Here is a 144,179-nt window from a genome sequence, read left to right on the forward strand (position 1 = left end):
TACTAATGGTAGTAATTTCTCCCTGTGCCTCTCTATACTTGTCCATAAAATGGAAATAACATATATTATTTGTAACTTATTAGCATACTTGTTATGGTAATAGTAGTGATTATAACTGATAAACACCAAATACTCAATGGATTAATAAAATAAAATTCACTTCTTGTCAAAAAAATCTTTATTAATATGTTGCAAGACTGTGAAACCAAACATCTATGTTTAAAAATAAAGTATTTTTTAAATATTGTGCAATATTTTTGTGTGTTTAAACATTAGATATCTGTTTCCAAAATAAATGTGCACAATATAATCACTTGGATGTTTCTTCAAGTATTTAATAAATGGTAATTTAATTTTAATTTTTAAATCTTAGATATTTATTAATAAAAATAAAAATCTAAGAAAAGGAGGTAAAGTGTAACATTTGGTTTAATGTCTTAGCAACCATTATTAGGAAACTAGTGCATTAAAAATATTGAGAAGTATAGGCTGATTTTTGGTAGAATCTATTCCTTTCTTGTTAAAGTTGAGATAGTATCTAAAGATTAGTGCCTGACATCCTAAACTTTCTCAGAGTGAGATTATGGTGAAAACTGTCGAATAGCAAACAAACAAACAAAAAATGCTATAGTAGTTGGTGTTTGGTTGTATGAATGATGGTCTTTACAAGCCTTTAAGTCCCCCACTTCTGTATGTTCTTTGGCCTCATTTGGGTAAAGTCAGCTTTCATATAGAATTTTTTCTGGGACACATGGTACAAGATCTTTTTCTGACCAATTCCCCAACCCCAGGTTTCCCCTCTCCTCCTATTCATTTCTCATTTTTTACATTTTTATTAATTAAATGTTTATTTTTAAACTGATATATAAAAACATAAAGATTGCACATATTGATGAGTTGCCATAGAATTTTTTGCTATTGCATACATGGAGCCACAGTAAGAAAGAGAGGAGTTCATTCCAACCATGAGATTGATGGTGTTGTTATTATTTTGTACCAGGTATTGAACCCAGGTGGTTTAAGCATCTAGCTATATCTCCAGCCCTTTCTATTTTTATTTTGAAACAGGGTCTCGCTAAGCTACCTAGGGCCTTGCTAAATTGCTGAGCTGGCTTTGAACTTGGTATCCTTTTCCCTCAGTCTCTCAACCACTGGGATATAAGTATGCACCACCGTACCTGGCCCAGCCACATTATTGACAAAATACACTTCATTTGGTTGAATATTCTTCCTTCTGGGTGACAAATAGCCTTTGACAAGGAATAATTATTACACAAAATGTTTCTGATCTGTCTTATATAAAAAAAGAAACTCTGGGCAGAAATATGAAAATAATGGTAGGGCCTAGCAACTACAAAGAGTAGTCAATCTTTTGATAAAGGGCCTAACAGTGAATATTTCAGGCTTTTTAGGCCAGAGAGTCTCGATTATAGCTCTGTATTTGTAGGACTGATGTCATCTTTAATAAAATTTTGATATTTTGTTTACTATTGCTCTTTTGAATTAATTTTGACTTTTTAAAAATGTTGATTTAAATTATTATTAATCACTGTAATGGCATTAATATTCATATTACACCATTTATCTTTTCTTGTGAGTTTTTGACACATCCTTAAATTCTGTGCCCTGGCTTCGGCCCTGTGCAGCACAAAAACAACTAAGAAACAGTGTGACTATTTTCCAACACATTTTATTTGAATTTCATATAACTTTCATGTGACTTGAAATATTATTATTCTTTTTGTTTTCAACCATTTAAAATGATAGAATCCATCATCAGCTTGTTGTTTGAATTTAGAACTTAGGCAATAGTTTGTTCATCCCTCTTGTAGAAACAGTTACATGTTGCTTTGTCAGAGACACTAGAGAAAGTCACAGGGATATTTAAAAGGTTATGAAATAATAATAGTTTTCCTAGGAGAATGAAATTATATATATGTGATTTTTTCAAAATGAGTTTATGTTGATTTCAAAATTAAAACTATTTAAAATATTAATCAATGTCTTATATTATAACTTAAGTCATTTTCTCTGTTGGTTTATATCGGGATCTCAGAAATGTGTGAGTTCATTTTCCATTGACTTTCAGTGAGTACTTAACACAGAATTTCAACCTACCCACTTTTCAACGCTTAGGCCAAGTTGTTCATGATACATGGACAAGGAAGAGCACTGGACAGGCAATGTCACTATTAATGCACTGTCATTAAATACTAATTTATAAACAAGGCTGTATTGTATACATAGTGAAGAGATCCAGCAAATTTGGGGATTTTAAAAAAGTAAGTATAAGCATGTCTCAAACATGTACTACCCTTCTCCCAAACAGAATATATTAAAGAAAGTTTCAAGGTGTAATGAGAAAACAAATAAACAAAAATCAGATTTAGGTGGGTGATAGGAAGAATCTGTGTCTGTATTCCAAATCTGTTATTGAATCGGTGATCCATAATGAGTATTTCTTTCTTTTATTTTTTATTAGATTCTGGGAAAGGAAGAGGATATGCTCATTATTACTTGAGTACAGTGGGAGAGAGAGATTTGTGAAATTTTGAGTCAAGTTTGAAACACAGTCATCTATTAAAAAAAAGTCAGAAAAAGTGGTTAAGACCTCTAGTGTTAAAAGTTGTATGAGACAATCCAATAGTTGTGGGACTAACTGCTTAATTAACCACACTATCTCCAATAACTTTTTCCAGCCAAAAATTTTATTTCCTATTGTAAACTGCTTACTTCCCATCATAAGTTTGCTTCACAAATTGTGAGTTTAGCTTTATAAGTGCATATAAAGTTATGCGCATGCGGCTTAAGTGGTACTGTAAATAAATAAAACATAAAAGATACTGCCTCTCTGGCTGCAGAAGTAAACTATGGCTAGATTTCAGCCCATTTGGCACAAGGATAATGCTTTGGAGCAATTTGAGTCTGAAACAGCTTCAGCAATACCATTTAAGCTTGAGGTATATTGGCAGAGCTAGGATATGACTAAACTAAATTTGGCTTAAGGCACCTATTACTCATACCCACTTTCTACTGCATTCACACTTCAATTAACAAACTGTATATGATACACACACACACATATATTTATAGTTTATATTTTTCCTGTGCTGGCAATGAAACTTTTTAAATTACCTTCTGTAAGCTGTGAGAATCTTCTATTTGATTCTATTTGATAGGCTTAGTTTAGCTTCAGAAGTGGTGGGGTGCATGGGTTTTTCCTGTTCGTCCTGGAGAAGAGTTACATTTGTGCACCATAACTTACCTCTATCTCATTACCACTTCCCACTTCTCCTGCTAAGTGGGATATGATCACCATCCGCATCCTTTTCATTATAACCAACACTTACTCAGAACAAGGCTCTGTGCCAAGCATTTTGTATGCACTACTATTATTTCCAATAGAAAGAGGCACACTGAGACTTCAATATTAGGACACTCCCTAAGGCTGCAAGGTCCATATCATCTTTTTAAAATTTATGTCTATTATCTCTGTTGAGTAAATTTTTGTGTATGATTCAAAGTTTAGATAGAGGTTCAACTTTTGTAATTATTTGTTTTGTTTTGATTTTTTTGTTGTGTTGTTTTGCAGTGCTGGGGATATAACTCAGAGCCTCATGCAAAAGACTGTCTTTCCCCCATTGAATTATTTAATATTTTTGTCAAAAAAAGTGCTCATATTTTTAAGTATAATCTGGCTCTCTATTCTTATGATTTTATTGCTCTGTCTACATTATGTGAGTGTGTGTATGTGTGTGCATAGAAATAATAAAAAGAATATTCAGATACTGTTATTCTAATCTACAGTGAAAGAATTCCAAAATATGTTTTGAAGAATAAATTGGCCCAAAAGTGAGTCTTTTAAATATAAATGATATTGATGAAGAGGTTACATCATTAAGATATTATCATTACAAGTGTCCCACAAGCATCAGAATAGACAGATTGACATTACAGAACAAAAACTGCAAAAGCAGGATAAAGTGTATTTGTTTGTGTGTTTGTGTCTGTGTGAAAAATGTATGCATCCATGGGCACATGTGCAGGAGAGTGTATAGTCCATTATAAAATAACTGTTCAAATAATTCAGCAAAATATAATTTCTTCCAAAATGTTTTTGGAAAATTCGTGATTATAAAGGGAATATGTTTAACTAGATAATTTATTACTATTTAAAAGACAAATTCCATTCTAATTAAAGACAAAACACAAAGAACAATTGCTAAAATGTTGGAAGATAATAGTGGAAAGTTGATGAAGATATTTTTTAACATAGCTTCATCAACTTTCCAATATTATCTTCCAAAGCTTAAGAACTAAAATCCAAATCCTTCCCAACATCATCTAATTTAACCTCAATAGATTGACATAAATATGGAAACTGAAAGGCAGTCACACAATGACTTAATAATTCTTATCTGAGACTCTCTGAATCTGAATAACAGATTTTATTTCATAAAATTATAAAGACAAAACTTAATTATAATCATTTCTCATGCTGGTGAAATGTCTGCTCTTTTTTTAAGACTAAAAATTCACATTCTAACTTATAAAGAGTAAACATGAAGACAACTACAGCAAAGAAACTATGTGTAAATAATAAGTATTTAGGGATATCATCAAAGAAGAAATTGCCGCAACTACATGTCAAGCAATGTCTGCATCTCTAATAATCACAAGTGTAAAAAAATTACATTTTCTGCCATGGGCAAATATTGAATATATTCAGTATAATCAATATCATTAGTGATATGTAGTGATTAAATCTAAGCAAGCTAGGAAGTCACACTCAACTCTTACAATTCACATAATCTCTCTTAAGGACAGTTTGACAAGATGTATCAAAAAACTAAAATGTGCATTTTCTTTGACCCCCAAATTCCACTTCAAGAATACTCTCCTAAAGTAATAATGAGAAAATAATGGTCATGTTATATTTGGAATTATGATTGTCTCTATTTTGCTCAAAGCATCTATGGTGATTATCATGTGACGGAGTCCTGTGCTAGTGGAATCATAAGGGTGAGAGGCTGAGCAATCCTTTGTGTGCAAAAGTACAAAGAGCAGCATATACAAAAGGGCTATCACAAAAATCTAAATAGCTCTGGAAATCCACGAGAGGTTATCATTTAACTTTAATATTAATGACAGCAAAATTTTTGTTTCCAGGTATCCAAATAGCAGTGGGTCTTAAATGCAAAAATGCCTGTATTTATTAAATAAATAAAAATACTTAGAACGAATCCTAAAAATCTATATTTTTCTTCTCTTTAAAAATAACAATGGCTTAAACTTTCTTATGCCAAATACTATTTTCAGTGCTTAGCATTCCTTAACTGGCTCAATATTAATAACAGCCCTATGGCCAGCAGTCAAAGACCAATAGAAACATACCTGATATTGAGAAAAATAGAGTTGATTGACTTATCATAATGAAGAACACTGTAGAGCCTACGGAATCTTGAGACCTCCTAGAGAGTGTTAGAAGGGACTTCTAGATCGTGGTTTTGTTGAGTGATTTTAGTAGGAATTCAATGAACAAAAAGGTTTGCTATTGATTGAGTATGAGGAAGCAGAAGAAAGTCTATGATTTGACATATTCCTGTTTATGTAGAACATGGTAAGAATGAAGTGAACGTATCCCTAGCATGAGATACGTAGAAGCAACAGCCATTTCTCAAGTTAGTTGGAAGAAAGGGATCTGGTAAATACAGTGGATTGCATATTGCCAAGATTTTTGTCTCTGCTGAGGTGTGATTATGGTTGATTTTCTCTCTCTTCATCTTACTCACTGAGTGACTGACTGATGGGGTAATCATTGGTGTCGGCTTGTTCAGCAGAACACCCAGTCCTAGTGACAACATGAACTAGGTCCTGAGCCAGATGAGATACACTTTACTCCTCTTTCTCACTACCGATTTGTTCCCATTTTTTTAGATAAAAGAAAAAAAAAAACAAAGCAATTAAGTGACTACTTATGGACATAGTAACTGGTAGAGGCAAGGTTCTGGGACTTCTGGTTCTAGAGCCCATGTGAATTCCTAGGTTAGGAATAAGTTTCTGTATGCCACATTATGAAATATATGTATATATTTGACCATTGCCCAATTTCCTGGCACATAATTACTGATATCCTTGGAATCGTTACAAGAATGCCTGCTTTTTTTGTGTGTGTTAACGAGTTGACAGATGGCTGGCAGCCCAAAGTAGCTTCAGGATAAGGGCTGGTCACCTGAAAGACCAAGGCAGGACTGGAAGGTTGGGTCTTTCAACCCCATCCCCCAACCTCCAGGGAGGGAGAGTGGGTGAAGGCTAAATTAATCACCACTGGCCAAATATTTAGTCAACCATGCTTATGTACTGAAGTCTCCATACAAACCTATAAGGATAGGGTTATGAGAGCTTCCTGATAGCTGAACATTTGGAAGATAATATAGAGTGGCTCCTAGAAAGTATGCAAAAGCTATGCCCCTTCCCTCATAATTTGCCCTTTGTTTCATCTACATCCTTTATGATACCATTCATAGTAAACTAGTAAATATGTTTTCCTGAATTCTGTGATCCACCTAGCAAATAATTAGGACTTGATGAAAGGGTTGTGAGATCTCCAATTCATAGCTAGGTCATGAGCGGTTTCTATAGACTCAGTCTGAGGTGCAGTTAAATTCAATCACGTCTATTCCATTAATGCTCATCACACTTTACACATTCTAAGTCTTAACTGAGTATGTCCAGAGGTCCCGGACCTCACTGGTGATGTGTCTTAAGTCAGAGTCCTTGAAATTTTATCTGCACCAGAGGAGCCTGGTGCAGGGGGAAAGACAGCAACAGAGGTCTCGCTCTCTCCTCCTGGGTCCTGTTAGTCCCACTGGCCCACAGCAGTCTGGGTTTTCAAGTTCCTAGTGTAGTTGTGCTTGTGCTCCAGATGTAGATCTTACATCAGTAACTGAAGTTTCATTTCTGCAGTTCTCATTACCTCATCATTGGCACATTGATTATAATCATTCACTATTCAATCAAAACACATTCACTAATTAATATAGTCAATAATTCTATAATATTTCTGGTAGTCATACCAAGCCTGTAAGCCAGAAGCACAGAAAGACAACCCTGGAATTGTGATGGGCACCTGCTGAGGAGTGGAGAGCCTCGGGGACACATTTCCCAGTAGAGAGTACCAGGCTGTTCTCTGCTTCTAGAGCTTTTCTTGCTTGGTGTATGGGAGTAAAACCCACACCTATTTCATGTCATAAGGATGTTGTGACACTGTTCTGGGAAAAACTGAGTTTGAAGTTGGAGTTTATTTCTTTTCTCTGTATAATCACATATAACATTTAGATTTTTTTCTTATAATTGTTATGAAGGAAAAGTAGACATTTTTTCCTATTGAACATTTACCTCCAGAAAATGAAAAAAAATATATTGCTAGTTTGTAAAATCTATCTGGTTATATATGAAGGCACAGTGAATTCTTTTGGCTCTTTGCTATTTGTGCATTTGCTGACAATATTTCATAGACCCCAGTTCATTTTTTTTTTTTATCCCTGAGGCATCTTGACTCTGTGTTTTTCAAGAATTGCAAGCCACTGATTAAAGAATTTCAGATTTTTAGACTGATATACATTAAGGGACATAGAAGCTGTCTATGTAGGTGCTTAGTCTTACAAAACTTTCTAAATCAACATCTCAATGAAGGCATCCAATCAAAAAGACAGTATGACTGTAGTGAACCCAAGTCTCTTATTCTGGTTATACATTGGTCCTTGTTTTAGAAGATGACATTACTCTATGTCCTACTTAAAGACAAGGGAATGGAGAGCATTGAAAAAAAATGGATATAATACATGTTACTTGTGTAGGAGTTTATTGAGTATTCAAGTAAGCATGGAAACTATCAATAATAGGGAGAAGCTCAGGAAGAATAACATAGAGAAAATTAGTCTGTGTTTGGCCTTCACCTCTCAATAAAAGCCTCCATATTTCCCCCTTCTCTTCACTAGGGAATCCTTGATCCTTTCCTTTGACCCTCTATCAATCACAGTTAAATTTATTCAATGATTGCTCTATGTGAAGCATAGAATCAATTATTTGATAATAGTCATTATTTTCTAATTCATGGTGGTTAAATTTGTGTCATCTTAGCCAGGTCATAGTACCCAGGTATTTGGTTAAACACCAACCCAAATGTCACTGTGAAGATGTCTCTTAGATGAGAATAACAGTAAGCTTTGAGTAAAGCAGAGTCCCCTCCATAGTATGAGTGAGCCTCTGTCTATCAGTTGAAGGTGTTGGGGAAGACAATCTAGTTTCCTTAAAGAAGACAGAATTCTGCTTCTACTCTCTTCAGATTTGAGTTGCAACACCAACTCTCCCTGGGAATCCCACCTATAGGCCTACCCTAAATATTTGGAACTCGCCAACCTCCACAATCACATGAGCTAATTTCTTAAAATAAATATCTCCCTCTCTCTCTCTGTCTCTCCCCCAACTCACATCCATTCTTTGCTAATTTCCCAGTAGAAATTTCCACCAATCTCTTCCTTTATACTTACTGCTGAAGGGTTGGGGTTCCATACCTATTCCTCCAAATCCTATCAGCATATCTCTAGAATTCAACATTATTTCACATTACCACATATTTTATGTATTATGACCAAGTCCAAACTGTCATCATCTCCCCCAAGTTCACAGATTCTTAAATAATCTACCTTCCCCATTCTTTCTCTACTATACTCTACACAATGTAGATATGACTTGAGTTTTCCCCATGATCAGCACAGTGGTTCTCTCTATGACTCCTCTGCTTCTCTTTACCTATTCTTTTTTCTCTTGTGATTGGTTGATATACTTTGCTGTATCACAACCTTTTCTCCATAACTTTAGTTTGTTCCCCTTGCTCTAAATCTTCCTCAAGTCCCTTTTTCCCATTCGACATTTCTATTTGTTTCCATGATACAGACTACATAGCTTTTTTAGGAACAGAATTTCAGAGGAAAGAGAGAAAAAAATCTTGGGGACCACATGTCAATCATAGGAATCCCCTGGTATCAGATGTGGTTAAAGGAACACAATATTAAACATGACCAGTGATTCCTCAGCAGGATTCGGAGCTATAGCTTTCCTTATAAGGGACAATAATGGAATAAAAATCATGATATTCCTAGAACAATGTATTTTTGCCCACTTCAATATGTTTTTAATTTCCATTGTCATTCATTCATTCATTCATTCAATGTCTCTTTCAAGTTCACTTATAAATGATATCTTAGTATGAGTCAACAATTTCCTTAGCCTTGAATATCCTAATGACTCCCAATTCTCTCTTTCATCTTTACTCAGATTCAATTCAGATAGAGATGGTTATACATCTACCTTCATATTATTTTACATTATTACTATAATGTTCACATTATGAATCATATAGTGGAAAGTTTTGATTTAATTTATAATTTGTGGGCCTGTCATTTAGCTAATTTGACATTTTGCTGAAAAGTACATAAGAATTGCCTCTTCAAATATCATTTTCCCTAAGTACAGATATAACAACAATCTATGAATGTGATTCTTAAACATTAGTGCACATAATAATTCCATGGAGTGTTTTCAAACACACACATTGGTGGGTTCCAGTCCCAGAGGGTTTAATACAATTAAGTGTTGGAACCCAAGGTTTTGCATTTCTAGCAAGTTTCCAGGTCATACTGATGTTACTACTTTAAGAACAACTACCTTTTACAACAGAGACTTCAGTATATTTTTGGAGTCATTCAGACCCAAATTCAATCCTTATTCAAACAGAATAATTTTCAGGGAATAACCCAAATCTAAGAGTCTCTGTTTATATTGCTATAAACCAGAAACATGGTGAATAGTCAATAAATGTCACTGCTACTTTCTAAATGCAAATTGATAATATTTTTCTATCACAGGGCTTTCAGGTTTTCCATCTCTGTTTTCCTGGCAAGTTGTCCCTGTAGGCAACAGTGGTGGACCCTAAAGTATGAATAGTGAAATCAGTTAAAGTCTTTTTCATTTACCTCATGAATTTTTCTGAGCCTTCCTTTCCTAATGACATGTGCATTCAGGTTAGTGCTTTTACATGATGAAGTCATTAAAAGGTAATATAACAGTATTTCCTATAGGTTCTTATTTAGTCTTTTATTTTTCTAGTTTGTTCATTTATAAATAATTATTCCTGCATTAGCACTCTCTTCCTAGATATAATTTCCCCCTCTTCAGTGTGATGTAGAGCGACTATCTACAGTTCAGGTGGGGATTATCTAGGTAACACAAATACCCCCAGTGCAGATTTTTTTGTGTGTGTGTATGTGTGTGATGTTTTGGATTGAACCCAGAGTGAGACAAGCACTCCAGTGCAGTTCTTTTTTTAATTAAAATTAAATATAAAATTAGTGTAAGAAAAACTAATTTATTAGAAATGATGAAACCCATATATAATGAGAACTCCCTACCTGTGGTATAAAGTTTATCTGTCATCTATCTATCTATCTATCTATCTATCTATCTATCTATCTATCTATCTATCATCTATCCTTATTACAAGAAAGTATTTAGATTAACTCCCAATTTATTATTGTTAACCACCTGGTAAGAGCATTAAGTCCCTCTCAGTGATGATTTCATCCTGTGTATTTTCCTTCCTCCAAGATCCTGAATCACTTTTCTTGTGCCACAAAGTTTCTAGACAGTAGATCTGCATTTCAGTTAGACTAACTTCAAAGCTTTGAACTCTTGGGCAATGAAAATGAGATGTGTAAGCTCTAACTGTTTACAACAAAGCCCCCATTCAACATTTTGCAAAATGAAAAGTTAGTGAGATTAATGGACTGAGAACACAAAATTATGCATTCAATTAAATCTTAACTCCTGAAGCCCATCCCCAATATTTGCCTGTCTTTTAAATTTTTCCCCATTTATTTTTTATCCAGAAGATTATTTGTGGGAAAAAGTGACAATGACTCAATTCAGTTTTTTAAAGTACTAACAGTTCTCAAGAGCAAACATCCTATATTGAGTAAGTGCAAAAAATGATTATTAATCTTAATATAACATTTATAAACTGCTGGCAGATGGTGAAAACAATGAAATATTTTGATAACTTCTTGTTATATTTTCAGACTTGGAGGCTTAGTGAAAATATGAGGTTCTAAATATTTGAACACCCAGATGCTTCTTCAGATCAGTGTGACCAATTTTTTTTCTTTCTTTTTTTTTTTTGTAAATAATATGTTGAAATTTAAAAAGGAAGGTGGATCTAAGAGGAAAGGGGGGAAAAAAAGAAATACATACAAATGTAGGAATTCTGCAAGAATCTTCTAGTTGGAACATCAGGCAGTGTACCTCCGGGGCAATCTATGCATTTTTTAAGCAGAGACTCCCTGAGATGAGTTTGTCTAGGATCACTAAAGGAACTTGAGCCAAGTATGCCAGCATTAAAATTACTGAATTGGCTGGAAATACTGTTGTGTGTCAACCTTTATTTGTCCTTTAAACCAAGAAAAAAGAATAAAAGTATGCCTGTAGGCAAAATAAAGGCCCCTTCTTTCCTTCCCCTCCCTCCCTCCCATTCCTCTTGCTCTCTTCAACTTATATGAGATTTGTAAAATGAATTGTAATAGAAAGCTCAGATGACAAAAATTACAGTGGTGTGGCCAAGAAAACACCCAGGGGGCTTTTAGCTTCCGTTGTGCCAGGACTGAACTATCAGATCAGCCTTCTGGACTCAAATGCGACACTGTCAATAAGGATACATCATCTTTTTTGTGGTGTAGAAGAGCTGTCGGTTGTAATTCCCATTATTCCAAAGCCAGGATTTTCCATTAGTACAGCCACCTGCTGGGTTGCTCTACTCAGGTTTAATGGAGTCTGAATTTGAATTTATCACCATCTGTGGGAAGACAGGAAATGAGAGAGCATCACTAATTCCTTTCTTCATTTGCTAAGTATAATCTTTATAAGGAGGCAGCAAAAGCAGCAGAGGTTGGAATCTGGATGGAAGAATATTTTAGCTCATGTTGACATCAGAGCTCCAGACCTACAGGGGGAAATGCTCTCTGTTCTAGGGCCAATTCCAGCAACAAAAAGAATGTTTTAATTTCCTATGTAATGTGGAGTCAAAATCATGCAGATTCAGGAGACTGTTTCTCTTCAGCTTCCAAAAAGATCTCAGAAGATTTAATCAGATCTCTGGTGAAGATGAAAGACTTGGAAATATATCAAGCTCACAAAAAAACAGTGCATGATTCCTAATCACCACGTTAGCTTATAAATAGAACAGTATAGACTCTAGGTGTCTATTTTATGCAGTTTCTTCTTTTCCTTCAGAGATTAAAAAAAATTTTTTTAAAGCCTCTGTAGAATGCAAGAGGCCAGGGAATATTAAACCTTGAAGACTATCTCTCATATTAAAGTGTCACACAGAAAGCTCAAGTAAATATCTCACAGTGGTTCTGACTTGCGTAGTCACCAAGGATGCTTTATTGTCATTTCAAATAAAAAAAGGGAGTTTGGTGTACTGGAGAGTAAGCATTGTGCAATTAAATTCTGACATTGGCTAGTTAGAAAACTTGCAAGGCTGATCTGCTCATGTTACTACGCCCCATCAGGATGTTGCATTTCAGAATCTGCTGTGCAGGCAAACACTGGGAGAAGAGTTAAACTATTGGGATACACCACGTGGGACAGGTGTTGCTTCCCACCCAAACGTACAGCTACTGGAGGGTAATGGCAATTGAAGAGAGGGAGAAAATCCTCTGAGGATAGAGGAAGGGTTTAAAATCAAAACATACACACATGCATGCACGCGCACACGCGCACGCACACGCACGCAGCCTCTGAGGAAACACTGCACGCCATTGTCTTCCTTCAGGAACCATGAGTTCATCCCTTTCTCATGAATCTCCTTCCATGTTTATAATCTTGGATTAATGACTCTAAACAGCGGGTCTGTTCTGAAGTCACGGGGGTCAGCTCTGCGGACTTGAGGAGCTTGGATAATTGGAAGGAATGTTACTTATTACAGTGAAGCAACAATTCCAGGGGAGGAGAGGGTAGCAGCACAACAAATAACTGCACTGTTGTTCTTGAAGGCACCAAGAGAGCTTGCGCTCCTATCAGGAAGGCTGTGAATACTGTATTGTGACAAAGCAAAATGCCTCCCGGGTGCCTGCTTCTAGTGGAAAGCTTTTGATGTTTGATCTGTAATGAGATGGAAGAGGAAAACAGTTCCCTTGGTTAACTAATACATAGTGGATACGAACAGATTCAAAGATTTTAAGTTTTAACTCTGGGACAAGATCCTCCATCCCACTAATTTATTATTTAGAAAATTCTGTAAGTTCTTTTCTTCTTCCTCTGTGATGGATCGAGCATACTTCGGCTTTCAAATTTGGCTTGAATAATAAATCTAATGATTACGATGCTATATTTCACTTTTGCTAGCTTGTCACTTATCTGTGTAGATATTGTGTGATTGTATGTGATTTCCTTTTGGGAAACAGTGATTAAAACCTGGCACTCCATATTAAGGCTAGGTGCTTTGGATTGGGCAGGAAGCTGGGAAACATGTGAATTGCTACGTGCAACACGACCCTCAGGAGGAAGACAGAATGCAAACCAAAAACAAAAAGCAAAACACATAAGCAGTTAATCTCATTCCACATGGCATGTAATGGATGATGTCACACATATGGTTATTCATACCAGGCACAGCAACTTTAGAGATGAAGACAAACCCTAGAAAATCTGTCAGTTTGGGTTAATGGAACATTGTTATTACCTCAGGTCAAGCAGATGGAGGGCAAACTTCTCTGCTGGATTCTGCTGCTCTTTAATTAATGTCCACATTTGTTATGTCAATATAATGCATCACATTTGGTTTAAAGGTTGTTTTACTTTAAAAACAAAAACCTTGAATTATTATTTCATTTAATTTTAACATTTCAACCATTGCCCAGGATGTTAGAGGTGTGTGCAGATACTGGAAAAATAATATTTAAATCAGCGAAGAGAAGAAAAGGAAGAAAAAAGAGAAGGAACCAGCCTGGTTTTACATATTTCATTCTTGATGTCAAGATGGTTTTGATACTTCTTTTATGAGCACTTCCAAATGAGGGATTTTGAGTGCATGCATGTGAATATATAAGAAAAATAGGAATCTCAGCTGATAAAGCAATGCAGGTCTTCTTACAGTGTTATTTCTCTATGAAGAAATTAATAGCTGCAATTCATTTAGTGCTCTGTTTACCCTTGTCAGGGAAGAATGGCAAGTGGGAAAATAACACAATAGAGACATCTCATCTTCTTTCATAAACTTTCATTATCTTAGGCTCGTTCAGAAGGCACAGGGAATCCCTGGTGTCTGATACCATGCATGTGAAAAAGTCGTGTTAAATCTTTAGCACAATTCAAAGAATAAGTCTATTATGTAACAACCAAAAAGGATGTGTGCCATAACTACAAACGTTCTTTCTTAAAGATGACAGGCTCGCATTGTTCATTTTGGGAAAATATTTTTTCAGTGTTGGCTCTAGCCTCTAATTATTTAAGCTAGTCAAATCCAAAATCGTTAAAATGTGCAAATATTACCTGGAATCACTCCAAAAGGAAACAGTAGGCAGTGATCTGGCCCCTTGGATTGAACACTCAGTCGCTGCTTAGTTTCCTTTCAAATTCTAGAACAGATCCACCCTTAAATCAAAACCAATACTCCCTTTGGCAACTGGTAAAATGCACTTAGTAGTTCCGCACAAGGTTTCTGAGTAGCCAGACCATGCCCAGTGCACTTTATTCTAATTTTTAGAAAAGGACAATTAAATTCTCTCCTAAATATAGTTCTTCACATCAGGCACTCCACACACACACACACACACACACACACACACACACACTGCACGTGTTTGAATCTTGGAGTACAAAAGCTATGCACTCTGCATTTTTTTTCTGTACAACACCCTTCTGGAACACACCCCTCCATAATTCTAAGATTTTACAGGCTCACAAATTTACTGTAGTAATAGGCAGTTTAAGAAAAGACTGGAAGAAACTACTGTTTTCTAAATTGACAGTTTAGGACAATGGTTCTCAAATGGGCAATTTTCTTCCCCTCAGGGTACATACACCTGAGAGGAGGAGGGTTCTAATGAAATCTAGGGTGTGGAGGCCAGGGACACAGCCCAAATTCCCCCAGTGCACAAGCAGCTCAACCTCCAAAACAAAGAATAACCTAGGCCTAAATGTTAACGGTTCTGAGATTTAGAAACTTCAGTCTATGTCAGTGAAGCTACCTTATCACCTCTAAAAATAATGCAATAACTCCATGTAAGGTAACAAGGGAATATTTTACAAACCAGAAAACTGTTTCCACTCTAAGGAGGAGATATGCAATATCAACATTAGCTGTCTTTCTGTCATTTGTAACATAATAAGTTAATTATTTATGGCACCAACACATATAATGATGAACTGCGTAACAAGTGAGAAGTTACTCCTTTCCCTGGATTTTCTCAGTCCACGTCTCTCTCTTCCAATCTCTCATATTTATACATCATTCTGATCGATTTGTCTTTACATTTCTTAGGAAACAGATCCTTTAAAATGTGCCAAATTGGCAGGATAGTGTGTCTGCATCTGGAATCTTTTTCAGTTTTCAGTCCTTCATAAATCTGACATAAAATATGTCTATTGAGAAAATTTTCCATCCTTCTTAACAAGTAAATTATTATTTTATTCTATAGCCTTTTAAAATTATGTATTTCATATTCTTTCTATGACTTTATGTGTTTTTTAAAGATTTTGAAGTGAATCCAAGTAACATCTATGCGTGTTTTACATTTTTTAAAAAAACAGTGATGTCTTGAAGTTTCTTTCCTTTATGATGTTCTCTGCTTTCTTTGTTCCTCTTCTCTGAGGTGTCTTCTCAAATATGCCCTTGCTTTACTCATGTACATAAATCCCAGAAAGGAACCTGGGGTACATGATGTATGCAGGAAGTAATGGGTTTTTTTTTTCCCCTCAAAGAAACAACTAGGTCATGAGTTTCCTCATTCTTTAAAAGGGATAAAAATTGATGAAAGTCCCAATATAAACATGCTAGCCTATTATTATTTCCATTGGTCTTGAGATCATTGAATTTAGCTATGTTTATCATCTAAAGTGAGCCACACAAATTGGAAGACATGGGAACAAAAATAAGCAGATTGCAATGAAATTTAAGACTAGGTGAAATACAAATAAGGAAGTACGTTTATATATACTAGAAAATATCATGCAATAATGAAAGTGACAAACTATAGGTTTATATATAATCATGGATGTATTGTATATATATAATATTGAGTGAAAAAAATCAGTCTCAACATAATGTATATCTATGATTCCATTAATGCTAAGTTTAAAACTAGGCAAAACAAAAATCTATTATTAGAAGTAAAAATCATGGTTGTTCTTGGAAAATGAAGAACAGCTAGTTTTGGAGTTGCTTTTATTTCTAGGCTTGGATACACTTTCTTCACTATAGGATAATTTATTGAACCAGTATTATTTTTCTATTGCTGTAGTAATAAATTGACCCAAACTTATTGGGTTTAAATAATGTTCATTTATAATCTCAATGTTTCCATGGATTAGAAGATCAGGTTGAGCTGGTTTTCTGCTTAGAGTCTGTAAGACTGAAATCCAGGTATAGGCTGGGTTGCATTCCTTTCTGGAGGATCCATAGCAATATCCAGATTGAGATCCAGACATACTCAGGTTGTAGCAATATTCAGTCCAACTCAGTGGTTGGGACTGAGGTCTCAATTTCCTTGCTGTCTATGGACCAGGGATTGTTCTCCATTTCTAAAAGGAACATACATTTCTTGGTCTGTAGCTATTGTCAAGTTCAAAGTCAGCAATGGTGGCTGAATTCTTCCATTTCCATTCTCACTCATCTCTTCCATCTGATCTATCCTGGCTCACTTTCTTCTCTGCATCTCTGTCTGACTCTAGCTAGAGAAATTTCTCTGCTTTTATAAGTTTATGTGATTGGGCCTTCCTGAATAATCCAAAATACTCTCCTTATTTTAAAGTCTGCAACATATATTAGCTCTGCAAAGGCATTTCACAGAAATACCTAGATGAGAATTTGGTAGAATAATTAGAGGCAAGGACACTTGGGTGTTTATCTTTAGGAGTGTGCCTATCATAGCACCTAAAATTGTGTGCTTCTCTTATATGCACTGTGATCTGATAAATATGTTTTTGATTATGTAAAAATAAAGAATATTCTGTTTCTTTATTCAAAAAGCAAATGTTTATTGACTGCTTACTACATATATCCCATAAAAACAATAATTCCTGTCTATATGGGGTATATAATTCAGACTTGTTTTTTAAACTTACAAAACAATGTCCTACTTTCTATGAATACAAATAAATATATAAGAAAATATTTTAAAAGACAGGATATATATATATATATATATATATATATCTATATACTAATTTTTGTTTTTTGGTATGTTCAAAAAGGTAATTTCTTTAAAGAAAAAAATAAAATAAATATTGTACAATGATTAAAAATTTAAATCACTTTTGTATATTTACTTATCATAACACTGTGATTTTTCTGTTTGTTTGAAATTTTTCAAAAGGAGAAAAAAACACTGTGAAATGTAATAGGAAATTTTAAAGATAAATTTAGCCATTTATTACATATTCATTTAATTCCAACAGTCTTTCTTTTAGGTCTATGATCTAAATCAAAGTTAAGATGCTATATTTTGACCACAATGACAGATATGTAGCAGCTATCCTCAAACACTGCTTTGCAGATGAAAATGATGAGTATTTAGAAAAGGAACATTTTCTTATTCATGGACTGTTTCTAAAATTCATGAGGGCAAGATTTTGCCTTTCATGTTTACGAATGCATCTCGGATGCCCAGACTACTGTCTATCACGTAGTAGACATTTAATACGTAGTCGTCAACTAAATGAATGAATGCATCTTGAGTATGAATGAAAATACTGGAAGTGGCAATGGAGAACCAATATGCAAATATGAGAACCACTTCCTGATACCTCTTTTTTTTTTCTCTTGTTATGGAAATATATCTGATGTTTGCCAGAGAAAATGTTGTCTACCACCATTTCTTTTTCTGGGGCATGAAAAAAAAAAATATATATATATATATTGCCTCTCTTCTTGTTAAGTTGGAACCATATAACTGATTTCTTGCCAATGAGAACATGGAGGAAATGAAGTGATGTGTCACTTCTGGTTGGATGCAAGAAAGAATAATATGGTGTCTCTATTTCTCTTGCTCTCTTCTCTGAGAATTGTAGAAAAGAAGTGTGAAATGGTGGAAGTACAAGATGGAAAAATGGAAGCAACTGGGATTACTGGGTCGCTTTTAGAGGAGAATCACTAAAGAAAGACATTTGATCAGCAGGAAACTGTGATGTGAGAGATAATTTAATCCATCAAGATTTCAGAATTTACCAGTATGATTGTGACTAATGCATTTCATATAATTTTTGCAAGGCATGTCTCTTTTGAAAATGTGTTAATATTTGTAGATATGGGAAAGAGAATATTGAGCAAGATTTCTCAATCTGTGCGCTACGGAAATGGCACAGATTGAGAAATGTATGTAGATACATGTATATATGTATACATAAATTAATGTATATATAAATATATGTTAACATGTAGTATTTATATCTAATAAATTATATATAGTATGATTAATTATTAATTAGTATTAATTAATATATATGTCTATATTCAAAGAAATTGCTTATAAATGATGAGTTAAACAAAATTAAATTGTGTTTAGTGCAAGAGTTTTCAGAAATTCTGATATACCAAAATGTGTTATAAATTCAAATGAGGGATTTAGAAACTATATTTTCCAATGTTATTGGATCACAGAACCTTTTTCACATGAACTTGCTATTAACGTCTAATGAAATACATGGTTGGCAAAACATGCTATAGACCAATATCGTGAGTTATCTACAAAGTCCTTTCCATATTGCTATGGACTTCTCATCCACAGTTCTACCTTCTAAACTTTAGTAATTGGGAAGCCACTAGGAATCTAGAGATTCAATTTTTGAGAGAGGTCAAAGTATAATGCAAGTCTATTGCTAATCCTCTATTCCCCATAGTCGATACTGATCCAAGGGAACCCTAACATAACTGGTAGAACAGAATTATAAAGTGCCATCCAAGGCCAGAGCAACCACCTCTCCTTTGATTTGAAAGTTGGCCAATCTGTCCTTTGCCATTTAGATTTCTCAGCATGAGACCAACATTGGTCCTCTGTGTCCTTTATACTACAGAGGAAAGACATACATTAAATTCTTTGAGTCATCTCATTGAAGACCCTTTCTACTTGAATCCCTTTCAAGTGCAGGGACTCAGCACAGACCCCATCTCCACAGTGAATTCTTCCCTGGAATCTTTCTTAATTTCCACTCTGGGCTCTATTATAGCCACAATATAACAATTTATTGACATATTGTATTATGTTTTTATTTGCTTTTCTGTATAATTGCTTGCCATTCCTGTAGGCTGAATAGTCCTACAATTCACTCTAATGTTTCATATCCTCTCTACTTCATTGCTTCAAATTTGTTGTGGTTTTGGTACCAGGGATGGAGCACAGTGATCTTTAACCACTGAGCTACATGCCCAGCCTTATTTATTTATTTATTTATTTTGATTTTGAGGCAGGGTCTTGTTAAGTTGTTAGGTCCTCACTAAGTTACTGAGGCTGACTTTGAATTTGTGATCCTCCTGCCTCACACTCCTGAGCCACTGAAATTACAGGCACATACCACTGTGCCCAGTGCTTCAGTCTAAAGTGCTAATAAACTAATCAAAATATTTTCGGGGTGGTATACACAAAATTGCATATTCTGTACTGTGCTTAAGAGATCATTTAGAGAAATTTTGAAATAATTTAATCTGTATTTGGTTTTTTACCAAATATGTGAACATTATAACTAGACTCCGCTTGTCATATGTGCTCTTTGTAAAACATTCTAGAGAACGTAGGGGTTCAAGCCTTGCCTTTTAGTTGCAGCTTTAATTAGGTTACTAAGTGAGTGGACTAATTGACTCTTCTTCTTTGGACCTACTTCTCACCTGTGAAAAGAAGATGATTCCCTGACTCACCTTTTAGAAACATCATGAAAGTACAATGATATATCATGAGGAAAACCCACCTCAAATGTAAGATTTCCTTAATATGTGTCTTTTATGTTGGAATCAGCTAAACTGGTTTTTGGATTTTGAAATTTTGATTCATGTACTATTTTTAAGATGTAAACATTTTGTTGGAAAGCGCATGGAAAGCATGTGAGAGCTTTGTTCATGGAGAGAAATTCTAAAAACTGTTATGTAAATAACATGAATGTTCAAATTCCCTTAATATGCTAAAGAAAACAGCGAAATGTTCCTTAGTAGGACAAGAAACAACCTAACTAAAATCATTGGGTTTCCAAAATTCAGAGAAATTCCATGTGACTTTAAACATGAAAAAAGAGATGATGAAGAGAGAAAATGGCTATCACCAAAATAGGGGTTAAGATTTTTCTACCTTCATTTATTCAAGAGACAACATAAAGATAATAGATTATTTTTGTAAATAACTATCATATAAATATGAAATGTATTTATGTCAATATATTCTTTTGATCTAGAACCAAAGTACTAGATATTCATACCAATATCTAGAAAAATTTGAATTTCAGAACTAAACTAGATTCATTTTGTGGTAAAAGAAGTTCCAAGCTGGAAGTAAGCAAAAATTAAAAAAAAAAAAAAAAGTCATGTGTCATACATTAATGAGAACACTAAAGTGCCTAAGTATTTTTTACTTTAAAACTCAGAAAAGACTTAAGGATATCTCACATGATAATTTTAAAGTATCTTCTTTATTAAAATAATAAAAAATCATGAACATAAGTTTAGCTCTCTCAGTCACAGAGAAATGTACACAGATTACCAGTTCATTGCTTAGAACATTTGGTCTTAGGTGAAGCACTTCACAAGGTAAATTTGTGTACTGATGACAGAATTTGTGGTTATGCATGTGTAATATAAATAAATGCATTGGTGTCTGTTGTGGTTCTGAAGTGATGTCCTCAAAAGAGAGTGAGAAGATGGCCAATTGATACAGAAAATAATATATTTCAGTCAGGTCATCATGACTGTAGACACTGATTTCCATTTGTATAGATTCAAACTCAGAGAAACCAAAAGAACATCCATGAACAAATTTACAATATAAAATGTAGATTTACTAATTTTTAATCAAATATATCTCTATTAGGTTAACTATGTATTGATATTAATAAAACAAGTCTTGATAATTTAATCAAACATTTCCTTTTGGTGTGTAAGTTTATCAGAAATCAAACTGCTGTTTAGGATAGTGCCCTGCAGACATAGTTAAGACATGTTACTTATCTCTATTAATTGACCATTCTAATGTCAGTATTTTTATAATTAACATAACTCGCTGAAAGTTAAAACATCTTCCCACACATCTCTCAGAAAAAAAAAATAAATTATTATTTGTCAGCTTTTTTTAACTTCTGATCTAGATTTCTTCACTTCAATTAGGTGAATACAAGTGGTTTATGCAAAATTTCCTTTGTACTAGCTACGATTCTTTCCTTGGGGCACAAACACACTGTTCTTGCTTTCAGATTCAGAAGATGTCTGGCTCTTACCAGGATCACAGGAATCACAGGTAGGTAAAGAGCTAATCTAATGGGTCAAGTGTCATACTTTATATTTCAATTTCAGAATTGTCTCTGATATCTCTTACCACTTTGGGGGAGCATGTTTTATATAATGACAATACTTTTAAGTATAACAATCATTCTTATGGAGAGTCTTCATTAATATCTAAGATCTGTTTTGGGAGGGAATATCTCTCTTTTGTTAGTCTGTTTTTTTCCACCACACATTATATGGCATGTTAGCAAACTATACCATGTCTCTACAGCAAATCATAAATGCCAGGGTGAGACCTAGGGCCTGAGGGGGATCAAAAGCTTGCTACAATTTTTCCTTACTTGTTTGAAGACCCGTTTCTTATGTAAGGGATGGGACAGGGATGGGATGCACATAGATTAGACACCATTTGGCATCATGTCTTACATAGCAAAACAGAAAAAATCTAAAATAGAAATCATCACTATTGTTCAGTTATTCATGATATTTGAATATTCGAAAAACAGTAGAAAGAAAAACAACAACAACAAAGAAACACCAGTACTGGCTTTGGATTTGTCAGGAGGTGATTCTCCCTGAGATCATGACTTTTTTATTCTGAAAGCTTTTTTCAAGTCTATTGTGTAGTAGACAAATCTCCATTTTCCTGTCTATGATATAAAGACAATATCTCCTACAAGATCAAAAGTTGTAAACCCAAGAAGGAAAACGAGGGGGGGAGGGTCTCTAATAGCAATCCTTAAGACTCCAATTTTTTGTGTGTCTGTTGTTGTTTTCTCCCACACAAAAGTGTTACTTTGAGCCTCAGCAACAGACTCATGAACTTAGTGTAGACAATGTTCTCTGCCCAAAACACAGAGAGACGTAACATGATGTGTTTCCATGGTTTTATAAACTTCTAAATATTTCTAAAGCACAATCATAAAGTAAACAATGACCATCCTTGTGAAACATGGTGGCTCCCTGACTGTAACCTTCAGTAGATTTCTTTCAATTCCTGCCTTTAACTTACCTTTCTGATGTCAAAAAGCAGAAAATTTAAAATGGTGACCAGGTGATGTGAGCATAGAATCATTGCATCCTAGATTTGAAAAATCCCAGAGAGAGCTTCTAATCCAGTCACTCTGTTGTATAAAGAAGGGATGATTTGACAGAATTACTATCATAGTCAGCTATGGACTCTCTTCTACTCATACATCCGGGTTTTGTTTGGTTTCTCATCTGTAGAACAAGTTTGGCCAAATCACCTATTTTCCCATTAGACTACAGACTCCTCCTCAATGGCAATAGTGATGTTTACTGCGTCATCTATAAACCCCATGGCTCCTTGACATACTAAGCACATAGCTAATGTATGAACTTCCCTTCCTGAGCAAAGTCTGCAGGAAGCAATGGTGAGGACCTGAGTAATGAAGGGAAGTCTCCTCATGGCAAGAACGTAGATGCTCTAGATTCAAATGCTAGTTTTGTTAATTTTTATTGTGTGGCATTAAGAAATTGCTTAAGTTATCTGAATCTTAATTTCATCATTTTAAACATTGGAATAGTGACGCTAACAAGAAGCCATGGGGTAAGGTTTTTACTTAACAGAGAATATGGAGATGATATGGAACACAGTAAATGTTCAATGAATTATAGTTATTTTTTCCATAATGGTACATATTTTTTTCCATAAAGGTGCATTTTTTCCATAAAGGTACCTTATCAAAGTGATCCAGACTTGAGATTTGAAACCTACTTGAACAGCTTCTTTTTGGGATTGCTGAACAACCAGAGGATCCTCCTTCCTTCCCTCCCTCCCTCCCTCCCTCCCTCCCTCCCTTCCTTCCTTCCTTCCTTCCTTCCTTCTTTCCTTCCTTCCTTCCTTCCCCAGACTCTTCCCTTTCATTCTGCCAAAAAATAGCTTCCCCTGAGGATACCAAAAGAAACCATTCTACTGAGACTACTGAGAGGCCACTATTCTGATCTCATTTGTTGTGTTTTATTTTCAAATTGGATTATATTTTCCTGAATTTTGCTGTGACTCGAATGTTTAAGCTGGGTGAATAACTCATTGTTTGAAGTTCAGACATGGTGAAATGGAAGCAGAACCAATGTATAGTACAAAGTTAAACTATTTAAACCATCACTTCTTTTATACAACAAGTATTTATTGATTAGCTACTATATGCCAGGCATCTTTCTGACAACATAGAAATTGAGATAGCAGATAAAGATTTATCACACTCAAATGCTTGAATTTGTTAATAATTAATGCAATAATTATCACTAACATTAATTAGCTATTTATTCTGTGATGCATATTGGGTGTTCATAGGCTCTCTATTTTCTCCTTGTAACAATTTTTGAGATGAATATTAATATTATTTTTTACACAAAAGGAAAAAATGCAACAGAGTGTTTAATTGACTGATCCAAAGTGGGAAAACTAGGACAAAATAATTCAAGTAGTCTGAATCCAAAGCAATTGTTATTAACCATACACAGAATGGGGTAACAGAGACATACAATGAGCAAAATGTAATAAAAAAGGAAACTAAAGCCACAAGTGATATTGCATAAAGCATAGAAGATTAGATTAGCTTATAAAATTTATTTTTACAATTAGAGTAGATAATTTTGAATGTCAAGACAATCTACAAAGACATCAATGGAATCTGAAAGGTAGCTATTTCCAGTATCATCTCCACTTACTGCTGTTAATCTTCTAAGCTTAATTCCCACTAAGCTTATGGATACCATACTCTGTATATGTTCTAAGAAATTTCAAACTTATAGTAATTGTGTTGCATGAACATGTCTTTTGTGCATGTAGTGTGTGTGTGTGAGTGTGTGTGTTCAATAAGTTTGGAGATACTGTTTTTAATTTTCATGTTACAAATGCTTTCCTAATACTTGGCACATCTTAAATCCCTGATAATGTGTTTTAAATAAATTAATAAATGCTACTAAACAAACCTGATGATAATTTTATTGGTTAACAGCATAAAGGAATTTAAGTTCCTTCAGGATGTGACCTAAGCCTATCACTCATGAGTTGCTCAAAATCATTTCTATTTGGTACTGTAATACTGTGATTATTCAGTCTGGTTAAATAATCTTGGAAATTACTGAACCTGATGATAACTTTAATTTTAAGACTTTGAAGTACTCTCCTTGATGCCTCACTACTTTTATGGTTGTCTTCAAAGTTCACACTGTCTCATTTACAAAAATCTCTATGTAGATCTATTGCAAATTGTATATAATGTTTCTTGTGCTCATCATACCCTCATCAACATATTTTGAGGTTATTAATAGCATGATAATTTTGAAGTGTTATGTAAAAGAAGAAGCCTTTTATGTAAAGGAGATCACATTAATCCAAACCGAAGTTTATGCAGTATAGGCTTGAGGGAAAGAAATTTGAATGCAAATCAAATTGGATTTTTTCTGGAAATGTTCTGTTTAAGTCTGTGAGGAAACCACTGTAGCTGTGATTAAAACTTGTCCTCTTATTCTCTTACATTTGATTAGAAAATAAAAGTTCCTCTCCTTTTGGAAAAGTGTTTGTTAAGAAGGAACTTTATAACACTTCTATTTAAGTATTTATTCAATAGGTCTTGACTTTCACCAGGGCAATGTGAACAGAATTGAGAGCATAACAAACACATAAAATAATCAGTGGGTTGAATGAAGGGATGATACGGGAAGACTGTTCTTTTTCTAACTTTTTAGTAAAGAACAGTGGGAGACTAACTCATAGTAAAGCAGGACCCCAGTCCTGGAGCTAAGAATCCCCGAAGCCTCAGTGGTTAGCAGTCTTTAAATCAAGGAATGAGGCATCTTCTCAAGTTCAATCCAAATTCATTTAATATTTATATTTACAAGAGAGATATTCTTTTATTCCCTTCAGGATCTTTTCTTTTGCCTTCCATTCTTCTTAATAGCCATGTTTTTAGGCATTTGGAAAAAAAAAGAAACAGGGTTAAGGAGATAGAGTTGTGAGGGAGGAAAAATCCTATTTTAGATAGCAGTCAGGGGAAGAAGGCTTGTGTTATGGGTGATATTTCAGAGGTATTGACAAAATACCCTGGGAAGTCAACTTAAAATGAAAGAAGATTTATTTTGTCTCATGGGTTCAGAGGTTTCAGTCCATGGTCACTTAGCCTTGTTTCTTTGGGCAAGGCAGAACATATGACAAGGAGCATATGGTGGAGCAAAACTGATCAGCAAAGAAAGAGACAAAGGAAGGGGTTTGGGACCCCAACGTCCTCTTCAAAGTCACATTCCCAGTGACCTCACTTCCTTTCACTAGGCCCCAGCTCTTAAAGTTCCATCTTTGCCCTATAATGCCAGACAACCAAGCCTTCAGCATATAAGCCTTTGGGGACATTGAATTTTCAAACCATAATAGTAACCACAGTGAAATGAGAGAAGAAGGCTTGCAGATGATTAGGCAAAAGAATTTCAGGTCAAGAGAAGAGAAAAGGCACTGGTGTTAGTGGCAAAATGTGCATGGGAAGTTTGAAAAACAATAAAGAAATTAGTACAGTACAGTACAGTGAGTGATGGAGGGAGTGGTAAGATGAGGCTGTAGATAGCATGAGGGACAGGACGATGGGGTCATATAAGACCACTCACTGGGTTTTATCTGAGTATCATGGGATCTTATCAGAGTGCTTTTAAAGAGGATGTGTCATGATCAGAAATACATCTTGGTATCATCCTAACCACAGGGTGGTGAACACATTTTTGGTATGCACTAAATTATTTAGAGTCTATAAGACCATAGTAAAAAGTTTGAAATTTACTGCAAATATTTCTAGAAGACACTGGAATTGTATAAACAATACAAGATAAAAAGGATAATTTTAGCTGCTATATGGATAATAATCTTTAAGGAGAAAAAAGGGAGACCAACTAGGAGACATTTTAATTGTACAAGAAAGAGAAAGTAGAGGTTTGGAGCAAGAAGTCAGTCAATGATTTAGTAAGAAATTATTGGTTTGGATTTGTGAAGCCTGAGCTAAAATAACATGATGGTAGATTAAATATGTAATTTATCAAAATGGGGAGAGTGAAAAACACCTGTACATTTAAGGCCTGAACAAATGGGTACATGAATAATTTGCTGAGATAGGGAAGATTCCAGGAAGAAAGCTTGTAGGCTTGGGGGATCAGTGTTCGTTTTTGGACATGCTAAATTTGAGATGCTCTTAAACTTTCAAATTGGAGTATGGATTTAGAAGCTAGATATATGAGTGTGGAGTTCGATACAGGATTCATTCTAAGGAATGAAATTATGGACCATGAGGAGGAAATAGAGACGTGGTAGCAGTATCTCCAGTTCTCTGCTTTCCAGGTATATGGTAAAATGGCATTTCTTGCCTTCCTGTGGCTAGGTGGGGCTTTGAAAATAGCTATGAGAGGAAGTTATTCTAGGCTGGACCATTTCATTTCAGTGTAAGATCCTCAAGAATTTCTTTTTCCTTCTGCTGTTGTCTACTTACAATTCTCCAGATGGTAGCTACTCCATCTGTCAGGATCCCAGAATGAGGATAACTTATAGCATAACTCCCAGCTGATTCACAATGACATAGCATGAAGAAGAAATAGTCCTTGCGGCTTAGTTTCCTGGAATATGGGAGTTATTTGTTATTGCATCATTGCCTAGCCCATCCTGAATAATACAAAAATAATGAAAGACAAAGAACTGAGAGAGATCACCCAAGGAGTGAGTGTAAGAAGAGAAAGAAGTCCAAAGATTGAGTCATAAGGTATGCTCACATTTACTAACTCGAAAAGAAAAGGAGATGAACATCAAACAAAGGAACATATTTGTTTTTAAAATTACCATTATTAATATTATTATGTATATTTTGTTTCAAAATTGTCAGAATTTAATAAAATTTTTTTTCTTTTCAGGATGGAGAACTCTTCTTTAAATACCAGTTTTAACCAATTATAGCATACATTTAGCTTTTTAATTATAAAATAATGTATAGTTCTATATCAGAATGAGTTCAATGATTCTTTATCTCTGGTGTCTACATGTTCTCTAAAACAAGGTAAAATATTTTTTTACCTTTTGTTACCTTATATTTTTATTAAGGTATAATATTTGTGCATCTTTATGGGGTACATTATGGTAATTCAATACATGTGTTCAATGTGTAATAATGAAGTCAGGGTGATAAACACTCTTCAAACATTAATCAATTTATGTGTTGGAAAGCTCATGCTCTTCTAGTTATTTTGAAATATATCCTAGGTTGCTTCATCCTATAGTTAATCTACTGTGCTAAAGAAGAACCAGAAATAATCACTTCCCTCCATGTTTTATTGTCCTTTCTTCCTGTCCTTCTTTTCCCAATCTCTAGTGATTGCTGTTCCACTTCATTCCATTCGTCTTCAAGACTGATGCATTTGATTCTATAAAAAGGTGAGAACATGTGGTTTTTGTCTTTCTGCATCTGGCTTTTTTCACTGAACATGATGACATACAGTGTCATCTATGTTGTCATAAGTGACAGAACTTGGTTTTGGGGGGTAAGGTTAAATAATGTTCTTGTGTGTATGGGGGGTTAACATTTTCTTTATGTATTCATCCACTGGAGGGCATCGAGGTTGATTCCATATTTTAGCTATGTGTATAGTGTCACACGTATCTTTTTTATCTATATATCATCTTCTTTATCTATATATCCACTAGTGAAATTTCTGGATCCTAGAGTAGTTATATTTTTATTTTTTTGGAAGAATTTCCCTACTGTTTCCAAAATGACTATAATTTTTTCTTTATTTATTGGATTATATACTCCTGAACTTTAGATTTGCATAAACGTTGGACCTTTTGAAATGATACCTACTTGGTACCTGAGTGACAGCACATAGAGGTACTGCCACTAAGTATACAGACACACACATACACACACACACACACACACACACACACATAATTTAAGTTTTAAACTCTAGATATATACTGTGCAATGTTTTTGTTTTTATAATTTTATTGTATGATCCATAATAGGCAAAAATGTTGATTCCATGCATGTTGATGACAAAATAAAAGACAGCTGCACATGAGGCCATCCTTCCTCATTAAGTTATAAAAAAGCTTTGCAACAAATTTGAAAGTGCCACATTTTCTTCAGTGACCACTATTGGCTCCATTTATAACTGTACATTTTGAAATTCAATTCTTCTGTTCTTCTTCCTACACAAAGAGAGTTCATTTCAATGTGGTCATCATTTGATCTGTTTGAAGACAGCTTTGTCTATAGTTATGACTCCAAAGTCCTGTTAAAAAATTTATTGCCTGTGATAACACTAAAAAAAAAAAAATAGCAGCACTGAAGTGACCACTGGAGGAGCAGACATATTTTTAGGCTAGGCATATGGAGACGGGCGCTGACAATTGTGTCACAACATACTCCTCTCCCCAAGCAAGGTGCAAGTTTTCTTTTGACATTGATTTTTAAATGAGCCCCAATTTCAGAAACATTGGAAAGAAACGAAAGGAAAAAAATATTTATTGAGTGTTGTGCAATCATTTTTCTCTGGTTTCCATTACCTTTACCCCACCCATATGGGATAGTCTATTTACTGCCCATTTAAATTTTTCTTTGTGTGTGTGTGGTGTTAACTCACAAAAAGGGTGGAAGGACAAGGAGTACATAGACTCAGGACAAGAATTTTGTGGTTAGCCAGTGACTATTTGCAGAAGGGTTTTGAAAGTTTGCAGCATGAGTTGAGAACTGGGAATGTAAGGAAAGGGTGAGGCACTGCCAAATGTCAGGAACTGGCTTTCCATAGACATGCGAGTGTACAGTGGAGTTACTTTTGCCCATTTGGACTCTGCTTCTTAAAAGAAAATCTCATGCTGAAGCAGGCTATTCTTTCTTTCACACAATAAATTTGACTGAGCTCCTACTGTATGCCAAGCATTTTCAATAGTTCAAGGACTACAGTAGTAAACAGAGAAGGCTTGATCTTTAAGGAGCGAATATGTAGGGAAACATTAATTAAGCAAATAAATAAGTAAAGCATTGGGCAGAGAGCAGTAAATCAGCTAAAAAGACACATGAATTAGAAAAGCTAGGCGGAAAGTGTGGGAGATGGAGTAAGGCTTGTAAGAACCTTCCGAGGGCAAAGTACATCAAGGGCAAAGTCTTCTGAGTTTGTCAAAACTTCACCTGTTCTAGGAGGAGCCAAGGCCTGTGTGTCTGGGGTGATTGAGGTGATCTGGAGGGACTAGGAAGAGGTTAGAGAGGTAACAGCATCTATATTTTGTAGGTCCTTTGGGGCCATTGTGAGAATTGGCTTTAACTTAGAATGAGATAAAGCTATAGAAAGTTTGGAAGTTTGTAATGCGAAAGGGTCAAATAAGCATGATTTTACTCACACTGGAGTATTGTTTGTCAATATTGTGAAGCCAACAAATTAACTGATAGAATTCAAAACATTAAATTTCTGTTGTAAACTAAAGTTTGGTGCACAGAGTATTTACATGAGAAATTCAGGTGTGAAATTTTTTATGGGGAATTGGTTAAATACAAATAAATGTTAGAATACTTTATAAAGATATTTCCTCTTAGATTCAAAACAAAATTATTATAATTGCTACCATCAGTTTCTCCCTCTTGATCTGAGTGCTAAATCATGGTAATATCAATTAGACAAAAACACAGAACTAGTCATGCTTTATGTAATATTTTCCTTCATGAAACATTTTTTTGTCTTGGTAAATTTTAAGGATGCATTTGCAGTGTCGTAATATCTCTCCTCCATCATACATGGCTCTTCAGTAGACATATGCTGGAGGGCAAACGCAGGAATTAAATGAGAACTATTAAAAGCAATGTCTAGGGCAAACTGAAATAGACATTATTTTCCATTCAGCCAGGATTTGTGGATTTGTAGTGAGGGGCTAAAAACCTGTACTCTCAATTCAGTGTTAGAACTTCTTGAGGAAAACCAGGGTCCAACCCACAAAAGCAAGAGCCAGGGGAAAGTTCTAGAATTTGACAATCTGAAGGGCTATGTGTGTAACTCACAAGACAGGTTTTTTGTTTGTTTGTTTTTGGTTTTGTTTTTTGCTTTTTACTTGGAAACTTTGGTTTAATCTTCCCTCTCCCAGTTCCCACTATGTGAGGAAACAGAAATTCAGCCCTGGGGACCCAGCCAAAGCGCGACATGGCAAAATGGCTGAACATGATGGGAATTAAATGAGGAGGCTATTGAACAAGGTTCTCTGGAGACCGATAGGTCTAGTCAGTATCAGGCACTGGGATGTCAGGCAGAAGGCAACCATGGTTTCTAGACTATTTACAGTCTCTGCTGACTTGTGGGGAAGAATCTCCAAATATAGTGTCCAAGTTTCCTTAGTGGGCATTTCAAGGTAGACAGGAAAGAATATCTGTCATATCCAAGCTCTCACTCTCCATTTCTTCCAAAATCTATGTCAGAGTTCAGAGAGAGCAGTTACAGAACTAACATTTCATACAATAAAGCAGTATATTTTTAGCTTTATTAGAATATATGAGTATTGAAAGGTATTAAGTTTGGGGTTTTAAAAACTAGATTTGATTCCTGGTGTTGTTGCTTATAGAAGCATGGCCACTTGCCATCTTCTCTGCCTGCTGAACTCTATCAGCCTAAGGGACAAACATGTACATCATGGAATTAAATAAAATAATGTGCAGGGCATGGTACCTGGTATTCAGTGCCGGTTAAGTATTAATGTTAGTTAGTTAATACTTATATGGCACTAAATCAATGAAAATTGGATATTAAGAGCATCTTACTACTTATATCACCCTTTCAGGTTCAAGTAGTTGAAATACTGTATATAATCAAAGATAAATAAACTTATCATTTTGACTCTCGAAACAAAACTATCTTATAAGTAACAGCCTATTTTGGTGACAACCTTTCTTTTAGCTAATTGTCTCTTCCTCTGGAGGAAATAAAAGAAAGAAAATATAAAGAATACTTATAAATATTGGAAGAAAAGAATACTTATAAAGAATACTTATAAGGAATACTTACAAAATATACTTAAAAGAATGCTTATAAAGATTACTTATAAAGCATACTTTATAAGTAATGTCATTGTATCCCTGAGTGGTACTTCCACTTCCTCCTCTGGAAATTATCATTTCTATACTTACATTATGCACCAAAAACTGAGCCAATTTAAGTTTTTAAGCCCCACAATCTCTCTTTCTCTCATTTCTCCCCTCTCTCTCTCTCTCTCTCTCTCTCTCTCTCTCTCTCGCTGGCTGTCTCCCTCTCTCCCTCTCTTCCCCCCCTCTCCACCCCTCTCAGCATACAAGGTCATTAATTGCTACTGGGACCTTCATAAACCCTAGTCTGCCGGTGGGGTGAGAACTCTATTGTTAAATGTATTATGGCGGGACTGTCTTTGGAGATTGCCTGCTTGATTGCTTTGTAAAGGCCCAATGGCACACAGCAATTAAAATCCATAGACCTCTATAACCCTTCTGATGTTTTATGGGCCTTTTTGTGTCCTTCGGTAGAGTTTACCATTTGTGTATTTCCCACTAGGTCTCTCTTTCACAACTCTAAGTGGGATTTTTTTTTTATCCACTGTGATAGAGCTAGTTATACATCATGTGAAAGGTTAATGAATATTTTCAAAAGGAGCATATGTTTTAAGTCAGAGGGTGAAAGTTATACTAAAGAATGGCTATATAAAAACTAATAGTATTTTCCAATCTCATCAGACTTAATTTCTGTAAACCTCACAAATGCTTGTGATTCCTAAAGTAAAGCATAGCTCATAAAATCAAAATGACCTCAGAAATTAAAGCAGCGACTTGAGTGTATGTGGAGAGCCCACTTTGAACTACTGCACAGAAACAACTCAGTTCAACTATAAGGTTTATGCCACATACAGTGTAGACATCATTTTTTTTTTCTGTTTCACTGAAACTAAATGTTTCACCTGAATAGAAGGTATTATAAATAAAGACTCCTGGTTTTTGTTCAGATGTGAGAAATTTAATATTGTAATTGTGGGAGTAGCTGGGGACAGATCCTCCAGAGTGATTTTCAGTGTGGCACAGCTGAGGCTCAATAAGCCATGGTTCTAGAAAGTCTCAAAATACCACGTATCCTTCTACTTTCAGCAGCAACATCAGCAGCTCCTGCAGCCTAACGATGAAGTCATTAGGCAATTCATGACGTCTTCAGTGATTTGACATTATAATCACATTTTTTTCCCTGAATACCTTTCCCTTTTCTCTCCACTTTTTCATTCTTCTTTTCTTTGTGCTCCCACTCATAGGGCAGGCTCCACACTCAAAGAGCATTGAGAAATCTTCATTGGAAAAATGATTTGTACAATTTAAAAGCAAATTGTACATTGCCTGAAGCTCTTTGAAGGAAAAGCATTATTAAACTTCAGAAAGTGAGCACTGTGCTTCACATTGTCCTCTGCATGAAGCTCATGTATACTTTACAAACTCTTTCTTTTTTTTCAATGTCAATGGTAGATCAAGAAGAGTTCAAGTCCCATCTTATGAATTTTCTAAATTATGTTCTGAGAAACATTTTGTGTACTAAAAAGCCAGGAGAATAGTGATTATCCTGCATGTAGGCAGAGTGGGAGGACAGGAGGGTGGATGCAATGATAAGAGGTTATTATTTAATGGAGAGAGGACTAGTTCTTAATCCCCACTAGCAGATGGTCACAGATCAACAGGAATAATTCAGCAACTCTTTGTCTAGCTTCATGGGGTTCTTATCTACTTATGGACAAATATTGCAATATGTTTTTAAAGTACTATGCTTTTTAAATTTCTAAATATTATTGCTTTGTAAATTATGTAAAGATTCAACTGCTTAAACAGTTAGCGTTTCTCTCTAGGTATCAATAATTTCCAAACTGTAGTCCCTACTCTTATGCATTCAGATGATTGTTCTGCATGTTTAAAAGAGAGATTCTTATTCTATTCCCTTGAATTGGAATATTTGGAATATTCAGTGAAATAAACTCCTAACATGATCCTTAAGCAGAAGAAAGTGTAGAATATCTTGTTCTAGAACTGTAAGTTTCCAGGATCTTTTGTTCAACAAGAACTTTGTCCTGAAAATGCACATTCCAAGTATTAAATATTTTACAATTGATCATTCATTCTCAATATTCTTGCAAAGTAGACCTCATTGATTCTAATTTGTAATACCGTAATATTCATTTGCTTATTAATTCTTCATTTTTGAGTAACTAAAAAAATTATAAGACAGTATCTATTCTTGATCTGAAAAAAATAAGAGAGATCAGATTTTCTCTTAATATTTCACTTTGTCATTTTAAATGACCTTAAATGAGGAATTAATATATATAAATATATATATATATTTGATCATGAGTGTGTGTGTGTGCATGCATGCAGGTGTGTATTTGGCATCCTATTTCTCCATTGCTCAAATACTCCATGCTCTGAGGATAATCTTTTGAATTATATTAGTGATCTCTAAATAAGTAGGAACATATCATTTTTATATAAAATATGTGAATAAAATATTTTGACATATCCCTCAATATTAGAATTTTAATATAGTGAATTCATATAATTCCATGTTACCTCAGCATATATTTTGAATACCAATTGGGCTTTCTCATAGCAGGAATTGGGCTTAGTCACCCTTGACACAGTTTCTGCTCTTGGCCTCCTCCCCGCTACTTACTGTGGTTGAGCCAGATAATGCCTTTCACAACTGTATCCTGCTGATGACCTCCCTAGGGACAATTGGATCAACCCACTGACTAACCCCACTGACATGAGCACTGTATGGAATGTGCAGATGTGCCACAGTGGCAATCCCTCAGTCACAGCATGACTCTATTTGCTCTTAACTCAACAATCAGAACTTCCTGTGGAAGACCTGCTCAGGTAATGCCCTAGATCTCAGTAAGGGCTTTGGCCCACAGGTCCCTCTCTGTCTGTCTTGCTTTCCTTCCACTGTGTCAGTGTGCCTGTGCCCTGGATGCCTCTCTCTTTCCTGTTGGGCATACTGGTTGTACCACTGTGATGGTAAATATGTAATACGTATGCCTGCAATCCGTTCCAGTTTTACTTTAAGACTGCTCGTAAGTCATTGCATGTACATAAAGAGCTGGAGTTGACCTCAAAATACTCATCAACATGGGTGACCATTAACAATAAATTAGAACTGGTAACCTAGATGAAATACTCGTTATTTTTCCTCTAGCTAAATTATAATGCAGAATTAATCAGTGTTATAGCAAACCAAATCCACACCAGATTAATTTTTTCATCAGAACACTAACTTGTTCACTTATGTTTGGATATTTTTCTATGCATAGAAAGTTTACATTTATCATCACAGGCAAATCTTTTCAAAGGTCTGTTCCCGAGGAAATAAAAATGTGTATGCAGTTTCTATTTTACGAACTTGGGCACAAGATAAAGCCAATGGATGGTTTTAAAATATCCATCTATATGTAGTCTATCCCAAGGAATTATTTATTTTAAATAATCTGAAGGCTTAAATGTATTGAAAAACAATAAATCAGTTTTTTTCTTGTATGTGCTGAGTTAAGACAGTCTTAGGCTCTGTTATTTTCCAAAATTTAATTAGGCCATGCCTTTTTTGTTCTTATTAGTTATGCCCTTCATAGGCATAAGTGTCATTTCAACAGTGTTTTAACTTCCAAATTTATGGATATTTTATTAGGTTAACATTAATTTGGATATTTTCAGAAATATACATGGACATATTTACATAAATCAATCTTATCTAAACATAACATGAATAGTTTATTTGTAGACATGTAGATTTGTATTTGTTCCAATGCTGGGTGGTCCTTCCTAGACTTGATGATTTCATTCCTATTCCCTGAACTGTAGAATCTCCTTCATCATGGATCATATTGTCTTCTATTAGTCATACAATAAAGATATTATCTTAAATTATACTATTATAATCAAGTTATATTATCATTCAAATCATAAATTCACATACCTTATATAAAATGATGCCAAAATATAGAAGATATAGGAAAACCTATCAAGTTTGTTTTATGAAGCTAGTATGTTTTAACAGTAAAACTAGTAAGAAAAATACAATAAAACAAACATTAAAGAATAATCTCACTCTTGCATAAAATGGTGAACATCTCAATAAAATAGAGATCCTCTCTCAGTAATATATATGACATGATCACCATAATGCATAATAAATAAATGCATAGAAATCAAAAAGTTTATCTCAAGAATTAGATTTTCACATAAATGCATTTATTAATATAATTCAGCCAAAAATCAAGTTAAATTAGAAAAATACAAATTTAGAGCATGTAGAGAAACCATAAAATTCAACTATTAATGACTTTGAAGACCAACTTAGCAAACAAGAAATATGGTGGAACTCTACTACAAGCAAAATGTTTGTCTTATGTAAAAAACATACAAAAATGTTTCTACATGAGGCTTTAGAAATATCCCACTGAAATCAGTCACACCCAAGGTTACTTTCTAGTATCTGTCAGTACTTGGCATATTATTAGAAATCCTAATCAAGTAAGTAATGACAAAGTGAACACATAAATTTGAGGCATAAGAATTGTAAAGGTGCACAAAAACTGGTTATCATGTGCAAAGGACAAAGTTGCATATACATAGAGAAAAATATATACATGTATAAAATTATGTATATCTGTCTCCAGGAAGATTGCTGGGCACACACAGGCATTGCCTATGTGCAAACGCATTATATGTATATTTGCATTTATATCTATATGTTTATGTATCTTCTATATATACAATCACCCTGTATGTATGTGTAGGTATAGTACATACATCAGTCTTCATAAAATGTAACAAATGTCTTATTCACAATAGTAAGTGTATAAAAGATTTCTGAGATTAAATTTGACAAAAGCAGTACAATAAATTTAATGAAGAACAATAAATTTTGAAGTATGTGGAAAAAAAACTATACATGAAGAGATTAACTATGCTCATAAAGAGAAGTGATATTGTATAGATGTCAGTTTTATTCCAATCTGGGCATCTCAGTAAATTTCCATAGACATCCAAAAGGATTTTTCATGGATCTTTATAAACTTTCTATATGATTTAGCTCTTCTCAACAGGAAAAGAATCCTGAGAAAAACTTAAAATATAAAAGAATCCAAGAAAATTTCAAAAACTAGAGGGAGGAGATTTTTTTCATGATATCAAACCTGATTACAAAGCTATGGCAGTAAAACATGGAGCACAAGTACAGGGACATTCAAATAGGATGGAGAGCCCAGGCACAGATTCAAAGCATATGTGGGCTTAGGTTCATGAAATAGCTGTCATCATAAATAATGGGAAACATTTGATAGCTAATAATTAATTCAGGCACAGTTATCTATTCAATTTTTTTCTATACCAGGTTACATAAACGCAAACATGTTCTAGATGACTAAATCATAAATATGAGTAGCAAAGCTTTCAGATTAATAAAAGAAAAATTTAAAATATAAAGCAATGTTTATATGGAGCATTTTAGAACTAAGATTGTTTGAAAATAAAATTCATAGAATTGTAAATAAAGTATCATATCAGTCTTATAAAAGAATTTGAAACATAGAAAACAGTACTGTACACTGGGTATTAACATGCCTATGAACCATCTTAACAGATTCAAGTATGGTAGAAAATCTGGGGTATGGAGAAATAAAGGTCAAAGCGACCAAGAGGTTCACAAGTGTTTCAACTGTATTTATAGTATATTATTTGTTTTAAATAATTTGAAGGAAATTAAACATTAGTTGATTCTTGACAGCAGGTATACTGGGAAATATTACATTTTTTGTATGTTTGAAATATTTCATACATTAAAGAAAGGATTTTCCTTTTTATACCTTAAATGTGCATTTTATCACCTGGAGATCTTTTTGAAATTCAGATTCTGATTTGCTAGGTCTAGGGTGGGGACATTGATTTCTATGTTTCTAGTAAGTTCCAAAGTGGTGTCAATCTGCTGGTCATTGAACCATACTTTGAGTAGAAAGTCCTTAGGAGAGCATTTTAAACAAATGATAACTCTGTATCTATTTGCCACAAATCACACTAAGATCTATACTGAGAACATGAAAAGGCTGAAAGATTAGTAATTTATCAGGGTACCCTATTTAATGGTATTTGACAATTTAATACAATCTTTAATAAAAAGGCAATTTGATTTGTTAAGTGGGTACTTTGAAGAAAGAGCACACAGGTGAAGAAGCCAGTCAGTGAGTCAATATGGATATCAGTGTGTGTGTGTGTGTGTGTGTGTGTGTGTGTGTGTTTGTTTGTGTGTGTGTATGTGTGTGTATGTCTATCTGTGGTTATTACTTGAATATTTGGTCTTCAATATTTTATTTTATCACTTAACAAGAACTCATTGAGCTCCAGGTGTCTTGATATAAGTCACAAAACTTGGCAAAACAAGAATTAGAAAATAAAGTGGTATTAAATTTAAATAGACATTTTAATTTGTGTTTTTCTGTTAAATATTTGATTCCTAGTTTTTACAAGAAAAGTTTTAAAACTTATTTTATATTACTTAAAAGAATTCTTAGACATTCAATGACTTATAAAATACCAGTTAATGATTTAAATGTCAATTATCATAAATCATATGGAATGAATAACAAAAAAGAATATTCCAAATTAAAATTCAAGGTAAAACATGAATTGTATTGTAAAAAACTAAACTGGATATTTTATTATGATATAGAATAGATAAGCACAATAATGTATAATAATGAAAAAAAAATTCTCATGGACAAAACTAATTTCACTGGCCACATAGAATTTGGAAATCATAGAAAAACAAAACCAAAAATGTCTACCTCCAAAACAAAGTAAGACTCATGTATAAATCAGATGGGGCTATATATACCTCCTTCTAAAAAGAAAAGGCCCTTTGACAAGGACATCTGAGAGCTTCTCAAGGCCATGAGAGGACCACTCCACTGTTGAATTTCAGAGGTCAAGCAGCTCACCATGAATAGGAAGAGTGTGGCAGAGATAAATAAGCAAGAATACTATAAATGAATGATCAGGTTTGTTTTCCTTTACTCATTCCAAAATGCTAGAAGAAAAAGGGATATCAATTTTAGCTTTAATATTACCAACAAATGTCTCTGAACTTTTATATGACACCTCTCTGTGCTTCAGTCTTTCTGTGTCTAAGGTAGGAACTAGTAAAGCAGTGATTTACATTTTGTCTTCTAGTTCTGAATTTTGTCATTCTGTTATTATTGGATCATGAAATTCAGTGCTACCTCTGGATAGTCTAAGTAAAAGAATCTTGCATAGATTTAAGTTTATGGTTAGGCTTGATAAACTAATTTACTAATACAATATATCAATTTCTCAATAAGAAAAACAAATAAAAAACAAAGTCTATGAAACAAACAAAATGAAATTATTCATTATACTACTGGACATTTTGACCACAAGTCAAACAATTGATCCACTGTAAAAACCTGGGAGGCAGCACCATAGTGGCTTACATCTGCTTGGGGGATTGAATAGACAAGTTTACGAATCTCCAAGAAGTGTATGTTCTATACTGACTTTCAGCTTAGATGTAAAAGATTTAAGGGTAGTTAAATAAATATAAAAATATACGTATATTTGTGTGTATCCATTCACCATATACATATCGTATACAATGGAATAATAATTAATCGCTGAAAATTATGTTAAAGCTAATAACATGGGAAAACACATTTATTAAATTAGGCAGAAAATTGGATCATAAAACCATGATTTCTTTTTTATGGAGGGGATGGAATACCAGGAATTGAACTCAGGGGCACTCTCTCACTGAGCCACATCACCAGTCTTATTTTGTATTTTATTTAGAGATAAGATCTTACCGATTTGCTTAGAGCTTCCCTTTTGCTGAGGCTGGCTTTGAACTCCTATCTCCAGAGCCACTAAACATATGTTTACAATGTCTTAAAAAGCCTAGAAATTCATATAGCATATTTAAAAGGAACCACCTTTAAGTGATGGGCTTGCAGAGTTTTTTTGTCTTTTATAATTTTCTTGTATAATAATAAACATGATTTAGTTAAGTAATGTAACTTTGATGCTATTCAGAAAACTTAACTAGTCATGGCTTCCTTCCCCTTCATGTAATAATTTTTAAAAAAATTCTGTTAATTGTTTACTCACTATCCTATTCATCACTACTCTCTTCTACATTCATTCACAGACTGAAACAATTAGAACACTAAGTAGAAAATTCCTGAAACTTGGTGACTTCATTTGTACCAAAGGTCATTTAGTCAGTAAAATAAAGCATTTAGCTGATGGGAAAACAAGAAGAAACTAAAGTACCAATATAGATTTAGGGTTATAAGTATATAGGTCATGTGACTTTTCATGCAATCCTTTATCTCAAAGAGGAATTTAATATAGATTCCATCAAAACCCATTGATGAATATATCCTATGTACCTGATTTGGGTTTGATCTTGGTTTGATCTTGTGCATTTGACTATTGATTTAAGAAATATATCTAAACAATAGATAGGTCTACAGTGAATGAGGCCAAGATAAATACATATAGGAAAACCTTTTTGTTTTTAAGAATTATTATGTAGATTAATGTTTTTTAATTATGGGAAAAGCATAACTGAATATATCCAGAAAAAATATATATATACACATGCATATATATTCATAATATACATACATAATGTGTGTTATATATTGTATTAGTTTTATATTAAAATACAATATATTATATATTAATAATATATAATACTATATATATATTTATTGTATTATATATAATACAGTATATATTGTATTAGTTTTCTAATCATTGCAAAAATGTTATAAACTCAGTGGCTTAAAACAATTCAAATTAATTTATCTTATAGTTATAAAGATCAGAAATCCAGTGTAGGTCTCAATGGGCTAAAGTCAGGGTTGTTTCCTCCCAGAGGCTCTAGAGGAGAATCCATTTCCTGGCTTTTTCTGGCTCCTAAAGTCTCCCAGAATCCTTGGTTTGTGGATGTGAGCTTTCTCCACCTTGGAGGTTGTAAAGTTGAATCTCTCTCTGATGCTCCTCCCATTTCCATGTGACTTTTTCACCTCACCTGGGAAATATTCTCTCATTTTAAGGATCATTTGATTAGATTCAGCCCATGTAGATAATCATGGATAATCTTCCTATCTCAAGTTGTATCACTGATCATTATCTACAAAATCCAAATTTTGCTATGTGAAGTATTTAAGGGATTAGGAAGTGGACATATATGGGAAATCCTTTTTCTGCCAAGCATAATTCCAAAATTATGGAAAACAAAAAATATAATGGGAAACAAAAAATATTATGCTTAATTAGCAAATAACTGACATCAAGGCAAAGTAGTAGAGAATAAATTCACAAAGATCAACAAATGCACAGGAAAAAGGCAAAAAGGAAAAAATTCATGAGATGATAACCCAAATTACATTTGTGATTTGATTACATATGTAATAATTATAAATTTGTAATTACTAAAATTTGTGATTATTATATATGTAATATTCAAATATATGTAGAAATAATGCACCAGCTAAGTAGTAACATTGAATATGTGGATTGAGAGGAGTCCCTCTTTTCTAGATGAAATTATGGAATTGAAACCCAAACGTAGATTTATCCTAGACAAATTTAATAAATTTAAGAAAAAACCAAAAACATATTACAGGCATTCAAGGTAGAAAAATGCTAATTAATAAGATACAATCATCTAATTCTCCCCTCTCATGCTTCATCCTTGGATAACTGTTCACAAACTCTTCCTCAGCTATGAAAAGTTTCAAATAAAATAAACATTTTAGGTCACATTTTAATGCTACTTGAAATTAAAAATTAAATACATATCCTGATGAAATGTAAATCAAAGCACTTCTGTGATAATTCTCAGAAGACAGAGTTGTTAACCTCACTGAACTAGATAAGATATGGAAAGGCAAATCATAAAAGAGAAAATACAATTAGCTACTCATGCAGGAAAAGAGTGAAACCTCTCTCTCTCTCTCTCTCTCTCTCACACACACACACACACACACACACACACACACACCCATACCCACCCCTGATCAGATAAATAAGAAAACTTATTCTAATAATATGATATAAGTTGCCTCTATTAAATTGGCAATGTTATATTCTTTTCATTAATTAAAATACAAGATGTTAAAATTGAAGCTACACAAGCTGTAGATATTACAATTTAGCATAACATTTTAAGAAATCAGTTTCATATTAAAAGTTTAAAAATCTTAAGAGCTTCTCTCCTTTGAGCTAATAAATTATTTCCTAGAAATTTGTTGAAATAAAATGTTAGAGAAGTCTCCACAAATGCATACATAAAAAATCATCAGAAGAACATTTGTCAAGACAACTGGGAAACTCTTTGAATATCGAAATACTTTGGAGTGTTTAGCTAAATTATGATAAAATAATACGAAAGATTTATCAGGAATCATTAAAAACTGTTTTTAAAGAATATATGTAAAAACAAAAACCATCATAATTTCATAATGGAAGATAAATGGCTACATAAACGTAGTGTAACATCATAGTATTAACATCAATTCTCCCTCAATTGTGAAAAATACATACATTTTTTAATTTAGTCATTTTCCTATTTTCCATATTTTAAAAATAAGTAAATAAGTTTAAAACAAAAAATAAGCAAAGAAATAATGAGTAAACATTAAGAAGGAAAATTTCTAAATGACAAAGGAACAAAGCAATAGTTTAAAGAAAGATATTTTATGAAGAGTTTTTAAATTTTAATTCTTGTGGAAAGGGAATGAGCTGACATTCTAAAATTTAAAATAGGAATCAGAAATTTATTACGCATTTGTTCCTTGTAAAGTTATTTGGAGACAACATTTTCTAGCCAACTAAAACATACTGAAATTATAATTTTGTGGTGTATATAACAAGCTTAAATGTGATGGAAATTAAGGAGTTAAAATTCACATATTTATTAATGAAATGGTTATAAATTTTAATGTAAAATCAAAAATATTCCACTCAACTGTTAATAATATAATTATGATGGTTAGAATTATATCCACAGACATGAGAAAGCAAGTGGATGGTGTGTTTGCTGACACTAGTCTGTGGTAAATATCACCAACTGGTGCAGGTATCATTTTTGGTTAGTCTTGTAGGTTTCTCTTAATATCCTCCTTTAAAAAAAATGCTACAGAAAGATGCTACTAAAATAAAGTACAGAAATTCTATTGTACTCATCACGTGGTACTGTTTTATCATTTCAAGAGCAGACGATGTTTAGTATGAGAAACTAATCAGTTGGTGAAGCTGTTCACCAGTTTAGAGTTTACACAGTCCCAAGGGCATGGACTAGGAAGTAGGACAGAGATCTGAGGAAATAAAAAACATGGCAAACACCAAACAAACTTCCAGATACCACGGTATAGAAATGGGGCACTCCAAATCGCTCCTGGGTGTTAGGACTCCAACACACAGAATTAGAGGATCTATTTAGGAACTAGCATAGACAATCTTTCATTCAGACAGAAGACCTCCAGGGTCCAGGGTTACTATTTTAAAATTGGAACTGAACGTGGTGACTCTCCTGCTCTAGGATAGGCTGCTCCCTGTCCAACTCAATGGAATTGCCTGACCACGGCACGCTCAAGAAGTCAAGAAGGGGAACAATCCTAAGAACCAGCATAAGCATTCAGCAGTGTGGCCACTCAGTCATGAGGTATAGTAGTTTTGATCAAAATAAATATGAACTTGTAAAGGTAATATTACACAAAGAACAACCAATTATTAACAGTAATATTTTTCCTAATGTTACATTTTAAAACTGACCAGATATGCTACTCAATTTCTTGAGAAATCTAGAAAATACACATAGGTTACACAAGTAAGTAATCTTATATATCTCTGATTCTGTCTTATTTAGTACCTTTTAAATCATCTTAAATTTATTCCTTTGATTAGTGCTCCTAAGGCAAAAACATGTTTCAAATTAATTTTAAATAGTTAACCTGAAAATCAATGTTATATAATTATAACTTTTTTCACGATACTAATATTTTTCTTAAATCTATAAGTTTAACCAGAAAATATGAAAAAGCATAACTGGGCTGGGATGTAGCTCAGTGGCAAATGAAAAATCCTGGGTTCAAAAGACAAAAAAAAAAAAAAAAAAAAGAAGAAGAAGAAAAGAAAGAAAGAAAGTGCAATCATAATAGTAATAGGTATTTGAATTTTCATTGCATGTTTCTTGTGTTAAGAATTAAAGTTTGGGTTGGGGATATAGCTCAGTTTGTAGAGTGCTTGCTTCACATGCACAAGGCCCTGGGTTCAATCCCAGCTCCACCCCCACCACACACACACACAAAAGGAATTTTAATAATATAGCATAAATAAAATATTTATAAAATGTCAGATATTTCATTGACACTGAATGAAGTTCCCTAATTTAATATTTCCTATTCAATTTTACTTTATTCTCCAAAAGTAAACTTTTTATATTTGAAAGAAAATGCTTATAGTATATGATCTTACTTCAAAGTAAGTATATTTATATATTTGCATTTCAAATAGCATTCTCCAAGTATAATGTGAAAAAAGTTTAGGTGTTTGGACTAGAGATAGGTCAGTATAGGCTTTGTCAATGACTATAAATCCGTTTGTACTTTTTGAAAACCTATTTATTTTGAGTGACATTTGGCAAGCACAGCCTTCAGTCCAAATCTGAATTGTGGCATGTGTTTTGCTTGTTCTGTTTGTGGAGTTTTCTAGGTCTCCTAACACTCCAGTCACCTCTATTCTATCTCCTTTTTATTTTTCTTTTGCCACCTGCTTTAGGGAACATTTCATGGATACACAGCCACACAAGTGTTTATATGGAGTATCTCTGGCTCCATTCACATTCCACAACAAGAGAATGGCAAAGTTGGTTCAGAAGACATTTATGGCCCATGAAGCCTAAAATATTTACCACCTGACCCTTTACAGAAAAAGTTTGCAGTTTCCTGATATGAACAAAAAAGCTCAACCAATTGCAATAAATTCAACATATATGGATTTAAAAATTTTATTATTTCATTTTTGGTATATCTCAAAAGTTGTTTTGTGGAGCATTGTTAGTTTCCCCTTTTCTACTATTTTTTTAAAAATTCGACTATGCTTTCATTTTATTTGCTCTCTCTCATTTTATTTTATGCTTTCTCTTCCTTTACTTTTCTTCATTCTTCTTTTACATCTAACTCCATTGTAGGAACACAACGGAGATGTGAAGATTTTTAGCAAAAATAAAAATGTGATGATAATTTTGCAAAGTCATCCTGCTCATATACATTCTCTCCAGTTCCAAAAGAAGCCGTGAGACAGCATGAGTACTTACCTACTGGAAAGAGCAAGAGCAAGAAGGATTTCCAACAATTCCATCTCCATATCCTGCCTCTTTCCCATCTTCCTGTTCCATGGTGCAGTACCTCTTTACTGCTGGGAAGTTTAATAAAAAGAACTGATTATAGAAATTCTACCAAAGGATGTCTGTTTTTTGAATCTATGGGATTAATTTCCATCTTCTCCATGATTAAAGAATATTGACATTATTTTCATCTTCATTTACCCAAGTCTTGAAACATGAAAATTCCAACATAGATGAGCAACTTACAGAATATTTTCTAGATTTGATTACCAGCCAACCATTTGTTAACTAGTTATGTTTTGCACAAATTAGATAACCTCCCAATCCTCTGTTTTCTTACATGTAACAGATAACTGTCTTGAGGATTAAAATACATAGTATATAAATAGGGCATAAAGCACTCTAAAAAGAACAGGACACATGAAATACTCAGTACATGGGAGCTATTTTCAAATAAGCAAATGAAACCACCACCTATATAAAATCTTTCTTTCTTGAATTATCTGAGATATTACTAGAGATTCCTATAGTGATACACCCCCTTTAAGACAATAATAAACATTATGTCCCCCATTTAAACAATTTGTTATAACTCAGTACTCATTTGCAGGTTTCAGACATTACAAGTGTGCTATATGTGAGAAAGTGTCTTTGGCTTGGATTCACCATCATACCTGCCTCATATAATAGAACCATTAGCAATGAAAGTCTTACTGCTGATTGCATATCTTCTATTAGAAAAATTGTTGTAGAGACAGCATTTCATAGAGAAGCTTGAAAATTGCTTGAACAGGTCGGAATTTCAGAAGAAATAGGTGATTCAAAGGAATATAAAGCTGAATATATTCTGTGGGCAGGCTGCAGTGATAAAAGGATCTCCTTTGACCTATGACAATGGTTATTGATTATTGTGTGATGAAAATGAACAACTAGAATTCCCAGATACTTAAGTACATGTTTCAGTATTATCTTTTATTTTTAACCATTGTCTGTCTATGTGTGTACGTGTGCATGTTAATTTCATTAGGAGTAACAGAAACAGAGTAATTAATGTTTTCATGTTTCATTGTGGATTGATAATGAATACATTTATTTATTAGTAGTGTTTGCAATAATATTTCTAAAATGGGCTGATATTTAATTTTGGTTATATCCAATACATGAAGTATCTTTCAACAAGATCATAATATATAAACATAAGTGTCTGTTTTGGTTTGGGTCTGACGTGTCCCCCAAAAGCTCCTAGGTTAATGCAGGAATATTCAGAGGTGAAATGGTTAGACTTTGACAGCTGTAATCTAACCAGTCCATCCTACTTTGAATGGACTGGCTGGATGGTACAGAAGGCAGGTGGACATGTCTGGAGGAAGTGTGACCTGGAGGTGTGCCTTGGAAGTGTATGTCTTCCCTGAAGCCTCCTTCCCTTTCTCTTCTGCTTCCTGGCTACCATGGGGTGATCAGACATCCTCCACATCACCCTTCCGCCATGATGTTCTGCCTGATCTTTGGCCCAGAGCAATGGACTCTGGTGACCATGGATAACTTCTGAAACCATGTGCCAAACTAAGCTTTTCCTTTTCTAGGTTGTTCTAGTCAGGTAATTTGGTCACAGTAATGAATAACTAACACAGCATCTGAAATATCTGTCTTTGGCTGAATTCACAATTTTAATCAAGCATACCAATGGTCACTGTGTCTACGTTTCTTCAAGCCTACATGATTTTGTGATGATGCTCAATAGTTCTGCAAGCAGATTTTATGTAACTCACCCTCAAAACTTCTAACTTAAATAACCCTCTATCTAAGTCAATAAGATGATCCATGATGATGGAACAGGAAGGAATCACTATTTTGATGGTGTAATTTCAAATCAGATGATAGGGCATATGTTACCTCAGAAACTTTGATGAAATGTTTCTGGCAATCAATAATACTTGAATTTTGGCCCTTAGTTTTTGTGTAAATGATATTTATAATCAACTGTAAGAAAGTGGTCTTAAAAATCAAACTTTTCATGAATATAATTCTATAGTTTTTAAACAATATTTCAGTTTTTATCATTTGACGATGAAGATATGTACCTATTTATAAATTTGTAAAAGTAAAAATCATGTATGATAGCACAGAATTAAGTGAACATGTTACTATTTATTCATGCACTCATTCAATATACATGGATTAAAAATCATATATATGTTTGTAGCATACATTTATATAAGTAAGTGTATACATATATGGTTGTGCACACAAACACAGAACTTAGTTGTCCAGGTTGTCCCACAGGAGCATCACTGACAACGTGTCATACAGCGGTGTATAAAATGGTCACCCTGGGCCACATACTTCATTGGTAAATCAAACAAATGGGGTTCAATTTTCAATAGTCTATGTTTTAGAAGGACAGGAAAGTAAAGAATTAAGAACTAAACATAAAATTAATATATATAATATACCATGAGGATGAGAAAAAGTGGTCACAAATAAGCTAAATTATAGAAAGTGGTAAAAAGAGACTTTATTAGGGTTATCAAGGCTTGGAATTTGAGAAAGAACCTGTCAAATGAACAGTCTGGAAACCAAGCATTAAAGGCAGGAGGAAAAACATGTGTTCAGAGAGCACTGAAGCAGGAAAGAATTTAACAACATTGAAATTATCAAAGAAGACCAGCACAGCTGGAGAAGAGAAAGGGGTAAAAAAGACTCAAAATGAGATTGGTGAGGTATCTAGTAGCTGGATCATACAGGCCCTTGTAAGGTACAGTTAACAGTGTGGATTTTATTCTTAATGCAATGTGGAGCCACTGCTGGCTGTTAAGTATCAGAGTGGCAGCTTAAATAATTGACTGGATATTGTGTAATGAGACCCTGAAGCAGAGATGTAGTAAAAGTTGAAATAACAGTTAAGAAACTATGGAATAAATCCATGTTAGACATGATAGTCACTTCACTGTGATAATGGTAATAGAAATAGAAACAGACAAATTCAAGTAATATTTTGAGGTCAGAAAATGTTAAGAATTAATGATGGATTAGATGAGTTGTGATCAATAATTATTTGACATGACATACTAATAATGACATGACATAATAATAGCAGTCCCTTTACAAAACATGTAAAAACAAATTATAGGTCTGACTAAAAATAAATTTTGTTTAGAGTTAAAGCATATTTTATTCAAGTATCTAAATAATAAGTAACCACTTATTATTAGAACAGTAATTGGGGAGCAGATTACTAGTTTTTATTTTTAGAAATATCTCAGAACTTATGCACTATCTTTGATGAGGTAACTTCGAATATTTTTGCTTAAGATGTTTAAGGAATGGCATGAAAAATAGAATGCGCTGATGCATGTAGCATCATAAATAATTTTAAGTTAAAAAAAAGGTAAGTGATAAAAGCCAGACTCAAATGGCTATATTCTGTATGGTTTCATTTACATGACATTTTACAAAGCAAAATTATAGGACAGAAAACATCAGTGGGGGAAGAGAGATGGGATGGGAACAGAAAAGATTGATGGAATGAAACTGACCTATATTTATTACGTACTGTATGAATATACAACAAAGATTCTCATCTCATGTATATCCACAAGGCACTAATTAAAAAAAAACTATAAATAAATAGAAGAAAGATCAGTACAGTAGAGGGAATAGAATGGGGGAAGGAGGAGGGAAAGGAAAGAGGAGTACTAGGGACTAAATTAAAGCAAATTATAATCCATGCTTTTATAATTATGTCAAAATAAATCCTAATGTTATATATAACTAAAATAAACTAATAAATAAAAGAAAATAGATCAGTGGTTGCTAGTCTCAAGTTGGAGAATGATTGATTACAAAGGGAGATGGGGTAATTGTGAAGACAGGATGGCTGTGAAACATGTTACAATGGGCAAACAAGTCCATATTTTCAGTACTCATAGAAATAACTTTACTATATTATTGTATTTATCTCAGAAAAAAAAGTTTTAAAAAAACTGAACAAATTAAGAAAAGGAAAGAACATCAATATTCTAATCAAGGTCAGCTATAAAAATTATACTAACATTATTCTCAACAATAAAAAACTCCATACTTTCTGCCTAAGATGAGGAAAAAGAACACATAGTCCATTCTTGACTCTTCTATTTACCATCATTTGGAGAGCCTAGGAAGTACTATAAGACATGAAAAAATTGTTACATATATTGGAAAGGAAAAAGTAAAACTGGCATTATTTTGAGGCAACATGATAATGTATGTAGAAAATTCTAAGAAATTAACCAAAAGAATTAATAATTACTACTGTTTAATTTAGCAATATTATAAGCTGCAAAGCATTTTTGCAAAATCAACTGAGTTTCTCAATAGAAGAGTGAACTCCTACCAATGAAATTCAAGAACTTTCATGCTATTTACAATAGCTTAAATTAAAATACTTAGGAGTAAACTTAGTAAAAGTTTCCCAATATAATATAATATAACATTATATATAGAGAGACATTAAAGAAGGCCTAAATAAATTGAAAGTAAGAACCATGGCCATAGATTAGAGTACACATTATTTTTAAGGTGACAATCCTTCCCAAATTGATCTATATATTCAATGAACTCGCAGCCAAAATCTTAAAGGTATTTTTCAAAAAGTTATAAGTTGATCTTAAAATTAATGTAGAAAGAAAAAGATGTAATGCAGCCAAAAAAAATTGAACAGGACAATTTGTAGGGTTTAAAATATATAAGTTGGAGAATTTAAAATATCTGATCTCAAGATTTACTAATAAAAAGTATTTACTGTGCTATATTGGTGTAAGGATGGACAGACATATGTATGTAATGGTCAGAGATTATACACACTTTTTACATGACCAACTGATTCTCAACAGAGTTATTAATAGAAGAACAGCTAAACTTTTCACTAAATGGTGCTAGAACTACTGGATGTGTTTACAGAAAAAAAAATGAACTTTGATATTTAGCTCATAGATATACACAAAATCACTCAATTGGATAATAATTCTGGATTATACACCTAAGAAATTCATCAAGACTACAAACTTTTACTTTTCAAAGTTATAGGTAAAAAAGACAAGCCAAAGGGAAAGAGAATTTTTATAAAAACTATTTAAGGTCTTCTATACAGAATATATAAATAATGCTGAGATCCTATTAAGAAGAAAAATTAAACAAAATATTTAAATAAATACCTCACAAAAGCAAATATAGACATAGTCTGTAAGCACACTGAAAGATGTACTCACCAGAAAAATTAAAATCACAAAGAATTACCACTGAACACTCAATGGTAGAATTAAGTTTAAAGACTAGCAATACCAAGTGTTAATGAAGACAATAAATCAAATGGTGAGCATTTTGGAAAATAGTTTATGTTGATATGTGATAAATGTAAATATAAATTTCCTATGTTTCAACAATTCCATTTCTAGGTCAAATTCTGCACATGAGGATTTATCTAAGAGAAATGAAAACATAAATCCATAATAAAAATACTGGTGTAGAAACAACCAAAACATCAGAGTAGGAAGAATCCTGAAAATGGCAGACTTCATGTCTTTTAATCAAGAAGCCTGGCTAGGACCTTTTGAATATCCTACCTGTCAAAGAGAAGAGTGAAAATATCTATTCCAATTCTGCTACTTCACTTGTTTTTGAATTCTTGAAACCTTCTAATAATCTATATCTGTTTATATTATGTAATGAAAAATAAATATGAATAAATTATCAATTCATTAAATACATGATATTAATGAATAAATTAAATACAACCATGAAAATTGGTAGATTTAGTGCCAAGCTATACATGGAATGTTTCAATTTAATTTTCTTCAAATATGTGTTTGCAAATGATCAGTAATTAAAGTTATATATATATATATATATATATATATATATATATATATATATATACACACACACACACACATATACTTCAAATGTTTAAATAAAAAAGACACGTTGAAATAGACATCTTTGCTGTCATGAATATGATTAAGAGAGTTGCAAAAACCCCTCAACTTTTTAAAATACAGACTCTGAAAGTTAAAGAAAAACTACTTTCCTTGTTTGTTCTGAATAATTAAATTACTAACATTAAGATAAAAATATACATTAAGAGTACATAAATATTCCAGACAGCATGGAAGTTTATAAATCTTACCACTTTGAGCTGTGTTTACATATCTGCAATTCTAAACTGTATTTACTGGGATAATACTGAAGGATTCAGTTGGAAAATCAGAACTTTTGAAAGAACCAGAACATCTGTATTGTCTTTGCCATGCAATCACCTCTAAGAACCCCTGAAAAGGAAGACCCACTTCAGTTTCAGAAAAGTGAATTCTCTGCTAAATAAACAAGTCATTCTGAATGTTTCTGAGGAATGAAAGAGCCACTTCTTGGCAAAGAGCTACTTTAAAATGAAAGGAAGACAGAAAATACTTCTAAAGCTACCGAGGGAAGTGGAAGGTCACTAGCTGCGACAAGGAGCTCCCTGAATTTTCAATTCCTTATGGGATAATCTTCCTCTTGAAGATCAGATTTTAAAGACAGAAAAGTAAGCTTGCACTGGGGATATCACATCAGAAATAAATGATCTTGCAGAACTTGAATCTTCATTTCTTTTCTTTTTTATTTTTTTGGTAATAAGAACATAGTATCCTTCAATTTGTTTTTAATCTTTCATATAATTAGCACTGATTCCTTATGGACTTGCTGAAAAGAGAAAGAGTGAGCAAAGAAATCATATCCCCTTAAATAATTTAATAATTCCGTAAAATTTTCTGAAATAATACCATTAGATGTTATTTAATGGAAAAACAACTTTGTTCAACCTCAGAATCATTTTTAATATATATTTTTCCATTAAGTGGACAAAGATGAGTCTCTCAGATGGAAAACAATATAGCCCTTGGCCTGTGCAGAAAGACAACTAGTACAGAGGAAGGAATGAGGGTTAATCACGGAAGAAAAAAAACTGTCTCATTCAAAAGGTGAATTGTGGTCAGCCAAGTGTGGAATAAAAGATAGTTCAATATATTAGATATTGATATATGTAGGACAAATAATGGTACTGATACTCTCAAGTATTCCAAAACTTAGAATACTAAGTATTCTTAGTTAAAGAAAGGTAATTCTACCAGAATTCTAGAAATAAAGGACCAACCGTAGAAATATGATTCAGTATTCTCATTTGCCAAATAACAAGCTGAGATAGCTCTCCCATGAGAAATATTAGCAAAAGGCTAAGACATAGAATTTGTAAACAAAGTTACTGTAAACAAACTTACTGCATTCCTTCTAAAATTACCAAGACATTAAATGCAATCAGGAGAAATTTTCTTAGAATAAAACCAATATTAAATGAAACCTTGGAGCTGAACGGAATAATTTACAAAGAAGTAACTGTTTTAAATAATGGTTCAGTAGCATAAGAGAGTTATAGTATCAAATGTTCCTATCACATTACAAAATTTTTGATTTTTGTTTATTCTTATATATTAGTGTATAATTTACATACAACAAAATTCATCTGTGTTAGGGTAAAACTCTATAAATCTTCATAAACTTCTTCAATCATATAATTATCAATACAATCTAAATGTAAAACATTCAAATTCAAATTATCCCCCCCCCAATTTTTCTCCTACACTTTTGTAACCAATACCCACTCCCTATGACAGTTGCTAGCCATTACTGATTTGGTTTTAGTCCTTGCAGTCTGAATTTTGCTAAAATCTCATCTACGGGAAAACATTATAATATTTACAAACGTGTTGTTTTAGTCAGCTTTCTATTACTGCATGAGACAATCAACTCAGAAAAGGCTTATTTTGGCTCATAGTTTTAGAAGTCCTGTTCATGATTAGTTGGTCCCAATACTTGACGCCTGTGGAGAGGTGCCACATCATAGCGGGAGAACATGGTGGAGAAAAAAACACTCATCTCATGACCAGAAAGTGAATGAGTGTAAAAGAAAGGCACTGGAGTCACACAGCCCCTTCTAAGACATGCCCTCCACTGAGCTGGAGACCTCACACCAGGCCTCACCTCTTAAAGATTCTAATATCTCCCAACTGTGCCACATGCTAGAAAGTAAGCACTTAATACAGAGTCCTTTGGAAGACATTTAAGATCAAAACTATAGCACCTTTTACATGTAGCTTATTTCTTATAACATAATCATTTAAGATTAATTTATGTGGTCAGATGTACCAGTAGTTCACTACTTTGAGTAGTATTCCTTTATCTGAATGTAGCAATGTGTTTACCCATTCACTAGTTAGCATACATTTGACTTGTGTGTTCACATTTTTTGTATAGACATAGGTCTTTGTTTCTTCGAGGTAAATAACCAGTATTGTTTTTTTTGTTGTTGTTGTTGTTTTTTTTTGGGGGGGGCGGAGTATCATATGGCAAGTGTGAGTCTTATCTCACAGAAAGTTACCAATCCGTTTTCCAAATAGCTGGAACTTTTTTCATTTCCAACAGATAAAATCTAAAAATTCAGATTGCTCCAAAATCTCACCAACACTTGAGATTGTTAAAATTCTGCAAAATAGTGATTAAAAATCTGTAAGTTTATTTCTTTGAAAAGGTTTTACAAGGTAAAAATTGCAAAGGCCCTGTTGACTCTCCAGCTATGGAGTATATCACATGTACCTATTAAATTTTTCCTGTGTTTCGTTAAGACATAGAGTCTGTCCTTGATAGAAACACATGAACACCTCACAATTTGCTATGCAATTATGAAAATTTCCCTGGTTATGAAGAAAATTGAAACTTATAAATGTATGACTATATGAATGTAGTTAGCTCACTAGGAGATGTTTTATGTAGGAGCAGAGGTCATTGGAAAAGCTGATCTGGCTTAAGATATTATTCTGTTATTTAATTCTAGGAAAGTTTATTCTTTATGAAACTCAATTTTCTAATCAATAAAATGAAGTTAAAAATAATACCCATGCTATAGGTCTACTTTCAGGATCAAAGGATTTAATTTAAGACAGGAATTTTAAATATATAATACTCTAATTTGTTATCAGAGATTATAAATGTTATGCTTATAAATGTTATGCTAATAAGATGATGTCTCCAATATCTCCAGGGATACTTCCGTTTTAGTTAGTTATGCGATGCTATGGGCAATATGCCCAAGAAAAACAACTTAGTGGAGAAAAAGTTCATTTTGGCTCAAAGTTTCAGAGGTTCAGTCCATGGCTGGCTGACTCAATTGCTCTGTGCTCAAGATGAGGCAACACTACATGGCACAAGAGTGTGGTGCAGGGAAACTGCTCAGTTCTTGACAGCCAAGAAGCAGACAGAGAGTGAAGTGTCAGGGACAAACTAATGACCCCCAGTGACCTACTTCCCCCCATCACACCATTATCACACCATGCCTGCTTACAGCTGCCACCCAGTTAATCAATTCAAGTTGATTTATCCATTGATTAGGTTACAGCTCTCATAATCTAATCATTTCACCTCTGAAAATTCTTGCATTGTCTCATATATGAGCTTCTGGGAGACCTCATATCCAAATTTAGCAATCCTTGTATCAATTTAGAATTGAAAGTTGAAAATTAAACATAATTATTCATGGAAAAAACTCTAACATGCCATTTATTTCATTAGTTTAAAAGTATTTACTAAGTACCTACTATGTGCCAAACACTAGGAACACAGCATTAAATAAAATAGATATGACCCCCTGCCTCCCTAGAACTTTTCTATGCTAGAATATAGAAAGTACTATCAACACAAGGAAAGCAGAGAGGGAGAATATTTAGTATATTATGATTTTTAATAGGTTTGTCAGAGAATGCTCCTTTTATATGTGATAAAACTGGAAATAGTTAAGGGTATAAACTATAAAAGCTGTGGAAACAAGAACTGGTAGAAGTGTACAGTATTGGGGCATGTCTGTCACATGCAAGAAAAGTGAAGAATTTAGATTACCTGTAGAAGAGGAATTAAGGACAAGAGATATAAGAGGGAGGAATGCACATTGGCCACCTAAGTCCTGCCTGCCATTATAATGAGGGATTTCATTTTTACTGTGCATAGAAGGAAAACCATTGAAGTATTTTGGACAAAGGGGTGACTTCTTTTTGCTTCCTTTATACTACTTTTTAGTTGCTGCTATAATAAGCTACTATAAACCATGAAATAACACACATATATTTACTTGGAGTTCTGGAGATCAGAAGCCTGAAATATATCCCACCAGTCAAAACCATGGTGATAGCAGGTCTTGAGTCCCCTCTGAAGGCTCTGAGGAGGATCTGTGTCTCTATCTCCCCAAGCTTCTAGAAACTGATTGCATTTTGGCTTATGTCCCCTTTCTGCATATTCAAAACTATCAATGTAGCATCATCAAAAATCTCTCAGACCCTTCTGCCTCCCTCTAATAAGGACCATTGGATTACATTTGGCCCACCCACATTATCCAGGAGAATCTGGAGTTTTGGGCTGAATCACATTCACAACATCCCTTTATCCATATTAAGTAACATATTTAAAGGTTCTGAGGATTAGGATGTGGACATCTTGCAGGGACAATTATTCTGCTTACCAGTCTGTCATAAAGTAACGGTGCTTTTGATCTCTGCTAAAGAGCAGCAGGGAATTGGAACACTGGACTGAGAAAGTGTGGAAGTATTTATTCATTGTCTAACACTATTCAGGGAAAAGAGTGCACTCTGGTGAGAAAAGGTACATTCACAATTCTGTTATACAAATTATCTTCAGGCAGAGGATGAAAAGCAACAATATAACTAGGTGACGAGGCTTAATAAAAATAAATTTTAAAAAGTAGAAACCCTAAATGATCCCCTTCTGTGTTAACTAGAATACTTTCTGATCAATACTTTTATCTCAAAGCCCATTTTTTTCAAAATGTATGAATGTTCACAGTAAATAACTGATGCTAATGATACTTGAACTTCTCCAACCATTGTAAGTTATTTAAACATGGATGCTATTTAAGAAAGCCATTTTTGCTTGGTTAAGATATGAAATTCTAGAATTTAAAGCTTATTTTGGAAAAAAAAGTAGCTTTGAAAGTTATAAGTTGAGATACAAGTTCTGGGTTATGGTGACTCAATGGATTTAGGCATAAATTATAAAACTCCACCAACAGCAAATCATCAGACATCCACATACCTGACCCTCACACAGCTCTAGCACCTCATTTAATATTAAAACAACATCAATGATAATAGCTGGCAGGTATTGAGAACCTCAGTGCCAACACAGTATTAAATATTGTTTATCAATTATCCTTTATTATAATCCTTTGATATAGGTACACACACTTTCCTTATTTTACACATGAAAACTCTGAGAGAGTCTAAAGCACTTTAAAATGTTTACAGGACTTAGAATTAAATTTATTACAATGATGGAAAAAAATCATGATCTTGAGAAGAAGGAAGAAATTTTCAAATGTGAAAATCTCTACAACAAAAATATTCTTTTAATCTTAGAAACTGGATACTATAATATAACTTACATCAATTCATTTGACTAGAATATTATACTAGCAGTTCATATTTGAAACACATATCTACATTCGTATGTAATTAAGCCTAAGAATGAAAACATAATAATGAAGTTAATGGTATGTACTTACCATTTGAGACTATACAAAAGCCTCTGAATTTTCTTTTACCTTGACACTAACTAGATTTAATGTCAAAAATATTTTTATTGTCCATTTATCCCAAAGGAAAGGAACAATACTGGCTAGCTGTACTGTATTCTGTTTCAAAAAAAAAATTTAAAGGAGACTACTGTGTTTTTTTGTTGTTATTATCAACAGATAATTCTCTATTTTGACATCCTCAAAAGTGGTCACTTTATTTATAGTCCTAGCTACAGAGAAGGAATTTGTGCTAAAGGCTTGATTTCTGTGAAAATGATGCAATGAGGAAAAGCTTTTACTGTCTTCTTTTCTTCCTTTCAGTGATTACCAGCTAAGAGAAAGAGATTATTACATTCGAAGCCAGTGGGTAGGGGTCTATTATTAGCTGTTTCCAACATTTTATTTCATTAGAGTCATTTTTGCAGTGTACAAAAGCATTCAATGATTACAGAAAACAAGAAGACAGACACTAATACCATTCTGGAAGTAGTGATATTGAAATGAGGGTTTCAGAGCTCAATATTTCTCTAGCATTTCAGAAGCAGAAACACGATGAGTAAAGAGAGAGGCAAATTTCTTATTGCCGCAGGTGATGAAACTCATAGCAACACAGGACCAGGGGATTTAACTGGTTATGCATTGATAGCACACCAAGCACTAGCCATCCCGGAGGAAAACTTTAATTCCTTACATCAAATTCTTATCCATGGTGATTCAGTTTGTGACCTTGAATATTGGAGGCATAGTTATGGGTAAACAGTGAAATTTGTTACATGGTGTATTGTCCAACCTACCCAAAATTCTGAGCCATACTGTATAATGCTTGCTTTTGACACATATTTCAAGTTATGCAAATAATATTTACCTCATCAAAAGTTAAAGAAAAACATCATTACGTGGAACGACAGCATTGTAGAACATTGACCTTTTCACATCTATCATGTGGCTCTGGTGCCTCTCCACTGGATATCTTGACATTTTCATTTGAAATGATTGTTGTGTTCTCTGACATTTTTGTCTCTGTCATTGAAATCATAGGGGTTAGCAGCAATTGTTTGCAACTACCTAGCATGAGAATCACTTGCAGGTATAAGAGGCAAAAATGTACATTTTAGCACCTAAAGGCATATATCTTAGCATGCTTAGATTTTGCATTTGTCTTTACAAGTGATCCACTGGTTTTAATATGATTACCCCAGTAACTGTTAAAAAATGTGCTTAGCATACCACATTCTTCTGAATACTATATATATATATATATATATATATATATATATTTTTTTTTTTTTTTTTTTTCAAATAAAAAATTGGTGGTTGAGTATTCATATTATCAAAGTTTGGGGATTTCTTTTTATATGTTAGTTCATTCATACTTTACAGTTTGAGTTTGTTGATAATATGAAAAATGCAAACATGAATTTCAGTTACAAGTAGGACTGAATGTATTTGTATATAGTTTGCTATTTACCCAAGATTTAAGGTTGTTATCAAAATATATAAAAACTCATAAGAGAACAGTCATGAGCACATTGGCATTAAACCTGTGAGGAAATTAATAAATGGAAATGCATATTATGTGACACTATAGTTAACAGAAGTGAGCTCAAAATTTGGTTGAGGTTCACGGAGGGTGAAGTACAAAGGAAAAATGGAGAGTCACGAGAATGATGGCATCCTTAAAATAACAACAAATAAGCTATTTAAAGGTAACAGCTTTTCCTCAAAATGAGCCCTATGTCAGTTTTTCCACATGGATTTTTTACTCAAAGAACAATGTCTTTAGCATCCTGTGTTTCCCCACATAGTTAAGAGGTATTGCATGAAATCAAGTAGTGTAGGGTGAATCCTAACTTTGTAGCTACGGAGATGCTTATCCAAGAGTTTATTGCTTCATGTGTAAACTGGGGGAAAATAGTACCAACTATATAGAGCCACAGGGGGGGAAAAATGGAGTAAATTTACCAAAGTACTTAGTTCGACTCCTGAAACATTTGTGAAGGAATGAATATTAACTTCAGCATCCTCAGGGTAAGGTACTATGAGGTAATGTGTAATTGAGGAAGCATATATTTTATAACCATCAAATTAATGATATCTAGGAATGCCTTTCTGGTTTTGTCTGAGGGAATCATTTTGAACATCTAGAATGCTTTCCAGAGTTCAATTTATAGAACATTATTGCCATAAAAGGGTTTCACAAATTGGTTTGTAAAACTCAGGCCCTAATATCGTCTATTTGTTAGCTGTTAGGCCTGTACTTTTAAGGACAATCTCCATACTTAGAGGAGAAAAAGTTGATGTCCCTTTAAATGATAATCAGCCTCCTTTTAAAGTTTCTTTGTTGTTGCTTTTGTTCTTGTTTTAGTTAAGGCCTTCCAGAGAAACTTACAAGAAACCAGCCCCAAACTCCTAGACATCTAGTCACTCTTTTTAGAGACCTTAGAGTAAACTTGGCTCATTATAAATACGAAATTCTCGGCCCAGAAGCATTTTCCTCCACGTTATTTCTTTGAATATGCTATGTATGACGTTGAGCTGCACACACTCAGGAACGTGCCCACCTCTACATATGAGGCTGTGTCTTTTCTATATGAATATAATTTCCATAATAGACACCCATGCTTGTTTTCTTTAGGAAGAGACACTGCTTTGGGAATTATCCCCAGGGTTCTCCTTCACTGGTTTACCTCCTCCTTGTATTTATCAGGTTTACACTCAACAAGGGACAGCCCCGTGCATTGTGCACATCTTCAGGGGCTGCACTGGATATACATAAGCAATTTGGAGCTTGAAATACCCTTTTGGAGTCTCCTATTTTGCTATTAGTTTTCTTTACTTGACATCTCATTATTGAAGCGTTTTTGCTTAACTATTTAGTAGGAATATGCATTAGTGTTGTCAAATACAGTGTCTGGGAAACACTGCTTTAGAGCAACAGATGACTGCAAGATCCACAGGACCCTTCCAAAATGTAATTTCTCATATTTCAGCTTGAGAGAAATATTAGATAACAAATGTCTCAGAGGAATATGTTTTAAAACAGACTTAAAGTGCAGACATTTTTGTGTTGCTGAGTAGGATCTTAAACATGGGCTTTGATTGATAAACAATATGAAAATTAAATTGGTTTAATAAAACACATGCTTGAAGAAATTCCATGGTAGTCCCAAATTTAAACTGGCTAAGAAAGGGTAAAATGCTTACATAACGTATAGTTTCTTGGCCCACTTTGACATTGTCATTCAACTGAATTCAACATAATAAGTATAATATAAAATATTTTCAACTAATTATCTACCTACCTTACATTACATAGTCAGATATTCAAAGATGCATTAGCTCTCAATATTACTACTTAAGGAATTGTGAATTTACCTCTTGTACAAATGCATGTTTTATATGTTTCTTATAAGAAATTTTGTTTACTATATACCAAAATCTTTTTGTAAAATAATAATTCTTAATTCCAATTTTGGGCAATAATTGAATGCTTTATTGTGATTACCACAGTGCTTTATTATGACTACAGTTATAGCTCTTGCTACCAAAAATAAATTATCACAGACAAGTAGTCTCATTTGATTTTGAAATTACATCCACTCAAAAGTAGTAAAAACAAAGCCAGAAGATAGATAGATAGATATCACTCACCTTATAAAAAAAAGAATAAAATTATGGCATTTTCCAGTAATTGAACAGAACTGGAGAACATCATGCTTAAGTTGAATAAGTCATGCAGATTAGTGTGAGGCAAATTTCTCTTAGCTCCACTGCCTAGAACTCAAACAGTGGGAATACCACATTTCGCCCAAGACTTAGAGTGAGAAATCCCGAGACTAGAGGAGCAATATGCCCTAGTTATATCATAGACTGCTTGGGACTGCAGCAAGGCAGAGCCTATAGGAACTGAAACCCAGATCCATGAGTTGCAGCTAGTTCTGCATGGGCCTTTCTGAGCAGAGAAATCCTGTGGAAAGTCAGAAACTGCAAGCTTTTCACCTGGGGGCACACAGGTTAGAGAAGCTATAGAGAGCCAGCTCTCCCCAGCTCCATGAATCCTGAAGCTCATGGAGACTAATGGGGCTGGCTATAGTGGGTCTGAAAGTTGGAAGAGGATGTGAGAGCATCTTACTCTCAGCTTGCTCAACCAGCTGGTCCAGTACCCACTGGGTCCCCACTGTTTTCATCAGGTCTGGAATTAGTCCAGCACCCAAGAGGGCTCTCTGGAACCCAACATAGCCCTCCAGCTCCCCACTCACCAGTCTCTTAACCCCTCCCTAGCCCCCAAATAGGCCCATTGATCACAGCTTCTTGGCCAACCAACAGTTCTCAGTACCTGGTCTTTATCTACCCAATATAGAACAGCTGGGCCCCCAGCATGTCTGGGCCCCCAGCATGTCTGGGCCCCCCACGCCTCTAGCCACCAGACTCATGGGGTCCAGCACACAGCTTTGTGAATGACACTCAGGTCTCAATACCCAGCCCTCAGGACAAGCTGGGAGAGAAGTGCCTGACTGGAAATTCAAAAGGATGAGGGCAGGAAAGATCCAGGATGAAGACTAAATCAGAGACTAGGAATTGTGGTGTTCACAGGCAACATAAGGGGCTAAAAACAGGATTCTATACCACAGAAGTGGAATCCAAAGGAGATTCCTGGGGGGGGGGCAGTCTCCCAATGTAGACTGGCAATTGCTGAGCCCTGGAGATGCACTGACATAAAATTTCCAAACCAATTGTCACAAAGAGAACAGAGCATACCTAACCTACACTATGCCTCCAGGAATTCCACTTCCAGGACTAACCCTCTGCCCTAGCAACTCAACCCATTCTGAGGATGGAGCTACCATCAAACTCCAGACCTAAATGCTGAGAAAGGAAGCTGAACAGCTTTTGAACTCCAGTGCAAAAATTCTTGAATTTTTCAAAAGAATCGTTTATTTTTCCTTCCACTTATTTATCTGTTTCCCTGGAATCTTTTTCTCTTTTCTCCTGTGTACAGCCAACCTTTATTAATTCCTCTTTCACTCTTTCTATATATATATTTTTTTACTTCTATCTTCCCTCCTCCTTCCTTGTAGACATCACATCCGATCCCATTTCTGTTCTCTCTTTGCCAAGCACTTGAAATTGTAAAACATTTTGCAAACTTACTATTTATATTGTAGACAATAATTGAACACATCATTTCTGTTTATTGCAACAAAACTGTAGATGTCTTAATAGAAGCTATTTGGCTTAAGGTTGTAGATTGTTTGAATTAGGTGCTGTTAATATTGGTCTTCCTCTTAAAGGCAAGGTACTGAAAACCTTCTGGGACACTGTAAGTCTACAGAGTAGAAACTGTACTGTCTCAGATTCATACTACTTGATGGACAGACACAAGAGCAACATGACAACATGACAAAATAAGCTAAGAAACCACCCCAAAAAACAACAACAAAAAAGATGTGCCGATGATAGAACCCCATGACTTCACAGTGAGAGGAACTACACTAAAGGAATATCAGTCAAAGGAGAAAGTGATTCAAATTAAAAGCCAGAAATAAACCAAATTGACTGGGAACACAAATCATATCTCAATAATAACCTTGAATCTTAATGGCCTAATTTCACAATGAAAAGACATATATTGGCAGATTGGATTAAAAAAGACAAGACCCAACAATATGTTTTCTCCAGGAGACTCATCTCATAGGCAAAGACAGCCACAGCCTGAATGTGAAAGGATGTGTAAAAACATACAACTTACATGGAAAAAAAGTATCACTCACATAAACATCTAAGGGTTTCTATCCTCATATCAGATGAAGTGGACTTCAAATCAAAGTTAATCAGAAGGGACAAAGAAGGACATTTCATACTGCTTAAGGGAATTATAGGTCAATAAGACATACCAGTCATAAATATTTATGCCCTAAACAATGGAGCATCTACATACATCAAACAAACCCCTCAATTTCAAGAATCAAATATCCCACAACATTATAATACTGGGTGACTTTAACATACCTTTCTTACTGATGTATAGATCCTCCAAACAAACACTAAAACAACAACAAAAAAACAACTATAGAAATAAATAATGTAATCAATAATTTGACTTAACAGACATTTACAGTCTATTTCATCTATCAATGAACAAATACACGTTCTTTTCAGCATCATAGAGATCCTTCTCTAAAAGATCCTTCTCTAAAATAGACCACCTCTTATGCCACAGAGAAACTCTTAGTAAACACAAAAAAATAGAGATAATACCCTGTATCAGATCATAATGGAATGAAATTAGAAATCAACAATAAAATAAAAATAGAAGATATTCTAAAACCTGAAAGCAAATAATATGCTACTGAACAATTAATGGATAGTAGAAAAAATCAGGGATGAAATAATAAAATACTTAGAGGTAAATGAGAATAGCAATATAACATATCAAAATCTCTGAGACACTATGAAGGCAATGCTGAGAGTAAAGTTCATTTTATTGAGCTTGTTCATAAAAAGAATAGAAAGGCAATAAATAAATGGCCTAACATTACAACTCAAAACCCTAGAAAAAGAATAACAAATCAACACCGAAATCAATAGAAGACAAAAATAACTAAAATCACACTGAAATCAATGAAATTGAAACAAAAGAAACAATTCAAAAACTTGACAACACAAAAATTTGGTTCTTTGAAAAAATTAAATAAAATTGATAAATCCTTAGATACACTAAGGAAAAGAAAGGGACAAAAAACTCAAATTACTGAAATTTATCATGAAAAAGGAAATATCACAGCAGACACTACTGAAATACAGAAGAGAATAACTATTTTATAAATTTATACTCCAATAAAATTGAAAATCTTGAAGATATTGACAAATTTCTAGAGACATATCACCTACCCAAACTGAACCAGGAGGACAAATACAATTTAAATAGATTAATTTCAAGCAATGAAGTAGAAGACAGGATCAAAAGTCTACCAAGTAAGAAAAGCCCAGGACCAGATGTATTCTTAGCAAAGTTCTACAAAACCTTCAAAGAAGAATTATCACCAATATTCCTCAAATTATTCCATGAAACAGAAAAGGAGGGAACCCTTTCAAACTCATTCTATAAAGCTAGTATGACCAATACCCAAACCAGACAAAGAAACATCACAGAAAGAAAAATTCAGAACAATATCACTACAAAAACACATAAGGAAAGAAAAGTTCATACCAATATCGCTTATGAACACAGATGAAAAAATTCTCAATAAAATTCAGTCAAATCAGTATTAAACGGTGCACCATGATCAAGTGGGGTTCATCCCAGAGGTGCAAGGTTAGTTCAACACATGAAAATTAATAAATGTAATTCATCACATCAATATACTTAAAGACAAGAATCATATGATCATTTCAATAGATGTAGAAAAAGCATTTGACAAAACGCAGAACTCCTTTACGTTCAAAACACTAGAAAAACTAGAGACAGTAGAAACATACGTCAACATTGTAAAAGCTATATATGCTAAAGCCAAAGCCAACATCATTCTAAATGAATAAAAACTGAAAGCATTCCCTTTAAAACCTGTAACAAGACAAGGATGCCCTCTTTCACCATTTTTATTCAACATCATCCTTGAACTTTTAGCCAGAGCATTTAAACAGAAGACAAAAATTAAAGGGATACAAATAGGAAAAGAAGAACAAAAACTATCAGTATTTTCCAACAACATGATTCTGTAAGTAGAAGATCCAAACAATTCCACCAGAAAACTTCTAAAAGTAATAAAGTAATTCAGCAAAGTAGCAGGTGTTCCTATACATCAGGGATAAATCCACTGAAAGAGAAATTAGAAAAACTACCCAATCACAACAGCCTCAAAAAATAAAACATGTGGGAATCAATCTAACAAAAGAGACGAAAGACTTCTACAATGAAAACTACAGAACACTAAAGAAAGAAATTGAAAAAGACCTTAGAAGATGAAAAGGTCTCGCATGCTCTTGGATAGGAAGAATTAGCACTGTCAAAATGGCCATACTACCAAAAGCATTATACAAATTTAATGCAATTCCTATTCAAACCTCAATGACATTCTTCATAGAAATAGAGAAAGCAATCATGAAATTTCTTTGAAAAAATAAGAAACCCAGAGTAGCCAAAGCAATCCTTAGCAAGAAATTTGAAGCAAGCAGCATTATAATAGCAGACCTTAAACTATACTGAAGAGCCATAGTAACAAAAATGGCATGGTACTAGCACTAAAACAGACATGGAAACCAATGGTACAGAGTAAAAGACACAGAGAAAACCCAAATACAGTTATCTCATACCAGACAAGGACACCAAACATACATTGGAATAAAGATATCCTGTACAACAAATGGTGCTGGGAAAAATGGAAATCCATTTGCAGCAAAATGAAATTAAACCCCTATCTCACACCCTGCACAAAACTCAACTCAAAATGGATCAAAGAATTATGCACTAGAACATAGATCCTTTGCCTAACAAAAGAAAAAGTAGGCCCAAATCTCTACCATGTCAGCTTAGCAACTGTTTTCCTTAACAGAATGCTAAAGTGCAAGAAATAAAATTAAGAATTAATAAAGAGGATGAAATCAAACTAAAAATTTTCTTCTCAGCAAAGAAAACAATCAAGAATATGAAAAGAGAGTCTACAAAATGGGATATAATCTTTACTATAAGCATCTCAGATACAGCATTAATTTCCAGGATATATAAAGAACTCAAAAACTTTATACCAGGAAAAAAAAAATCAATAAATGGGTCAAGGAACTTAATAGTGACTTAGTCACTTCATAGAAAAAGAAATGCAATTAATACTATATGAAAAAAAATGCCCAACATCTCTAGAAATTAGAGAAATGCTAATCAAAACTACACTGAGATTTCCTCTCACTCCTGTCAGAACAGCAATTATCAAGAATACAAAAATGTTGGTGAGGAAAAGGTACACTCTATACTGCTGGTAGGACTGCAAATTGGTGCGACCATTATGGAAAGCAGTATGGATTCCTCAGAAAACTTGGAACGGAACCACCATTTGATCCAGCTATCCCACTCCTAGGTTTATACCCAAAGGACTTAAAATCAGCACACTACAGTGATGCAGCCACATCAATGTTTATAGCAGCTCAAATCACAATAGGTAACCTATGGAACCAACCTAGGCGCCCTTCAAAAGATGAATGCTAAAGAAAATGTTGTATATACACAACATTTATTTACTTTACTTTGTATATACACAACATCTTATTTACTCAGCCTAAATAAGAATAAAATTATGGCATTTGCCAGTAAATTGATGGAGCTAGACAATATCATGCTAAGCAAAGTAAGCCAATCTCAAAGAACCAAAGGCCAAATGTTTTCTCTGATATGCAGATCCTAATTCACAATAAGGGGGTGGGGGGAGGTCTTAGGAAAGAATAGAGTTACTTTGGATTAGACAGAGGGGACTAAAGGCATATGGGAGTAGGGAGGATAATAGAATGAATTGGCCATTATTACCCTGTGAGCGTATATGACTGGTGGGATACAATCAGAAGAATGAGAAGTTTTACTCCATTTATGTATGATGTGTCCAACTGCATTCTATTGTCATGTATTACTAATTTAGAATAAATTTTTAAAAAGAAAAAAATATAAGATTTTAAAATTCAAGACTCAAATATTTTCTTTTAAAAAAGAGGGTGACACCATAAAAATGAAAGAGAGCTAAGAAGGGAGCATGGGGGGACAAGAAAGGGGAGGAAAAGTGGAAAGAGGTTGACCACTGTGTGCATGTGTGCGTGTACCATGGTAAATTCCACCATTGTATCTCCCTGTAAAGTACCAAATTTATAAAAATAAATAAATAAATGGATGGGAGGAAAGCCAAGGATTAGAGGAGGAGATATGAGAGAAGGGGAAGGAAGGAAGATGTAGTAGGGACTCCAATGGAAGAAATATATTCCATGCATGTGTGATTATGGCAAAATGAACCCCACTATTATTTTTAGCTATGTTTCACTAATGAAATTGATAAAAGCAAAAAATATATATTAGAGCAGAAAGATAATCCCTTAAAAGTCAGCCTAATGATAATCTGGTTAGCATTAAAAGTCAATGTATTTAAAGACAATATTCGAAAAAAAAAATCTCAGTCTTTGTTATGGCTTGTATATGTGGTATCCCCCAAGAGTGAATTGTTAGAGGTGAAACAATAGGGTCAGGAGAGCCTCAACATCATCAGTTCACAAATCCACTGATGTGGATTAACTGGGTGGTAAGTTATAGGTGAATAGGGTGTGGCTAGAGGAGGTATGTCCCTGTAGATGTGACTTTGGGGTGTATATTTTTTATAGTTGAGTAGAGCATGTTCTCTCTCTCTCTCTCTCTCTCTCTCTCTCTCTCCTTCCTGGTGCAATGTCCTGAGTTGCTTTTCTGTCATGTCCTTCAGCCATGATGTTCTGCCTCCCCCTATGCCCCAAACAACAGAGCCAGCCCATCCATGGATTAAGACCTCTTAAGCCTTGAGTGCCAAATAAATTTTTACTTCTCCAAAATCGTCCTCATCAAGTCTTTTGGTCACAGAAGTGAAAACGTTGGACGAACACAGGTGCCCTATAATATTTCAGTACACTGTTTAATATTTAAATTAGGATAAATATACCTACCTCCTCCAACATTTATTCTTATCTTACGGTGAAAATTTTCAAAATTCATTCTTATAGTTTTGTGAAACACATAGCATGTTCCATTTCAATTGTATAATAACGCACAAGAATTTCTTACTTCTCTTGACTGTAACTTAGTATCCATTGATCAAGCTCTCACCATCTCTCCCTCCCCACTGCTTTCCCCAGACTGTTCACTTCCATTGTTCTCTCAACTTCTATAAAATCAACTATTTTATATTCCTAATATGAATGGGGCCATCTGATACTTTCCCTTCTGTGTCTGGTTTATTCAACTTTACATAATGATTTCTATTTCTACCTATGTTATCACAAATGACTGGGCTTTATCATTTCTAATGGCTGAATATCATTCCATTGTGTTGTGTGCATGTTCTTTATCCGTTCCTCAGTAGGACACTTTGTTTCTATTTTTTTTTTAGGTCATTTGTTTTAGACTCCATGCATTTAAAGGGAAGCTTTCAGTTATCATTTTAAATAATATTGTTTGTATTCCAGCACCTTGATTTATATGGTTTGTTATGTTTCCTAACTCATGGTTTTCCTGCTCTGGCTTTGCTTTCATTTATTTATTTATTTTTTTGTTATTGTTTTTGGGATGAACCCAAATACTATGCATAGTATTTGGGTTCGTCCCAATAAACTCCTACATGCATGGATATAAATTTCAGTTCATGATTCCTTTTTTTCCCTACCATCCTCCCTCCTCTCTCCCATTTTTCTTCCTCTATTCTACTAGACTTTTAATTTGTATTAGATTGTTTCTTAATGTTATCATATCCTTCCCTCACCTTTTCCTTTATTTTACTTTAGATTCTGCATATAAGGGAAAAAAAAATTTCACCTTTGAGTTTCTGAGTTTGGCTAATTTCACTTAGCATTTCTACCCATTTACCAGAAAATGTCATAAATATATATTCTCTTTTATGGCTCAGTAGAAGTTAAGTGTGTGTGTGTGTGTGTGTGTGTGTGTGTGTGTGTTTGTGTGTGTGTATATACCACAATTTCTTAAACCATTAATATATTGATGAACATCTGGGTTGATTCCACAATTTAGCTAATGTGAATTGTGTTATTATATATATTCTTGGCTGTAAAAAGCATGGGTGAGCAATGTCTTCTTGACATACTTATTGCATTTCCTTTAGATATACACCCCAGAGTGGAATTACTGGATAACATAGTAGCTCTATTTTTAATTTCTAAAATATCCTCCAAGCTGTTTTTCATAGTGACTACTAATTTATATCTCTATCAACAGTGCACAAAGTTTCCCTTTTCTCCCCTCTCTTTCCGATAAGAAACTCAAAACTTAATAGTAAAACAAACAAAACTAACACCCCAAAAATCTAATTTTTAAAAGGCAGTTGTTGGAAATGTATCTCCGTGGTAAAGTTCTTGCCTAGCATGCACAGTTCCTGAATTCAATCTCCCAAACTGCAACACATAAAGAATTTTAAATAGGGCATATTAGCAATGTGCTTTCACAAAACATTGATGCCTAATATAGCTGAAATAATTTTCTAAGTATTCCGACAATGAACAAATAATAAGCAACTTCAAATAGAGAAGATTTGTAGAAGTTGTACTTGTTTTCTCATTGGCCTGATTTAAGTATTAATGCTCAAAGAACAAAGAAAATCTTATATGTTACCCAAGGTATGTGAATAAAAGTAAGGCAAAATGAGCACCTCACAGAGAATACTTAGGAAATTAAAACACTGTTTGCATTTTCAGCAGTATTCTAGACTGAGCTCAGAAGCATAATGCCAACATGGCTTGTCAAAATGTCAGCTGGTTTGGGGCAAGTCTGATGCATCCCACCGCAGGGGACAGATAGGATCTGTGTAACAAAGTCATGTCTAGAAATATCACACAGTAAAAGTCTAGTTTTTCCACCTACGTGATTCAAGCATAAAATTAAAACAGTTGACACATTTTGCTTGGGACTGTTGCTATCAAAATTTAAATAAAAAATGTAGCAAAATCACACATTGACCAAGGTATGGGTTAGAATCTCTCTTTAGAAATGAATTGATATTATGGTCAAGTCCTATTTCCACATCACTTGTCTTTGCTCCTTTTCTTGATCATCTTAGTCTCTTCCAAAAGTTGTGCCAAGTTCATAATTTTGAGAGGATGTTTAATAGATTTCCATTAAAAATATTTCATGTGATAATCCTATATTTTTCTTCCTTTTTCATAATAAAGTGAGGAACAAAGCAGGAAGAAAATTGGCTGAGAAAGCCAAAGGAGAAGACTTTGCTAATCTAAGCATAGGGTGTTTTCTTTTTTCTTTTACATACACTAAAAATTCAGGAAAACAATAAAATAGAGGAGAGGAGGAAACCACAAAAGGGTACATTCCCTAAGGCTACTTGGAGAGAAAAATGGACACAGGAAAATCCCAAGTGAGCACTACTTTCCTGTTCTGGTGCTAGAAATGAGTGAACCCTATAGTCTCTCCAGCTCTATTGATGACTCTGTGGATTTGCTTCTTCATATGGAGAAACAGATCCACCTAACTGAACTTTAATATTTGTTTAATGTTGGTAAATATGGGGATGCTTCTATGCAGAAAATATGCCATAAGACAACTAACAATTAGCAGTAGGAAAAGAATTTTAAAACTAAAGTTCTCTAAAGAGAAATAAAATTGAAAACCTCCCATGAGAATAATAATGAAGCGAAAAAAGAGAAGATGGCCGCGAAGGGAGTGCAGTAACTCCGTGTACTGCGTCACTGTGAGGGAAAATGACGAGTTAGAACGGCTAAAAGCTATCTTGTTAGGAATTTCCAGCAAAATTGGGGTGCTCCAAAACCTAGTGGAAGGATTTTCATCGCACGAGGATCAGCTTCAGGGGCTCAAACGCGAGCGATCTGTCCGTATGGAGCGCTGCTTGTTCGGCAGATCACCCCTCGACTGGAGCCTGCAGCAAGCGCGCTGGGAAACGACAGGCTGGTGGCGCAGAGATACAGGGATGCTGATTCTGCGGGCTCCTACCAGCTAGGCATTTGCTGAGCTCGGAGCTGAATTCTGGGTTGGAGACGGGGGAAGGAAACGGTCCAGTTCGGTTCTCCACACAGGTCAGACCACGGAGGAAGCCAGCGGCCACCATCTTAGAGAGCTGACTTCACCATCCTTGTTTTTGACTGATTGCAGCTCTTTCAGCTATACAACAGGTAATTTCAGGCTGAAAATTGTCTGCGTCTCGCAGACAAATTGCTCAGACTTAGTGCTAAATAACCCGCGGAAACTGCTTCTTGGAGCATGCTCCTATCAGAACACGCACCGAGCCCGGAGTGGCGGAGTTCCGGCTCCCGGAGCTGCTCTGGCCCAGGGCTATAGAACCCGTGGAAACTGCTTCTTGGAGCCTGCTCCTGTAGGAGCATGCACCAAGTCCGGAGAGGCCGATTCTGGCTCCCAGAACTGCTCTGGCCCAGGGATAAAGAACCCGCGGAAACTGTTTCTCGGTCCGGGTCCTGCTGAATACTGTGGAGGCCAGAGGGGCGGAGCAGAGCTGCCGCCGGAGCCCGGAACAGGCCCAGCGACTCGCTGGCGTGGTGTTGCGTCGCCCCGGCTAGAGCGGGGGCCGAACAGAGCCGCCGCCCGCGCCCGGAACAGGTCCAGCGACCTGCTGGTGTGGTAGTCAAGAAACCCCGGAGGCGGCACTGGCGCAGGAGCCGGCGGGAGCCACGCGGCGCGGGACTCCCAGCTACCGCTCCCACCAGTGCTGACAACTAAGGTCTCTTGCACCGACTCACCTCGGCGTGGGACTCACGGCTACCGCTCCCACCAGTGCTGACAACTGAGGTCTCTTGCACCAGATACGGGGGCGTGGCTACCAGAAGGTAAGCAAATTGGCTGGGGGTTCTCAGCCCCAAGCTCTACAAACTTAGGGCCTGAGGGAGGCAAACAAGGAGAGTGTGCCCAGGCACTAATGAAACAGCTGCTCCACGCGTGTGCAAGGTAGGCGGAACTGTGAACACCGACAAAACAGGCCCAGTGGACCGCCAGACACATCGCTCCGGTTGGGGGAGGGGCAGAGCCGCCGGGCGCCTGCAAGGTAGGCGGACCCACTACCCACCAGCAGAACAGGCACAGCAATCCACAGAGCGGCAGAGCCACCCCCCGAGCCTACAAGGTAGGCAGACCTGCGACCCACCAGCAGGTCAGGCCCAAAAACCTGCGGAGGGACACAGCTGCCCCACGAGCCTGCTAGGTAGGCAGAACCCTGACCACCAACAGAACAGGCTTAGAGGCCGGCCAGACACATTGCCCCGCCCCGGTTGGGGGAGGGGCAGAGCCGCCAGGCGCCTGCAAGTTAGGCAGACCTGCGACTCACCAGCAGATCAGGCCCAGTGACCCGCGGAGCGGCAGAGCCACCCCTGTGCCTGCAAGGTAGGCGCACTTGCCACCCACCGGCAGGTCAGGCCCAGCAACTCTCGGAGGGACACAGCTGCTCCATGCCCGTGCAAGGTAGGCGAAACCGTGACCACTGACAAAACAGGCCCAGTGGCCCGCCAGATACATCACCCCGGATGGGGGAGGGGCAGAGCCGCCACCAGCGCCTTTTAGGTAGACAGACCTGCAACCGACAGACAGAACAGGCCTAGCGGCTAGCGGAGGGGCAAAGCCGCTGCTCACGCCTGCAAGGTAGGCGGACCTGTGACCACCGAAAGAACAGGCCCATCGAAAGTACAGGCACAGCGGCCTCCCGGCGTGGTAGGCACATTGCCTCAATTGAAGGAGGGGCAGAACCACCGCCAAAGCCTGCAAGGGAGACGTTGCAGCTATACAAGAGCAATATAAATACATAGGGGGAAAAATCAATAACACAACAGTTTCACCATGCAGAAACAAACGCGATCAGTATGAAAAGACAAGGAAAGAAAGGACCACAAGCAATGCAGGTCAATTCAACTTTAGAAGAGGTAATATCTGCAGCAGATGGAATGTCAGATAAAGAATTCAGGATATACATGCTTCAGATGATCTGGAGTCTCAAGGAAGACATTAGACAGCAAAATCAGACAATGAAAGACCACTTCGACCACTTCGACAATGAATTACATAAACAAATCCAAGAAGCAAAAGATCAATTATACAGGGAGATAGAGGTTATAAAAAACAAACAAACAGAAATCCTGGAAATGCAGGAAACAATAAACCAACTTAAAAACTCAATTGAGAATACTACCAGCAGAGTAGAACACTTAGAAGATAGAACATCAGACAATGAAGACAAAGTATTTCAACTGGAGAAGAACATAGACAGCTCAGCAAAGCTGTTAAGAAACCATGAGCAGAACATTCAAGAAATATGGGATAACATAAAGAGACCAAACTTAAGAGTCATTGGGATACAGGAAGGTATTGAGGTCCAAACCAAAGGAATGAGCAATCTATTCAACGAAATAATACGAGAAAACTTCCCAGACTTGAAGAATGAGACAGAATCCCAAATCCTAGAAGCCTACAGGACGCCGAATGTGCAAAATCATAAGAGATCCACACCTAGACACATTATAATGAAGATGCCCAACATACAGAATAAGGAGAGAATTTTAAAAGCTACAAGAGAAAGGAAACAGATTACATTTAGGGGTAAAACAATCAGGATAACAGCTGATCTTTCAACACAGACTCTGAAAGCTAGAAGATCCTGGAATAACATATTTCAAACACTGAAAGAAAATGGGTTCCAACCAAGAATTGTGTATCCCGCGAAATTAAGCTTCAGGATGGAAGATGAAATTAAAACCTTCCATGATAAACAAAAGTTAAAAGAATTTGCATCTAGAAAACCATCTCTTCAAAACATCCTCGGCAAAATATTACAGGAAGAGGAAATGGAAAATATCAATGAAAACCAACAGCGGGAGGTAGTACAGTAAAGGGGGGAGGAATAATCAAAGAGGAAAACAAACCATGTTTAGTAACATAAATAAACAAATATGGCTGGAAGAACAACCCATATCTCACTAATAACCCTAAATGTTAATGGCTTAAACTCACCAATTAAGAGACACAGGCTAGTAGAATGGATCACAAAACAAGACCCAACAATATGCTGCCTTCAGGAGACTCATTTGATAGGAAAAGACATACATACACTGAAGGTGAAAGGTTGGGAAAAATCATAATACTCATATGGACTTTGGAAACAAGCAGGAGTGTCCATACTCATATCAAATAAAATAGATTTCAAGCCAAAGTTAATCAAAAGGGATGAAGAGGGACACTACATACTTCTCAAGGGAACCATACACCAACAAGACATAACAATCATAAATATATATGCCCCAAACAATGGTGCAGCTATGTTCATCAAACAAACTCTTCTCAAGTTCAAGAGTCTAATAGACCACCATACAATAATCATGGGAGACTTCAACACACCTCTCTCACCACTGGACAGATCTTCCAAACAAAAGTTGAATAAGGAAACTATAGAGCTCAATAACACAATTAATAACCTAGACTTAATTGACATATATAGAATATACCACCCAACATCAAGCAGTTACACTTTTTTCTCAGCAGCACATGGATCCTTCTCAAAAATAGATCATATATTATGTCACAGGGCAACTCTTAGACAATATAAAGGAGTAGAGATAATACCATGCATCTTATCTGATCATAATGGAATGAAATTGAAAATTAACGATAAAAGAAGTAAGGAAAAATCATGCATCACTTGGAGAATGAACAATAGGTTACTAAATGATCAATGGGTTATAGAAGACATCAAGGAGGAAATTAAAAAATTCTTACAGATAAATGAAAACACAGACACAACATATCGGAATCTATGGGACACATTGAAAGCAGTTCTAAGAGGAAAATTTATTGCTTGGAGTTCATTCCTTAAAAAAAGAAAAAACCAACAAATAAATGATCTAATACTTCAACTCAAAATCCTAGAAAAAGAAGAGCAAAACAACAGCAAAAGAAGTAGAAGACAAGAAATAATTAAAATCAGAGCTGAAATTAATGAAATCGAAATGAAAGAAACAATAGAAAAAATTGACAAAACTAAAAGTTGGTTCTTTGAAAAAATAAATAAAATCGACAGACCCTTAGCCACGCTAACGAAGAGAAGAAGAGAGAGAACTCAAATTACCAGCATACGGGATGAAAAAGGCAATATCACAACAGACACTTCAGAAATACAGAAGATTATCAGAAATTATTTTGAATCCTTATACTCCAACAAAATAGAAGATAGTGAAGGCATCGATAAATTTCTTAAGTCATATGATTTGCCCAGATTGAGTCAGGAGGATATTGACAACCTAAACAGACCAATACCAATTGAGGAAATAGAAGATACCATCAAAAGACTACCAACTAAGAAAAGCCCAGGACCGGATGGGTATACAGCAGAGTTTTACAAAACCTTTAAAGAGGAACTAATACCAATACTTTTCAAGCTATTTCAGAAAATAGAAAAAGAGGGAGAACTTCCAAATTCATTCTATGAGGCCAACATCACCCTGATTCCTAAACCAGACAAAGACACGTCAAAGAAAGAAAACTACAGACCAATATCTCTAATGAACCTAGATGCAAAAATCCTCAATAAACTTCTGGCGAACCGGATACAAAAAAATATCAAAAAAATTGTGCAACATGATCAGGTAGGATTTATCCCTGGGATGCAAGGTTGGTTCAATATATGGAAATCAATAAATGTTATTCACCACATCAATAGGCTTAAAAATAAGAACCATATGATCATCTCGATAGATGCAGAAAAAGCATTCGACAAAGTACAGCATCCCTTTATGTTCAAAACTCTAGAAAAACTAGGGATAACAGGAACATACCTCAATATTGTAAAAGCAATCTATGCTAAGCCTCAGGCTAGCATCATTCTGAATGGAGAAAAACTGAAGGCATTCCCTCTAAAATCTGGAACAAGACAGGGATGCCCTCTCTCACCACTTCTGTTCAACATAGTTCTCGAATCACTGGCCAGAGCAATTAGACAGTCGAAAGAAATTAAAGGCATAAAAATAGGAAAAGAAGAACTCAAATTATCACTATTTGCAGATGACATGATTCTATACCTAGCAGACCCAAAAGGGTCTACAAAGAAACTATTAGAGCTAATAAATGAATTCAGCAAAGTGGCAGGCTATAAAATCAACACGCATAAATCAAAGGCATTCCTGTATATCAGCAACAAATCCTCTGAAATGGAAATGAGGACAACCACCCCATTCACAATATCCTCAAAAAAAATAAAATACTTGGGAATCAACCTAACAAAAGAGGTGAAAGACTTATACAATGAAAACTACAGAACCCTAAAGAAAGAAATAGAAGAAGATCTTAGAAGATGGAAAAATATACCCTGTTCATGGATAGGTAGAAGTAACATCATCAAAATGGCGATATTACCAAAAGTTCTCTATAGGTTTAATGCAATGCCAATCAAAATCCCAATGGCATTTCTTGTAGAAATAGAGAAAGCAATCATGAAATTCATATGGAAAAATAAAAGACCCAGAATAGCAAAAACAATGCTAAGCAGGAAGTGTGAATCAGGCGGTATAGCTATACCAGACTTCAAACTATACTACAGAGCAATAGTAACAAAAACAGCATGGTACTGGTACCAAAACAGGCGGGTGGACCAATGATACAGAATAGAGGACACAGAAACCAATCCACAAAACTACAACTATCTTATATTCGATAAAGGGGCTAAAAGCATGCAATGGAAGAAGGATAGCATCTTCAACAAATGGTGTTGGGAAAACTGGAAATCCATTTGCAACAAAATGAAACTGAATCCCTTTCTCTCGCCGTGCACAAAAGTTAACTCAAAGTGGATCAAGGAACTTGATATCAAATCAGAGACATGGCGTTTGATAGAAGAAAAAGTTGGCTATGATCTACATACTGTGGGGTCGGGCTCCAAATTCCTCAATAGGACACCCATAGCACAACAGTTAATAACTAGAATCAACAAATGGGACTTACTCAAACTAAAAAGTTTTTTCTCAGCAAAAGAAACAATAAGAGAGGTAAATAGGGAGCCTACGTCCTGGGAACAAATCTTTACTCCTCACACTTCAGACAGAGCCCTAATATCCAGAATATACAAAGAACTAAAAAAATTAGACAATGAGATAATGAATAACCCAATCAACAAATGGGCCAAGGACCTGAACAGAAATTTCTCAGAGGAGGACATACAATCAATCAACAAGTATATGAAAAAATGCTCACCATCTCTAGCAGTCAGAGAAATGCAAATCAAAACCACCCTAAGATACCATCTCACTCCAGTAAGATTGGCAGCCATTAGGAAGTCAAACAGCAACAAGTGCTGGCTAGGATGTGGGGAAAAGGGTACACTTGTACATTGCTGGTGGGACTGCAAATTGGTGCGGCCAATTTGGAAAGCAGTATGGAGATTTCTTGGAAAGCTCGGAATGGAACCACCATTTGATCCAGCTATTCCCCTACTCGGTCTATTCCCTAAAGACCTAAAAAGAGCACACTATAGGGACACTGCTACATCCATGTTCATAGCAGCACAATTCACAATAGCAAGACTGTGGAATCAACCTAGATGCCCTTCAATAGACGAATGGATAAAAAAAATGTGGCATTTATACACAATGGAGTATTACTCTGCATTAAGAAATGACAAAATCAAAGAATTTGGAGGGAAATGGATGGCATTAGAGCAGATTATGCTAAGTGAAGCTAGCCAATCTCTTAAAAACAAATGCCAAATGTCTTCTTTGATATAAGGAGAGTAATTAAGAACAGAGTAGGGACGAAGAGCATGAGAAGAAGATTAACATTAAACAGGGATGAGAGGTGGGAGGGAAAGGGAGAGAGAAGGGAAATTGCATGTAAATGGAAGGAGACCCTCAGGGGTATACAAAATTACATACAAGAGGAAGTGAGGTGAAAGGAGGAAAAATATAAGGGGGAGAAATGAACTACAGTAGAGGGGGTAGAGAGAGAAGAGGGGAGGGGAGGGGGGAGGGGGGATAGTAGAGGATAGGAAAGGCAGCAGAATACAACAGACACCAGAATGGCAATATGTAAATCAATGGTTCTGCAACTGATGTGATTCTGCAATCTGTATATGGGGTAAAAATGGGAGCTCATAGCCCACTTGAATCAAAGTGTGAAATATGATATATCAAGAACTATGTAATGTTTTGAACAACCTACAATAAAAATTAATTTTAAAAAAAAGAATAATAATGAAGCAAAAGAAGACATAAATTACAAATATCAGGAATATAAAAAAAGGAATCATAGCAAATTCTATGTTTGTTATTTGATAGTTCTCTGTATTTTTACAAAATTCAAAAAATTGAACTAAAATCAACCAATTAATTCCTACTTTAAGTAATATCCATGACATATACAATTACATTTTAATAATATCCAGATATTACTTTAGCATCATGGTAGAGGTTACAGTTAACCTTCTCATAGTCCTGAGAGTCACTGGTGTAGTAGGTGACTGGCTAGATCTCCTTTCCCTGTGAATTAATTTTTTTTTTTTTTTTTTTGTTAAAGAGAGAGTGGGAAAGAGAGAATTTTTTTTTTAATATTTATTTTTTAGTTCTCGGCGGACACAACATCTTTGTTTGTATGTGGTGCTGAGGATCAAACCCGGGCCGCACGCATGCCAGGCGAGCGCGCTACCGCTTGAGCCACATCCCCAGCCCAAATTAATTGTTTTCAAGGTAGTTCCTGATAGATTATTCACACCTTGGACGGGTGGCAGAATTCCAAAATTTGTCATCTCTTGTATGTTGTCTGTGTTTGATTATCTAACAATGTTGGATTCTACAGGGAAGGAAAATCTCCTTCTGATCATTATGTTACATGTCTATCTTGGTCTTAAAATTGGTATCTGCAACAACAACAAAAGCCATACTAACTGTGTAGCTCACTCATTGGGAAGAACTAAAAGGTATTTATCTTTTTACCTTGTGTTCATTTATGTATATTTTTCTTCCCTTCTCAGAGCTATATTTTTGGGTCCTATTTTCATGACAGTCAAACCTATTGGGGAACCCTCAACATCTGTGAAACTAAAGTGCCATTCACATCTGTTTTCTTGAACTTAGCTTTGCTCACAACACATTATACTTACTTTCAAAGAAGTCAGTAATGCTGTTTCATCAGTACCTTCTCATCTGAATGATCCTTCTTTCATTATTATATTGAATTATAATTAATTATATTGCCTTCTCATATATCTTATATATAAAATTTACATTATGCATATTGATTCAATTAATCATATGATATGAAATATATATCATAATATAAAACAAATAGAAGTCTATTTATTATATTTTAAAAAGTATATGCAATACTTAAAGACAAGAATTTGAATTTAATTACCATAGCAACTCCATGAGAAACTTGTTCTTTTTACACCTACTTTATAGATAAGGAACCTGAAGCTTACAGCAATAAAAAAAATATATGTTCAATAGCACTGATAGACTACAATCACAGACAACTCTGCATTTGAAGAGCATGGGTAATGATGATGTGGCGCTTTCCTTGGCCTGAACTCTGAGGCACTGAGAGCTCCTCTCCACCATTCCTACTGCCAGTAAAATACAGTGAGCCTTTATTGCTCGGCATTCTTCTAAGCACTTTAGGCAACTTCAATCATTTTATTCCACAAAAAGCTCTATAAAATCATACATCGGAATACTATACATCAACAAGAATGCCCAATCTACAATACACTCAAAATCATGGTCACATATGAATCTCTCAAGGTTGAGAAAATGAAGCCAGACACATATATGGTATCATTTTCACAAAGTGGAAAATCAAGTAGAAGAAATCTCTGTAGCAAAAGTCAGGATAGTGAATACCTCAGGAGAATGAGTTGACTGGAAGGGGGAATTAAGGTGCAAATATTGAAAATGTTGTTGTTTTTTTTTTTGTCTGTTTGTTTTATGTGGGTACTTTTTGTACAGATGCATGATTTCTCTTTAATTCATGAAAGTGAGCATTAATAATGGTTGGGCTTTTCTGGGTGCATAATTCACTTCATTAAAAGTTTAATACATGATGCACATGTTCAAATACACCCATATGCACACTATGAATCCTTATTTAAAAAATTCTGCGAGGTGCATGCTTTTATTGTAACCTTTTTATATGAATATATTTATTTAGTGGTGCTTGGGATGGAATCCATGGTGTTACACATGGTAAAGCAAGTGGTAGACTTCTGGGCTAGATCCCCAGCCTTTATTGTAGCCATTTTAACAAATGAGGATACTAAGGCACACAGATGTTAAGTAATCTCACTAAAGGCACACAATTAGCAAGTCATATAGGCAAGGCATTTTGAACTTACAGTTTAAATCCATAGCCTCCCAGAGAAATAATTACAACCATATGTGGAACCAAACCTTAAACTATCAGTTTTTAAATATATTTGGATCTCTCACTAATTAATAAAATGCAAGCTAATTTTATTATCCCTGATACCATGAAAACTTTTATACTTGAATTTTCTCAATCTAAAATTATCAGAAATACACTTTATGTCCATGATTGCAAAATTAGAAGGAGGCCCTCTCATCGAAAAAAGCTGGGAATCACTGTCTTAGAACATAAACATGAAAAATCAATTAAATCAATTTTTCATGAAGAGCCTTTCAGAACTCAGCTTCTGAAGTCCCCGCACAGCCTGTTTATTACACTGAGGACTAGCGTTACGTCTGTGGATGATTGAAGTACTGACTGATGTTACGAGTGCTAATTAATACCTCATCCTGTGAGGTAGAGCTCTGGTTAAATCATCATTCTGAACTAATTTTACAGAAATGCTTGTCTCACCTCTACAGATGCTGAACCAAAGCCAGTGTGAAGGGTGACTTTGTATAATGAAAAGGGCTGTTCAAGACATATTGGTCTCAGCGTAAGTCAATTAGCAATCTCAACCAAAGATTTCACTCACTGTGTATTTCTTCTTCTTCTTCTTCTTCTTCTTCTTCTTTTTTTTTTTTTTTGGTACTGGCTCAACCACTGTGTTTTTTGTATTTTATTTAGAGACAGGTTTAACTGAATTGCTTAGTGCTTCCCTGTTGCTGAGGCTGGCTTTCAACTCACGATCCTCCTGTTTCAGCCTCCCAAGCTATTGGGATTACAGTCCCCTACCACCACACCTGGCACTCACAGAATATTTCTCTAGCTCATACATGGAGCTTGTAATTATATGTTTACTAGGGTGTTATCATTTCTTTGCTCATTTTTACCTTAATCTTTACACAATTGCTACCTCCATGAGGGTAGGGACACTGGTTATGTTCTATTATTTCCTCAATATTGGGCATGATAGCTAGTCAATAATAGATACTGAATGAATGAATGAGTCAGAAAAACCTAAATTGCAAACATAACATGATCTATATAACTTGGTCAAATATAACATTATCTGAACTTAGTCAAGTTCTTTGAATCTCAAATTTCTTAATTTGTGAAGTATTGACTTCAATTGTTTTAGTTCAGGAAGTATTACATGCAATAATGAATGTAAAATTTATAATCAGCACTTGGAAAGTAACAGTTATCATTAGGCTTTTTATATTTTTTACAACTAAAAAGGACACTAAAGAATCTAAAGGAGGTATAATAGAAGAAGAGGATGCTTAAGGTCTCAGCAAAGAAGCTAAGTGTCCCACCAAGAGGGAAAATGGAGGAATAAAGCCAGGAACTTGCTGCCAAGAGAAATATCATTTGTGTAAGTTAATGAATTAAAGCATAACAATTAAGTAAAAAAAAAAACCTTAAGAGACTATCTGGTGAACTAAGACTACAACATGGTAGTCTAAATATTATAAATCTAATAGTGGCACAGAAAGACTAAAACAAAGAAACATTTTAATTTCTGAGAACATCATAGAGTCAGGATAATTTATCTAATTTGAATAAGAATTCTTTAATACAAATATGTACAGTGTAGAAAGAAGATTTTATTGTCTTTATATGTACATTTAGCATTTAGGTTTCCTTGATACACTATCAAAACACCAGATATAGAAAACAAACATCATCTGTGTTTTATGTTTTGAGTATTTACAGTTAGGAGATATGGTTTAGGGGTTACTTTATACTTTTAAGCTATTTTCCCATATCTGCCTTATTAAGAAAAAGCAACACTTAGACAAAAAGTGCATAAAATATAACTATAGAGCCTATCCTAGTTCATTTTATATTGCTATAACAAAATACCTGAGATTGTGTGATTGATATAGAATAGAGATTCATTTTGTATCAGAGTTCTGAAGGCTGAGACATCTATGAGCATTGACACCAGTACCTGCCTGTCATCTAGTGAGGGCCTCGCACTGCATCATAACATAGCTGAAGGTCAGGAAGGGTCATGTGGTGAGAGAAAAAGCAACAGAAAAATCAGGAAATTGAATTCAATTTTAGCAACCTGCTCTCATGGTAACTAATGCACTCTCAAGAGAAAAGCCATCAATCTCTATTAAAGTTCTAATCGCCTTTTAGAGGTCCTACCACCTCTCAACATGTTACACTGAAAATCAAATTTCAGCATGAGTTTTGGAGGGTACAGACCACGATAAAACCATGCACAGTCTAACAAGTTATTATAAAGAAAGCATGGTATAAGTACTGTTTAAGTAAATAAAATTTTTCCCAGCACTTTAGTGTATGATGACCAATGATCAATGATTACCCTCTCACTTGTGATTAAATTTTATCTGATTTGTATGGCAATCAGTTTCTTGACATTTTTTATTGGTTTATTTTTTGTCATCGTCATTATTGTCATCATCTTCTTCTTTTTTTTCCTTCTTCTTCTTCTTTTCTCTCTCTCTCTCTCTCTCTCTCTCTCTCTCTCTCTCTCTCACACACACACACACACACACACACACACACACACACACACACTTCTAAAAACACTTTCCTATTTGGAAACTTGTACAAATAGAGTTGTGTGGTACATATATTTTATAATTTATTTTATTATTTTAGTGCCATCTTTATTTAGCCAAAAGAGGGAAATAAAACATTAAAATAATCAAGGGACTCATTACAAGAAAATTTGATTCATGCAGTGCAAAAAGTAAGTGAAAGAGAATTTTAAAAGCAATGGGACTTGATCACACCAAGTTTAGAAGCAGATATACCAATGGGAATAGAAGATGGCCCTTTCTTAGAGTTGTTTTTCTTCAAGTTCTTATTACTGCTGTTGCTACTATGGAACTGCCTGGTTCATGAAGTAATAGAGTAAATACTACAGATAAGGAGAATAGGAGCTCCTCACTCTTTCTCATTACTCAGAGTGCCTCCTTTAGTTCCTAGAGCCAGAACATGATGTCTTCTGGAACTCTCTCTGCATCTCTCCCAGTAGCCACTCCTGCTCTGGCCAGGAATACCGCAGCAAATGATGTCAGTTTCATGATCTGTTCAATGGTACTACAAATATTGTTCTTTTTCCTCAACCCCTTTGATATGAATCACTTTTCAGAGTCTTCAAAGTCCATGCATTTTACAGAGGTTTACAGCAAGAAGAAATCTGAAAACTGTTTCTTGAAAATGTGCAACTGTAAATTTCTTTGCTCAGTTTTCTTTTTTTTTCTTCTTGTTTTGATACTAAACCTGATTCTCTAGTTTACCCTCGTGACTGCATAGCTTGTTTTTCTTTGTTTGTTTGTTTGCTTTATCAATGATTGTTCAGAGGTTGTGTTCTAACATTACAAAGCAAGAAGGCTTCGTCTACCTCCTGATAGATGTGTATGTCACCAGGGACTGCATTCAAACACCTGCCATTTCTAAGTCTGCATTTCACTTCACTTGCAGCTGGGATCTCTGGTACCTTATTTGGGTATTGTAGTCTTCTTCTGCTTTAGATGTGCAGATGGTTGGCACTCACACATGTTTATGTGCATACGTACACAGTCTCTGATCAATCTTGGATACATGACTGCCTCACCTCCCTGATCATCTGTCCTAGTTTGTTGGTGTCCAACTTGCTTCAAGCAGACCCATGATCTCAGGGTAGAGGCACTGGCTTTTCTTGTTTGCTTGACGTGGATATTGACACTTTGAATCCACAATCCAAATCAAACCTGTTCCCTTTGATTAGCAAGCTTACGTTCACAACCTGTCCTATTCTGTTGGAACTTCTATACAGACTGAGCTGGAAACATGGAGAAGTTCTGCACAAACATTCTACAGACTATGTTGTTCTTATCCCAAAGTCATAGTTTCCATTGAAAACAAATTTCCAACTTGATTGTATCACTTTAATTGAATTCCGTAGCACTGAAAAACTGTAGCTTATCATTTTTCCCAGTTTTATTATTGTTCACTGCTCATTCCCATTCTGAAAAGCTGACATCATAATTAGATATAGTATTCAAATTTGTCAAAAGTTTTGTACAATGCCTATATGCAAAGATAAATTGTAATCATCATATAAGTACTAAACAAATAGACAACTGCAGTTTATAATACTGTTTTAATAGCATGCACAATCATTAGCTAGCTAGGAATAAATCTAAGAGAGTTCAAAGAACTCTGTGATAAGAAACAGAAAACATGAACTAAGAAACACATAAATGGAGTAAAATAGAACACGTTCTCATGTTGGAAGAAGCAATTTGATAAAAATTCAATTTTAACAAAATTAATTGGTAGGTAAAACTTATTTCCAATGAAAATCGTGTGTGTGTGTGTGTGTGTGTGTGTGTGCGTGTGTGTATGTGCGTGTGTGAGGGTTGTGTGAGAGAGACAGAGAGAAAGAATTTAAATAAAAAAGATATTTCAAAGAATAGCAATCTGGAAAAAGAATAATCTGAGAAATTACACTACCACAGAACAAGACCTAATTAAAAACTTCAGTAATTAAAACAATGTGATACTAGAGTAAAAATGAAAAATAAAAAAATGATCCAAATTAGAATTAAATATTATAATCAATAGAATGAGAAAATATTCCAATAATTAATACTGGTTTAAATTAAATATCTATTTTGAAACAAATGAAATTTATCCCAAACTCAGAAACATTTGTAGAAGAACCATATTTCTTAATGAAAAGGCAAACTAATAAAATTTTTGGAAGAAAACCAGAGAGAATAACACCATGAATTTGACATCCACAAATATTTCTTAATCAAAACATAAAAATACTACCCATATATATTGGATTCCATTGAGGTTAAGAAACTCTTGTTACCAACTGACACCATTAATTCAGTAAAAAGCAAGCTACAACATATATCAGGTAGTTAGTTTATGCCATATCTAGAATATATGAAGAACCCATAAAGTAATGAGAAAGAAATGCAGCCTAAGAAAAAGAATTACAAAATGTTTGACAGGTACATTACAACAGTAGGTATCCAAATAACCAATAAACATATGAAAGGAACTCTATACTTCAATTGAGTACACATTTTAAAAATAATGAATGAAGTACTAAAGCATAACTTTGAGGTACTAAAGCAGCTTTTGTTGCGTGCTCCCAGGGACACACCCCCTCCAGCCACACACTACCTGCCTATGGTTATCAGGGTATTAATGTGCCAGTTGGGTTAACACTCTCATAACCCAACTATTTCACCTCTACACTTTCTTGCATTGTCTTATACTTGAGCTTTTGGGGATACCTACAATCGAGACCATCACAGTGACTAAAATGAGAAAAAGATGAAACAAACAAACAAACAAAAAACAGAAAGAAACAGGTGGGAAAAAAAGAGAGGAAAGAAGAAGGAGGATACAAAGAAATAGACAAAGAGAATGAGAGAAAGGGGAAACTGAGTGTATAAAAGACTTTGAAGAAGGAAAGAAGATGTTTCATAGTCTCCTGACAAAAGCATTAAATTGGACCCTTTTTGGAAAACCATTTGTCAACATCTACCAAGTCAATGTAACTGTTCAAACTACAGATATACTTCTGGGTAAATATACCAAATAAAAATGCAAATATATGATCACTAAAATATAAGAATAATTATATTATTACTTATGTATATTAATACTTGTGTTAATCAACTTTTAATTGTTGGAACCAAAATACCTGACTAAAACAAAACAAACAAACAATAACAACAGCAACATAAAAAAAGTAAAGAAAAAATTCAAAGGAGTAAGGTTTTATTTTGAATTATGGTTTGAGATTCAGTCTATGGTCAGCTAGCTCCAAGGTAGAACAGTCATGGCAGAAGGGCATGCCTGCAGAAAGTTGATCATCTTATGGCAGCTGGGAAGCAAAGAGAGGATGGGCTAGAGAAAGAAATAAAGGGGCCAGGAAGCAAACACACTCTTCTAACTCATGCTTCCAGTGATGTATTTCCTCCAACTAAATCCCACCTCCCAGCAGTTCATCCAGCTATCACTGATGATGTCAAAACCCGTATGATTATTGCCTACCACTTCTGAAGTTTGCTGCATCTGGGCCCATGCTGCTCACACATGAGCTTCTGGGGACATTTCAGATCCAAATTATAACATTACTATTCACAATAAGCAAAAAACGAAAGTGACTCATTTGCCAATGAAAACTGAATCTGTAAACACAGTTTTGTTTTGTTCAGGCGATCTCTGACTACACAGTAATGAGAATGAACAAGCCAAATCTGCTCATGGAACTACGGCTGATCTCAAAAACAATACTGAAAGAGAAGTCAGACAGCAAGAGTTCATATTAGAGATCATATTTTCCAAGCAGGCAAGAAAAATGTAGTGTTAAAATTCAGAATTGCGATTCTCATAAAGTGAAAAGTGGCAGGAGGGCTCTTCCTGCTAATTTGGTAAGGTTCTATTTCTTCAATTTGTTGTTCATTACCCAGCTGTGTTTAGTTTGTGAAAATTCACTGAACTTGTACATTTGTGATCATTACAAGTTTCTGTGTATTTGTATAAAATCAGTAAAGTGCTTATGTAAATAATTGATGGTTGTTTTGATTTTTATATGCAAATTACAGTGGATTGAAGACTGCCACTGCAAAAAATGTCATTTTTATTCACTTGAATTGAATATGAGAGAAGGGGAAAATGGTGCAGCTATAGTCAACAGATCAGTAGTCATGAAAAATTCACACTCTGTTCTCCATGCCAAAGCCCTCACTGGATGTTTACGAAGATTAGAGGGTCATTTATATATTATTGGTTCATAAGTTGATGTTAAAAAGAAAAATATCAGAAATTTTGTTTTATAAAATGTATCATAGCAAATATTTTGTATTTAATCATCTTTTTGTTATTCTTAATGATAATTATTGTTTTATCACAAACTTGGAAGTACTGTGGTCATTAATGTGTGAGATCTAGTCAGACTACTCATAGAGGAAACAGTGTGTGAGGGGTGGAGCAAAGAGATAGGCAGTTGAGCTTAACAATCCTGTATTAAATAACAGACACCAAGTTTACTGCAGAAAATATTAATGTATCAGCAATTTCACAAAGCTAGGCATTGAATAGTAAAGCCTACTATGCCTTCACCACTAGATCTACCTATTGTTTTTTCTCTTCCTTTAAGCCTATATTCCTTGCTTCGGGTGTGCAATTTTATTAATTGCTTTTTTTTGGTAAGATATTTCTGATATCTTGTATTTGTCATATTCCTGAATTTAATTAGTAGATTTGATTTATATAAATATGAATAGAATAGAGATTTATAAGATAAGTTGGAAATAATAATACACACTGATGGAATGCCCAAAATAGTTTCTTGAAGAAAGGCAGAATTAATTACATAAATTAAAAAATTAAAACAACATCTAGTCACTCACCTATATTACCAGTTGATTTGGCATACGGGTTTTATTTTCTCTATCTTACTAAGAATACGTTCATAATTTTTGTCTTAATAATTATAATATCTTTGTACAAACACATATAAACATACATATGTGTAGATACAGATATCCATATGCACAGATTATAGTGGAGCATAGAAATTGTGTTATTTTGGCCCTAAATCCATCACCATGTGTTTCATAAGAACAAGAATATTTTTCCATATTGTGAGATGTGATAAAAGCATAATCATATGCAAAGTATTTATCATTGATATTGTATCTAACATTGAGACATAAAACATCCAATTGTTTTAAAAGAAATCATTTATAATTATGATTTTTTTTAATGTAGGACACATCTAATAATAGTATATTATCTTTAGTTGCTATATGTGTGCCTAACCAGAAATTATCTCTTGACTTCTTTTGTTTATTTTTAATGAATAATGAAGAGAGATGACATTTTTAATGCCACTTAGATAATGACACACCACTGGATTTGATCATTTCTCATGACTAGATCCAAGGTAAATATTTTAGTAGAAATAATACTATGTAGGTAGAAAATTGGGAAAATATCATATTTGATAACATAACTTAGTATTTTAGTATCTCTGAACCACCCCATAGAAAGAAAAACTGGCATTTTAAAACTAAAAATCTATGCAAATGTTTTTAAAAGTAATTAACTTAATTAAATTAATTTAATGAATTAACTATAATTTATAAAAGATGCTTAGGATAAAGAACTAAAGTAAAATAGAAGATTAGAAGAAATATAACAATAACAAGGTGATTCAGCTTGGGGGGAAAAAGGTAAAACATAATAAATTCAAAATAAAGATTAAACTATGAAAGTACTAGCACTAACAAATAGATGGCTAACCCTTTAAAATGAATGGAAAGTAAAAAGAAGATTTTTATAAAATAATTAATAACAAATTAATTAAGTAAAATATGCAACAAAAAGTGAAACATGGAAAACGAAAAAAGGCATCCTCAGAGATAAATTAAAGCTATAAAATAAAAGTGTTATTAAAAAATTACTTAAAAAGCTAACCTGAGCAATGAAAGTATATAAAAGATTACACATGGCAAAGGCAAACAAAACTCCTAAAAATTCAACCTAGAAAGATCTACAACCCTAACAACTGTAGATATCTACATAAGGAGGAAAAAAAAAAAAAGAACACGAAATGCCATATAATTTATAAGAAAATCAGATTGTATGTTTTTTTATTGAAAAAATGCCATAAAATAATAGGATAAAATATTAAAGTAAACAAGGAAGTAATAAGAAATAATCTTATAAATTCAGCCTAAATGATTTTGGCATAAATACCACAGCCAAGGTACAGTAAAAATCTCATAATTCTGGAGATGTCATATCTTTGAGCCCTTCCTAAGGAGTCAATTGGAGAATGAGATTCAGACAACCAAAGAGACCAAAGAGATTAAGAATAAGACAAAAATATTTATTGTAGGACTAAGAATAAATGATGATTATAAAATAGACAGCATATAATAGAAGGACTGTCACCTCAAATTATATATATTTTTAAGAAGTGACAGAAAAATGTAATGAGTATAATAAAATTAAAATAAATTACTAATTGCCCTATTATCTTCATTATTCACTAGGAGAAAAAGCATATACTGTATGTTAAATTTTATATACAACATCATGTTGTATATTGGAAGCATATTTCAACATAACCATTCTGAAGAACTAAAACTGGAAGGATGAAAAAATAGATATAACAGAAGCATGCAAGTTAGAAGAAAGCAGTGGATGTAATCTGGATACTTAGTAACATGAAATTTGTTCTCAAAAAGCTTTACTAAGACTACAAATAATAGTTGACAAGTCCCCAAGTCCACAATTCAAAATAAATATACAGTTTTTATAAATTTATGCATCATAACATAGCAACAAACAAAAAGCATAGAAATTCAAAAGAAATAGAGCAAAAAAAAAAACAGTAGGAAATTATAACATGGCTTTTTTAAAAACCAAGTAGATCAGGGGATTTAAAAAAAAATGACTACAGAAGATTCACAAACTACTAATTCAGTGGATGTTATAGCCTTATATCTACCTCTGAAATTCAACAGAAGTGAATATATCTTATACATGGCAAGACACAACAAATTAACCATATCTTAAGTCACAGAAGAAACTGTAATAAATTCTAAGAAATAGTTGCAACACAAGTGTATCATATAGCACAGTAAAATAAATATAAGAAGCATTCTGTCTGTAATACAGGAATACTATAAAATAATAGTGACCAAAGTATATGTATGAAGACTTGAATTGGGTGTCAACATACTTTATATACAAATAGAGATATGAAAAATTGTGGTATATATGTGTAATAAGAATTGTAATGCAAAAAAAGTACATGTATAAAGGCATGAATTGGCATCAACAAACTTTATATGAAAAATTGTGCTCTATATACTTAATAAGAATTGTGATGCATTCTGCTGTCATGTATTAAAAAAAATAAAATCAATAAAAATAATAAATAAATAAATAATAAAAAATAATGAAATCAAAATCCAAAAACATTGTCCTATTTGAAAAGAAATAAAAGGAGAACCTCTTCATAAGAGATATTGGGATGAAGAGAAATAAAAAAAACATAGGTTTTTTTTTAAAAAAATAAAAATGCTAGAATATTTATTTATACAGCTACAGAAATCATCTGAGGAAAATTACAATAAATATATTCCTCAATAATGTTAAAAATGTAAAACACCTGAATTAAACATACAACCCAAAACACTAGAAAAAGAAAACAAATCATCAAAGAGCTGTAGAAAGGAAATATGAGGCTAAGTGAAATAAATATTACAGTCCTAGAAAGATGAGTCCTGCATGATCTCACTTATATGTGGGATCTAAAAAAGTGAAACTCATGGATGTACAAAGGTGGTTATCAGGGCTGGGTGCTGGGGGGAGAGGGAGGTGCTGGACAAAGGCTATGAGGTTTCAGTTAGGCAGATCAATAAATTATGAAGATCTAATGCACAGCATGCATGGTGACTATACAGCTTAATATACTTAAAATTTGCCTTGAGTTGATTTTAAATGTTTTCATAATTAAAAAAGTAACTGTGAAATAATACAGATGGTAATTAGCTTGATTAAATAAACATTTCATGGTTATAATTAGATCAAAACACATTATACACTGTAACTGTATACAATTTTTATTTGGCTATTAAACCTCAATGAAAATAAAAGAGAATTATCAACATAAAACAACATTTCCTTGAGTTAGAAAAGAGAAAAATAATGGTCATAAATAAAGTCAGAAACTTTTTAAAAATAAATATTGAAATGCTAAAAGAAAATTTTCTTTTAAATGCTTTTTTAAGAGAAACATTAGCACACACAATTAAAAAATTACAAAAGAGAAAAAAAATCAAACATTAGAAATAACAGGGTGAATACAAAAATCCTTAGCAGAACTAAATGGGAATTTGTTTACAATAATAAAATATGAATGTATTTTCAGTGAAAATAAAAAGTTTAATCAATAAATTTAATAAAATAAATAAATGCAAAGTGAAAGAACCCTCCATTTCCCCTGCTTCTGTCCCTATTCCTAAACTAATGCACATAGGTTTCATATATTCTAACTGAACCTTAGACATCTAAACATACTACTGGTTTCTCACTTAAAAAAAAAAAAAAAGACAATTTATACCAGAAAATCAAATATGAAGGAAAGAAAGATAAAATTCTATACCGAGTGGAAAAACATATATAAGCAAATTGTTACAATAGTCTCACATTTTAATAAACACTAAAGGGTGTCCTTTGTGCCAAAGATAAATTATACCAGATAGGAACTTGAAATAAAAAACAAAGAAGATGGTTGTGTTATTTATTCCTGTGTAAGAAATTTCTCCTGAATATATTTCATCTTACCAAATTCCTGCAGATCAGGGACCAGGGACAACATAACTGAGTGGTTCTGACTCAGGATCTTTAATGAGACTAGGTTCAGCATGTCAATGAGAACAGTCCCCCAGGCAGAGCTGGGGCTGGACAGACACTTCCAACATGGCTCCCCCACATGCCTGGCAAGGTGATGCAGGTTGCTAAGAAGGAGATTTGATGCTTTTGTGTGTAGATCTTTCCATAGACTATCTGAGAGCCCTGATGATATCACAGGATGACTTGTTCCAGAGTGAATGATAAAAGAGAGAAAAATGAGGAGAACATTGCAGTTATCCTTTATATACTAGCCTTCCATTATATTATATTCAGTAGGAACAAGTCACCAAGTCTCAAGAAGAGAATTAAGCTCTATATCTTGAAGAAAGGAGTGACTTATTGCCAAATTATGAATTATCACAATGGACAAAATAAGCAAATATAAAACACTATAATTTTTTCTTGTATTTATTTAAATAGAACTAATTGTTCAAGGCAAAGATAATAATGAAATATGAAGTTCATAATGTATGTAGGTTTATCAACTACGTGGAAGACTGGGGTTGGAACCTAAAGGTAAACAGAATTGACGTATTGTAAGATTATAATGCTTGTGAAATGAGACTTGTGAAATGTAGAAAGAATTATGAGACCTAGAGTTCCAATTTTAAGTTGACCAAGGAACAGGGTATAAGAATTCTGAAATTCAGGTATGAGGTGTCAAAGGTTCAATATTGACTCTGCTAAGCAGGCTCTGGTTGTATATATTAGCCCTGTGCTACTAAATTAAAGTGAAAATAGACACAATGAGATGCTATAAATGTAATCATAAAACATAAAACATTTTTATTAATCAAAAAGCAAGAAGAGTGAAGGTGGTGGCATTACTATACCAGACCTTAGACTATATTACAGAACAATAGTAACAAAATCAGTATGGTATTGGCATGAAAATAGACCTGTAAACCAGTGGTACAGAATAGAGGACACAGAGACTGACCCACATTACAGTTATATCATATTAGACAAAAGCACCAAAAGCATATATTGGAGAAAAGATAGCCTTTTCAACAAATGGTGCTGGGAAAATTGGAAACCCACATGTAACAAAATGAAATTAAACCTGTATCTCTCACCCTGCACAAAATTCACCTCAAAGTGTATCAAGGAACTAGGAATTAAACCAGACACCTTGTACCTAATGGAAAAAAAAGTAGGCCCAAATCTCCACCATGCCAGATTAAGCCAAAACATCCTTAATAAGACTTCTACAGCACAAGAATTAAAACCAAGAATCAATAAATAGGATGGATTTAACTAAAAAGATTCTTCTCAGAAAAAAACAAACAAATAAACAAACAAAAAAACAATCAGTGAGGTGAATAGAGAGCGTACAGAATGAGAGTAAATCTTTACCACAAGTACTCAGATAGAGCACTAGTCTCTAGGATATAAAAATCACTCAAAAATCTTAACACCAAAAATACAAATAACCAAATCAACAAATGGGCCAAGGAACTGAATGGACACTTCTCAGAAAAGGATATACAGTCAATCAATAAATATATGAAAAAATGTTCAACATCTCTAGCAATTAGAGAAATGCAAATCAAACTACTCTAAGAATTCATCTCACTCCACTCAGAATGGCAGCTATCATGAATACAAATAACATTAAGTATTGGCAAGGATGTGGGGAAAAAGGCACACTCATACATTGCTGGTGAGACTGCAAATTGGTGCAGCCATTCTGGAAGGCAGTGTGGAGATTGCTTGGAAAACCGAGGACAAAGGGGAAGGAGGGGAAAGGAGGTTGATTGGGGATAGGAAAGCCTGTGGAATGAGTTAGACATCATCACCCTAAGTACATGTGTGAAGACACAAATAGTGTGAAAATACTTTGTGTACAACCAGAGACTTGAAAATTTGCACTCTATATGTGTAATATGAAATGAATTACATTCTGCCATCATATATAACAAATTAGAATAAATAAATAATTTAATTTTTTTAAAAGGCAGAAAATAAGCAATCTTTTGATAAAGAGATGGTAAAAATATAACACAGAAACCAAAATTTCACATATTTAAAGCTTGCTTATATAAAAAAAAATAAAAAGGCTAAGTCAGAAACCAGTGAAAATGAAATGTGCAAGCAATAAATGACAAACGGGGATGGGCATAAGATGACTTAAGTTTACCTTCTGTGTCATTTTCCACTGTGTAAATGTTCTACAAATATAAAAAGTAAAACAAAATACTAAAAATGAATGAAATCAGAAACAAATCTGAAAGAATAGCCTTCTTCCCTTCCCCCAACCTTTGGAACTGGGGATTGGACCCAGGGTGCTTAACCATTGAACAATATCCCAGATCTTTTTTATATTTTATTTCTTGACAGGGTTAAGACCTTGCTTTGAACTTGTGATCCTCCTGCTTCAGCCACCCAACTGCTGGGATTATAAAATGTGCCACTATGCCTGGCTAGGAATAGCATTTTTTCCCCCAGGTACCAGGGATTGAACTCAGGGACACTCGAACCCTGATCCACATTCCCAACCCTATTTTGTATTTTAGTTAGAGACAGGGTCTCACTGAGTTGCTAGTTCCTCACTTTTGCTGAGGCTGGCTTTGAACAAGATCCTTCTGCTTCAGCTTCCTGAGCCCCTGGGATCACAGGCATAAGCCACCACACCCAGCAAGAACAGCCTTCTTAAAAGAGTACTCCAAACAAATTTTGAACACAATATTCTACTTATACATTTTTTAAAAATATATTCCAAAGATAGATAAAATTAGAAAGAAATCTTAAGCTTTTCATAATAATTATGAAAATATGTGTGTGTGTTTATTGAAAGAACAAGCCAATAAATAAACATATTTATGTTTTACTAAGAACCAGGGTTATCAATGGAGGAGACGGGAGATTCAAATATGGACCAGGAGGAGGTGAAGAAGGGGCCTGTAATGTTGGGTTTGACGTGGAGGTAGAAGAATAAAGACTTGACATTAAAAGCCTGCAGTGATGTTTGCTGCTCATTGCTCTTGGTCTGGTATGGGCTCGTAGGAAGTATGCAATGAGCAGCACACTTAGGGAGTTCTGACTTGGTTTCTAAAATCATACCCCTCTAAAATGAACCAGAGTTCCTTAAAGATCACTGATTTTAGGACTAGAAAAAAAGGGCAAGGTGTAGGCAAAACATCTTGCTTCAGAAAACAAAGTAAGTGTCAAAATTTGCCAGAACTTGCAAACATTAAAGGAGCAACCAAAGGCCAAACCTGGGGTACTTTGAGCATCATAAAGAATAACAATAACAATATGTTTTAAGTCATTAAAAATTTTTAAAAAGAGGGTATAGAAAAGAAGACTTCTGTATTATATACAAAAGTAAAATGACAGGGGCTAGGGTTGTGGCTCAGTGGTAGTGAACCCGTCTGGCGTGTGTGAGGCACTGGGCTCGATGCTCAGCACCACCTAAAAATAAATAAGTAAATAAATAAAGATATTGTGTCCATCTACAACTAAAACATATTTTTAAAAAAGTAAAGTGGCAGACAGAGAGGGCAAAAACTCTTCTTTAGAAAGGAACAACACATTATAAATGTCAAAGGAGTGAAACCATTTTTTAGTCAAGGCTATTTCTTATTCACATCTTGCATTTTAACCATCAAATATGGTTAAAATGAGATATTCTTCAATTTCTTTCCTTAATTCATTTAACTCTTGTTTTATATTTTTCCATTTCTTTTTGTGAGTTTTTAAATGCCTGATTGAATTATTCTTTCTTTTCTACAAAATCTTGTTGTGGATATTAATTTAGGATACAGTGATATGTTGCAGTTTTATTCTCTGATGAAAGACTTATTTTTAAAAAAAGACAAGAGATTGGAAAAAATACTTTACAAATGATTTCCAAATCTCCAGTAAACAAAGGAAAAGTAATAAACATCATAAGACATCAGAGAAATTAAAATCAAAACCACATAAAATATCACTACACACTCATTAGATCTGTTTTTTTTAATGAATTTAATGAACCACTGGAACTTGCTTCCACTATTAATGAAAGATAGATGAGTACAATAACCTTGAAAGAATTTTGGCAGGATCTCCTACAGCTGATAACCTTATTCAAAGACCTAGAAATTACTCTCGTATGTAGGTATCCAAATGAAATGAATGTTTTTTTTCCACTGAAAATACGTAAATGTATCCACATATTCATAATAGCTGCATGTATAATAGCTAAAATGTTTAAACAACATACATATCCATCCATGATAAAATGCATAATATGTGACATATATTTATCTGAAGAAGTACAGCAGAATGACATTACTACTATTACCATTACTACTACTACTACTAAGAAGAATTATATGATAAATCTCACAAAATAATGTTTAACAAATGAATCCTGATAATCCCAGTGTCTCAGGCGGCTGAGGCAGGGGGATCAAAAGTTCAAAGCCAGCCTTAGCAACTGCAAGGTGCTAAGCAACTCAGTGAGATCTATTTCAAAATAAAATATAAACTCATGCACAAGGCTCTGGGTTCAATCCCCAGATTATTTATATATATATCTTTATATATAAATAAAATAGGACTGGGACTGGGGAATGCGGTTGAGTAGTTAAGTGCCCTTGAGTTCAATCCCTGGTACCCTCCACCAAAAAGAAAGAAAGAAAGAAAGAAAGAAAGAAAGAAAGGAAGGAAGGAAGGAAGGAAGGAAGGAAGGAAGGAAGGAAGGAAGGAAGGAAGGAAGGAAGGAAGGAAGGAAAGAAAAACAATGCTGATAAGCTTTGTGCTATGAATAAAAGATACTTAAAAGCAGTTAAGTATCTTGTATGATTGAGTTAAGAATGGTAGTTTCCTTTAGGATCCAGTGGCTGGGAGGGGCATGACAGGGTTATTTAGGGTGTTAGTGATAGTTTAATATTGATCCATTCAATGTGTTTGTTTCACATGCATTTTCATTTCTAAAATTACATCAAGCTTCAATTTTAAAATGTTTGATCCTAAAATATGAATTTTACAATTAAGAAAAGTATAACCAGGTATGGTGGTACATGCCTATAATCACAGTGACTTGGGAGGCTGAGGCATGAGGATCACAGGTTCAAAGTCCGCCTCAGCAACTTATTGAGACTCTAAGACACTTAGTAAGACCTGTCTCAAAATAAAAAGTCATAAAAAAAAAATCTAGGGATGTGGCTCAGTGTTAGTAAAGCACCCTTGGGTTCAATGCCTGGTACCAACCAAAACAAAACAAGTTTCAAAGAATAGGGGTACATCTCTATGTATTAACATTGGAATATTTCAAAGATATATTGTAGAATTAAAAAGTAAAATATCAAAAATATCTATAATATGATCCATTTATGTAACTAAACAACTCACTGCAAAAAGGGAAATCATATATTTATATTCGCATGTATAATTATTACTGTGTGATTAACACCAGATAGAGTAATTCTAGTAGTTTGGTACTATATCTAAATCATAAAATTCTTTTTTGGGGGACCAGGTATTTCTTAGTTTTTAGGCTGACAAAATTAAATGGAGACATTTTCTCAGTGTCAAACTTACTTCAACTGAAATAACCAAGAATTATGCCTTTTGAAATTAAATATAATTACTTTGTTTCATAAAGCATTAATTGCAGCACTATAGGTATACCTACTAGATATTTATGCATGCATATAATTTTCATAATGAAAAATCTTGCTTTCCCCTTCCTTTGACTTGAAAGACCAGAAGACTGTCATGACTACCAAATTCTATCTCTGTCTAATCAGTGCTAATATTACAATCAACTCAAGGACCAATGATCAGTCTTTGAGAGTTATGAAGTCTGAGTTTCAGATAAAGAAAGAGTGAAAATTATCAGCCTTATGCCTTGTTATAATAAATCACCGAGTATTTATTCATCACTAATCTTGTGCATAATCCTTTCTTAGGCAGCCTGAAGAGTAATGAGAAAGTATCAGGCACAGTCTCTGCTATACAGGAGATAATAATTCAATTGAAAAGAATTTTTGCAAAGATCTTTTATAACTTAAATCATCCTCAGAGAGGTCATTTGTCAAATTGATAGATTAAATTCTAATCCTGACTCGGAAACTAGTGACAAATATACATTCATCATTTAGGATACTTATGGAACGATTAGGTTGACAAATCTGTATTGGGATTACCTAAAATATAAAGTGACACAAAATTGATTATATTACACTTTGATGACTCTGAAGGACTTATAGTGAATAATTAAGAGAAATTAATATGAAATTTTGATTTTATTCTAAATTTAAATTACTTTAAAATTAAATATAATATTATTAATTTTGGCCTATCACAAGTTCACAATGTGTATTTTTTAAAATCTATAAATCTGTTTTCACAATAACATGATTTCCCTGCGTAGGAAATACGAGTTAGATTATCAGTGATGAAGGTGAATCTGATGATAACAAAATAATTTCTGTTAACTGTGCAGGTCACTTGACTAAATTTAGATAAATAGAGAATAATAGAGTAAAAATTTTAATACAATTTATCTGAAACCAGATCATCACATTTTTCTCATTCCCCAAATTTTTACTTGCAGTTCTATAAAACAATGCAAAACTGCTTCTCCATTTAATATAAACTTATGTAAAAGTATTGCCCATTATGTCACTCAATGCCCCATATGACCTACAGCACTCAACATTTTACAAGTGAAAGTATATTTGCACTCTCAAAAGTTTCTCTCTTCTATGAGATTAGAGTTATGCTTTCCCTTAGTATTCTCCTTTTGCTTACCTTCTCTGGACTTACATAACTATATTTAAGCCAGCCAAATGCATTAATATTACCATTCTTTTCTTTTTCCTCCTTTAGGCTTAATTCATTTTATTTGAAGTTGTCTGCAATTCCTGTTCAGAAGATTTGAACTGAAGATAAATTAAAATTAGACATGACAGGCACGGAGCAACTTAAATATAAACGCAGATGAAGTTTCAACAAATATGAGCCCGCTACAAGTGAAAAGGTTTATTGAAGTTAGGAAAACTTGCATAAGATCAAGTATGCAATCTCTAAGGATTTTCAACTCTATTGCCTTATTTGTTATGAGTCAATGTGAATAAAAATGTATTTTTGGTTCCTGCTAGCAGAGACAGGAAAAAAATGATTTGGTTCACAATCCAAAGTGTAACAGAACTGAAAGAGATCTCCAAAGATGAAGTGCATATTTCCTGATGTAGGCAGCCTTCGTTTAAAATATTTCAGACAGACAGACATAAAAACTTCTCTAAAATATCTCCATGGGAAAATGGACTCTGCCATCATTTACCTCCAACTTTCTGTGTTTCCTCAGTGGTTTTCCCACCGAGTCACTCTCCATGGAGCTGATTTCTTCATTCTTGCCAATTTTCTCTCTTAGACTTCTGTCTAAGCAGACTGTGTTTTCCAAGATCAGTACTGATTCAGCCTGTTACTTCTGCTTTATGCTTCTGAGTACCAAGGGCTATGATTTTAGCACATGGTGCATTAGTGTTCTAAATACCATTGACAAGAAAACAAGGCCCCAGAGGGTGAAGGCATTAATGAAAACAATAGCATTTTAGTAAAGGAGTCTGAGGTATTTAAATCCAGGGTCTCAGAATGATATGTGACTTTGTCACTTGTAGCAAATATTTTAAAGATTGATTATCTCTTATAAGTTGTAAATATAGGTATCATTTCTGTTCATGCTAAATTCTTTAGAAAGCAAAATATGGAAATGTTTTCTACTAATTTAAACGGTAAAAGAAGAAGAAGGCGAAAGACTGGAATCATTGCCATGCTCAGCCTTAAAACAGAAGATCCTCTGTTTGGGCAACAGTGCTGTGGGTATAGCCAAGAGACTGCTTTGGCACAGAAAAGAATATATCAGCATTACCAGTGCCAGTTACATTCCTTTGCCTTCAGTTCCCTGGCTGAGTGTGTCTGTGTGTTTGGGGGAAGGGAAAAGCAAGAGGGAGGCAGGATCGGCAGCCACTTCTCTTCGTTTCTCCTATGTCCTTTGTAGATTTAAAAAAAATAATATGGTCATATTTCATCATCATTTTGCAATTATATCTAATGTGAATATTGATGTTATAATAGTGGCTAAAATATTGCTAAACAGCTCTACTTTGCTTATCTATGGAAAACAGTATGGAGGTTTCTCAAAAAATTAAAAATAGAACAACTGTATGATCCAACAATCTCCTATCTATTGGTGCAGTATTCAGAACAGACGAGAAATGAAATAACCTGCCTATCCATGGACAATTGAATCAAGAAAATGTGGCACATATAAGCAATGGAATATTATTCAGCCATCAAAAAGAATTAATGCTGTCATTTGCACCAACGTGGATGACACTGGGGGAAATTATGTTCAGTGCAATGAGCTACACACTGAAAGACAAATGACTGTTTCATGTGTAGAGTCTAAAAAGCTGATCTCAGAGGAAATGAGAATGGATTGGTGGTTAGCAGAGGGCGGAGAGTATAGTGGGGATAGAGAGATGGGAAGAGGTTTTCTGATTAAATTCTAGTTAGATAGGTATAAGAAGTTCTGGTGTTCTATTTCACACAATAGAATGACTACAGATAATAATTATATACAATATATTTTCAAAAAGCTAGAAGAAAAATTTTGAATTTTTCATCATAAAGCAATGATAAACACTGGAGGAGATATGTTTAGCCCGTTTTAAGCATTTACAATGAATACATGTTTGAAACATCACAGTAACTCATTGATATGTATAATTTTTATGATTTTATGTATTTAGTAAAAGAAATTTGTTAAAATTATCATAAAGAAAATACACCATCTGATTTATTGAGAAAGCCCTCACTCTGATGGATATTTTATTTACACTTGAACTTCTTGTTATCAATTTTAGTGTAATAAACAACTCTGAAAAAGAGTAGCTTATAACAATTTTTTGTTGAATATAATTTTGTGAGTTGATTCAGCTCCACTGGGTAGTTTTTACTGGGGGTCTGCCATGCAATTGAAGAGAGATACAGGTTCTGCAGTCATTTTAACTTTGGATGAGTTGAAAGTCCAAAATACCTTCCTTACATGCCTGAAATTCATGCTGGCTATTGACTAAAACCTCATCCCATGTTAATTACTGGAACACTGATGTGTGGGCCTTCTACATGACCAGGGCTGCTACTAGCATGTTGGCTGTGTTCTGACAGGATATAGCTTTAGCCTCAATATTTCAAGAAAGAGGGAGCTGCCAATCTCTGAAGGCCCAGGCATGAGCACTAGCATACTGCCACTTCTGCTACTTTGGAGTGTTTAGTGTAGTCCCAGAGATTTCCTAGATCCAAGAACAGTTAGAGCAGCAGAGCTCACACCTCTTGGTGAGCAGACCATCAAGGAATCTATGGCACCTTTAATCTGCCATGCTTTAATTATTACTCCATCTGGAGAGTCTCATTTTAATTAAATGTCCAAAATCGTTTGTGCATATCATTAAGATGCTAAATAGAAACTGCACAGTTCACAATTTGCAGAGCAATAATCATCTAGATAGAATATTTATATCTTACAAGTAGGAAAAGAGCATTAACAAAATAGTAAAATTTGATTTTTTCTCCTGTCCTCTTCACTCTTGGAGATGATTTTTAGATGGTTGTCAGAAACCTCAGCATAAGATATCCTCTTATTGGCCAAGAATGAGCAAAGACATAGGAGCATGTGTAGTGGAGGTGGGATCTACTAAAGATAAGGGGTAGAAGGTGTGTAAATACCATTCTCTCTTCATGCTAATAAAGACAGATATAAATTGTTGTTTTAGGTCGACCTTTATTTATAACAAGTACATGATTTTTCCATTATAAATCTATAATGATTTATTAATTGAATTTTGTGTGTTAATATTATCTCCCCAGTCTTCTCTTAAAATGTTTCATCCTCCACAGGAATCCCCTTTCCAATATGTCCTCTATGAGACTCAGGTAACTTCTAGTCTCTTTCCTAGAATCTGGCATTCTATGTGAAATATCTTTTATCTGTCCTCCGATTTTCATGGACTGGGGAGGTCCAAAATTCTACTGATGGTCAGCTCACACTCCCAAAGGCTGCCATGCGCATCATGGGTTATGCTATAAGCATGGTGTCAGGTTGTGTCTATGTTTTTTCCTGTTTTCACTTAAATGGTGCCACATGGATTACAGTAATTCAGATAGGCTGTGCTGGGAGAACAAAGAAAAACACATGTATCTACAATGCTCAAAAATTAAAATAGGCTCAGTGACCATAGAAGGTCAATATATTTGAACACCAAAGCAAAGTAATGGAACATCCATACGCCCAGTGATGAAGGGACAGGTATAAACCCTGTTCATGTTATCTAATTATGGATATGAACTTTTGGGGATGAGTAAACACAGGAATAAATATCTTAGGTATAAACTTTCTTTTCCAAAAAATATCTGTACTTGGAGGACATAACGCTGGCCGTGTTTGTCTTAATTTTGGAACAATTTAAAAATAATGTTAATCATATGCTCTTTCTTTACTAATTTAAATTTATTGAATCCTATTGAACGCTTCACCCATAATTTCTGAAAGGGGAAAAAGAACACTAATGGCAGAACAAAAGCAAACAAATAAAAATTTCCTAAATAACCAACAAAAATAGTAGAATAATTTAAAAATACTAGAAGCAACAAAAGTTAGACATAATGGGATGAAACTGGGTCTACTTTGGTTAAGTGTTTCACAGGTCATTTAACAAGATTATTTAAAAACAAATCAATCTTTAGGAAGGTGAAAAATCAAATACAAATTTTATCTAAAGTCCCGCACATATTCCTTTCATTGTCATATCTATTTAATATTGCTTTCAGAATGAACTATTGCAACATTCTGCCTTATTTTCTTTTTTCCAACAGGATGATACCATCCATCTGCCTAATAATGACAAATAGATTTCATCTCATGTGACAACTCTAATCAATTGATAGTGGCTGCTTGGGGCATTGTTCTGTGAAGAGTTCTGAGGCTATGTCTGGAATCAACAGGACAAAAAGTTGTTTATATATTCCAAGGGCATAGAGCAGGAAATTGAGTTAGCATTCAAATGAAAGGTATTGGTCATTCCTGCAGGGTTTGCTCAGAACTAAGAACGTGGTCATCTCTCCTTGGTGCTTCAAAAGCCTATTTGTAGATCTATTCATTGCTCTTCTCCTATTGTCTGACATAAAATGAGCATTCAACAAGTGAATGAATAAAAGAGCATATGAAAAATATTGGATTTTGGTTTTTATAAGATTACATGCATCCAATGTATGTATGTAATAAACACATGTTGGAATATGAATGGGATGGGGACAGAAAGAGAGAGAGGCGGAGAAGGAGTTATGAGGTATTGTTTATATGACCTATGAATGTGGGAACAAGACCAATGGTGTAATTTGAAGGCCCAGGGCTGGAGCCAATGTTGTAATTTCCAGCTCAGTCGGGAGGCCTGAGATTAGAAACACTGAGGACAAAAGATAGATATCCCAGACTAAGCTTTTAAGAGTATGAATCCATACTCCTTTGCCTTTTTGTTCATTCAGGCCCTCAGCTCATGGTGACGGTACAACTACATTGAGGAGCATAAAGAGAGGACAATCTGCATGACTTGGTCTTTGATTTACGAATCAAAGACTGATCTCTACCAAGAGCACTTCACAGGCCCACTCAGCGTGTTTAACTACATCTGGGGATCCCATGGCTGAGTAGATTGACACAAAGAATGACATCATAACTTTCATGATCTATAAATTGACATAATATCTGTAACAACATCAAAAGAGCACTATAAATGGTCTTTGATTTGTTTTATTTTAATCATGTACATGAAGTGAGACAACTTGTTAGAGCACTTCATTGTTACTACTCCAAGAGTGAAATCAAGAATTGATTTTCTTGAACGGGGTTATTCATCAATTAGAAGGTGTTATGATGTAGTTGTGGTGTCCCCAAAAATCTCATGTGTGAGACAATGCAAGAAGGTTCAGAGGAGAAATGATTGGGTTGTAAAAGTCTTGACCCTATCAGTGAATTAATCCCCTGATAGGGATTAGCTGAGTGGTAACTGAAGTGGTAGGGTGTGGCTTGTGGATGTGGGGATTGGAGGTGTGGCTTGGTATATATTTGTATCTGGCCAGTGGAGTCTCTCTTTCTGCTTCCTGATATGATTTGAGCTACTTCCCTCCACCACACTCTCCTGCCATGATGTTCAGCCTCACCTTCAGCCCTGAGGAATAAGGTTGGCCTTTTATGGACTAAGACCTCTGAAACTGTGAGCCTTCAATTAACTCTTTCTTAGTTGTTCTGGTTGGGTCCTTTAGTCACAGCAGTGAAATAGCTGACTAAATAGAAGGAATTTGTGATTACTACCTAAAAGCCTTCCACAGTAGATTCCAATGCTCACAAGGACAGAATAATTTTTTCTCACACCTTTCTCCATGACAATGGGAAAAATAAATTTCTGGTTCTGAGGTAACATGTTCCAACTTTTAGGAATGCAATTTTTACCCATATCTTGATCCATTTGATGTTACCATCCATACACACACACACACACACACACACACACACACACACACACCTTTAGTGAAGTCTTAAATCCTTTCCTTGTTGTGTCTCTAAAAATTCCTTCTTGGTATCCCATCTTAAAAGTGGACATTGGCCAATGTTCCAGCATAGTCTAACTTTTCCTGGACAATCCTAGAGCTGTACAGGGGTGAATTCATCAACTACCCATCTCACTCTATCTTTTAGGCAACTCAAATTCTACTTAACTTCACATTAAATATCCTTCCTTAGATTTTTCGTCCTGTTAAAACCTCCTTCTGGTGATGTTGTGCAAGCACAAATCTGAAATCCTAAATTTCTCTCATTTCTTGATGTCCCAGGAGTCTGTTTATCCATTCTGCTCTATGCCTTCCAATCCCTTCATTGTTGGATTTCTCACATGAACGCCTAGCTAGTCTAATCTTTAGTTGCACACTTTTCAAATATGTCTGTGGCTCATTTGTCAAAGGGATCTCTCTAAAATGTAGGCTTAGTTATGACTCTGTCTCCCTTGAAGTCTTCCCACAACATCCTGTGGTATTCAGGATGAAATCCGTGTTTCCTAGCATGATGCAAGAGATTGTTCATAAACTGCTTACTCCTTATCTTTCCAGTTTTTTTTAACATTAACCCCCTGAATAGGAAGCCTAGTATCCAATTTCACCAAATTATTTACTGTTCCTAGAATAGTCTGTCTGTCCTCTATGCCTTTTTGCTTGTTCTTCCCTTTTGAATTGTGATTGTAGTCCTTAGAATGCTTTTCAGTGTGCCTACTGCTCTGTCTTTTAAGACTCCACTTACCCATTCCCCCATACCATATTCTTCCTTCATTATTATCATTATCATTATCATTATGCAATGATAACAGTATTCTTTTACTATGGCATAGGATTGGTATTTTTACTATATTAGTAACAGTAGAAATCATATACTAGGCATTCAATAGTCCCATCTCCAAAGTTAAAAATCTTGGTGTGGTCAAATAATTATTCCCCAAATCTCAGATTTTCAACGTAAGTCAGGAGTCAAAACCAAACAGTCTAACCTTGGGGTGACAACCTTTTAACCAATACTATTCTGCTTCCCTACCTTAGCAGTCTGCTCACTGAGTTGAAAGGGTGAAAACTCTCTTGTTTGTGTCAGTAGTCTTTGAATTCTTTGAAGACAGGGTCATAGTCTTAATCTGCACATTCTGGATGCATGGTTTTGATCTTTGCATTTGCAAATTGTTCAAGATGCAGCTAGGATATGATATGGAAAAAAATTGTCAAACAAAAGAAGCCAGATTAAAATATAGAAGTAGCTTTCAGAATTGTTGAGGTATAAAGGAGGAAAGAAGTGAAGTATTACCTGATTAAAATGCACTGAGTACTGAACTCCTTTAGCAGTGGTGGAGTAACCATCATATCCCCATACTATCAATTGATGCACCAAGCCCAAAGGAATATAAACTATTCATCAGGATACTTTTTCTATAGACACTTATTTTTTTTCTGAACCTTTATTTTCAGGGTCTTTGCTGTAATACCTAGGTAATATCTATATGAACCTCATATCTATATAGCTCTACTACATATCTCTACCAAGGGTCTCAAACTTTTTATGAATTGAACATGATTATTTTTGCTTATAGCCATTTATATAAGTTAACATTCTTACCATACAAAAGCTCACTCACACAATGTGTAAAGGAGAAAGACTGTGTGTTCACGTGTGTGTGTGTGTGCGTGTGTGTGTGTGTGTGTGTGTGTCCACCAGGTACCAATGGGTTTCTCTTGCACTCTCCCTTCAGTTTTGGTTAGCATGGCAGGATGAGCAAGTGGCTACAGGCAGAAATTTAAAGTGGCAGGCAGAGCATTTATTCTCTGTGTTCCTTCCAACAAAGTTGGCTCAGCTTGGGTTAGCCAGTCCCTGGTTTCCTGGCAGGCTATAATTCTGTCCAGATCTATGCTCTCTACTGGCTTAGGGATGGAAAGCTCAGGTCCCTGCATACTGTCTTGTTCTGTAGTTTCCCTATAGAAACCCTTTAAGTTAATTTCTGTGTAAGAAAAAATTTCCTATTTTAAAAGTGTATAGTTCTACTGTCTGGCCCAGACTGATGTTTAGGGTATGAATATACATACCATGAGGAGTGGGCACTGAAGTATTTCTACATTCTGCAGCATCATGCTAATGAATCTGCCGTACCAAACACTGTAATTTTGCAGTGAAATTGCTTGACTACAGTAGAACTTACAAAACAACTAGATAACAATATATCATAGACTTTCTATTAAAGCTCCATAAGGTAATTTGTCATATTTTTACTACATGAGCCAGTTGCTCTCATATATGAACAGAATCCTGTGTCTTACCATTAAACAGATTTTTAGAAGAAATTTTCTTACAGGATTTGCAGAAATGTTTCCCTGGCTTTGAAAAGGCCACCACTACTATTCTAACAGGAGGCTAAGGGAGCAACAAGTGTTACATGTTTTATTCCCAGACTGGCAGTGAGGATAGCATGGCATTATTTACATCCATGTTCCAATAGATTCTGCTTAGCACTGTCAAGATCAAAGCTGAGAAAAACTCTCCTTTCTCACCACTCTTTTTTATCCTTAAAGGCATGAAAATGAAAATTCTTGCCTGTTATGGGGAGATAATATTGCTACGGTTATAAAGGTAAAGTAGATTTATCAAAATATTTGGAAGCATAAGTCTCCTTTATAGTTAGTGCATTCAGGGGTGAGTTAATATAAAAAGCACTAAAGTTATATTTTTATCCTTTCCTTGTTTTTTTTTTCTTTATATCGGTGTGTGTTCTTATACAAATAGTTTAAGGTTGTGTAACAAAATCTATCTTCAAGATGATTAGGCAGATAAGAATTTGGAAATTGATATTGCAAATATACAGGTAGATGATAAAAACTAGTTGTATGATGTTTTTCCCTATATGAGGCTTTGTATAATAGAAGGAATCCATTCCCATCCTGTTGGATGATGATAGCACACCAACTTTATATAATACATCACTGTATAAGAAATTTGATGAGAGTATAATTGTTTGGTCCCTAATAATGGAAATAGTGATACACTGCAGTATAGTTTCACTAGATTTTTTTATATTGAAATGACAAAGAAAATAAACCATTTCTGTGGTTTATTCTTTTGCCAAAGCTAGATTTAATGAATTTCCATTTTTTTTCAGAGCACTCTCCTTTCTTAGACAACAAAATTCCTTTTAGATTGCTCTTATTTATCCAGGATAATTTAATATCCACTATTCTTTTCTTACCTTAATTTGCTGTGCTTATTATTGTCCTGCCTACCATTCATATTCTGACAAGAATTGGAAGTCTTTAAGTTAATTTTTGTTGATACTACTCTTTTAATTTGAAGAAAGTGTTCTCTTGCCTTGTTTTCACCTAAATTCTAAGGACACATTGCACAAAATTCAAATGTTCTTTAATCAAAGGTAACAATTTTACCCATGTGTTGAAGAAATCCTTAAGAACACAATAAGAATATAGAAGACCTACATATTTATTAAATTAGAGATATTTTTTAATTTCCTGTTTTATCTGTTTTTTTTTTTAACAAAGTGATCTGGCATTTCCAAAGAGTTGCCTACAGGTATTGGAGTTATACAGAAAGACTGGTATACACCATTTCTGCTCCCTCCCTCCAAATATTTTAACTGCTCTATCATATGACTGAACTAATATATCATCTATCTCTACATACCCCTGAAGGAGCTGAACCCAAATAACTGGTTCTGGACAAGAGATTATGAGTAGAAATGCTGAATATTTCCTCTGATTGAGCATTTACTTGCCTCTGTGAGACAGTCCCGAGCTCTTTTTCCATTTGGTAGTTGTGATCAGCAACATTCAAGGTAGCCCTAATTTGTCAACCTGAATCCTTGAGCATTTATGAGAATAGATCCTACTATTTACCTACAAAGGAAGTGTAACATAAAAGGGAAGATACATTGGCAATTTGAAATTACTAAAATTTAAGTTTGTCACTGAAGAATAACATACTAATAGTAACTGATACAGAGGCATAAAACAAAGAAATAATTTAAAAATAAAAAAAAATATTCCTGAAAAAATATGGATCCTGGTAAGTCAGTGAAAATAGAAGATTTGGGTTCTGGAGAAGGTAAAAGCAGGGATTACCAGATATGCTTTCAGGATTCACATAAAAATATAGAGCTGTTGTGATTTCACTATTTTATATGAAATGATTAAAGGAATGTGTAAGTGGTGGCTAAAACTGAGCCATTGTCTGAAAGGATTCTGACAGAGGTTGCTAAAGAAAGTTCTTAGTAGCTGTGAGTCTTCAAGGCATAACCAAGATAATGTAAACTCAATATGAAAAGACTTTTCCTTGAAGAAAATCAAGTGCTTAATCCAAGTCCAATAAGCACATGAAGATTTTAAAGCCTTTAGACAGATATTTTAAAATAGTTGGGGTGAATATATAGGTTGCTTAACTGAAATGCTTTATGAAGATGATGCTTGATATATTCAATAAATAGTTTCTATTTTATAGTGTATTCAGTTAATTTCTAATGCTCATTTTCTTGTCTTTTAAAACATCCATGTCTATTGATTTTTGATAATATATTATGTCATCTATTTCTTTATGGACTTTTATTAGTTTGTACCACCATTCCCTTTCTGGGTTTTATTTCCTCATATTATATAGTTAATGTAAATGTATGTAAATGTTTTCCTGAGAAAACCAGGATTATTTTTATATGTACTTGGTATTAAAAGAGGTCTTACTGATTTAAGCTATAATCCTTCAAAAACAAACATTTTGAGTGTAAACATCCTTAAATTTTGAATTAGAAAAGTGTGAGTCAGTGTATACTATAAAATATTTATCACTTGATCATCAACTTTTATCATTTAAATGTTTTCTAAAAGTGAATTAATCAGCAGAAGGACTTACTAGGATCATATAATGAAAAACCATAATATCAAACTGTAAACCTTTATTAGTAAAGCATATTTCAAACTCATTTTATCAGTAAACATACATTAATATAAACTTAATACACTCTTTGGTCTACATCATATCCATCAAATAAAAAAGGATAAGCTCTATAGTTCAAAACCAACCTTTTGCTTTAATCACATACTAATGTTGATGTAAAAGAGACCAAGACACAAATATCATTAAATGCCCAGAGGGAAAATGCAGCATCCTCTCCTCTTCTATGTCATTTTGTATTGGCTGAAAGGAAAATTCTATTTTGAGCAGTCTGACATGCTCATGGCTGCTGTACAGAGAAAGCCCCTTCAGGCCTACCAAACATGCTGCTTCCAGAAGATCAGTCTTAATTAGTATTAATAGTCCTTATTATACAGAAACCCTGCACAAAACACCAACCCATAAGCAATGCATAAATCTGCCTTTTTCTTCTTCTTCTACCTTAACTTGATTAACTACCTTAACTCTGTTAAACAGTTACTTTAACAAAGTAGATGTGGTTATCATATTGAAATGTATAAGAACTTTTTTCTTTAATTTCTTCCTAATTACATAATGGCAGCTGTATATTTATAACCAATATTTTAAAAATACATAAATATGGAATTCTACAACTTTAATAAACTTCTGATTCCATAATTCTTTCATTTAGATATCAAAAATAGCATTGAGAATACTTCCAAAAATATAAAGATAGATTAAAAAAAAACAATTCATAGAGGATCATATTTGGGAAGGTTGGAATGAGGATCTGTCATGGTACTGCCAAAAAAAAAAAAAATTCTGAGAGAAAACCCTTATATTAACTAGTTCAGAATTCTGTAAATTTTGACTAAAACCAGAGAATTAACTGAAAATTGTGAATTTTGGAAGAGAAACTACTGCACCTTAATAAGACAGAAGGATCTTGTGATATCTTAAAGCCCTTCCCTCCCCAACATATGGGTATGGAAGACATAAACAGCTAGTTGTTTTTTAACCAACAGGAAGGGATGAACCATTATGAAACTCTGTTAAAAGCACCATCTCCAGAAACACAGTCAATATTTTACCCAAATTTCAACTCCCTGGATAATCTGCATTCTGGATGGTTAGCTATCTGATTTGAGTCAGAATGATACAAAGGAAGAGAATGGGGAAAGTCATAATCCTAGGCTATTAAAAAAACAATAAAAACTTGGCAGCAACAAAAAGATATCTAAGATTATGATTACAGCAAGACAAAATGATATTTCCAAGAGCTCAAAAGGAAATATCAAGGAACTGTATGTCTATATGGAACTTTTAAAAATTCCCATAAAGTCCTAGAGATCTAGGTGAATGTACAAAAGAGACCTGGGAAAATAGAAATCCCGTGATTTTCTGGTTGATGTTGAGGCTCTGTGTAAACGACTGAAAAAAAAAAAAAAAACAAAACTGTATTGCAAACTCTCTGAAGCTGAAAGTCATGCCTTTTCACATAATTTTTTTTGACAGAAGGTGAAAGACATAAACCTAAGGCATTTTATAAAATCTTACCAAGCACTCAAAGTCCTCTAACCTTGGACAGGCCTTTGTGGAACTAGACTTACAAACAAGAACTAAACAAAACTAACATAATTTAGTAATTGTACAACATGTGGAATGCAAAATCTACAGGATTAGTTAAAAAAAAATAAAACTTGTTAAATAATCAGCATTGACAGAACAGTTATATAAAACCCAGCAACAACTACAAACCCTGGAAGATGAGAAAAGATTAGAAGTCAAATTTGATATAATATTTTACCTAAAATATCCAGTATTCAACATAAAATGCGAGATATGCAAAGAAATAGGAAAGCATACTGTTACGAAAGAAAGAAAAATAGCCAATAAAAGATGTTCATGAGGGGCTCAAGATTATGCAGGTACAACTTAGAGACTTTAAATTAGTGGCTATAAATGTGTGCAAATAATTGAAAGATACCATACTTTTAAAAGTAAAGGAAAATTTAATAACAACTTTTTTGTCAAATATAGAATATCAATACAGTGAAAATATAAAATGGAAGAAAAATAAATTTTGAAGTTGAAAAGTACAACCACTAAAATGTTTTTTTAAAAAGGTCCTCAATCATATATTTGAGCTTCTTAAAAACAAAACTGTAAACTCGTAAGTTTGAGAAGCCTAAAAAAGAGTGAGGAAACCTGAACAAAGATTCTTCAGGATTCTGTGTGATAACATTAATCATGTTAATATAAACTTGATAAAAGTCCCAGAGAGAGAAGAGAGTAAGACAGTGATAGAAAGAACATTTGAAGAAATAATATCCATACACTTTCTGAATTTGATGAAAATTTGAATATGCACATTTAAGAAGTTCGATGAAGTCAAGAGAATGAACCCAAAGAGATCCACATCTAGATGCATCATATTCAAGTTGATAAAATTCAAAGACAAACAGAAATTCAGGGAAAATGAGAGAAAAATGACATCATATAGAAAGGACCTTCAATAAGAATAACAAGTTGTGTTACTCAAATCACTGAGACCAGAAGAAAATTGAGTAATTTCAGAGTGTTTAGAGTCAAAGACTATTAAGTGAAAATTTTATATTCAGCAAAACTATCCTTCAAAAAGGAAACAGAAATAACAATATTTATCTGTTGGCAAAAAATCTTAAACAATTTGTTACTATCAACTAGATTTTCATGAGATACCAGGTTTCAATCAATGTATAGAAGCTACATAGTAGCCAAACTTTCCACAAATAAAGAAAACTAGTAAAGGTAACTTCAGAGGCAAACATAAAAAGACAGTATAGGGCTAGGGTTGGGCTTAGTGGTAGAGCACTTGCCTAGCAAGTACGGGGTCCTGGGTTTGATCCTCAGCACCACATAAAAATATATAAGTGAAATAAAGGTATTGTGTCCAACTACAACTAAAAAATAAATATTAAAATAAAGTAAAAACATTCTTTTTTGTAAATTTTTCCTTTTATCTGCTTAAAAATCTGCATAAAGCAATAATCATAATATTATGTTCATAGGATTATGGTGTATAAAGATGTAATTTGTATGACAATAATAATACAAAGGATTGAAGAGGAAGCAAATATTTTGGGTCAGAGTTTTGTATACTTTTTGAAATTATGTTAGTAATGAAGTGAACTAGATTGTTATGAATTTAAGTGTCAATTGTTATCAACAGGTTAACCTCTGAGAGTACTGCTTTTATTGTTTATTTTTAATCATTTGGGGAAAGGAGTTAAGAAACAAAAATATGCTTGTTCTCTGTACTTTTACCTACATAGTTACCTAAAGTTTCCCAATATTGCAACATATTTAACATAAATATGATTCACTAAAAATATTTATAAAATAATAAAGATAGTAATACACATGGGTATTAAAATAATGCAAGAAAAGTGTTTAACTCAAAATATGGAAATGATGAGATCCAACATGGCGGTGGGTGTGGAGAGATCAAGTCTCTGACCTCTTCAGCTGCGCTGGAATAGGGAGTCGTAAACCGCCTAAATGCTGTTTGCTCAGGACCACTAGGCAATGCTGAGCTGACATGGATCTGGGGCGAACAGTCCGGGCCTCTCAGAACACACACCGAGCCCGGATCAGCTGAATTCAAGCTCCCGTTTGCCTGATTCTCTCAGGCAAACCGCTGTGACTCAGCACTAAACCATCCCGCTGAAGCAATTAGTCGGCCCTTCTGAATCTGCGGAGGTTAATACCAACTGAGCCTTCATAGGCAGTGGCCACAGGATTGAAACAGGGTTTGGGAGAGACAGTCAGGACCCACCAGTTGCATTGGTCACCCGGCAAAGGGAACGAACTGTCGCCATTTGCATGGGATACCACCATGGCAGAGAACTGACGTCACCAGAATGCAGCTGAGGAGATAACTTCATTGAAAGGGGCGGGGACAGGTGTGTGATCCCCTAGCCTTCCCTCTCCACACAGCGGGGAAACCTTAAGGGCTCCTCCCAGCTCTCCCGTGAGCACCATAGCCAGACTGAGGGAATCAGGAGTGGCGCGGGACTGTGGCGCAGAACTCCAGGCTACCACTCCCACCAGTGCTGACAACTGAGGTCTCTTGCACCAGCTACCGGGGGCGTGGCTACCCGAGGGCTAGCAAAATTCGCTGAGGGTTCTTAGCCCCAAGCTCTACAAACTTAGGGTCTGAGGGAATGGCAAACAGGGAGAGTGTGCCCAGAAGTTCATGAAAACAGGGCTCCTGGGAGCAGCAGACCTGGCGTGTAGCCAGTATTATGGTGAGCATCACTGGTGAGCGGGGCCTGGCTTGAGGAAAAGTGGGGAAGTGACTAGACACAAGAAAAGGCCCTTGGCACTCAGGATTGGAGACCCGCCCAGTCTGGGAGGAAGAGCTGCTACACAGTGATTGGTTCCTGCATATTGAGAGGAGAAGCTTGGCCCAGTGGGCACAGCTCCACCTACTGGAAGAGAAGTTAATCAAACTCTAAGACTGCATTTATTAATTTTTTTTTAATTTGGTTTTTTTTTTTCATTTTCATTTTTTTTGTTTTTTAATTTTTTTAATTTTAATTTTAATTTTTTATTATTATTTTTTCTTTTTTATTTTTTTCTTTTGTCTTTCCATTTCTTTTCAATTTTCTTATTCCCCCTTCCTTGAATTCTACCTGCTTACTCTCATTCTCTTTATTGACTTCTTCCCTTCCCATCTAATACCTTTCCTCAGAGCATCAAATAAATTTATAGGAGTAAAAAGTAACTCAGCAGTCAAACAGAACAAGAAGTAACATGAGCAGCATGAAAAAGCAAGGAAGAAAAGAAGTACAATAATGCAGGACAGCCTAAATATTCAGGAGGACCTAGAGTCATCAGAAAAATGGTCAAATAAAGAACTCAAGGAATACCTTAGACAGATGGAATGGAACCTTAAAGAGGATATGAGACAGCAAATTCAAACAGTGAAAGAACTCATTGAAAATGAATTACATAAACAGATAAAAGAAGAAGGTAAGCATTGTTATCAGGAGATAGAGATTATAAAAAAAATCAAACAATAATTCTAGAAATGAAGGAAACTATAAACCAAATTAAAAACTCAAATGAGAGTATCACTAAAAGAGTGGAGCAAGTAGAAGCCAGAACATCAGATAATGAAGACAAAATATATCATCTTGAAAAGAATCTAGCCAACTCAGAAAGGCTGGCAAAAAATCACGAGAAAAACATCCATGAGATATGGGATAACATAAAAAAAAACCAAACTTAAGAGTCATCGGGATAGAGAAAGGTATAGAGATTCAAACCAAGGGAATGAGTAACCTGCTGAATGAAATAATTACAGAAAACTTTCCAGAAATAAAAAAGGAAATGGATATATAAATTGTAGATGCATACAGGACACCAAGCATACAAAATCACAGTAGACCAACGCCAAGACACATTGTTATGAAGATATCCAATATACAGAAGAAAGAGAAAATATTAAAAGCTACAAGAGAAAGGAGGCAGATTACATTCAGGGGTAAACCAATAAGGTTAAAAAGGATTTTTCATCACAGACGCTGAAAGCGAGGAGATCCTGGAACAACGTATTTCAAACACTGAAAGACAATGGATGCCAACCAAGAATTCTGTATCCAGCAAAATTAAGCTTCAGATATGACAACGAAATAAAAATCTTTCATGATAAACAAAAGTTAAAAGAATTTGCAGCCAGAAAACAAGCATTGCAAAGCATCTTGATCAAAACACTACACGAGGAAGAAATGAAAAACAATAACCAAAACCATCAGTGGGAAGTGCCTCAGTAAAGACAGAGGGCAGGGGGGGGGGAGAAGGTAATCATGGAGAAACAAACTAAATTTAAAAAACAAAAAGATAAATAATCAAACATGGCTGGAAGTACAAACCATATATCAATAGTAACTCTAAACATTAATGGCTTAAACTCTTCAATAAAGCGACACAGCCTGGTAACATGGATTAAAAAAACAAATCCAACAATATGCTGCCTCCAGGAGACACATCTGATTGAAAAAGACATACATAGGCTGAAGGTGAAAGTTTGGGAAAAAATATACCACGCACACGGTCCTCATAAGCAAGCATGGGTGGCCATCCTCATATCGAATAAAATCGACTTCAAGACTAAGTTAATCAAAAGGGAAAAGGAAGGACATGTTATGCTGTTAAAAGGAACCATTCACCAACAAGACATAACAATTATCAATATTTATGCACCAAACAATGGTGCTGAGACATTCATAAAACAAATTCTCCTCAAGTTCAAGAATCAAATAGACCACAACACAATAATTATGGGTGACTTCAACACACCTCTCTCACCATTGGACAGATCGTCTAAACAAAAGTTGAATAAAGAAACTATAGAACTCAATATCACGATCAATAACCTAGAATTAACTGACGTATATAGAATATATCAACCATCATCAACTGGATATACTTTTTTCTCAGCAGCACATGGATCCTTCTCAAAAATAGACCATATATTATGCCATAGGGAAACCCTCAGTAAATATAAAGGGGTGGAGATAATACCATGCATTTTATCTGATCATACTGGAATGAAACTGGAAATTAATGATAAAAGAAGGAAGGAAAAATGCTACCTCACATGGAAAATGAACAATAAGTTACTGAATGATCAATGGGTTACAGAAGACATAAAGGAGGAAATCAAAAAATTCTTAGAGATAAATGAAAATACAGACACAACATATCGGAATCTATGGGACACAATGAAAGCAGTTCTAAGAGGAAAATTCATTGCCTGGAGGTCATTCCTTAAAAAAAGAAAAAACCAACAAATAAATGAGCTCACACTTCATCTCAAAGCCCTTGAAAAGGAAGAGCAAAACAACAGCAAATGTAGCAGAAGGCAAGAAATAATTAAAATCAGAGCGGAAATCAACGATATTAAAACAAAAAAAACTATTAAAAAATTAACAAAACAAAAATTTGGTTTTTCGAAAAAATAAATAAGATCCACAGACCCTTAGTCATGCTAACGAAGAGAAGAAGAGAGAGAACTCAAATTACTAACATACGGGATGAAAAAGGTAATATCACAACAGATGCTACAGAAATACAGAAGACAATTAGAAATTATTTTGAAAACCTATATTCCAATAAAATACAAAATAATTAAGACATCGATAAATTTCTTAAGTCATATGATTTGCCCAGACTGAGTCAGGAGGATACACACAATTTGAACAGACCAATATGCATGAAATAGAAGAAGCAATCAAAAGACTACCAACCAAGAAAAGCCCAGGACCGGATGGGTATACAGCAGAGTTTTACAAAACCTTTAAAGAAGAATTAATACCAATATTTTTCAAGTTATTTCAGCATCATTCTGAATGGAGAAAAATTGAAGGCATTCCCTCTAAAATCTGAAACAAGACAGGGATGCCCTCTATCACCACTTCTATTCAATATAGTTCTCGAAACACTGGCCAGAGAAATTAGACAGACAAAAGAAATTAAAGGCATAAAAATAGGAAAAGAAGAACTTAAATTATCACTATTTGCAGACGACATGATTCTATACCTAGAAGACCCAAAAGGGCCTATAAAAAAACTACTAGAACTAATATATGAATTCAGCAAAGTGGAAGGATATAAAATCAACACGCATAAATCAAAGGCATTTCTGTGTATCAGCAACAAAACTTCTGAAACGGAAATGAGGAAAAACACTCCAATCACAATATCCTCAAAAAAAAATAAAACACTTGGGAATCAACCTAACAAAAGAGGTGAAAGACTTATACAATGAAAACTCAGAACCCTAAAGAGAGAAATAGAAGAAGATCTTAGAAGATGGAAAAATATACCCTGTTCATGGATGGATAGGCAGAACTAACATCATCAAAATGGTGATATTACCAAAAGTTCTCTATAGGTTTAATGCAATGCCAATCAAAATCCCAAGGGCATTTCTTGTAGAAATAGATAAAGCAATCATGAAATTCATATGGAAAAACAAAAGACCCAGAATAGCAAAAGCAACTCTAAGCAGGAAGTGTGAATCAGGCAGTATAACAATACCAGATCTCAAACTATATTACAGAGCAATAGTAACAAAAACAGCATGGTACTGGTACCAAAACAGGCAGGTGGACCAATGGTACAGAATAGAGGACACAGAGACTAATCCACAAAGTTACAACTATCTTATATTTGATAAAGTGGCTAAAAGCATGCAATGGAGGAGGGATAGCATCTTCAACAAATGGTGCTGGGAAAACTGGAAATCCATATGTAACAAAATGAAACTGAATCCCCTCCTCTAGCCATGCACAAAAGTTAACTCAAAATGGATCAAGGAACTTGATATCAAATCAGAGACATGGCTTCTGATAGAAGAAAAAGTTGGCTATGATCTACATACTGTGGGGTCCGGCTCCAAATTCCTCAATAGGACACCCATAGCACAAGAGTTAATAACTAGAATCAACAAATGGGACTTACTCAAACTAAAAAGTTTTTTCTCAGCAAAAGAAACATTAAGAGAGGTAAATAGGGAGCCTACATCCTGGGAACAAATCTTTACTCCTCACACTTCAGATAGAGCCTAATATCCAGAGTATACAAAGAACTCAAAAAATTAGACAATAAGATAACAAATAACCCAATCAACAAATGGGCCAAGGACCTGAACAGGCACTTCTCAGAGATGGACATACAATCAATCAACAAGTACATGAAAAAATGCTCACCATCTCTAGCAGTCAGAGAAATGCAAATCAAAACCACCCTAAGATACCATCTCACTCCAGTAAGATTGGCAGCCATTCTGAAGTCAAACAACAAGTGCTGGCTAGGATGTGGTGAAAAGGGTACACTTGTACATTGCCAGTGGGACTGCAAATTGGTGCGGCCAATTTGGAAAGCAGTATGGAGATTCCTGGGAAATCTGGGAATGGGACCACCATTTGACCCAGCTATTGCCCTTCTCGGACTATTCCCTGAAGACCTTAAAAAAGCGTACTACAGGGATACTGCACATCGATGTTCATAGCAGCACAATTCACAATAGCTAGACTGTGGAACCAACCCAGATGCCCTTCAATAGATGAATGGTAAAGAAAATGTGGCATTTATACACCATGAAGTATTACACAGCACTTAAAAATGACAAAATCATGGAATTTGTAGGGAAATGGATGACATTAGAGCAGATTATGCTAAGTGAAGCTAGCCAATCCCTAAAAATCAAATGCCAAATGTCTTCTTTGATATAATGAGAGCAACTAAGAACAGAGCAGGGAGGAAGAGCAGGTGGAAAAGATTAACATTTAACAGAGACATGAGGTGGGAGGGAAAGGGAGAGAAAAGGGAAATTACATGGAAATGGAAGGAGACCCTCATTGTTATACAAAATTACATATAAGAGGCTGTGGGGGGAATGGGAAAAAAAACAAGGAGAGAAATGAATTACAGTATATTGGTAGAGAGAGAAGATGGGAGGGGAAGGGAGGGGGGATAGTAGAGGATAGAAAAGGTAGCAGAATACAACAGTTACTAATATGGCATAATGTAAATTGTGGATGTGTAACTGATGTGATTCTGCAATCTGTATTTGGGGTAAAAATGGGAGTTCATAACCCACTTGAATCTAATGTCTGAAATATGATATATCAAGAGCTTTGTAATGCTTTGAACAACCAATTAAAAAAAGAAAGAAAATATGGAAATTATTGAGGAATAGAGGGACAAACACTTTTAGTATATATAAAAACAAATATCAAAATGGCAGGTGTAAATACTATCATCTTAGTAATCACATTAAATTTAAATGAATTAAGTAATCCAGTCAAAAGGTAGAGCTTGATAGAATGGGAAAATAAACAAAGATAATCCAACTATATAAGAGGTGCAATATAGATTAAAATATATAGTTTGAAAGTAAACAAAAAATAGGAAAAACATTATCAAGTATTAGCACAAAGAGAACTAGTGTAATTATTCTCATTCAGACAATATTGGCTGTCAAACAGAAAATGTTACTACAATTAAGAGAGTAATTTTATACTAATAAAGAGGTTCTAGCTTCATAACACACTCAAAATTCAAAAACAAAGAAAACTGAAGTGAGGAGAAAATTATAAAAGAATTATTGGAAATTTTAATACTACACTTTCAGCAATGAGTAAAATAACAAGCAGAAGATCAACAAGATAGAAAAGATTTGGAAAACACTATAATAGACCAAATAGGCATCTATAGAACTATCCAAAAACAATAGACTATACATTATTCTCAAGTACAGATGAAGCATTGTCCAGTATATAGGCCATATGTTACATAATAAAACAAACCAATTAATTTAGTGATTTGAAGTCATAAAAGCCATGTTTCCCAACCACATGTACTAAATAGAAATCAATAATAGATGAAATTTTGAAATTATATATAAATTAAACCACATACTACCAAATAAGTAATTGAACAAAGAAATCACAAAGCAAATTGGGAAATACTATGAGTTTCATGTATGCATTTTCCTATGTATTGATCTATATGGCTTCAGGAAATATCCAGAACCACATTTAACAAAAAATATTTGAAAAGCATCAGCTACTCATAATTTAAGTAAAGTACTACATTACTACTGTTCTCATCAAAATGGGTTTCTTTGCCTCTTACTACACGTGTATATGGTAGTATAGCACTGGCTTCACCTATTCAAAAGAGAATGACATTTTTTTTTTCTTGAATACATTGCCCAGGCCTGTAGGCCTCTCACACCTCTGGCCGTCTGGTTCCATCAGGTCATTAGGAGCTTCTATAATAAAGACTAAGAGAGGACCAGACTCAAGACTGTCTCTTGCCTCAAAGAAAATTAAGGCTGTATATTTCATATTCATTCATGTGCCCAATGGATTATAGTAGGCAATTCAAGTCACTTTTTCCCAAATAAGTGACTTATGAAAAAATGATTGAAACCGGAGCTATGTACCCAGCTAAATACACACGACTTCTCTTCATTTCAATATACACTACACATTATGGTATCTTAATGTTTGTGAGTTTTTTAATTTCGATTTTTTTTAAAGGGAGGGCAACCAGGGATTGAACTCAGGAGCACTCATCCACTGAGCAACATCCTCAGCCCTATTTTGTATTTTATTTAGAGACAGGGTCTCACTGAGTAGCTTAGCACCTTGCTTTTGAGGCTGGTTTTGAACTCATGATCCTCCTGCCTCAGCCTCCCCAGCTGCTGGGATTACAGGCACACACCACAGCACCTGGCTTAGACTTATTTTTAATTGATACATCAAAAACATAGAAATTGGGGACCATATAATGTTTCAGTTACATGTATATATTGTGTTGTAGTTAAATCAGAGCAAACATCTGTCTTCTAAAACATTTACAATTTCATGACAAAAACATTCAAAGTCTTTTCTTCTAGTTTTTTAGATACATGTATTAGTACACTAGTTATTACCTATAGTCACCCTACTATGCAACAGTACACAAAATTTCTTACTCCAAACTAACTATAACTTAGCACCCATTGATTGAAGGTGTCCCACCTCCCCCCTCCACCACTCTGCTCTCAATTTTTATGAGAGTACATTAATATTGGAATCTGCTGCGCGACCAGCATGCTAGCTTCATACTAGAGGTTCTAAACATAGAAGTTAACTAGTGAGATCAAAATAAAGACACATAAAACTCAATTTACCTTTTTCTTGCCCAGCTAAGAGACGGCCCTTTCCGGCTCCTGCCACCTGATGTGGTAGCGAGGTTTACACAAGAGACCAGCAGGAGAGAGGGAAGAGCATGTCAGAGAGTGGGCTTTTATTGGGGAACAAAAAGTTCAGGGGAAAATTCCATCCAATGAAGGTCGAGGGGGACAGCATTTCAAGGTCAGGGTCAGTGACTGGTTTCCAGGTCAGTGGTCAGTCACACCCCCACACGGACAGGCCCTCGCACCTGGAAAGGGTGGGGATAAAGCTCTGACACAGCTGGTCTTAGCGCCTCACACCCAATCAGGGAGGTAGACCAATCACGTGCGAGAACCGCTTCCCACATTGGAAGCCCTGTTCTGATCAGCTTAATCACTAATTTCCAATACTCAAGTTGTAAATGTGTTTAACTGTCTGCAAGATAAAAATCCAGATCCTTTAACTTGTCATTTATGATTTTCCAAACATATGGCTTCAGGTTTATCTACTATTTACTCCTGAATCCCAGAAAAGAAAAACTGCAATTGCTGTTCTTCCAAATGAGCCCCACACTTCATTACTACTGGTTCTTTGTTCACATTTTTCCTATACTAAATTTTTTTTCTTTTCCCCGCTATTTCACAAAATTTTATGCATTTTGCATTTCAAAGACAACCTCCACAATGAATTCTTTCTTAATTCCCAAATCAGAATAAGTTGTACATTTTTTCTGAATTCTTTGGGAAATTATGCACAAAACTCATCTGATGCACTTACTACACTCACAATTTTATTTTCATTTAGCTACAATGCAAGAGAAAAAAAATTTTCCCTAATCCCCACTCTTCTACAACTGAAAAAAAAAAAGAATGACATGTAAGCAACACGGCCCCAAGTCAAGCACCTAATTAGGACCAGAAATTCTATTCAAATTAATTTAGCTAAATCCAAAGTCTGAATTTTATGATAATGACAGTCCAACTATATTTAAAGCTCAGTTCTATACATTTAAAAACATTTCTCTCCCTCTTGAAGATCATTATTTCCCTGCCTCTGAGCCCTGGTTTTTCTTCCATATAACTGTATACTCCTGTTTCTTTTTCAAGATTCTTTTCCGCTTCTCAATCTCTAATTGTTAGAATGTCCCAACCTTGGACTCTTGTCTTCCTTATCAATTCATTGTCATAGTTTTAAATACTATCTATATGCTTGTGACTCCAAGATTTACATATCCAACTCCAATCTCTCTCTGAGCTACAGACGAAAATATCTAACCACCTGCTCAGCACCTCCCTTCGAATGTCTAATTTAAAGTTAAAATATTCAAAGGAGTTTCTCTTTCTTTTCCTTACCAAAATACATTCTTCTACCTTCTTTTTCTCTGTCTCATTAAGCAGCACACCATCCAGCTAGCAATTCAAAGCAAGGCCCAGCAACAACCCTTGATTCTTCTCTTTCTTTCACATTTACATTCCACAGCAGGTTCTGTTGGTGGCCATCAAAATGTCACAATTTTTCACCGTGTGCGTTCTTACCATGTTCAATGAAGACATCCATATGTATTGCCTAGGACTTGTCAAGTTTTCATAACTAGGTCTGCTTCCAACCCTGTCCCAGCATTGGATAGCTTCTGTTTTCCCCACTGGGTCCACTCACCTCCACCCTCTGCTCTGATCTATGCCTCTGGAGGCTGATGGGAATAGACTTCTCTATCAGTGTAGTGTCCCTTGCAACTCTAAATTGTTTGTATGGCCAGTGGGCAGAAGTGGAGGAGACCGTCAACCAGAGTTAGGATCTGGAATGAGTGTGAGAAGAAAAATTAATTCCTCTTGAGGCTCATTCTATGCACAGTGACCTCTAGTTCCTGAATTTTTAATCTCAGTTTTTATCAGTCTTCCCTTTTCACTAGTTCTTTCTTCATTCCACTAAATCCTCCATTCTTCTGTGTTTGAACCATAGAGTAGCAAAGCATTCCCAATTGTTGGGCCTGGTTTATTGAGCTGCACTTTGGTAATTAATTAGATCTTTATGAATAGTCCTTTTATTAAGCTCTTCTTGGAGTAGCCAATTTGAGTGTGTCTTTGTGTCCAGCTGATACATTATTCATGGCATATTCTGCACATATCACCATAAATTATCTTTTTTAGTGATGTATATTATATTTTTTTGTGAAAAGCAAAACAGAGACAACATAAAATGATACTAATTTCTAACAAGATAATAGTCATAAGAAAGAAATTTTTTAGGGCAGTATTATGTACAAATATTAATACAAATCCTAAGTAAAATGCTATTTTATAAACAGTCTTATAGCATTCAAAAGAATAATATACTACAATCAAGAAAGCTTTATCTCAAGTAAGCAAAAACAAGTGAATGTTGAGAAGCCAATTTATATAACTCAGTGGAGAAAAAATAATAATTAATAATTAATAATATAATTACTGCTATATATACCACAAAAGAATTTGTGTAAGTTCAACATTCATTACTGATAAAAAAAATTTATAAAATGCCTATCAAAAACTTCCTTTATAATTTAAACTATGTCTCAGAGTTTTAATTTAATATGGAAAAATTGAATCAGCATGTTTAAGTTTATCTTTTCTTCACACAAGCCATCACCAAGAAAACCTCTCCCACCTTCCTACCCCTTTTCATACTGCCCAGATAGGACTTGACCATCTTGGCTAAGTTAGGATTTGACTACTTTAGCTAAGTTAGATACCATTAATCTATTTGGTTTCCAGATTCTAGCTTATTTTTAGTCTTCTTTTCTAATCTCCCTATTTGTACAAACTTTTTGTTGCTTCCCAGATTTGTTCATCTCTACCTACCCTCTTAGGCTTTATCTGCTTCCTCAGTGGGAGCTATAGTGGCCACCCCTGACACCTCAGTCTCCCAGAGTTGCCAACTACCTCATCCTGTTCTAAATGAAAATCAGGTGAGTTTTCTTGTGATGCTGTCACCAGTTTGACAATGCTCCTTTCTCCCTCCCTGCCTCCCTCACCTTTTCTCCTCACTCTTGTTATTTAAGGATTATATCTCTCAATAATGTGTTAGTAAGTAAACTTTGCCTTTGGCTCCATTTTCTTAAAAACACTTTTTGTGTGTGTGTGTGTGTGTGTGTGTGTGTGTTTGTGTTGAGTGAACCCAGGGCTTTGTGCATGTGAAGCAAACACTCTACAAACTGGGCTATATATCTCCATCCCCTTGGGTACCATTTTGATAAATGATCTTTTAAATAAATGAGTAAAACCCAGAATAATTTCTTCTCCAAGCCCAACACAACAGTGACTTCTCAGTGCATTTATCCTGAAATCCAAGTTTCTAATCAAGCCTTTGAGGTCTTGTTAAGTCTGGCTCTGCCCCAAATCTGGCTTCATCTTTCCCTCCTCTCTTCTTCTCTCCTTCTGCTCTTGCTGTTCTGACTTTCCAGAATATTCCACATGAATATTCCATGTGAGCATGCTTCGATTGGAGCTATGGCATTATTCTGTTCTGCCTCAAGTGCTCCTAGAGACAGGTCACAGTTTTCTTCCTTATTTCATTTAGGTATCAATAAAGTAGCACCCCTCACAAAAATTGCCCTTGATCTGCATTCAGCATCAAAACATTTGCCTCATTTTACTTTTGTCCTATGATTTATCTCCATCCAAATTTGTATCTTATTTATTTACTTTTCAGGATATATAGTTTGAACTATGACAATTAGTACAATCTTACTAATTTCTTATTGAAATGATTCAATATTTTATTAATTCTATCTGCCATGGTATGTATTTATAATAACTTTATTTTATTTATTTACTTCAGTGTTGTCTGTTTTATTCACTAGACCATAATTTTCATGATGTCCAGGATTTTACCTCTCTTAGTCACTATCATAGTCAAAGTAGTAAAACAACACATGTCACACAACAGTGACATGCTATGAGAAAAAGTGAAGAACAAATTGAGGAAATGAATTAATGATGCGATGAAGCAGCCAGAAAGGTGGTATTATAATTACCATTTAACAGTTTAGGAACCGAGTTAAAAATGGCAGATGTGAGAATACTGAAGTACTTTAAGGAAGAACTATGTCTCACTATACCTGTTATTTCTCTTAAACCCTGACACAGTGCCTTGCGTATAGTAATCCTTCAATGGATCTATGTTCATTAATGCTGAAAACTTTCTAAGGAAGAGCATTGTGAATATTGGTTGCTAGAAGGGAAACTAGTTAGATATTTTCTTTAGAACACCATATGTATTTTCACATATTTTTGAACAACATAAATTGATCATTAAAATGGTTCTTTAATGAAGGCATCTGTGACTATTACAGGCAAACCTTAATGATTTACACATACTCCCCTTGTAATTGCATACCCAATTTGTACATTATCCCAGTCCTTGCTTACAGCTTGTCCTTTGGAAGATTTGTTCTTTGAATATTTTCTGATTCATTAGTAAAATCATCAAACTATTTTTACACACACACAAAAATAAACTATCAAAATTCATATCATTCATTTTAAAATTTTTATTGGTTCTGATATAAGTAAGTGAAATCATTTTAGAAATAAACTCAATATTATATAAATATTATCTTTGAATTCAGCCTTACAATTATTTTTTTTTCAAATCTTTACTAAATATATCATTGTTTATGTGACACATGGGATTAAAAACTGTGAACATTAACCCCATTCTGGATTATTTTATGAAGGAGTTAAGAAATACATAAATGAAGTAAGTAAGTTTAAGAAAAGATTCCATGTTAAATCCACACAGGTTACAGTGGACCACATTTATTTAGGATTTCCAGGACTGTTGTATAATAATATAATATCACTCACCAGTTAAGTTATAAGAAAACAGGTGTATTTTGAATTGCAGTTCTGGTTGAAGTTGAAGAAGCCACATCTCCTGATAAACCTTCTTTCTGGCAGAGTTCTCAGGTGGCAAACATCATCCCATGGCCAGACAGGTAAAGCCTAAGAGACTAACCAAACTGGCTTCTATGGCAGACTCATTCTTGAGATAACCTAGTGCATTCATCCATTAACCATATGAATGGCTTAATCCACCCATAAGGCAGAGAGCCAATCACATCTTAAAGGACTCACCTTAATATCATAATGGATATTAAATCTCAAGATGGGCTTTGGAATTCAGTTTGGCTTTTATTTAGTTTTGATAGTATAATGATAGTCTAATAAAATGAATCAGAATATATTTTCTCTTTTTGGAAATATTCATACTTATATTCTAAAACAGTTTGTGTAGAATAGTTACGTTTTTTGTTTGTGTATGTGTTTGAATTTTACATTTGGTAAAATTCACCGTTGAATCTATTTGAGCTCTATGTTTCCTTTTCTCACTGCTATTAACTATATATCTGTCAAAGTAATCTAGTTCTACTGAAGTTGGGAGTTTTGTTCCTTTCAAATAATAGGGCCATGTTACTGAAGTTATCAAATGTGTGGTCATAGAGTTGTTCATAGTGTTTTTTCATGATTCTTCTAATGTCCATGGAATCAGTAGCCATGACAGCCTTTTCAATTCCAATATTAGCAATTTGTGTCATCTTTCTGTTTTCCTTGGCTATCCTGGATAGAGGTTTATCAATGTTTTTGATCTTTTGAGAGAACTAGCTTTGAGTTTCATTCATTTTGACTAGTGTTTTTTTAAGTTTGTGAAAATCTTCTCTAATGTTATTATTTCCCCTGTGCTGCTTACTTTATATTTAATTTGCTCTTCTTGTTCCAGATTCCTAACATGGAAACTTGGGTTATTAATTTTAATTTAATGCTTCTCAGCTCTTTCATTATTCCTCTGTTCATCTTGCAGTTGGAATACTAGAAGCTTGCAGATATGGTGGTAGGTTGTGCAAGAGGGAGAATATGCTATAATCCTCTTATGAAGTCTAAATCCATGTGGACCACTATTTTCCTCTCTTTTCCAGAAGTGTGGCTTTTTTTCCCAGTCTCTACTCCTTCTCCTGTCTGCGATGTTCAATATTCCTTACCTATTTCCTTACAACTTCATACCCTAGTGATATCTTTATTTTTCCAGATGAGCCAGTACCCTTTCTCTAACTGGGAAAACTGTTTAAAAATTGCCTCCTGGTGACTCTTTTCTTCTGGAGTTTGAGAGTTGTTTAGGGGAAGGTTCCCCAGCAGTTTCAAGATGACTGCTTCCCTGCCACATCCAGATGATACCATCAGAGGCTCTTTCTCCAATTCTCACCATGAGAAATTAGTAGGCTCCTGGCATAAAAGATTGAATAAGTATATACTACCATACCAGGAGCTTTTAACTTCCAAACTAGTCTATAGTATGACTCCAGTAGTTTGTGTGTTTGTTTTTAATTGTCATTTAAGAGTTCTTACCAGTTTAAGAATTCCTACAATTCCTTCTCCAGTTAGTAAACTTCCAGAACTATATCTTTCTGGATATGACTATTTCTCAAAATTTTTAGGTTTTGGTTTGCTCTGTGAACTCTAGTCAATAATAGTTCCAAAAATGATTTTTAATTTGTCCAGAATTTTTCTTATCAGAATGACAAATTTTAATCAGTTTATATCTAATGCTGAAAGCTGAATTTTCTGGAAATAATTAGAAAATTATTCTAAATACACAGCATGGCAGATAGAATTAATAAAATATTGAATCATTTAAATAAGGAATTAGTAAGATTATACTATTTGTCATAGTTCAAACTTTATATCCTAAAAAATTTCAACAAAACAATTTTAAGTGACTATGAAATGTTTTTAAAAAACAATTATTTAATGTTATAACTACCAATTAAAACCTTAAACCATTTCATAGCTAAAAAGTACATATGTTTTAATATGCATAACTGAAATAAGATTCTAATTAAGCAAAAATTTATAAGCAAACATTTATAAAATGTAAATGGAACTCTATGTTCTCTTTTTCATGACTAGAGGTAGTACCATGATGTTTTATGTTATTTTCAAACTTAATAATTTTCTATTAAATGTTAATATTTTGGAAATTAATATGTGACTAGAACAATTATACAAACAAAAACAAAAAGTGTTCTCAGTATTTTAATTTATAAAATAAATATTTGAATTTCCAACTTAATATAATTCATATATTTTTGACACCATAAAAATTTCCAATGTACAAATTTATAGACTAATCCAAGTAGTTATAAAGTACTATATCCTGAAACATTTCCTTCCAAAGTTAGGACACATCATAGCAATATTTGTACAGTCAATACTGCTATAATTTTGTCTAATTTTCTAGTTGAGGATTAAAATGAACACAATTTTCTATTCATTTAAGCTCATGAGCATTCCTTTAAACCCAGAAGTGAGAAAATTCCTGTTCTTTATAGGAAGATTAGAACCACTATAGAAAACATCAAGATCTTGCATCTTCCACATAGTTCATCTTTCACCAGTTTCCTCTCTCCTTGTTGAAGATACATGCTTAAAAGAAATAGTTGAACTTCATTCCATAAAAATTATTATTTGAATATGATTTCTACCTCGATTCTTTTTGTCTTTCATGGTCTATGCTTCTTGCAGGGTGGGGCATGGATTTGTTTAAATATTTTCGACTAGGCCATTTTAATTTTACTCAGTTTTGAGTTGATATAATTGATATTTTAACTCCGGCTTACACCCAGAGGCAGATTCATGAAGAGCACAGCTTTTGAAAATCAACTGAATCAACACAACATGTTATGATTTTTAATTTTTTATGATAAATGTTCCTTGCATCTTCACCCTCACATTTGAAAAGATCAGTGAGGTAACAGAGTAAAGGTGAAATTACTAAGAATAAATCAAAAATCATCATTTTATAAATAAGGGAAGAAAAGTTGTGTATGAGGTACCAATCCTGTTGAATGAGTGTCTAAAAGGTACCATATTGTAAATCCTTTATTTTTTATAAATCCTCTCTGTTGAAAAAGAAATGAGAAGTGTATTTCATTCAGTTGAGAAGGAAATGAGACCACTGGGGACCTTTGCAAGGAGGTTTGGGGGGAATAAAGAGACAACCAGAGCCGAAAGCAAGTCTCAAAAACTTATTTAAAATATTTATATTTGCATTTTTTTTTCTTTTAAAGCTTTCCAGTTTTAATCATTACCATATGGGATTTAATAAGAAATTGTTAAAAAAATAAATGCTCACAATAATCATCAATGGTTTGAATTAAGTTCAAATAAAGTAAAAGACAATGTGGATGAGTATGAATTTGCTTTTAAAGATGGTGTTTAAAGGATGAATTTGCTTTTTAAAACAAATGATTAATATGGTTTATAAAATGATTTGTCACTGGCAAGAAATAATAAGCATTTGGAATTAAAATGTGGAATATGATTTGGATTCAGTTATCAATTATGTATTTATCATTTTGTCTAAGGTTGTTAGTCAATTCTCATTTTATGGAAAATATTTCCTTAAGGAAATTTTCCATAAGGAACTTCTAAGAAGCTTTATGTAAATACTGTCATTCTTACAAGAATGCTTAATGTATTATTATTATTTTTTTTAGAAACAAAAGAAGAGGTAAAACAAAGGAACTTAAAAGACCAAATTTCTATCTGCATATACCTAAAACAAAGTGAAAAATATAAGATAAAAGAAATGCAAATTTAAACCTCAATGAGATTTCATTTTCCCACCATCCAGTTTAGCAAATATTCAAGAATTTGAGATTAGGGGAATGCTGAAAGCCATAGCCAAGTAGGAATGACGCATGGCATTTTTGGTTGAAAGGTGATCCTAGCAAGCCATTGAGATGATAATGATTATGCTAAGATGTGCATTCAATTGGAGATTAGACCTCTGCTGTCTGCCTAGGCCTGCTACTTTGGAGCTCTCTCGCGGGACTCCTGGAGAGTTCATATTGATTGGGGAAGTGCAGTAGGAGGGAATTCCGGAGGAGGGAGTTCCTATTGGTGTAGTGTGTCCTGGGAGAAGGCCATGTGCATGGTATTTCACGGGAGATTTGGAAATAAAGTTTGTTCCTGCTTGAGTGGTTCGTGATTTTGTGCCCAGCCAGACTGCAGCATTTGGCGGTCCGTGCAGGGAACGCCTGAAGCTCGGAGGTAAGTGAAATTGCTCGCCCCTGAGGGAAGGCTAGAGAATGGGTGACTATTTCAAAAAACAATGTGTTCTGGTTTTGGTTTATTTTGTTTTTGTTTCAAGCTGCCTATCCCTAGAACTTTCTCAAGAAAACTGGGAAAAATGGTTGGCTCAAGGTTTGAAGTTGTTCGGCCCTGAAAAAGAGAAAATTGATACAATGATTTTTTTGTTCCATTTTTGTTTCATTCTGTTTCGGTTTTGTTTTGTGTTATCTTATTGGGTTGCGTTATCTTTATAGTAGATTAGAAATTAGTAAAAAAACAAGCCAAAAGAGTGTTAAGTAAATTGTTAGAGGTTCAGACCATGGAAAAAGACATTTTAGATCAAGCAAAAGAGAAGGTCTCTCGAGCTAGTCAGACAGAGGAAGAAAATTTAAAGGAAAAGGGGCTATTAGGGAAGAAGCTACAACAGGAGACTGCTACTAACTCTGTTCTATCACCAGAGGGCGTAATTCAACCAACAGCTTCACCTATAGAGACAGCTGAGTGGCCCTCAACCCCCATAGTTAATAGGTGGGATCCTGAGGCAGGACCTCAAAGATTAGCATGCCCTGTACTTGAGCAGGCAGGAGGGCAGCGAATTCACCGTGCTCTAGATTTCAAAAACAGTGAAGCAGTTAAAGGAAGTTAAAGGAAGCTGTAACAACCTACGGTCCCCAAGCATCCATTACCAACTTGGACATGACACCAGCAGATTGGGCTAGCATGTATAAATCTGTGCTAAATGGAGGACAATATTTGTTATGGAAGGTTGCCAATGAGGAATTTTGCACGGAGACAGCTAGGCGAAATGCAGCAGCTGGTTACCCTCAAAGAAATATAGATATGTTGTTAGGAAAAGGACTTTATGAGGGTCAATGGCAACAAATTGAATATGATCCTGCTATATATGCACAAATTGCTGCAGACACAGTTAGGGCATGGAAGACTTTACAAAGACATGGAGATTTACAAGGTCAATTATCTAAGGTAATACAGAGAGTTAATGAACCTTGCGCTGAATTTGTAGATAGGCTTATTCAAACAGCTGCCAGAGTTTTTGGGGATATAGAACAAGCAATGCCATTAATAAAACAACTGGCTTATGACCAAGCAAATCGTTGTTGCAGAGAGGTTATTAGACCATGGAAAAATGAAGATTTAAACACATATATTAAATTATGTAGAGACATTAATGAACAAGGGCAAGTCTTGGCAGCTGCAGTACAACAGGTTTTAGATGCCAGGCCAAAAACATACTACAACTGTGAACAAACAGAACATTTTAAAAGGAATTTCCCCATAGGAGGAGGGTTTAACAAAACTAGGTATCGAAGGAATAGAATGCTGGGTATTTGCCCACTATGCCGTAGAGGGAGATATTGGGCTAATGATTGCCATTCTCAAACCACAATAGAGTGTACTCCATTATCAAAAAACAGACAAGGACCAGGTGTTTACCCACGATATCATGGAGAAAGGCATTGGGCTCCATTGCCAAAAAATGGACTGGGGGGCCCAATGCTCCGGGGCCCACAAGCACAAATATACAGGACAATGGAGGAACCCAGCAACACCATCAGGGTAGTGCCCAGGACACATTATCCATTAAATCCCTCATCAGACAAACCAGAGGGAGCACAAGGTTGGACATCTGCACCTCCACCAGAGTAGTACTAACTCCAGAGATGGGAGTTCAAATCATTCCCACAGGAGTAAAAGGACCTCTTCCCCAAGGAACAGTAGGCTTATTATTAGGACACAGTTCTTCTACTCTAAAAGGACTTATGATAAGTCCTGGGGTAATTGATCCTGATTATGAAGGTGAAATAAAAATTATAGCGAGTTCTCCAAGAGACATATCAGTAATTTCACCAGGAGATAGAATAGCACAGTTATTAATAATACCCAGCCTGCATGATAAATTTTCCAGTAGTACTGTAGAAAGAGGTTCCAGGGGATTAGGCTTCACAGGTGTAGATTGGGCTATGCTGTCTTTAAATTTAGATTCTCGCCCCATGCTAAAACTAAATATTCAAGGACATGAATTTAATGGGCTACTGGACACAGGTGCAGACCTTAGCATCATATCTCGTCAAGAATGGCCAAAACATTGGCCATTACAACAAGCCACTCAAACGCTTCAAGGCCTAGGAGTGGCGACTAATCCCCATAGAAGTGCAATGGTATTAGATTGGAAGGATCCTGAAGGATGTGAAGGAACTACACAGCCATATGTATTGGATCATCTTCCTATAAATTTATGGGGATGAGATAATCTAGATCAATTAGGTCTGACATTAACAAATAACATCAATCCTAATGCACCCACTACTGGTGCTAGACAAGGTTTTCAGAAAGAAAAAAGATTAGGAAAACAAGAACAAGGGATAGCAGCACTAATTCAAATAGATCAAGGAATAAATAAACATGGATTGGGTTTTCAGAAGGGGCCACTGAGACAATCAAAATTACTTGGAAATCAGAAAGACTAGTATAGGTTCCTCAGTGGCCCCTGACTAAAGAAAAGATACAAGTAGCCCATGACCTAGTCAAACAACAATTGGCGGAGGGACATATATAACCTTCCATATCTCCCCATAATACTCCCATGTTTGTCATCAAAAAGAAATCTGGTAAATGGAGGTTATTGCAAGATTTAAGAGCCATTAATAATGAGATGGTTATTATGGGACCTGCTCAATCAAGGATTCCTCAATTGTCTGCTTTGCCAAAAACCTGGTATGTTTTAGCTATAGATATTAAAGATTGTTTTTTTTTTTCCAATTCCAATTCATCCTGAGGATAGTCCACGTTTTGCACTTACTCTCCCTGCACTGAATCATGAAGGTCCCGATCAGAGATATGAATGGAAAGTACTCCCTCAAGGGATGGCTAACAGCCCAACTATGTGTCAAATTTATATTAAAAAAGCAATCCAGCCACTTAGAAATCAAAATCCTGAACTACAAATATTTCACTATATGGATGATGTATTGTTAGCACACAAAGATAAAAACATATTGCTAGAATATTATGCCACACTTACAAATTTATTAAAAAAATTATAATCTAGAGATAGCAATAGAAAAAGTAAAATTAAATTTTCCAATTAATTATTTGGGAGTTCTATTATCCTCAACCATGGTCCGTCCACCAAAAATTCAAATACGAGTGGATCAACTCAAATCACTTAACGACTTTCAAAAGTTATTAGGAGACATAATTGGATAAGGCCTTATCTAGGCATACCAACAGGAAAGTTGGGACCTTTATTTGATATCCTAAAAGGTCCATCAGATCCAAATTCACCCCGCATGTTAATGCCTGAAGCAAGAAAGGCATTAAAAATTATTAAAACATATATGGAAAATATGCATTTGGATAGAATTGATATAAGTTTGCCTTTATTATTTATTGTACTACCAAGAAAAAATATTTCTACAGGAGTATTTTGGCAAGAAGGTCCATTATTGTGGATACATTTATCTTATTCTCCTAACACTATTCTTACTAGGTATCCTGAGGCTCTAGGACAATTAATACTCAAAGGAATAAAAGCAGCAAAGGGAGTGTTTGGAATTTCTCCCAATAAAATTATTACTCCCTATACTATGGATCAAATTGATGAGTTAGCTAATGAGTTAAATACTTGGGCAATAATCATGTGTAAATCTAATGTTTCATTTGATAATCACTTACCATCTAATCTTTTGTTGTCTTTTTGGTCCTCGCATCCTGTAGTTTTTCCAAAAATGACAAGAAAAACACCTATCATGAATGTTCCAAATATATTCAAACAGAGCAGTAGTTACCCCTGATCAAACTTTTACATTTTTAGTACCCAAACAATCAGCTCAAAAGGTAGAGCTTAATGCAGTTTTACAAGCTTTTGTGATGTTTAAAGATTCTGTATTTTATTTATTTTCTGATAGTCAGTATATAGTTAATGCTTTAGTATCCCTTGAAGATGATGGTAGGATTTCTCCTTCCTCTACTGTTTTCTCTTTGTTTTCCACTATACAAAGTCTAATCTGGGACAGAAAAGATCCATTCTTTATAGGATATATCAGGGCACATACAGGATTGCCTGAAGCCCTTAGTTTGGGCAATGATTTAGCAGATAAAACTACACATGACATACATATTTTCTCTACACTAGAAGAAGCTACAAATTTTCATAAAAGGTTCCATGTCAATGCTAATACTTTACAAAAGTGCTTTAAAATATCTAAGAAACAAGCCAGACATATAATAAAACAATGTCAAAATTGTGTGACCTTTTTACCATAAGTTAATCTTGGAGTCAATCCTAGAGGATTGATACCTAACCATATTTGGCAGATGGACGTCACACACTTGCCAGAATTTGGAAAATTAAAATATTTGCATGTTACAATTGATACTTCTTCCAGGTTATTGATGGGCTCCCTTCATGCTGGAGAAAAAACTAAAGATATTATAGCTCATTGCTTACAAAATTTTGCCACTGTGGGCATTCCAAAACAGTTAAAAACAGATAATGGTCCTGGTTATACTTCTACCTCTTTTAAACAATTTTGCTCATCAGTTGGCATTACTCACATAACAGGAATTCCATACAATCCTCAAGGACAAGGAATAGTTGAAAGAGCTCATCAAACTATTAAAATGTACATATTAAAGCAAAAAGAGGGAGTTGGAAAGGGGTATATATCCCCCAAAGATAAACTTAAAATAACCCTTTTTACTCTAAACTTTTAAAATTTGGATTCATCAGGGCTTAGTGCTACGGAAAGGCATATGTATCCAAACAATGTACATAAGCCTAAGGTACTTTGGAAGGATATTCTAACAGGACAATGGAAAGGTCCTGACCCAGTGATTGCCTGGAGTCAGGGTTTTGTTTGTGTGTTTCCACAGGGAGAACAGCAGCCGATTTGGATTCCAGAGAGACTAACCAAAGCAATTTCTACAGACCAAAAAGAAGATGATTTGACTCAAATCCATAACAGCTGATATCCAGAGCTCCAGCTTGGCTATTCTTACATCTGCGACAGTGATTAACCAGGATGCTTTTTTCAATATCTGTTTTATTATTGCATTTTTCCACATCATAAAGTTCTATTTTATTTTTTTGAGCTCATACAGACCTAGGTTAATGTTTATCAGTTTTATTTTTTGACTGTGGAGTTTTTCAACATTGCAATGGAGATTTCACCTGTGTAAAGCTACAAGGCCTTTACTATTGTCTTATGTGTTGTATGTTTGTGTGCACACTTGTGTTTTGTGTTGTATGTCTGTATGTGCATATGTCCATATATCATATATGAGGAGCGCTCATGAAAAAATGGATCCGAATTTTTTTTTTATTCACGTGATTTTAATGTTTTAATTTCAGTAGGGTAAACAGCTTTTGAGGATTGTTTTAATATGTGTACAAATAAGGAGGTTAACAGATCTGTTTGTTTACTTTCACCTTTCCTTTTCATTATATTTAATAATTCTGTTCAGGATAATGTAAATTGTTCAGAAAATTGTTTTAGTACCTGTTGGAATGTTACATATTTTTTTTTTAGCATCATTGCCAGAATTCCTATCTTCATCCCAGTGCTGGTGAAGACAAAGATAAAACCAAACTATAGCTTCTTTGATAGTTATCACAACAAACTGTATAAACTGATGCATCAATGAATAATAACTCAACAAGTAATGCTCAATCAAGGAGTTGATTTACTTTGGGAGGAAATGGACATATTGACAGATTCCTTTGCTTTGAACTGCTTGCAGAACTTGCCTGGACTATGTATCACTTGTATGCATTGTGAACTATCTGTTGGTGCAGCGAATTGTGGTAGTGCTGGAGTGTCTTTGCTGATGGTGTCACCGTTGGCACAGTTTTTCCAAGGAGCTGTCAATTGGCTTAGTGTCGTGGCATTTCTGTATCCTCCTCCCTTCTGCTAGTGATGGTCTAAAATTTGGGGGCCAACAGAGATGAGGCAAAGAACCTCCCCCCCACTGGTGCAAAGGCCTAATTGGGGGCCAACAGAGGTGAGGCAAAGAACCTCACCCCCCCACTGGTGCATAGGCCTATCCAGAAGTATGGCTGTATGCTGGACCGGTAGTCAGTGACGGGTATGATCCAATTGCAGTGGTATCAACCTAAGACAGGAGGCTGACGCCTAGAGGTCAGCTCATCCGATGATGGGTAAGGACCATATGTTGTATTGGACAACCTAACAGGCACAGTCCCTAAGCCACATTGCTTGTTGTTTAATTAAACAGAAGGGGGCAGTTGCTGAGAGCCATAGCCAAGTAGGAATGACGCATGGCATTTTTGGTTGAAACATGACCCCAGCAAGCCATTGAGATGATAATGATTATGTTAAGATGTGCATTCAACTGGAGATTAGACCCCTGCTGTCTGCCTAGGCCTGCTACTTTGGAGCTCTCGCAGGACTCCTGGAGAGTTCCCATTGGTTGGGGAAGTGCAGTAGGAGGGAATTCCGGAGGAGGGAGTTCCTGTTGGTGTAGTGTGTCCTGGGAGAAGGCCGCGTGCGTGGCATTTTGCAGGAGTTTTGGAAATAAAGTTTGTTCCTGCTTGAGTGGCTCGTGATTTTGTGCCCAGCCAGACTGTGGCAGGGGAAAATAAACCTTTTAAAACTCAGCTGATCAGAGTTCAAAATGGTATAATCCTTATAGGAGGAAATTTGATTCAATGTAACAAAATCATATATGTATTTGTTCTTTGATCCTGCAATTCTGCTTCTAGGAATTTATTCCACAGAGGTTCCTTTCCAAATATGAAACAACATACGCACAGAGTCATTCATTGTTTATTGCAACATATTCTTGTTCAGAAAAAAAAATTGAAGAGAATTGTGTATCAAAAGCAAGGATAAACTATCTGTAAAGGGTTCTTACTGGTCAAATTTCAGATGGATATAAAATAAATTTTTTAAAACTTTACAACAGGGTAAATTTAAATATAATGTTCAATGGGTTCATAATTATACAAAAGAATAATAATAAAATGAAGTAAGTGAATGACAGGAAGATTTAAAAATAAATAGTGTTCTCCATTACCAAAAAAAGGCCAATAATAAGAAACAGAGGAGATATTAGAAATTGAATGCCACCACTTTCTTACCATAAGACAAACAACAGATATGGACAAGATCAATGGTGGATTTGAAATCCATTTGGTGAAAGGTTGTCAAAGAAATATTGAATCAGAAGATGTGCTTTCGTAATAGATCTGGCTGACACTGTCTTAAGCAAGTGGTCAAACTTACCATTGCCATGGGTAGAATGATGGGCCCCTTGGTGTGAGGGATTTGTCCATGTGATACACTGTTCATCCACACCTTTTATCTGAATTTTGTCCTGAGGAAGCTATAAGACAAAACTAGGCTATGGGTTGGTGTGCATGAAAATTTGATGAGACACTTCAAATGAGTAAATAAATGAATAAGCAAGGCAGGTGTAGTGTGGTCCCTGCAGTGGTCCCTGAACTTAAACAGCAACAACCACTTATAAAGGACATATTGGGGACATGGGAGGATATTTGGGTATAAATAAATGTTGGTTATTGTCATTGAATCTATGTTACTTTTCTTAGGTAGCATGTGCCCATATAAGAGAGTTTCTTTGTTTTAGGGAGTAGCATGATATATTATTTAGGTGTGACAGGTTATGATGGCCACCATCTACAATTGTGTTTTGCTCAAAAGACAGTGTGTGTGTGTGTGTGTGTGTGTGTGTGTGTAGAGAATAAAAGGTTTAAAAGATGGAAGAATACACAACAAAGCTATAACAAATGGTTAACATTTGGAGGGATAAATGGGGTGTTGATTGCATCAGTCTATTAATTTTTCTGTACACTTAAACTATATCAAAATTTTAAAAAATGTAAAAATATAATAAATAAAATAATTGTTGTATATAAATAACTTTTAACTTCTTAATTTCTTTAATCTTACAATATACTACAGTCACAAGTATTATGTAGTCATTATGTGGCTTATCATTTATAACTACATTTTCAATTTGGTTAAATCATTGAGACCATTATTAAAAGAGAAGATAAAATTTTAAAATATTTAAAATGATAAAAAAAATAGGTTGTCTTTTGTTAGGGGAGTGTGGAGTCAAGAAAGAACATTTGACATTGAGATATTGATCAATATATTTACTGAATCAAACACCATGTGTAATCAAACAGCATTTGTGCCTTTCAGTGTAACAAAGAATACAGATTGTATGATTTCTCTAAATTGCCTCATTCCTATGTTCAAATTATTGTTCCAATAGTTAAACTTTAACCATCATGTACAACTTCATTCAGAAATTTAAAATTACCATAAGTGAAAATTTATTTTAACAATTTTTTTTAAAAAATCTACTATATGCAAAACAGAAATGCATGTTAGGAAACCAACAATGTTCAACTAATGATCCATATGTATTATTCTCAATATGTATTTTAGAAATGGAAAATAAGTGAAAGAATACTCAACTTTTTCTATTCTGCTTACTAAAACAAAACAAAAAGTATCTATCTACTTTCAGTTAACCTGAAAACTGTCTTTTAAAGTAGGACATAATAAAAAATTGGATATATTTGAGTGGGACATTTTCTAAATTACAATAACTTACAAATAATAGTAATTTTTTGCCAATAATGCATGCACTACAAAGAAAATAATTCTAGGATATTACTAGAAGAGTGTATATGATATTGAGAATGCCAGATCCAAAATCAATCTTTTTATATTCATATCTCAGGTTCCTCACTTATTGTCTGTGTGATCAACACAATATTTCTAATATTTTTCAGCCACAGCTCTTTTTTTTGTGAAAGGAATGAGAAATCACTTATACATACAGTGCTTTCCATAGCATTGTCCACGCAAGAAACACTGCATAAATGTTATATCACTGTTATTAATCTTATTTTAAAAATCTTTAAATGTTATTGCCACAATGTATATTTTTTAAAGGAGATTATATAGAATCAGTCAGTTAGTAACTATTCATTTGTCTCTGAACTTACCAGCAAAGAGGAGCTGAGTTGTTAGAGCACATCTCCTAAAGTGGCAGGAGAAAAAACCTACCTAGCCTTCTCATGTGACAGACTCTCATTACATTGCTATTGTTTGTTTTGACAATAGTAAACATTTAAAAAAAGAAAACCAGATTTTCTAAGAATGATTTAAATTAGTAATTTACTGCTTCTTCAATGAGTTCAGTATTGTATTTTTTTCTTTTATTTATTAACCTTAAAGAAATATACATCCTTTCCTGTTTGGGTGATTTTATTTGTGTAGAAACAACTAGAACCAAACGTTCTAGTTGTGTTTTTCTTATATTTTCTCAGTATCTATAACAGATAATAATTTATTCCTTTGATTATATAATTTCTACTAAGTTTTTATTTCAGTCTGACTAAACTGAAGAGAACAATCAACAATTTATAGTATTGTTTGCATTTGTTGTAAAAACATTAACAGACTTTACAATGTCCCTGACCACATTTTGCCCATTCCTCCCACCCCGCAATTAGATCTAGTAGAACCAATGACATTATCTTCAAAGCATCTATGCAAAGAAGAGTGGGCATATAGCTGGATCATATTTATTTAATATTCAGATTTCTCTTTTTGTAATATTTTAATACTTTTGAAATTACCTTATATGTTAATATGTCAAATAAATTTGCTAGCCATTAGTTTTCCAAAGAAAAAGAATCATGCAGTTGATTCTTTCTTAGTATAAAAAAAAAAAAAAAACTGCAGCTTTATCACTTCGGGTTTTCCTAGTTAAATACTCTTACTATAGATGATGCTGTATGTAGATAAGTAGTTGCTGTCCATCTTATAGAAGTTATCAGCTTTCATCTTTCAGCTATATCTTTCTGAATAATCATATGCCTAAGTCATTGTGGTTGGTAAATTTTGGACCTACTTTCCTGGAGATGTATGTAGATGAGGTTTTATGATTGCCCTAGGAGCAGCCAACTCCAGAATGATTGTCAGTCTCTAGGGTGATTAGTCAGGACTCATTGGCCCTCAAATTCTTTACACTGAAGGATGATCAACTGAATCAGTCATATCCTCTCATGTCCCCTTACAGAAGTGTGTTACTTAGCTCTTAAACACTCTGTTCAAATTCCTGACAACAATTTAAAGGAGGAAATTTATTGTGGCTCATGGTTTCAGAGGTCTCAGTCCACTTGTCTACCAGCTCCATTGCTCTGGGCCTGAGGTGAACAGCACATCATGGTGGAAGGACATGGTGGAGGAAAGCTGCTTAGCTTATTTCAGCAAATAAGGGGAGTGGGAGATCCAGGAACAAGGTATAATCCCTAAGGGCATGTTCCCAGGGACCTACTTCCTCAAGCCACGCCCTATCTGCCTGTAGTTACCCCCCAGTACAGTGTCCTTTAAAATTATCAATGTATCAAATGGACTAGCTGTGAGAGGTTACAGCTCTCATCATTGTCTGAAAGTTCTACCTCTAAAACTTACTGTATTGGGAACCATGCTTCCAAAACCTGAGCTTTACAGGGGACAGTTTTCAATCCTAATCATAAGAGGAGGGCTTTATAGAAACAATCAGCCCACCATGGGAAAGAAGGAGCTAAGCAAAAGCCATGATGTAAAGAGAAGGGCAGGGAGAAAAAGGAGACAGATACGGTAAACCAAGTCAGAAAATGTCTGTTGTTCTATCTGAGCCTGCCAGATAGAACAACAGACATCTGCTTTTGAGGAGATGACTACTAGTGTAGATGCTGCATTGTACTCCTTATTTATTAGTTAAATAATCATACTATAGATGATGCTATAGATAGGTAGTTGCTGTTCATCCTACAGAATTTATCAGCTTTCATATTTTAGCCACTCATACGCAAGATCCCTTTCTGTTAGTACACTGTCTGACTAACAGAATGACAGGGGTCCTAAATACTCTGTAACACTGTGTGATTTCTAAAGTGGTGATTATGAAAACAATCTTCATGGTACTCTTGGAAACCTAAAGCCCTCAGGGGGGGAAATATTTCTTCACTTTATTATTTGCTCCTTATATAAGGTCCTATAACCTGATCTGTCTTGTTGTGACTCTAGAGTAAGAAATATCTGAGTAAATAGTATTATTTACATGCATAATGCAACAGTGTTGAGGTGGGATATACTAATGTGTGCCCAAGAGTTTTTACTCAATCTTTGAGCCTCCAGACAATAGATTCTATCATTGTGACATGTTTTGGCCCAGCATGAACACAATGCTGGCCAAACTCCATCAACACTTTCTATTCATGACTTTGTTGCCTGTAACTGACAATCAGGATTATAAAGTTTTGATTTGCCCTTGGGCTGTGTAAGCAGATGCCATTGTCTGAGAATTTCAGGTGGAGTTCCTAAACAAAATAACAATAGACAAGTGTCTACATTTTAGAGAGTTGCTGTATCAGTCAGTGGTTTGAAAAAAAAAATTAAAACTGTAAAAATTTGAACTGGAATGAGATTTCAGAGTTTCACAGAGTTTCACTGCACAACTGTTGGGATGAAGAATAAATTGTTCAATAAGGCCACTATTGACTTGCAGCAAATTCTAAGGGTAAGGATTTCAAGGAAATGCCATCAAAGACTCCAGCCGCCTCCAGCCCCAAAATGAGGAAGATGCCTGCAGCCACTAGAAAAGCCTTCAGTCTGCCACCTGCCAACACTCACATCTCTGCCCACAGAAAATATCCAGAGCCAGTGAAAAATGGTTTTGTCTCCCCTCAGTTTTCTTAGCCTCTCTGAGTATCTGTGATTGGCAGAGTTGAGCCCACATTTTGCTGGCAAAAGAAATCTGTGAAATATGGTGCCCAAATTCCTTCCTTAAAACCCGAGTGCTAATGTAACAGAGGCCTGGAAGATATTGAATCAACAACCATCCTGCACAGCAGTGAAGGGGCTGCCAGAGCAGAGCTTAATAAGGCTTCTGATAAGGTTTCTCAGAGATCAATACGATGCTCCTGAGATGATCACCTCATCAGTGTCTTGAGCCTTTAGAAAAGCTAATTATATAGGCTTAGAGGGAAAATACTTTCCTCTTTCCCTTCTTGTAGGGGAGAAGAGTAAGTATTCTCTCTCGCCCCACGTTCACTGAAAGAGGCATATGGTAGAGGCTGACAGCAGCATAAACACCTCACGACCTAGTCCTGGGTCTGTGAGCAGGTGAATCAGTTCACCTGTACTGAGTGCCATTTGAGCTGAGGAATGCAAAGTGAGAGGAACGTTTGAGAACATTTGATAGCTTGGCTTCTTAGCTCTGGACCTTGGGGTCATGTGTTTGCTTCCAAAGCAGAAATTCAAACACAGAATTCTGATTGGAGCCACAGCAGGCGATTTGAGCAGCACTAAGACCAGCCTGTGCCCTCACTGTTGTGGCAGACAAGTAAGCTTGCAGGAGGTTTGAATGGGAAGAAAAGTTAGCCAGGACATATGCCATCCTGAGGGGCTCTGCTTTAGAGTGGGGTCTATTTGGTAGGGGAACACTAAGAAGACCCATAGGAAAAAAGTAAGGGGGCTTCAGTATATCCAGCAGACCGTTCATTATACAATCAGGGGTGTGTGTCCCGTGAGAAAACTTACAGTGTTCATTTAAGCCCACTTTACACAAAGAGTATCAGTGGACAAGTGGTACATGTTTTGCCCCTTTTCTCCCATCCTGCTCTTTAGCATCAAGCACTTACGAAAGCAAGGGAAAAGCAAGAGTGAGCAGGAGAGGCAGGCTGAGTAAAAAGACCTGCGGTGGGTCTGATGGCCACATGAGAGCCCTAGTGGACGCAGGGAGGAGGGTAGTTGAAATAAACTCCTCCAAACTAAAGTTTGGAAATTGCTTAATATTATAACTACATCTCAATTATAAAAAAAATGAAACCATTCCCATAACTGAAAGGGGCTTGAAAACAATGAGATGTGCTCACGAAGTAATTTAAGAGAAAAGGAGCTATAATTGAGGGAGCATATTTGGAGACAGTCGTTAAAGAAAAATAAAAACAGTTCTTGTTTACTCCCCTGCATTCTGTGCCTTCAATATTCCTTTTATGTCCATATTGCAAAAATATCTAATTGTTCAGTCAAAATTTCCTTTGATTTTTTCCTCATAACTCCCAATTCTACATACTTGTCCACCTTAATTGAGGTGAAATTTATGTACATACAATGAAGTTCCCATTTCAAATGTGTGTTTGTTTTATTGGCAATAGTGTGAAGTTACATAACCACCACCATAATGTTTCCAACATTCTAAGAAAATCCTTGTGCCTCTTTGCAATCCTTTGCAATTGATTCTCTCACTTGATCCCATCCTACACAACCACTGGCCAGCTAGAGTTTTACCTTCTCTAGAATGGCATATGTGTATAATTGTAGCATATGGAGCACTTTGTTTTACTTCTTTCTCTTAGTGGATTCACTTATGAAATTTTCAGATTGATCTATGTTGTTGCATGTATCAATATTTTGAGTCTTAATATTACTGAGTACAAACATACCAAAATCGTTTTTACCACTTGTTAATTGATAAATATTTGGATTATTTTTAGTATTAAAAATAAAGCTCTTATGATCATGCATGTACACTTCTTTCTGTGGACATATGTTTTCATTTCTCATGGGTGGTATTTCTTATATTGTTACAGTATGCTCTTATTTTTGTGTTTATAATTAGCTCTAATATCTATCACTATTGTTCTTACTTCCTTAAGATAGAATCTTCTTCTGGAAAAGCAAACAAATAACTATAGAAAATTATACAATTCCATTAATTTTCTTGAAATAATGGTTGTGGGTTCTCTTTTTTTCCAAACTTTTTAAAGGATAATAACTCCTCAGCCTAAGGACACAGTAAAATGGCTCTTTTATTATGTCCTGCATTATCACATAATCACATTTATTCTGACGAAGTCCCTTAACTAGTAAGAATTTAGTTTGATGACATGATGTGTACCTACAATGCTAAGTGTTTGTTTTTGGTAAATTAATATGTGCTCATTATTTTTTTAAATATGAAAAGAACTGTACACTATAGAAGATTATAGACTTCATGGAAACTGTGGGATTGACAAAGACACAAAAGTTAGTCAGACATTGTAACTTGGCTGATGTGGTATACCAAGATTGGCAAGTAATGTCTTGCAAAGAATCGCTCACATAATTACTATTACCAATATCATGTTAAATTTTCTTAACAAACCTGAAAGATGTAAATGATTAGTACGTGTTTTTTGTTTTGTTTTGTTTTATTTCTTGGATTGAACCCAGGGGCATTTAATTACTGAGCAACATCCCCAGCCCCTTATTTAGAGATAGGGTCTCACAAAGTTGCTTAGGACCTTGCTGAATTGCTGAGGCTGGCATTGAACTTGCAATCCTCCTGCCCCAGCCTCCCAAGCCACTGGAATTTTGGGCACATACCACTGTACCTGGCTTGGTTGGTATGCTTTTAAACTGGCAAAAATATAATGCTAAGTGAAGCAAGCCAATC

Source organism: Callospermophilus lateralis, chromosome 2 (assembly GCF_048772815.1).
Source record: "Callospermophilus lateralis isolate mCalLat2 chromosome 2, mCalLat2.hap1, whole genome shotgun sequence".
Lineage (NCBI taxonomy): Eukaryota > Metazoa > Chordata > Mammalia > Rodentia > Sciuridae > Callospermophilus > Callospermophilus lateralis.